The sequence below is a fragment of the Motacilla alba genome, chromosome Z, assembly GCF_015832195.1.
Source record: "Motacilla alba alba isolate MOTALB_02 chromosome Z, Motacilla_alba_V1.0_pri, whole genome shotgun sequence".
Lineage (NCBI taxonomy): Eukaryota > Metazoa > Chordata > Aves > Passeriformes > Motacillidae > Motacilla > Motacilla alba.
Genome location: NC_052046.1, coordinates 43416524 through 43525174, shown reverse-complemented (window position 1 = coordinate 43525174; position 108651 = coordinate 43416524). Strand labels below are relative to the sequence as shown.

The window sequence follows — 108651 nt, the reverse complement described above, 5'->3', positions numbered from 1 at the left end:
AGGATAATGGATATAGTAGCAACATTGTTAGGGAAAATACAATAGCAATGAGTGTGGCGAGTGGAAAGGGTCTTTAACAAAAGGGACAGATTGAGCTAGCGAACGATGGGAACAGGATTGCAGTAAAGAGTTACAGACTGAATGTCTGAAATCACCTAGCCTAAAAGGGATTAAGATGCAAATGCCCAGTTTTAGCCCTTACAAATTCATGAAATAATAGACCATTGGAAACAACAAGTAACTCAAGCACCATGTGAACAGAGCACACCAAACAGTGCTCCTGTTGATCCAACAATTCATGGTTGTGGTCATATGCTGGCTGAATAACTACTCTGAGGCTGTGTTATAGTGGACTGAGATTTGTGGGTGTGTTCCAAAGAAATAATAAAATTCATGGAGAACTTTGTGGCTGGGGAAAGAAAAAAAAAGCAGGGGGTGGGGCAGAAAGAGTCTTTAAACTAATCAGTGTGGAAAAAAATCTACTAACAATTGAAAAAGAAGAACCAAGTAGTCATTAGGAAAATGAGCTAGTCAATGAACTGGAGGAGTGATGGAATCTTATTTTTTGTGTATGCATCTTTTCCCTCCAAACTTCCAGTATCTCAACAGCCATGACCACTCCTCTTGCTCACTTTTAGATCCCTAAGGGGTACAAAGGAGCATATGTAGCAGCTAGGTAGGAGCTGTGTGTATATGTGGTGATCAGGGAACTAACATATATGTGCTGGCTAACCATGTGACATCTTCCAAATGAGATAGTCTGTCTGTTGCTTCTTCAGATGGGAAAAACTCATTTGAGTCGTTCCCTTAATGCAGTTTTTGATTCACAACAAATTTACAAAAACCTAATTTTCTTTAAAATTCATTAAAAATTGACTTTTGGAAGGGTCAGTGAGTAGACAGAAAAATGTGTGATGAAAAAAATATTGTTTGAGCAGGAAGCAGGGGTGAAATAAAGAACACTTTTTTTCTTGCTTCAACCATTAGCAACATATATAGAAAACAAAATCATCAGATGGGAAATAAATTAAGTACCTGTCCTATTTTTCATCCAAAATCTGGAGTAGAAAGGACACCAGCTTGAAGATGAAGGATAAATCTTCTCACATAGGGTTTATCTCCAGGAATATTTGCGCCCCAACATATCTAAGTGCAGCAGAAATAACAGATGTTTTACTGCATGGTGGTGAACACAGCATCCATTTATATAATTAAATGTCAGATTCTACCTGGGATAAAAACCTCAGAAACACACCATGTCTAGACCAGGCAACTTGACATTCCTCTGTCACTAATCTTCTGTCAAAGGCCAGAACTTAGGAAAAGCTAGGTAAGGGGAAAGATTTTGTCAGGTTGGATAATGAAGTAAACCTCTTTACCTTGCTGGTGCTGGAGGAAAGCTTTAGCAATGTTCTGCTAAACTGAAAGTTGAGCTCGGAGCAGGCACCCCATCCAATTTAAAAAAAAAAAAAAAAGGAAAAAACGTGCAATTTGAGAGAACTTGTATTACTTGAATATGAAGTAAATAATCCACGGAACTCTGCCATTCACTTCTCAGACTTCCTGTGTAATGAAACTAATCAATGTCCCTTTGAAAATATCTATGGTACCTTGGCCTGAATTCTGAAACACTTTCCCAGGCGATGAAAAAGTTGAAGGACGCAGCTTCTACACACATCAAAAAGAGGTTGGCAAGCTTTGTTTGAAAGTTCTCAAGACTTCGGTCCTTACTTCTCATTTTGGAACATTGAAATGATCTATTAATGTTTCTCTTAAAAATTCTTTGTGTCCTACTCTCCAACGTTTCCCAGAATACTACAACACTTTATGGACACTGCAAGGATGTTTGCATATGGCAAAAAGGGCTCAATATGTTCAAGACATACTCAAAATTTTGGGAACTTCCCTTATTAAATGCAAATGAATGGAAAAAAATCTGAACTGGGGCTGGAAGTTTTAAGTAATCCTGGTTGCTTCAGAGTCTGTGAGATGCTTTTATCTTTAGTGTCCTGTAGATTTTGAAGAAACAGTCTTGTTTGGGATTATCTGTTCTTGGTTTCATGAGCATGCCTTGCGATTGGCGAGAATTTTACTCTTACTAACTTAGCTTATTTCATTTTTGCTCCTAAAGACCATATCACCACTCTGGAACAACAAAAGTAGTAGTAAAAATGTTTCTGTCTGAGAGAATCCAGTATTTCCCTCTCTGCCTGTTATCCCAAACCATTACCAAAGGTTTCTGGAGTTCCTTAATGCCAGTGGGAAATGAGCATGCAGTCATGCAACGCATGGGCAGCCAAGTTTCAGTGTCAAAAAGGTTCCAGTGTCAAAAAATTTACTTTGCAAGAGCTCTGGACAAACACACTGACAGACTGACAATCTTCAGAGGTGTCAATTTCTAAACTGGCATGGGAGGCAAGGCAAGGAGGAAAAGGAGGAGCTCAGTGGTCACATGAACAAGTGGAACAGCCAAAGCACTGAGCAATCAAGGGAGTCAACAAAAATTGGAATGAAAATGTGGGCTTCAATGCACTAACCACTAAGAGATACTTTCTGGAAAATGGGACATACTCACAATCATAATTTCATCTGAAAATAAGTTCATCAGACCACTGGAAATTTGTCAGGAGGAGCCCTTCTGGCAAAAATTACAGATACAAATTCTTGAAAAACTTTACAGGAAAATCAATAACAGAAACAGGCAGGAACTCAGTCAGACCTCCATAGTCCTGTAAAGATTCCATGCAGAACTGAGAAATTGTTTTTCTATAGACTCCATGAAAACCAGTCAAAACACAAAGATTTAGTGCAGCACTGATATCTTTAACATGAAATAAAGCACATTAAGTGTGCTTGGATTTCCCACCAGGTGAGACTTTCGTCAGTATTCTTCACAGATGACCTTTTTCCCCTCCAGAAGGAACTGGTGCAAGTGTCTGAAGAATTTTGATCTCTTTGAAAGAGAAACTTGTTATCTTAGTGCTAAAACTAAGTCTGCACTGTGCCATAGAACTTGCACTCAGGTTGTGCTGACATACCTTAGTAATGCTGTTTTAAATAGCCCAAAGCTATTAACCTGAGCCAGTCCTACAGTTTATCAGAAAATCATGCAGATTCTTACATGAAATTTTAATTTCCTTTTAGGCAAATTGCAAAAAATGAACTGAAGGAGTATTTGGCCAAACCTAAACTCCCTTAACAGAGCTCCTGCTGAGGGGAAGCATGCTTTGACTGCAGTGACCTATGACACAACTATGCTATTACTGCAGTGGCCAACAACTTCTGAGAGAAGAGCAAGCAGCCAAGTGACATCTCCCATGAAATCTCATAATGACATATCTCCTCTGCAAAATATTTCAACTGCCAGTTGATTTATGTGAGGGACAGGGAGAGGACTCTTTTATCCTTAGAAAATGCTGTCATCCTTCTATAAGAAGAACCACTCTGACAAAAATCCATTTTCTTAGTGAAGAATATTTTAAATCCTTTTAAATACTGATTTCTGAAGTCCTTAATTCTTTACTTAATTGGTGGCTCTCAAAAGAAGAGTTCTGAGAAAAAGACTGCTGTAGAACTGACAGAATTTAAATCGGCTGCAGCATAAAAAATGAAGACACCGGCTAAGTGACTGAAGCTACAGAGATCCTGAGAGTTATTAACCTTTTCGGTGCTGGCTTAAGTTTGCATCTGGAAGGAGAGCACTTCAAGTCTGCCAAAGGAGACTAGAAGCCCATTCCAGTTAAATGGATAATGAATTAAGATCCAAATCTTCTGGTAATTCAGAAAAAAGTAACACCTATCCTCTGTTATGTGAAGAGCAATCCTGCTAAGAAAACAGTAATTTTGTAACTGAAGGCACAAATGGAAGCATGTAGGTGAACAAGAACTAAGTGGTAAGATTCTGTTTTTGGTAAGTCAGTGGACTTGTCCATCTCTCCTTATGGATAACTTTGTATTAGTCGAGGAGGCAGGAGGCCATCGGCAACGTTGACTGACTCTTCTTTATATAACAAAGCTTTATTTTTGTTAAATTGCTTTCTGACAGCTACAGAATCTTGTATACTTCATTTAATGCATGGCTTTGTGAACCTCATGCGTTCTGACATTTCTAGGACAGGCTGAGCCATCAATACCTCTTGTGCTTCTGGGCAAAAGGTCTAAGAGAAAGCCTGATGTCATTATGGTCAGAAACCATCTTTTCTTTTGTGCTCTGTTTGAAAAAGATTTTGGAAGGAATATCAGCAACCTCATAATGGGCATTGTGACTGAGAGAGGGAGGAAGTGGAAAAATTAATTTAAAACATCATCTGCTTTAATTACAAAATTACTGCCACTGGCTATTATCCTGAAAGGCAGTATCTAAAGGGGAAAGGCTTCAAGTTTTGTACACAGCCTTAGGATTAGACCAGGAGTGTTTGGTGATCTGTTGCCAGTGCCACAGTCTTTGTGATGAAATTTTAGGTTTAGGCAGAGCTGAGATATTCCTGTCTTTGCTTCAGGCAGAAGTAGATAATCTGATTAATGGGGATTCATTCCATCTAGCTCTAGATATACAGAAATGAGGCATTCCTTTCAAGGCTTTCTCTGCTATCAGTAGAAGATTTGCTGCTGCAGAGATTTCAGAGACAACTCAGAGCCTGTTCTGCAGGGACTAGCTAACTCTGCCTTCTGGGTAGTTTAGGTTGGGCTAGGTAGATCCCATCCTTTTACTTCCCATTGTTTCATCTGGCACAATAAGATTACAAAGTTTGGCATCTCAGATCTTCTCTAGGCTCTGAGACTGGCACAGAATCTATTCGCTGTATGCTTGTACTTCCGAACATCCTCTAAAATTTGAAACATAGGCAGTAACTAGGAAGACATTCAGATGGATCATAATCAGGGTAGACTTATGTGAATAATGAGAATAATTTGTTTGTTTTTTGGACAAAATTGGGTGACAGACGTGAGGAAAAAAAAAAGACAATTTCTTTGCAGGCTTCCAGAGGCTGTGCATCAAGTCCTGTGTCAACTTTATATGACAGACATCTTAAGCCATTGTACAGTACAAGTAATATTGCACATCTATGGTATTTGAGGTCATGACTCATCTATACTAGTATCTAATGAAGTAAAAATTGGTGCAAACCATATGATAACAATCACTAATAGAGTTGGGCAGCTGAGTGCTGTAACTAAATATTGTGCTTTGTTTTTTGTCAGAGCATCCAGTAACACATTATTAAATGCATCTTAAATCATCCTGCATTACCTGCTTAAGGAGGGATGTAAATATGAAGATATAATCAAAGTCAGAGCATGTGTTGAGATGGAATGTGCACAAAAGGGCAAATTTCAACTGTCATTCATTTATACTACAGAAGATGCAGCAGTTTTGAATTAAAGGTGAAGAAGGTAAATATAAATCGACAGAATACTCCCTGGATTCAGGGTGCAAATCCAGTTAAAATGTTCCAGGGTGACAAATGCAAACAATAGGGTGTAGACATGATGAAGAGAAAAAACTGACACACAGTGTCAACTGGGCATCACAGTGTATTGGTGCCATGTCAAACATCAGCCCCAAGACTAGCAAGAATGTGTCAGTGAATGTCTGACGCATTTTACTTTGTCAATGAGCTGCAGCTTGACAAGGAAGAGCAAAAGGTGAAATTCCCTGAGCAGACCCATGAGAAGTGAGCAGCAATGACAGCTAACATCTCCTGGAACTAAAGTGTTGCTGGCTCAGCCAACAGGATCCTCTTGTTTAGAGATGGCTAGAAGCCTTGTAATTCAGAAAAGGTCAAAATTTGCAAGAAGGCAAACAATTAAATGAAACACATTTTTTGCAAAGAGCACCTCATTTTTCTTGGTCACTTCTGTGGCCAGCAGAAATTTTTCAGGTAAAATCATTTGTGTTTAAATTCTAATTTGTGGGGCTTTCGAAGATAGATCTCTTGAAAAGAAAATAGTTAGTTTTAGGAAGGGTAAACTATTAAAATTCAAAGTCAGTCTCATAAACACCTCTAGATTTTACTGTCTTGCAACTCTGTACCCACAGAATACTTTGTTACTTCTTACATAAGTAGCTATCAAAGGTATTTATCAGTTCCCTTTTGTTTCTCTTGTTACTATAACTTGTTTCATCCTTGCACCTTCACCAAAAAAAGTCCAACAACTATGAAGAAATTTTTATCAGTGTGGTTGAAGTTTGCAAAATACAAGCCAAAGAAGAGGATCTGGTTTGGAAAATACAAGGTTTAATCAGATGGAAATCTGGGAGCAGCAAAATATGCCCCATGCAGAAAAATGAAGCCACCATGTAGAAAAAGGATAATTTTGGATGTCATCACTCTTAGGAGACTCATTTGCAGACAGTAACCACTGACTGACAAGAAACTGAGAGTTGACTCTCTTGGTAAGAGGAGTATCTATCTGTGTATTTGTGTCTGTGCATGCATATACATTTTTACTAATCATGTCAACAGATAGGGAAGGATGACTGCAAGGACTACTTGAAATGGATGCACTCTGTTAATCTCATCCCTCCAGCAGTGCTGTTCTGCCCAGATTAGGCTGCATCTCAGAATGTGATGGTACAGATGCACATATCCATAAACTCCCAAATGAGTGTGCAATGCTCATATCTGCTGAGCTGCTAAATGTGCTTTGGGCTCTAGAGGAAAGAAGTTATGCTCCAGTTCAATGAATTTACTAGTCCATTTTCAGAAGGAGGTAAAGCTGAGAATTCTAACTTGTGCAGAAGTATTCACATGTTCTGTGTGGGAAGCAGCTGCAAACCCCCGAAGCTGAATGACCTTGTGCTCTCTTTTAATATGTTGTGTGATCTTCAAAACCAGCCCATTTTAACATGCCCTATTTTAAGTGTTCTTTTCCCTGAAAAAGAGTACTCGGTTAACTTGAGCACACCTACTCCTCCCCTGTGCAAATGAGAAAACCTTACATCAGAAGATTTCCCATTCATTTCTACCCACAGTTGTAACCTACACCTTCTCTTTGAATGGAAACTCGTGGGCAAGCACAGTAACAATCTTTCAATCCATGCAACAAGTTTCCACCTTTCTTTAGCTTGGGTACCACTGTACCCACGTAATTTCAGGATTACTTCTTTTCTCACTGTGCATCAGGCTAAGCATGGCCATAAGCCTGAGGTGCAAACGCTGGCATTTTCACATGACAGTGCTGTGTGTTTTAGCAGACTCCTGCCATTACAAAAAGCCTGTAGAGAGCACTGTATAAAATGGTGAAGCAGCTGGCAAGAGGCTGTTGCCCGGAGACTGGTCATTGCTCCTGTAGAAGAATGGGCTTCATGGAGAAGCTGTATGAAATACTGTCCATGAATATTCTGCACTATCATTTGGAATCGCAATGGAATGGGAATGTTATCACAAACTGTCACCATTTATTAATGGCTCGTGTACAACTGTGACCACAGGTAAATCTATCAAGATACAAGGTCTGTTATGAGTCTAAGGCAGGGAGGATATATGCCAAAGACTTAAATGCAAGTACCTAAAGGAGATGCACAGCCATATCACAGACAGCTTGAGATTGCCCAACTCTGGAGGGCTTAGGGCATAGATTTGTTCTGGTCCTGCAAGGCAATGCACCTGCAGAGTTGCCCAACAGCTGAAGTTCTTGACATCTCTTCCTTCCTCCCTTCTGGTGCCTTATCAGATGATGCCCAAACACTGGAAGGCTTTTACAAGCCTTTCACAGCGCACTGCCGAGGCCATGCTAAGACAGCACAAGTATCTGTTATCCCCTTTTCAGAGAACTGACAGTGTGACTTCTTGATGGAGAGAATTGTGTAAACCCATGAAACAGAAATATTCCAAGTCCTGCACTACTGAGAAGATACCTCTAAAGCACAGCTCCTCTTCTAATGTACAAGCATTAAACCTTACAAAACAACTAAAATAACTTAATAAATTATTAGGCAAAGTATTTCCAGTGGCTTTTCTGAACTTTACTCCTTCAATTTCTAAGTACCACTTAGTGGCCTGTTACTGTGCTCTGTTCTGCAGTTCATGACTAAAATAGAAAGGCTGCAAAGCTACAGGGAAGATACTGATGGACAGCTCTGCAAATTGTTCCAGCTGAACCATAAAACTGTCAAACAAATGATACATGTTAGTGGTGATGGCCCCATGCCTCCAAGAAATAAAGTGAATCCTTAATGGAAGACTTTAGTAAGGAATTAAACATTAATTAGGACTTATATGAGATAGACATAAAAGGGATTAGAGACAAACCACAGGTTTGCTGTAGCAACAGTAGAATGAAAGAGCATTTCTTTTTGAACTTTGGTTGACTGGTTAAAAGAAATAAAGCTGAGAAGGCAGAGGAAAACATATTTATTACTTGTTTTGAAAGGGGTAGTGCCCCAATGCCTTTAGTTTTCTTTACCTGCTTCACAAGCACAGTGTTGTGAGAGTACTTATATTCTCAGTTATTTACATGGTTAATAACTGGAAAAGCTTCTAATGGGTTGACTCACAAGCTCATGTGAGAGCCACAGGAAGTCTAACACAGAAATAATGGCTACATTTGGTGTCGAAGCAGCAAATAGCTTTGTAAAGGAGATATATTTTTAATTGAGTACATCTGACTTGTTTAGACAAAAGCGCCAATGTAAGCTTTCCAGAGGACTCACAGAGTCACTATTCTGATTTTTCTAGAGAACTCTTTGATTTGTTATTATTTTTGCTTCTGCCTCTTCACAGCCCACACAAAACATCAGTTACAATCCATGTCCTGTGGAACAAACACGTGAGGATGTGTACATCCTTGCCTTTCCATTTTGGGGGGCAGACTTCCAAACATGTATTTATTAATTGTTGACTGGCATCTAACATGAACCTAAAGTTCCATCCACAAGTCATCCTTTGTACTAGCACAACCAGCATCACAGATTTCCAAAACTTGCTTTCAGACTGAATACAGAGGATTTTAATTCTAATTCACAAAAAAACAAAAAAACAAACAAACAAACAAAAAAAAGTGTCTTGGATTCTGTTTATAGAGCATTATGGCAAATGATAAATTAATTAAAACCAGATATAGAAATAATAAATATTCCCACCTGGATCAGCTGCAAAATAAAAGCTGCATGGCTTGCATGACTTGTAGCACTTGGGAGTACCTGGAAACTGTAACCATAGATGCCCAGCTACCCCTTGTTTAGTACTGTGAAGTGTAATCCAGCGCTGAGAAAGGTCCACTTGTTAATGTTCTTTGCATGATAGCACACAGCACTGTCGTTGCTGAACTACAGAATCTGAAACTTTCCCTTCTGGTCTTCAGCTGTCCCAAATCATGCAGAAGAAAGGTGCTGACAGTGGATAACATAGATCCACCACTCCTTCTCATCCAGACCCAGTGCATAAGGTAGCAGAAAGTTGCAGTGTGATCTTCTCCAACTACACTCTACATCTTTGAGAAGCCACAGTGGTCAGGAGAGGTGCCTGAGGACCAGAAGACAGAAAATCTCACCCCAGTCTTCAAAAAGAGCAAGAATAAGGACTCAGGGAACTACTAGCCAGTCAGCCTTACCTCAGTCCTTGGAAAGGTGATGGAGCACCTCATTCTGAAATGAGGCCATCCACATGGATGACAAGAAGGTGGTCAGGAGTAGTCAGCCTGGATTCACTAAAGGCAAACCATGCTTGACCAACCTGATTGCCTTCAACAATGAAACAAAGACCTGGATGAACAAGGGAAGAGCAGTTGATGTTGTCTACCCTGACTTCTTTTCAAATGAGCTTAGCAGAGCAGCTGTGGAAATCAACTCCCCGTGTTCTGTCAATCATGTGTAGTGATGCCAGTTCTAGGAGCAAAGACAGTATCAAAGACTGTTGGGGTTTAAGGGATAAATCTGTTCTTTCCTCCACACTCAGCCTCCCTTCCTCAAAGCAAGTGGTGGAACATGCTCTGGCCATAAGTAAATATATGCAAATCCTCATTCCACCAAAGGACCTAAAGGAGTTGTAAGAGAAATGACTATGTGGGGTGCCACACAAATACATGGTAATTTTTACCCTGAGGAGCTGATGCAGCCAAAGAGGGAACTGAGGAGAAAAAGTGGCTTGTTAGAAGGATGCAAAGCAGTGTATCATCCTCAGCTAACCAACATAGTGCTGCCTCTCTTCTACCTGACTCCAGTCATAACAGATGTGACTGCCATTAACATCAATGCCATTCTCGCTGGTAGCTCTACAACACTCTTCCTACATTCCAAAATAAATTTTGCTATGGGCAAAAGGAAATACAGATTATATGTGGAGCTCAGAATTTATTGTTAGTCTAGCTAGGGTCTCCACAGTCTAACTAAAATACAGGAGGTCATTATCTTCAGTTCAGTTATGGTAAAATCAACACTCTGAAAATAAGAGTGAGACTGATACATATTAAATTCCTACTATCTGTCCCTTTTCTCTGTCCTTAAGTTTAGCCCGCCATTGTCCTTCTGAGTCCTAAGGCTCAGGGAGGACACAAGCTCTCCCCAGGCAGGAAGTGGGTATTGCACTGAGTCCTTGGCATGCCAATTTCTTCATCAAATGTAGGCTCTTGGTCATTGTAGCATGGTTGCTTGAGCCCCACTTGGGGCTATTTTGGATGTTTTGTTAATAAAACCTGTTTTGCTTTCAGTAGTTCCCTTCTAAACTTTGACACTCAGCCATAGTGTTCCTCTTTCCTCATGGACAGTGAAGCAAATCCAGAATTTTATAACTGACAGTAAAATATTTCATATTTATTTCCCCACCAAGTTAAATGCAGATGGAATACATACTAGGCTCAGGCCCAACACCCCAATCCTCCTGAAGTGGAGGAACTGGTACTTAACCCAGTACAGGAAGAACACTGCATCTTTACAGTAGTCCCTTCTATCTATGAGAACTAAATATTGTCATTATTTGCAACACAACTTTCCCCTTTCAGCCCAGGAGCCCCATTTCAGAGGGGCTTCAACTTCCCCAAGCTATCTTGCATGAGTGTTGATCTCAGCACTGCCTACGTCTGGCCACAGACCTTGGATCTAGACTCTGATTCATAGACTGACTTCCCAGTTTGGCCCCAGAGCTGTCTTGTCATGATACCTGCCTGGTACAATTTAATGATCTGGACTCTGTGCTGACCACATTTGTCACTCACCTGCCTTGCTCCTCAGTTCAGAGAAGCACTGCTTAGTGAACAGGGCTGGTGGTGAGGATGCCAGTTTCCTTGGGGATAAGCTGGCCCTTGCTGAGGCCTGTCACATTTAACTCTGGATGCTATTCATAGAGCTAAGCTGAAAAAAATTTAGGAAGCAGTCACACAACCATCAAACAGCCCCTATCACAGCTAAAACACTCTCAGGCCAAGACAAGCCCTGAGACAACACACTGTCAGGCCGATGTGAAGCCCTCAGCCTAAGAGTCATAATGACAGAATTAGATGAATTAATTAGAGGTTAAATCTGATGACAAAAATAGTTGTGAACTAAACAGTAGTGAACACCAGCAAAACAATCCCCTTGAGTCATATTCATGGTGGAATGGAAGGGGACATCTGGATGATAAGGTCCATGTCCCTGGAAAAATGAGACAGCATTTAAGAAATAACCCTAGGCTACATGCACTGGATGAAATATACCAAGGTATCACAAAGGCAGGGAGATATCAAATCCTGGCCTTGAATGTAGTCAGCTTTGGGATATTAGAGATATGCACATGGATGGTGTAAAGAATTTCAAGCATTCACATAATACTTGTTAAATTTTTTGTATTCTGCAGAGGTGATACCAAGACTTCCTACTCATCTCTTAGGTAAACTAAGTAATGATGAGGAAAGCACTTGTAAAGGGCTGAGAAGTATTTTCATCACTCTGAGTCTGTTTGCATCAGCCCAGACTGTGTTTTATAGTAGCAGTTGGACTCCTCAGGGCACAGAACACCTCCACTTTAGCTATGAAGTCCAGAAAGTCCACTAGAAAAGCCATGAAACACTTCTGAACTTGTCAGAATTGTATCTAGACCAAAAGTAGGAGATGGAAAAAAATTATGGCATCACACCAGGAAAGAAGCAGAAACTAAAAATCTGCAGCCCTTGGGAGGAAACAGCATATCCCACCCTACAGCAGAGTAACGCACCCTGTTCTCTCCTATACAAATCACCAACCCTCAAAAATCCCAAACAACTCTAGCATGGTATGTCCCAGGCACCTTCAAGCTTTCAAGCTCCCTCAGGAATGCACCCATGTTCCTGCATCATGTACAGCTTCTGTCTGGGGCTGATCACTGCAAGAAAAGCAAGTCCAGCACAGACAATCACTACCAGGGAGCAGGTAGTACGTCTGTCTGCAACCTGCACAGCCTGTGGCTGAAACTTAGTGCTAGAGGTACTGCATGTCTGGAGGCAGCATAGCACTGCCCCACTGAGGGGAAAGGCAACAGGATAGCTGCAGGCCACATCCAGTTCAACTACTCATCCCAAAGGCTGGAAATAAATTGAGGAAAAAGGAAGTCTTGGGACTCACCAGATCATGGGTAAGAGCTGCAACATCGTCAAAGCTGAGTTTTGTAAACAAGCCGTCCGTAAGAAAAGCAGAACAAAGATCCATGCTGTGCTGCTGGTAAGAGTCCCTATGTGAGATGTGGATGTCTGATACCTTTAGTATGCTGCAGAGACACTATGAGTGCAGTGGCAGTTTGGTGATTGACATGGACATATAGAACTGCCAGACTCCTCAAGAAACAGCATCAGTTCAGAGTTAGATTTTACAAGGCTGACCATGTTATGGAAGCCATGAAGATGCATGAGTTGGAGCACAATTTCATACTATGCTTTCTCCAGCCTACCAGCAGGCAGTTCAGTCAGGGCTAGTCTCATTCCCTCCTACCTCTGTCCCTGTGCTTCTTCTGTTGTGTACTACCAGGCTACACAGTGTCATGTCTCTGCACAAGAAAACAAACTGAATCAAAAAAGGAGCTGCTTCCCAGGCAGTCAGCTGGATGAATTAACCTCCTTTCGCCTTCCTTGGTGTTGGACCTGACACATGGGAAACAGCAGCAACAGGCAAGCAGTGGCAGGGAAGAAGAGCAGTACAGAAGTCCCACTTAGACTGGATTAGATATAACATGAAACTTGAGACTATTCAGCCAAGTCAATCTGTCCAAAGACCAGCTGCCACCATGTGGGAATGTGAAGCCATCTTTCATCTGCAAGAAGAAAAGGCTGTCATAAACCTTGGAAGGCGCCTCACCAAGAATTCGTTAATTACAACAGTAGTTAGTAATTACAAAACTATCCAGATAACTACAGATGATTTTCTAGGCGTCAAGTTCCATATGCTACAGCAAAAATCTTGTTCCTGCCATGTGGCATGAGATGGTTGTGTGACAAAGCCGTCTTGACATTTCCAGGGATGCTCTTTGAAGCCAAGTTTATAATTCAATTAAGTACTAAATTAGCTGGAGGCATCTGAACAGAAAAGCACACACACACACACATTCACAACTCGACACACAGACACACACACACACCCTCAACACAAACAACCAAATTTCCTGTGCATTATGCAGGTACCTCTTCACAAAAAAAAAAAAAATAATGCAGCAGGAAGTTACCAGCTCCCTGATGTGTCTGAAGGAGCCCAGAATGTCTATGTTCTCAGAACGTCTGCAGGGATGCTTCTGGGAGAGCTGTTGGGGCTAAATGTCTTAAGCACTCTTTCTCAGAGGAATGATTCAGTTTAGGAGTAACCGGTTTTACATCTCTCATCTCCCCAGTCTGAGACACTGGAGGATTTTAAGCTGGCCAGACAGCTGGGAAGGGGCAGCCTCAATATACTGGAAAGGGCCAGTGAACAGTGCTGCTCTCCATTCCCCATGCCTGTGTGCCTCCTCAGGAATGCCTCAGTACAGTAAGAGCTCTCACTCAGTCTTTGCAGGAAGATGGGAGAAGGCTGTGGTAAAATCCCCAGTGTACTTTGGATGGGAGTACTGGCTGTGGGAAACTGGTAAAATGCTATATAGAAAAACTGCTGCTGGGCACTTTCTAGCCCTCGGAGGAGCAGAAAGTCAAAGGAAAAAGGGGAACCTTTTTCACTTGGTCACCTTGACCAAGGTTTTCATCATGGCTCTGCCTGATCGTCTCTAGAACCATGCTCATAGAAATCTAAGCATATGGGTTTAGCTATGAATCAGATTTTTAAACCTGGCAAACTGTGTGTTGGAGGTAATCTGAAGTAATCTTGGCATTTGCGCTGCCCCTGGAAGAAGAGGACTGGGAGGATTGCAGAGCAGACAAGGGAGTATTCCCAGTGTAGCCTGGCATCTGACCTGCAAATCCTGCCAGAACATGTTGATTCAGTTGACTACTGTGATTGGGAAAACGCAAGCCATATGCTCCCAGCTGCACTCCCTGCAGCAGCCCTCAGATGTTTTACGACCAGAGGTGTATTGGGCTCCTTCACAGGATGAGTTCTGATGGATTTTCTTTCTCTGGCAGGAGGCACCAGAGCAGCTGTGGTGAGCAGAAAAGATTTCCTGCGAGCAATCCAAGTTCTTCAGAAGTACCTTAAAAAATCTTGTTAGCTGCTATGTTAGACATGGAAGAGAAACCTGTAGGTGATGGAGCATTTGGCAGGGGTTTTACTTTGCTTCTGTCACCCGAGTTCAGGCCTGGGTGTGGCCGGTGTGCTACATGTAGCACTTACCCATGCCTTGGGATAAGTTGTAGAAAACAAGGGGGACGTTCTCTATAGCCCCTACCCCAATCTCTGAGAAGGATCCTCCTGGAAATGCTCTGGAGGTCATGTTCTTGTCAGACTCCCAGGGAAGAGACTTTCCTGGAGCTCTGAGAGAGACTTCTCTAAAATGTCAACACAGCACCATTTACATCCATGGCTTTGTGGTGTTTCAGGACTTTCTACAACATGCCTGAGGACAGCCAAAGTTTCCTGGCCAAAAAGAGTATAGCATTGGTTTGATACCTTCTCTTCCAGACTGGACTTTGAAATCAGCCAAACTGAATGCAACAGTTCTGTTTTAGCAGTCTTTTAGAAAAAGTCAGCTTGGTCCCCAAGGGTTAAGCCTTCCTGATGTCAAAAGGAATGGTCTGTGGTAGAACCTATGGGCTTCAGGGGATTTCTCCCTTGAAAACAACTTTTTGCTGAAATTTTTATCCAAGTATTTGATTGGGGATGGATCTGTTGGTTCCTCTGCAAGGGATCATTTCCATGTCCATCACAGCTAGGTGCTCAAACTGCTGGCATGTTGTGCTGGCCTCACAATGAACTTTCCCCACTTACAGACAGACAGGTGCAGGGCTGGTGTTAATAATCAAAAAAATTACAGTATGGTGTTTGGTTGTTAGGTGTTAATCTCATCCAATCTATCCCTCTGAAGGGAAGGCTAACAAAAGAGCCAGCTTAAGTGGGTGCAAGGCCCTCCTCTCATGGATCACCCTCCCTTTCCAACTGGTAAAATGTCATCAGCCCTCACTGAAGCCCAGACAGCAGCACTCACCCAAAGGCAGCTGTTGTCCCAGCTCAGGGTTCAGCTAGTGGCATAGAACTGGATTCCCTGTCTGGAAGGCTTGACAAGATTCCTGAGGGCACAATAGGTTAATGAGAATGATCCTGAACACAAGAGTCACACCTCATGGAAAATGAACTCCTCGGGTATACATGGTAGCAAAGAAGCATTTAGAGAATCAAGTTGTGGGCTGTGTGTGATAAAGCACACTTAAAGCTCTCCATAGAATCATGGAATCATAGAATGTTAAGGGTTGGAAGAGACCTTCAGGATCATCTAGTCCAAACATGAGCAGGGACACATCCCACTGGACTGGGTTGCTCAAGACCTTGTCCAGCCTGGCTTTGAACAGTGCCAGGGGGCATCCACAACTTCCCTGGGCAACCTGTTCCAGCATCTCACCACCTCCATAGTAAAGAATTTCTTTACAATAACCAAGCTACACTTCTCCTCTTTCAATTTGTATCCGTTACTCTCTACGACTGAACAGCCACGACTTTCTTAGCCTGTCTTTGTAGGGGAAGTTCTTCAGTCCCCTTGCAAACTTCACGGCCCTTTTCTGGACTTGCTCCAACAAGTCCACGTCCTTCCTGTAGTGGATCCCAGAGCCGGATGCAGCACTCCAGGTGGGCTCTCACCAGAGAGGAGCAAAGGGGCAGAATCCCCCCTCTCGCTCTGCTGCCCACGCTGCTTTGGAGGCAGCCCAGATGCGGCTGGCTTTCTAGGCTGAGAACGCACACTCCTCTTCGACATAATGAGATCAATAAATTGGTTTACACGTAGCCAGCGGACACAGATCCCCTCCCTGCCCCTACGCTTTTCCGGGAAGTAGGGCGGTTCCGCTCCCGTCACCGCTGCCTTCCCGGGCCTGGCTCAGGGAGCGCGGGCGTGGCGGTGCGCACCGCCCCCGTGTGGGGCGCGGGTGAGCCGCAGCCGCCGCCGGCCGCCCCGCGGCACCGCCGGCGGGAGAGTCCCGGCAAGCGGCGGCGCCGGGACAGCAGTCACAGCGCTGCGACTCGGGACAGCGCGGCGGGCAGGAGGGCCCCCGGCCGCGGGGCTCCGGGGGCGGGGGCCTCGGGGCCCCTGGGCGTGCCCTGGCGCGTCGGCGGCGGGCGGCGGTGGGGCCCCGCTCCCCGGCCCCGCGGCCCTCCCGGCGCCATGGGGCCGCTGCTGTGGCTGCTGCTGGTGCCGCTGGGCGCGGGCTCCGCGGCGTACGAGGTGTACGTGGATGCCCGGCTAGCCGAGCGGCCCCTGCAGCACTTTTGGAGGAGCACTGGCTTCTGGTAAGCGCGCACCGCCCGGCTCCGGGCCCCGAGCCACTGGGCAGAGGCTCTTCGGCCTCGGCCGCATCCCGCACTCTCGATCCCCAGGGCGTGCTGCCCTCCAGGAGGAATCGAGGCTGTCCTGGGCTTGTTGCTGTGGGATCAGAGGGCCCTTGCTGCCCCTTATCGCTTAGCCTGGTGCTGGACCAGGTCCGCAGTGTAGGGCGGGATGTGGGATGTGGCCAGTTAATGTGAACTGGCCAAAAAATAGGCCTCGTCTCCCCCTCTCTGACTTGCTTCCTTGCCCCCTCGAACATGTAAAGTCCATCTTCTTCCACAGCACAGTAGATATGTTGATACTCAGAACTCATTTCCCTTTTCCCAGTGGAAACATTTTCAGTGTTTCCATTGCCAAGGCCCCTAAAGGGCCCCAGGAAAAACTTCGGAGAGTTCTTGTACTACGAAACAAAAGACTGATAGTTCTAGGAATTTGTTCTTCTTGACAGACGTTTTCCAGATGCACCACCAGATGCAGCCAGTGGGTCAAGTTGACCCAAGTTAGGGGGAAGGTGATGACCATGCAGAAATTCCTGTATTCTGGTCATGCTTTGCTTCTCAGAGAAAGCCTGGTCTTGATCAGCTAACTGGGATTGGAACGGCCTTTAAATTTTGTGAGGCTACTAAAAGCCTGTAGCAGGCATGAAAGCAAGAGATGGTATATTCCACTGCCATGCTTGTATCTTACTCTAAAGTGGTTATAATCTACTTCATTTAGGCATACAATGGGTTAAATAACACTTATGTGGAAAAGAGTTGCAGTAGGGATGGAATGAGCATGTGCTTTGGAAAAAGGACTTTGTGCACTTTTTTGTATAATGCATAAAGATCCCCTAAGAAAAAACTTACAGGAACAGAACAGGACCTAAAATACATTCTGATGAAGAGAAATGTTTAGGCTTTCAGAATTTTTTCTTCTTTTGTTGTTTTGTTTTGTTTTAAATTTTTCTTGCAACATTAGGAAACATTTATGAAAATCTGCCTTAAAATAGTATGTTTAGTGCATTTAAACTGCAGCCTATGAAACACTCATGGTTTTAATTGTGTGAAAAGCTTTGGAAGACTGCAAACATGAAAGATGTGTGAAGGAAAGACTGAGTAGCAGTAGCAGAGGCAGAGGCTATCCATGGGTCAGCAGTTACGCTTTTATAATATCTGGCCAACACTGCTATTTCTGAAAATCCCTTGAGAGCTCATGCAGTGGCACAAGTGAGTTCCAGCTGCTAAAGCTTCTTTTCTGGGCAAGTGCCCAGCTGTGGATCAGCAGCTGAGAAAACCTGGGCTTGAAGTTCTTTTGGATGGGCACTTTGCACTCAGAACAGGAAAGAGCAGATACTGATAGCACCACTAACAAAACCTGCCATTCTGTCAGCTTTCTTTTGTATCCCATCACAGTTTCTGCAAGATTTCTCCCTAACAGCGTGTGAATTTCAGAATGTTTATTCAACGTGGACTAAGCAAAAATAATTGTCTTTGCCACTATTGAATGGAAGCCAGTTTGAATTTCAGAGTAGTAATAAAGCACTCCATCAGAATCTGATTGTTAACATTGTCCTTATTTACTGGAACAATTAAAAAGACCCAAATGGCTAGTACATTTTTAGTAAGAAAGGAACTGGTAATTTCTCAGTATCACTTGTGTGACTTGAAGCTATCTTATGGAGCTGGTTTTTAAGTGCCTTGTATGCTGGTGAAACTGCAGAGAGGGGCTCACATATACTAGCTGATTTGTAATAAGCATTATAAAGGATGTGGTTTGTGTAAAGACTTGAACTTTCAGGTGAGGATGCAGGAGATGGCGTAATAGACCGGCGGTTTCTCTGCTGTGTCAAGTTCTTGTCCAGGTGGAGTCAGATGTTTCTTCTTTTGTATACAGATGGTTATACAGTAGGAGATTCATTCAGTAGTGCCCTTGGTGGTGGGATGATTATATGGATGGGTACAGAGTAGGCGAGGATGACATAAATGACTCTTCCCAGCAGACTTGCAGTCAGCACAAGTCTGGTCGATATCATAGGAGACAGACTACAACAGGCAAGGCATAGACTACAACAGTTTTTGATTTAAACAGTTCGTATATAGCATGTAGTTAGAGCACAGATCATCTCTTGCTGCAGTGTGAAGACACATGGATGTATTTTACCAAGCCTGAGGGACAGTGTTGTTTTATTCTTCTTGTCATAAAAATATCATTCAGAATGTGCACAATATGAGGAGACTTAATTTAAGTCCCTAAGGATGCCCAGACCCCGTGAACCATGCAGCATTCTAAGTTGCTGACTTGTGAAGGGTGGGGTTGAGATCTCCATCTTGCAGTATTTATCTGTGGAGATTGGAATAACAGAAATTTGCCACAGTGTAATGTTAATTTCGGTGGAATAAGTAGATATCAAAGTCAAGTTGATAGCCCTGAGCCTGTTAAACTGCTTGCAGAATCAAAAATAGAAACCTCAAACTACACACTCCTGTGCTTTCCAATGCATAAGGGTTAGCTGAATATGGCTGAAGAATATGAAGGCTCTGAGCATCTAATTCTGCTTCAAAAAAGTGTAGTAGCATCCACAGCAGAGAAAGAATTGATGTCATTGCATGAATTTCATCAAGAAGGTCAGGCCCATATTTTTCTTGAGTCAGACGTCAGCATGTCTGACTTCCACTGTAAAGCCTTAAAGACAGTGCGCTCCTTTATGATTAGTTACTCAGAGACAAGGCAACTGTCGCTGTATGGTTTCCTCTGGCCATTGTTGCCTGAGATGGCTGTCTGTGCAGCAGTGACTGCTGGCAAGATTTTCCTTTGAGCATGGTGCTGAGATGCACTCAGGATGTATTCTAATTTGCCAATCAATGTGTGTAGCCAGTTGGCCGCAAATAACCTTCAACTCCATTTTGATTTTGTCTCACGTTAGGCAGTGCTCCTCATGCCACGTAGGAGCATGCAGGTGCTGTAGGGATGTAGCATAGGAATCTTTGCGTGCCCAGTGGAGCTGTTATTTAATATTTCAATGTGTTTCTTTTCTGTCCATCTTTTCCTGAAGCCCTCCTTTACCTCACAGCCGTGCTGACCTGTTTGACCTGAGCAAAGACCAAGAGCTGAACCTTGCCTACATTTCTTCTGTTCCACATGGCGGCATTGAGCAAGTTCGGATTCACTGGTTACTGGAATTAGTTGCTCTTAGGTAAGCAAACACCTCAAGTCGAAGTCTAGGAAAATGTGACACATTAAAGGGTCCAACAGGTGTTTATTCACTTTGATGTTTATCTTAGCCAAATTGCAAGCTGGGCATATCTTTGCTTCTGTGGAAGTCAGCTAAGTTCCAACAGATGGGAATAATTCTGGAATTTTAAGAAATGAGGAAAGACACATTTTCTACTGAGAAGCTGAGGGATTAGATGGCTTACTTTTTAGTCCTTTATTGTAGAAGATGTGATACAGCAAAAAAGTCCAACAGAGGATTATACCAGCCTAATTGGACTGACAGGTCCAAATGAAAGCTGTCACTAATCCTTCTGCCTATTTTAGAAGTTACTTTTTGCCTCCTGAAGCCACCTGTGCACTGCGTTAATTGACAGGTAGTGAGAATTAAAACAGGCTGGATTTGGGTAATACCAGTTAATACCCTGTTTCAAAGGGTTTTTTTATAGAAAATGGAGTTTTTAGTTTTAGGGAAATACATGTCAGACTTTAGGAGAACACTTGGAATTCATTGCCTTTCAAGTTCCTTTTAACTCAGCTTGGACAGACTGATAATAAGATGCCTAGTGGGAACAGCCAAATAGCCAGATGCCTAGAGCAGGAGCAATTGGTCTATGAAGAAAGACAAACCATAAAAACCCCATGAAAAATTGTAATAGCTCTTAAAAGTTCTGCCTGGCTCAGACTCCTACTGAGCTGAGCTCATTTACAGTCCACATTGTTGCATCTACTGTCCCAGACTCAGAAGAATGGGAATTTACCAATATGGGGAAGCAACAGGGAAGCAGAGTTCAGGCTCTGAAAATGGCATGTGAGCAGCAGAGGAGTAGGGAGTTTCAGAGTGAGCATTAGGAGCAGAATTTTTCTTCCTCGATATTAAGGTGTGCTTGTGTATGTCAGTTTTTTAGGAAGGTGTTCATAAGTCCTGCACACAGGTAAGTATTGCATCAGCATCCCGGGGTGGCCTCTGTTTGTTAATTCATCCGTGAGCATAGCAGGTAACAGGGCTCCTCGCTCTCTTCTTTCCCTCTTGAAGTCTCCAAGACACCAAACACCCAAACACCCTTTCCTATGTGTGTGTGTCTCCCTCTTACTGGACTGTGGAATATGTACTCTTGGAGTGAACTAGTGTCAAGGACAACCATCACTGCTCACCACTTCTGGAGTCCCTGTCTTAGAGATTTCTCCTGGGAGGTGGATTGGGTCTTTCAGGTTTCTGTAACCAATTCACTTAGGAAAAATCAATGAGTACCTTTGGAAAGAAAGTAGCCACATCTACACTTGGGGCCCAGAATCTCTTCTGGCAGCCTCTCTTAGCTGTGCCATTCTGTTGAATTGGGCTTTCCACATGACCGAGGGAGAGGAATGCATCTGTCATGGATTCTGCTCAGCCTTTGTGGGTACTGAGCCACTGAGCCTTTAAAAAAAAGTAGGATACAGTCCTTGACACAATTAAAATTCCAGGACTGTGGAAACATAGGAATCAATCAAGAAGTCCCCAGAAAAGCTGTAGCGTCTCAAAGGTAGGATTCTACCCTAGCAGTCCCAATCTGTAGCCCACCTTTGACATGTAGAAATTAGAGGCTGCTACTGTTTAGAACCAAGTTAAAACTTCTCATTTTGCAAAAAAATGTGCATTTGTCAAGGACAAGAAGACATTGTAAGTTGTGGGAGGACAGCCAGTGGACTAAATGTCAGCACTTTTGGAGGGAGAAGGAGCATGGAGCCTGCAGACAAACATTGGGACTGAAAAAACCAACAGGAGCAAAAATGCAATTCTGAGCAGAGAAGTTCAGTACTGATGCTTGATTTTGTGCACGTGTAAATCTCTTCCTGAACCAGTGATTTCCAGGAGGATGTAAAGAGGCTTTGAGTGCAACCATCTGAGTGCTGAACTGTATTATGTCATGAGGTTGGTGAGTAGAGAGCACTCCTTGGAATGCAGAGATAGGCACTTGATTGAAGAAGTGCACTTAATAAAAACAGAGGGCCTCTGTGGAAGTCTAGCAGATAGAGGCTTTGCTTTTCCTCATAGCTGCCGCCATCTGTAAAAAAGCTGCCTTAAATGTTTCTGCCAAGAAATAGATGTGCTTAAATAAAAGACTGCCACCTTCCCCTTCTCACTTCTGTAATGGTCTTTCTCATTATGTTTTTTACTCCCCCAATACCATCCCTTTATTTTAGCTTTTTCTAATGCAGAAAGCTCCCCTCTTCATCTTTGTCTTTATTCAGAGTCAGCCCATTATTTCGCCACTTGTGAAAGGATACCACAAGGCAAACTATTTTCAAAGAAACAGTTTTATTTTCCATCCAGTAGCACACATTTGTCTCTTGGTCTTGGTCTTGTGACACAGGAATATTCATGATTGTGGGGAAATCCAGGATGTCTTTCATGGACTGGACAGTTCCCAGGTTGTTGGTTACCAGTGCCAGTAAATAGAGCTGTTTTGACACCTAGACCACACATTCTGGCCATGCTTCACTAGTCAACAAGACAAGACACTTTGAACTGAAGACTCCGGCTCTTTGCCTGGTTCCAAGGGACACACAAGTCCACAATAATAATCCTTTCCCATTTTTATGTAGCAGTACTACGATCTGTTGGATACGTGATACATGGTAAATCACAAGGCATCACAGTAAACAAAAAAAAAACCAACCAATAACCTACATGAAGCATATAACATTTCTTAAAAGGCATATAATGGTTTTTATTTCAATATTAGTATTAACCTAGTTGGAATTACCAGCCTATCCCCAGCTCCTCTCCCAAGACATGATAGCTAATTTCTGGTAAATTAGGAGAGAAGAGAATCAGTAGTTTTTGTTAATTTTCAATCTTCATATCTTTAATCTTAGTATAACTCAGTATAGCAAACATAGATGGACCAGAAAAAGGCTTGCTTTTTTAGTTACCTTTTATATACTCCTTAGAAATAATTCACAGTCTGCCAGCATCCCTACATCATAACACTGAAGCTGTTTCCATGCTGTGTTTGACAATGTCCAACACAGTTGATTGTGAGCCAGCTCTGCCAGTAAAACCAAAACAGGAAATTGTTCTTACAGTTTCTTCTGATCAATAGTTTCTTTCTTCATATATAAATTCTGAAGTTTACCTTCTCTCTTATGTGTAGTCAAGTTTATTTACTTAGGTATCCTTTGGTACCAACTTAAATACGGTGAAAAGGAGACTTCCCACTCCTGCTTTCTTATCCTTTTCATTATTCTCCAGAGACTCTTGCAAGGATACACCTTCCACTGGAATTACTCTTTCTTTTTTTTTTTTTTTTTCTTTTAAAATGAGGTTAATCTAGAGTTAAGAGTATCTTTACATTTTTTTTCTTTGTGTTCTACATTGGTATCTGGATCCATAAAACTAAAAACAGTGTAGATTGGTAGGATGTTTTATTTGACTTCCGATGACAGCTGGTTTTAGCACTGTGTACTATGACTATCTATATTGATACTGTCTGGTAGTAACTCTTATAAACCCATTTGCCTTGTTAGGCATAAACAGGACCTTAAAAGAGGTATTCCCTGATCAAAAAATATCTTGGTTTAGTTACGAATAAAAGCAGGTACTAAGCAGTTTTTGTCCTTGTGCCCTGCTCACTTCCTTTTAGAACAGAAAGAAGCTAATCATACCAAGTCAGCAATTTAAATAATAATGTGGATTGTTTTATGACAGGAAAATACTGCTAATGGTCAATCCTTTAATCTTGTGTCAGATGTTTCTGTCAGACTTTGCAGCTTTAGCAGTACTAAGAGTGTGCAGCCGATAGGCTTCCTTTGCAATGAGTGTGTGAAAACACCAGTATTGAATAGCTTGATACTGTGCTAGTCAATTGTCCCTGTGAAGATATTTTGGTCTTTGGAAGTGCACTGCTTTTCCTCTAAGAACATACTTGTTTCTGAGAGCCAGACAGGCTCTAGAGCACCTAGAGAACCTCAGTTTGACTGTTCTTTCATTCAGTGACCTAAAAAGTTGAAATGAGTAAGTCATACGATGTGTTGACTATTTTTTTAAAATGGGATGGCAAAGAAATGGCTTCTTTATATATGGAATCTATTTCTAGAGTCTGTTAGTTTTGAGAGGCACAGCTGTGATAGAATTTCCTTCCATGCTTGGTGGGGTGTGAACTGACATGAAAAAGGAGAGTGAGCGCAGCTGTCTTACCTTTTGTGCAGGTAATTATAAACTTGAGTATGAAACAAAATATTCTGCCCATGCCATGGGCCAGAGCACTGCATACTGTGTTACAATCAAAATCCAAGTCTAGACTTATTTATGAAGAGAGAATGTACATATACAACAATACAACTGATGACTAAAGCATAATGAACGGTAGTTAATGCAGATTAATATAGAAAGTAACCAGCCCCAGAAAACGTGGTCTAGTAGACCTCAAATCAAAGATTAATATGATAGGAAAAAAACACCAAGCAAACAAAACCCCCACAACATCTGCAGTATGTACAAACAGTGGTGAAAATTTTTCAGCATAGAGGGATACACAAGTTACAAAGCATTTGCTCCGTTTACTTGACCCTTGTATGTTACTTGTAATACTTCATTAGCATTGCATCAGAGAAGACCAGCCAGGCAGTTCTGACTGATCCATCAATCCCCTTCAAGAAAACTCGCAGATTTACCTTCCCACCCTACCCTTATCTTATCCTGTTTTTCTTTGAACCCAGGTAGGCATTTGTAGGAAGATAGTGATATGCTGCATCACAATTCTGAGGTTTTAGGTTTGATGGTCCTTATCTATCCCTGAATTATAGTTGCATCTGCCCACCAGAGGCAACTTATTTTACAGGATGGTACAACTAGCTGGGTAGCTGCCAGTTAAAGCCATTCATTTTTCTTAATCCTGTTTATCCTTTTACTAGTTACAAATTTGCGCATCAGAGTCATATTTCTTCCAGCATGATTAGGGGTATCACAGCCTTCAGTAACTAATTTTGACAGATATAATCCAGTAGAACGGGTGACTCCTGTAACTCCAAAGCCAGCAATTTTTGAAAATGGTCATTTTGAGAGGAACCTGTGATGGATCATAGTTTCTTCTCCTGTGGCAGATTATGCTATTAAGCTTGTGTGATTAAGGAGGAGAGATATTCTACATTCCACAATATTTTATACATTTTATTTTTTTTGCAAACAGTGGGGACTTGTCTAGGAGTACACTGGAAATGACTGGAAGGAGTAAGGCCTTGCAAGCCACTGTTTAAACAATGATGTATCCAGAATGCCATATTGATTGCATTTTGATGGAAGTGGCTTAGCCTTCTTAACACAAACCAGCCATTAAATCACTGGGAGAGCAACACTGGGCAGGCCTTCCACCACAGCAGTCCCCTGATATCCATGTTGAGTCACAAACGATCATGGTATGATGGACAAGTCAATCTCAAATGGCCATCGCCTGCATCTTAAAGTGAAGGTGGTGGTCTAACCTTTCCATTCTTGTCCTGGACTTCCTCCCCAGTGGCTGCCCTTTGTAGCATATGACATAAAGTGGAACTCTTTAGGGGGAATGGCTTTGTGCAGCCAACAGTGTGTCTGATAGTTGCAAACTACCCCTCTCTATCTGTCACTTAGTGGTTAATCATCAAGGAAGACAGAGTTAAACTGAGCAGTCTGCTGGAAGCTTTTGGTCTTTTGCAAACAGGACAGCATTATGTATACTGTAGAATAGCATTTCCTGCATACATCCAAAATCCTTTCCAAAGTAACCCCCTCTTTTCAGAGAGTCTATCACTGAGGGATTGCAGCAAGCCAGGAGAACAGCAATGTTTAAATTCTTGTAGTCTTTCAGGATTTCCTTCAAAGTATTAACTCCAGTGGTGTCCAAAAATGAGATGGAAGAGCAATCAACAACAAGGGCTTGGAAATCAATTTGCTTAGGAACTAGTTGCAAAGTGGTTTCTCCGATGCCCAGTCCATTAGCTGTTCTGTGATTTCCTTTTTTCAGATGCTGCTTTTCCTTCTTCTCATATTTCTTCCTCCGAGCAGCTTCTAGGTTAGGATCTAAATTGGTCAATCTGTACAGAGACTTTAGGAAGTAGTTTCTATTTGCATAGTAAAGTGGGGCCTCAAAGCGAAATATTTTGACCTTTGGAACAGTAGAGAGATTTTCATATTCTAAATCATCCTCATAAAAGCTTGTGTCTTGAATCTGACCAAGCAGTGCTGTCCGTGGCCGCTGGGTCCGAACAATGATGCATAACATGGAGAAAACAATGCCAACCAACAGCCCTATTTCTGTGCTGACCAAAGCAGAAGCAGACATGGTAACTACCCAAACAAGTGTGTCCACCTTATTCACACAGTACCGTGCTGGCACATCTTGGAACTTCCTCAGGGCTCCCCGAAGGCTCACAATGATAATGCAAGCCAGGACACACTTCTGCAAGGAGTAGAAGAGAGGTGCCAGGAAGAGCAGCACCAGCAAAACCACCATTGCACTAATTACTCCAGAGATTTGAGTCTGGCAGCCAGTAGATGTTTTGACGAGTGTTTTTGCCAAAGCTGCACTGGTTGCAAAAGAGTGGAAGAAGGAAGGAATGATGTTGCAGAACCCCACAGCAAACATTTCCTGATTGGCTCGGATAGTGTAAGCATATTTCTTTGCAAACATTTCGGAAAGGGATACAGTGAACACAAAACTGACTATGGCAAGAGGCAAAGCATCTAGGGCAACTCGGAGCATTAAGTTGAACTCTGGTACCTTTGGAGGGATAAATCCTGTTGGAATAGCTCCAGAAACACTGGATGCATACACTTCATTTAACTTCCCATAGTGTGACACCAGCGTTGCCACAACAATAACTACCAGCTCTGTGGGAAGAGGAAATTTCAGTTTATGCTTATACCGATCTCCGAGTTCCTTTGCAGTGACCAGCACCACGATACAAATGGCACTTGTGATGACATCACAAAGGTTAGCCTGAGAAATGTTCCGGAAAATGTTAATCCAGGTAATAACAAGCATCCCATGCCCTTGGCTACGTGGAATTTTTATTCCGATAAGATACTTCACTTGAGCTGTTAAAATGGTTAAGGAAGCACCAGTTGCAAAGCCATCTAGTACAGACTCAGATAGGTACATAGATACGAAACCTAGACGGAAGATCCCCATTAGAACCTGAGGAAACACAAGAACAAAAAAAAAAACGAAACCATGAGCTGTAACCATTGCTGCAAATAATTAGGTACAGATGGGGCAGAGCTAGCTGGGGGCCCATAGTATTTGGCTATTTCATTCTTGAATCAGGAATTACCCTTTCTTGTTTCCTGTCTGCTTTTAAAATGTGATTCCTTTTACTGTTGTGGAATGCTGCAAACCCAAGAGGTGAATGAGGAGTTTGAGACAGGATGGTCAATCAAACATTTGTCTGAAGTGACTCCACTGAAGTGGCTTGCCTGACTTTTATTCCCCATGCAAAAGAGCAGTGGGTCCAAAATACTTCTGTTATACCAAAGTCAATTTTCCTTTTTTTCTGTCTTAAAGCGAATAAAGTTAAAATGCATGGCCTTTTCATTGGAAACAAAACTTGAATGACAACAAATAAGACCCCTACTTTTGCTTTTGCATGAAACAGCTTTTAATTTTAGCCCTGTGGACAGAAGGGACAATTGAGCGCAGATGGCCTTTGTGGCATGGCTAAGATCAGAAGTGTCAGAACAGCTCACGAACTCCCCAATACTGTCCTTAACTAGCTGATTCTCCTTAGATGGTTTTGGAAAATACAACTTCACAAGGGCATTTTTTTGTTCACATATGTGACCTGAAATTTCTTACTACAACAGGAAGATACCTATGTCTTTCTGCATTCATATGTACACACACATACACACATACACACACAGAGTTAATAGAGAAGTATGTTCATTATGCTTCCTTCTGTGCTCTCTTGGTGTCCTTGTTGACAAGTGCCAAGGAGTCCAGCACAGCCATTGTCTGAAAAGTGGGTTAGTCAGTGTATTTCTCTTCTTGTCCTTTCTTTGAATTATCTTTTGGACAGCAGTTTGGTAGACCACAGCACTCCGTACCAAAACACTGAACTGCTCATTCTGAATCTGTAGAAGTAGTTGAGTAGGTATACCCCTCTATTAAAATATCTAGGGAAAAATTTATTTCTTCATTTTTAAGTACACCATGACCTTACTGCTACCTGGGAATTTCCTATACCTGTACTTGGCCTCATTGTCCCATGGAAGCAACAAGGCCAAGAAGCAGAAGAGTATCAAAACAATGTTGATGGTCTTTCAGACGACTCTTGTTTTACCTGTGTTTGCTAGCAACTAAGAAAACTGCCTGCCTCATGCTGTCTCTGATTTGCCTGCCGTTAAGCTTCCTGGAGAAAACAGCCCAAGGTACAAACATTCAAGTGAGCTGATGATGTATCTCATTGAAAAACAGTCAAGCCAAAGCTTAGTTCATATATAAAACTTTAGGAACTTCATACCTTGCCTCTGGATGTCAGCAACCACTTACCTGATACACTCCAGCCATGAATGTCAAGGCTGTAGCAATGCCAATAGCGTAGCACTCTTTCCCACACTCGGCATTTATCCCCACAATGGTAAGGTTGAAGGCAGTTGTGTTGGACAGATTGTCATTTTGCAGAGAGCCATCACCTGAGGCTGGTGGAGCATCATCATTCAAGTCAAACCCAGCCAAGAGAAGTTCTCGGTCCACAACTTGTCCCACCATTAAGCTTATCAAGCTGAAAATGCCAACTGAGACGTGACGGGATGTGCCCATTAAGAAATAGATGATGTTGGCAAAGAAGGATGTGTAAAGGCTATAAATGGGCTTCAGACCTGCCAGCAGTGAATATGCAATTGCTTGAGGCACCAAAATGATCCCAATCACTAACCCAGACATAATATCCCCCCAAATGTACTCTTTGCATCGGTACTTGGGAAGCCATCGCAAAACAGGAAAGAAGTCCATAAGAAAGTTCTTCAGCTTCTGTGGTGTGCAAGAGCAGGTCTTTCTCAGCTTAGCTAGCATGATTTCTTTCCTGTTAATCTTGATATGAGTCTTTCTTTCCATGAGAAAGCAGGATGAGGTGTTGTTTGCCATTCTGGTAGTCTCAAGTGGTCTTTCCATTTTCCCAGTGTTTACTTCATTTAATGTGTTCCTGCAAAGTGAAGAAAACCTCTGTCAGGTTGCAATTTGTGAAGGCTTTTTTAACACAGTCACTTAACACTGAAAGTTTGTCCCCTGATTCTGCTTTTTAAGGAAGCATCATCCCAACAAGAGCACTGTCACAGGGCTCCAGTGACGCATAAGGCTAAGAAATAAATCTGTCCTTTCTTGTACACATTAAGGAGTACTTTCAATTGAATCCAGTTTGTTCTAATAAATAAAAATGGGATTAAATTAGCCATTTTTTGTTACGACAAAGATTTCCATCATTATTCTAAATGTTCTATCAGAAAGGTCTCTGTCACCAGAAGTAGGACTTGATGGTGTGCAATAAACATACACTAGTGAGGTAGGTTGTAGTGATTCTGTATAGTGAGTACATAGTGTAATCATTGATTAGTAACTCTCATCGGGTATAATGATCTGTCACTACAGTTGTCCTCAATGCAGAGGAGAAAAATGTTGCTGGCAGGACCTGTAAAGCAAAGTTTTCTGGAGAGCAACAGTTTAGTCTTACACAAAAGATACGTACATAAACAATTGATAGACTCTTTGTAGCTGCTACATAGCATTAACTTGTTGAATTGTAGATTGTTTTGATGTGCAGATTCTGGTAATAAATGCCTTCTCACAAATACCACCAGAGTGGCAGCATACAGACCAAGCACCATGACCTTACTGCATTGGAAGAGTTGCTACTTGTTATTATTTTCAGGTTTAAACCCATAGCTACCCAACTTTGTTCTGCCAGTAATGAGATACAGCAAATAATTATGTGTACAGCAGAACAAACACAGAAGTGTTTCCTGGTTCTCCTGATTGTTTTCTAGTATGTGATGGCTGGGATGATTTGTATCCCTCTGATGGGGGGGGGGCTTTTGATGTCTCTTGCCTCAGTGGACACAATTGTTTTCACCAACTCGACTTCTGCATTTTTATTCAATTGTCACATTAATTGAAATTAGCTTAGTGCATTCATAAGTAATTCTGGGGTAGGTGGGAACATGACTAAGAGGCAAAACATGCAAGTGTCCTAACTTACATAGCTAAGAAAATAAAATAGGAACACACAGTTGGAAAATGTTAAACGGACTATGCCAAGTGACAAATCTTTTCTGGTCAGCAGTAGAGAGAAAGAAGAGACTTCTGTGTGAGGATGCCCGTACAAGAGTAGTGGAAGATAAGGAGTGACTTGTACTGATCTAGATGAAGATAGTATGTCCTAATACAACAGTATGCAGAACTTTTAGGAAAGCAGACCTTCTCTAGGCTCAGCCTCTCCCAGTGTCATTAACAGCCAGGATCTCTGCATCAGAACTGTTTGGTGCCAGGAGTGATATTGCCATAGTGTCAAAGCTTGTCTTCACTTACAAGTGGAAGCTCTTTCTTTCCTCTTTCAGTGTTTAGAGACAGACTCTGTATCCATCAGTTTCATAAAACTTGAAGTAAACTTACTGGTGCAGTATTTTGTTGGTAAATTGAAATGGTTGAAACAACTAATACATAGTTTAGATGCTACTGACAGAATTCTCTGTAAATTTCATGGGGCATTTTTGTTGTTAGGAAGAACATTTTGATTTGTTGATGTTAGGTAACAGCCTGTTAGGGTGTAGAATTCTGAATTTAGAAAAAGTGTTAATGAGTCCAACTGGAAACGTAATAGAAAAGCAAAAGAACAGATTAGCAATGGCCTGCAAGCTTTTGTCCTGGAGCAGTCCAAATTGAGAAGGGCTTATTAGAAAGTCTTTTGTCTATGCTGCTTAGAAATAGTTTTCAAGACTTTAATCATTATGTTTTGCCACCAGTTTGAAAATAATAAGAAGATTATTATATATCTGTAACTAGAGCAGAAATTTTAAACAAGTTCCCAGGTATTATGATACACCATACAGAAGAGTGATACAGCATGATTTCTAAGGCTATGCAAAGTTTAACCACAATTCAAAGCAGGATGTTCAGGTGTTACAGGTAATTTATAAGTTGGCAAAAGGCAGAGTAGAGGTTCTTGCTAGAAATGTGTGGACTGATTGTCCAAGTTAAAAAGGACCTGCATAGTAGTCTAAACATATGTTTAAAAATTAGTCGAGTTTGATCCATCCCAATTACATAAACTCATTTTAGCTTATGCATTGTATACATTTCTTTGCGTTTGTAAGGTTTATTTCCATCATAAGGGAACACTAATTACAATTTAATATAATTATTTTTAAAGATCCATGTCCATTCTTTATCAATGCTAAATTTACTTTAGACCCTAATGTACTGCACAGTTATGCTAGCCAAGATCAGATTGGATAGAAAAAAACGGTTGTATCTCGTCTTTGTTAGAATGCAAAGGTGACAGAAAAGATAAATGAAGTTGCAACACTCGGTGAAGTACTTTAGAGCATATGAATAAAATTTACCAAATACAGAATGCTAGTAAGTGTAATAAAACCACTCATTTTTAAAAGGCAAAATCCAAGTACTTCCTGTCTTACCTAAATTAGTTTGGAGAATGAGACACTTGTGCTTTAGGACAGCAAGTCCTTATTTAAATGCCACTCACTTCTTACAGCCAAGTGAATTCAGCTAGCCAGGAAATAAGTATTGTGCCCTTGCTTGACATACTTAAAAGCTAGTGGGCAGTTCAATATCCAATGAGTGCTTTTTATAGGCTACATAAAAACGATTGCATCAGCTTCTGTACGCTAGGCTTATATATTTAATTGCATAGTTGCTGTCTGTCTCTCTCTAATCTCATGCAATTTACCTGGAAATAATTTGGTATTTACAAAAAATCCCCATTACAATTCAGATGTGTGTATTGTTTGAGCAGGTCCCTGAGGAATAATAGTGATTTTTATTACATAAGATGATTTGAACATAATTTCTTTGGAAATCTATTAGATCCTGTGTTTGAATGATAGTTTACTAATATATATATATATATATATATATATATATATATATATATATATGTAAACTATACTGCCGTACTGGATAATCAGAATAATAGCTTTTTGTAAAAAACAACCAAGCCTTCCCCACCTGCCAAAAAAAAAGAAAAAAAATAAAAGTAGTACACTAAACTGTATCTTCTGTGTTGAAGGTGACAGTAAGTAATTTTCTTCCATTTTTTCCCTGAAAATAAAGGTTTCCTTCCTGTAAGTAACTGTTTATTCTGCTATATATGCTTTCAGATTCCATGTCAAATGAATGTGGTAGCTGTTAAGCAGTCCACTCTCAACCTAGATTGGTATCCAGAAACTGTTAATGTTTAAAGTTTCCTTGTTGCTTTTAGAATGCAGTAAAGCCACACCAAATAAGGGCAGGGGAATTGTTATCAGCAACCCATTTTTCAGCTGTGTAATCCAATAATTGTCAGGCTGTGTTGCCTGCAACTCATTGCTTCACCTGAAGGAAGTGAGATTTCACCACAAGATGTGTGCTATACCCTGTACACTTATGCAGCCTAGACGAGCTTCCAGCTTCCAACGTTCTTGCCATCTCCGAAGACAGAATGGAGGAGAGGAGATCTGTGTGCTGTTGTGCACATGAGCAGACTCCAGCCTTCTGATTCTGGCACTGAGATCAGCACCATTCTTCCAAAGTAGTAATACTTGAGCAGTATGCAGGAGCCCTAGGGGGGTCAGTAAGTGGATTCCTTTACTAATTCACCAAATGACCCATTTTCAGCTTAGGCTACACTAAGAAATGGAAACCCAGTATTCCTCCCTTTCTTCCTCCAGAGTGCCACAGAACATAATATTTGCATTTTATTCAAGTCAGCATTTGCTGAAAGAGCTGTTCTTATCAGGGCTGCACAGATGAAGCAGCACATAGCATAAAACATGTTAGTTCCTTGCACTTGACTTTGGTATTGGAACAACTGTTTAAACAAGTGAAAGCTGACTTGTGTGCATTCACGTATATGTGTAACGTTCATATAATTACACCTGAAAGTAGTCTTGGTTATTTTTAATTGTACTTTTATGTTTGGAATCTTCACAGTGAAATTTTTTCCAGTATTTGCTTGACCATATTGCTTGAGCAAAAGCAGTTGAGCAGAGCCTTGTCTGAACCACTCATTCTTTCAGGTTAAATGCATCGACTCAATTTATTTTGTGAAAAAGAGAAACAAGGGAAAGAACCATTCAAGCCAAACAAACTTCTGACTTTACAACTGGCCTTAGTCCCAGCTTTCTTCCTGTCTTTTCATCATGCCTGTGACCTGACAAAATCTCTCTGCAGGGGAAGAAACATTCATCACAGTATCTTCATGTGGGATTTCTCTTTGCAGCTTCTTTGGCAGGCAGTTTCCACTGCTGCATGTATAACCGTTCTGAATGGATAAGTTGTTCTTTGTGAAACAGCACAGCCCCTAAAAACTTCATTCTTTTGTATCCCTTTGCTTCCCCATCCTGGATTGTCCACCAAAAAATATGAAGCTATATCTCTATAAAGCCCAGGAGGAAGTAGCAAAGGTGAGCTTGTCTCCCTATGTTGAGATACTTAAAATGCTTTATTTAGAACAGAAGTCAGGTGGTATCACAGCTCTGTAGTATAATTGCTCACTTGCTGAAATAGTGATTTCAAGAGTAAGTTAGGATATTGCCATTTAAAGAGTTTAAACCAAGTGATGTTTGCTGTTTTCTCCATGTTTGAACTGTGAAAAATCCACTAAAAACTAATGTGGTTAGGATGGGTTTTGTATTTATTTGTCGCATAACTTACTGAAAAACATGAGAGACATCAGTCTAGTTAAACATTTGATTGGAAACACAGGTGTTAAGTTGTTCATGTTGCTCATCTTTCATATCAGAAACGTTTTCTGTCTCATAGAAACCTTTCTTGGCTCTAATGGCTGTTATTACATTAATGTTCTGGTTTTGAGCAATGACACGATTTTGAAAAAGCTCCTTGGTTATGCTCAATTATGGTGCATAGAGTCAATGTACAGGGGTATGTTATTCTTGCAAACTGGATTTTTTTTCAGAGGACGCCACCTAGAAACTATGCCCCAGTGCACTTTGACCCTTTATGGTGGCATAAAAACCTAAGCCAGCAATTGTTGCTTTAGATGTGAGGAATATATTTAGTTTGTGAGAACTGACTAGTCTGAAATAAAGTCTCCTGAGCTGCATATAATATAAGACAGTACTGCTTTAGCACCTGTTGCTTTGATTTATCTTTCGTTCTGCAGGGTTGCTTAGATATGTCAACATAACCTAAAAGTTTTAGAAGTCATCAGGTACTAAAACAGAACAAGTGAGAGGAATGATTCTCTCTGTCTTGTGTTAGCTATTGTATTTTCATCTTTAGAACTTAAGATGTACTTGGAAGCAGACTTAAGCAAGGTGCCAGCAACCAAAAGCATTTATTTATACACTGACCCAGCAAGCTGTCAGACTACAGGCACAGAATATGGCAATGCCTTGTAGGAAAATCATATGAAACGTGTTAGGTTTTTTCACTATATAGGGGTAAAATGTTATTGCTTCAAAGCATTTTTGTGTTGAGTTTCAATGTTACACTAATTAAAACATGAAAGAGGAAATAGCATTCCAGATTAGTGGTCTCTACAAATCAGGAAAGCCAGATCCTGTCCTCTACAAATTAAACTGCTATACTAAGGAGAGATTTATTCTGAGAGTCTCTCAGATTTGTGTATTTCTAATTAAAATCTCCAATTCACAAATTTTACTATCAACTTTAAATTGGTTTAGGATTTTCTGGCAAGTTAGGCTCTTCGTAAAATGCCTGCATTCACCAGCAGCTGTGATTCAAGTCTTGTTTTCCCAAGAATTCTCAGTTCCATAACCTAGTGAGTAATGTGACAGCCACCGACAGGTAACAATCCCAGAGCAGATGAGAAGGCTACAGTGGAAGTCATGCAGTCAGCCAGGACGTGTTGTTAAGGCTGGCCCATCAAGATCATCTCTAGGAGTGATCATACATACATACATACATACATGGTCAAGTAGTTTCATTCGTTCTGCAGAAATAGTTTTTGTGCAAGGATTCCAGAAAATGCTGATCTAACTATTGACATGCTCTTGAAGGCAAGTCTTGCTTTTGGGAAGGTAGCTGTTTCAAAGTGAAAGTCTGTTATTAAAAAAAAAAAAATAGAAGTCTTTCAAGATAGCTTTTCAAGACCCTGGTCATCATTCATGAAGTTAAATATTAAGCTCTTTGTTCTGCCCTGTGGTTTTGCTGGATATTGTTTAGCCATACTAAGCTGTCACAGAGAAAACCAAATTGATAGTCCATTCTCATGGTTTTTCATGTTGTTTTCTGGGGCATCTTGTGTTTACTGCTTGCAATAAGGACAGTATTTTGGAAACACTTTTTTGTAGTTAAGCAATAAGAAAATGCTCTCAGTTTCAATATCACTGTAGTACTTTGAGAAACAAAGATAAGCCGAGTATATACCACTTTCTTAAAAACTAACCAAATGGTTGAACTCTTGGTTGAGGGTTGCAGGAAAGATAATTGCTGTACCATTTACAGCTGACTGTATGTTTTACAAACTTTTGCCCAGTGTCTACCTTATAAACAATATTTATCAACAACAACAACATAATAATAAACAACAATTAAAACAGCAGCGCAAGCAAAGTAAGTGAAAAGAGGCTGTTTTGCACCTTTGAAAACAGGCAAAGAACAAATTAACCTGAATTCAGAGGCACTGGAAGGGAGACAAATCTCTTACCTGGTTAGCTTTTTGACAGAAATGTACCAGCTCTGTTTTTGCACGTTGGAATGAATGGAAATCTTCAGCCGGACATCGCTCTATTTGCATAAAGGAAAATTATTAGCTAAATATTCCTCATGGTAAGAATGGGTAGTTATGGAATCTTGAGTTTGGTGTTTGGTAGTGTGTTGTCACTCGTATCACTTTGTAAAGCTGGATATATATGTATCACTAGCTGAGGATTTGAGTTTAAATAATGCATAAGATTATTAATTAACTAGCACTGATCCAAAAATTGTGCTGAGTTCAGGCTAGCACATTTCTGACCTTTGAAGCTGCTTCTCCTATGAGATTTGATCTGGTTTATGCATCCTCATGTAGCATTAGCTTTTGATTTTACATGTTCAAGGTGTATGAATAGAACTTCCGTCTTGCTTGAGATTCATGTCCTTTTCAGGCTGGAGTAAGTCCTGTTCTGCTCAGTGCATAGGATGGGAGAACTGGAGGTCAGAGTTCTTTTTCTACATGTCAGCACATTCAGATCTCAATAGTTTCTGCTTCTGTGTAAACCAAAGACTTCATAATGTAGGCAGATCAGAAGGACAAAGATAGACTTCTGTTGAAAGTCTACTTCATTCTTGTGAGGTATATAAATGACCAAGTTCCCTCTCAGTTATCTTAGATCTTTGTATAAGTGCAGACCTATAAATAAACATCCATCTCCTTCCCTTGACAAAGGTAATAGGTAATGTTTAATGGTTACTAAGCAGTGTGGATTAACGGGTTGGGCACAAGGCCACAACCTGTAGAGACTATTCAGCTGGCCTGAAAGCTAAGGGATGAGCAGATGTGTCTGTTTCTCAGCCAAGGAACAACATGAGCTGGCATGCAGTAACTCCATCTGAGATGGGAGTTGAAAGGTCACAAAAAGACTGTGTTGTTGGCACACAAACATTACTAGAGAGGGCCAGGTTTCAATATTGTCTTTTATCCCTGTACGAAAAGTTGTTTGCTGCTCTTTAGAAGTAAGAAGGAAACATAAAAATTATGTAAATGAAAAGTCAAAACTTGGACAAGGGAGGAGTAGAAATAGTACTTCTCTGATGTTAAACTGGTCATGGATTCTTAAAACTACCGGCTACTACCAGGAGCTTGGACTTGGTGGTAGTACTTGTGACATTCTAAATCCAAAATGAAGGTAATTTCACTCTTACCAAAATCCTGTTGTTTGCTTCTTTGTTATGGAAGGTCTTGTCAACCACTACTATCACTTTCCCCTTTGCTAAAGTACCTCCTAGAAAAAAGGGGATGCAGTAGTACACGTTATCTGCATAGCAAGTTTTGCACACAGGTCACAAAGATAGTGTGTTTCTTTGGTTTTGTGCTCTACAGAAAAGAAGATTTCACTGCTTCTGTTAATTTAATTTTAGCCTTGAGGTATTTCTTCATTAAAAATAAGTGACTTAAACTCAAGTCTCTCAAATTCATCCTTTCATCCATTTTACTATCTAATTCTTAGAACCAAGAGTTATTTTGTCTAGTGACCTCCTAAAATGCATGTGCCATCTGCTTCAGTACCTAAGGAAACTTTTTCTCCTTTTCAACTCCTGTCCAATATTTGGAAACTCCATTACTTCTGGTATTTGCAATCTTGGAATCTAGAGAATAATTGGGGTTTGTCCATTTCACAATTTTTTTGACAGACACCCCTCTGCATTTCTCTCCAACAGCACTTTTCCCAATATCAGGCTCCTAAGAGAAAGGAGGATATTATTGTATCATTATCACTTGACCCCCTCCATATACAGTTGGTTATAACTTTGTTTTGCCTCAAGCTAGCCTAAAAATAGCACTTTTTGAAATCTAAAAGAAAGAAACTTCAAATAATGTTTCTGAACATTTTTTCAGTACAGCACAGTGCCAGTGAAGCTAAATATCTCTGGACAGGACAATTCCACATGGGGGAAAAACTGACAAAATGAAGCAATCTCTCATTCTCTCTGTAGAAATTTGGAAAATTATATAGTTTTGACAGAACTGTGTTTTATGATGAACAATTTTACTTAACATACAAAAATACTGACAGCAGAAGGTTTCGTCAGTGGATTATGGAGATGAGAGTTCATACTCCATTACAGGAAGTTGTTAATCAAGGCTTCAGTCCAGCAATAATTCTGAGTGAGCTGGTCCTGGCATCCTGGTTGAATTCTGCTGACACTAACACTCAGTTCTAAAACTGCTGTCTTTCCTTGTCAGCTGCTGAGTAGTGAAACAGTGGTAATTGGCCAAAACAGCCAAAAGAGGTACTACAGTGGAACACCTATCTCTAAGAGTAGAAACTACAGTAGAAAAGAATGATAACCGTTGACCATTCATTTTGAGTTTACAGGTGATTTTTGTTTGTATGACTTAATATTTATGAACAGATGCACAATTTCAATTTGTTTAAAAACTGTAAAGAGTTAAAAGCAGAATTGAACAAAAGCATTTATGAAGTAAATGATGTAAAGACATAAAATATATTCAACATTGTTGACACATTTACTTGAGGATTTTCAGATGATCTCAGAAAAATTCATGGCATTGCTACGTACAATTCATATCTAGTAACCTAACTGTTAAAAAAAATAATGCTAAATTAGTCACATATGGACAGTTAATCTCAGAATCATAGTTAAGTGTTTGTTTACTGGGTCACAGTCAGTAATATCAAATCTTTAAAAGTACATAGTCCAAATGTAATAGCCATGTTCTTCCTTCTGTGCAAGTGTTGGAAGTTCAGAAATCCAGTGAATTAAAAAAACTCTTAAGCCTAATGCTTGCATTGTTTAAAATGCTCTCAAGCCTCAATTACTCTGTAATTTACCTTTATATCATAGCAAGCAGGTGATGACACATTTGGTTGCATTTTCATAGGAAAGATGGGCACACTGAAAGTAAGCATCGACTACCTTCCAATCCACTATGCAATGCATTCCACGTTCCTTCTCTAGCTGTGACAAATGCCTGGTACAGCTGAAAATGGTGTATATATGTGGAGAGTCATGTTATTGATTTTTTTTAAAGGAAAAATCTGTAGTTCTTGTTGTAATTTCCAGGAGAAACTGAGATTGCAAGATTCAATGCAGATTTGTATATTCAAAATTGAGGAAGATTGTCATTCAGCATGCAAGCCCCTTTCTATTTCCCACTACAGACACACAACCAATGGATTAGCACTTACCAAAGGCACATAGTAGCTGCAGTAGTTCCGCAACCGTTCTTGAATCAGCACCCAGTAGCACAGTACCTCAGGATCACAGCTTCCTGTAAGAACAGATTAGAAATTTTATCATGATATAGTGCAGGCCTTTCCAATTGGGTATTGCTTTCATGATGTTTGCAGTGAGATAATGTAAATAAACACTAGCACTTGAAAAATCTTTGTCCTGTAGAGCGTAATCACAGATAAAAGATAAACTTTAAATCATTACATTACAGAAGCTGGTAACCTCTGACTTCTTACTCATCTCTGCTATTCTGCTTTAATACAGCTGGTTAGACTGCATGGAGTTCAAATAGAATTACATTCCTGATATAGCGTTTTACAGTATTTTTAACTGGGGTTTTCTGAGGTTTTATATACTAATGTTAATTAGATGAAAAAATACTCTTAATGTGTTAAATGAGATTAGGGCAGGAAGTTTGTGGAACTGTCCTTACACTTAGTGCTTAATTGTCAATGGTCTCTAATCGAGATTTGTCTTTTGAAAAAGCATTTTTATTGAAATAAATAATTAAGGGGGTCTAGCTGATAACTCTTCAATATAGGAAGAATTTGCATACATTGGCTGACATTGAGTGCAAAATGTCTGAGCTTTCCTGCCTTCTAAGAAAAACTGTTGTTTCACCCCAAACAGCCAGAACTGTAGCACCAGAGCCTGTTTATTGATGAAGATGAATATTACTACTGATATTTGTGTATCATAGAGGCAAATTTAATGTAGCAAGGATAGAATCTCTGGACTTCTGAAGCTTGTTCACCCATTCCTTGAAATTGTATGTAATCTTAACTGGATATTGAAGACCAATTTCTGTGTGCAAAGAAAATAGATGATTTCTTACTGCATTGTGAAATAAATTTTCATGTTTCATAAACACAGAATGTAATGCATCCTTATATTGAAAGGGGAGATATTTTTCGTATTAGTGGAAGTTTTTCAGGATGGGGAAGGAATGGAGGAAAAAGAGTAATACATGAGTGTGAAGATCATAGAATGTAAGAACTATCCATACTATATTTAATAATACACCACTAGTCTAAATTGTAATGCCAAACCCAGGTTCAAAATAGAATTATCAGATTTCAGTTTGTGGAGACTTGTAGTTTTGCATCTCATATAAAACTATCTATAAATGAAACTGGCTAGTTTTACCTATTTAATTGTAAGATGTTTAATGCGTTTTATATTCAAGAGTGAAAAACGGACGCTGGCATGCCATTTAAAAAGCTGCACTCTCCAGATTGTCTTATAGTGCTTGTTTGTCAGTTCTGAAGTACTCAGAAACGTCTCATCAGAAAAATTCTTCAGGATTAAGAACAAGACATGGAAGGCATATTCATTGTACCTTTTCACCATCAGAAGTTATTAAACACTAGTAAGTTAGAAAATAAACTTGGTATGATTTTGCAAACAAGTGACATATCCAAATAAGATAAAAAGTGGCCCATGGGGAATCAAGGATTGATAGAGAAGGACACAGCTGAAACTACATCTGATATGCAGAATAGATCCAGCAGCTGTGGGACTTCATCAGACACCATGTGCTATCTGTATTTTAGATGTAAAAGAAGTACATAATTTAGATGTAAAAGAAGTACATCAGCAAAATCTAGCTGCAAATCTTCACACCTTCAGTATTTACCTCCATGTTTTTCTTTTCTTAGACTGTTGGTTTGTCCATTTACACGCTCCTTAGTACACATCTTGACAAGTGGAAAAAAGTTTTGAGAATGGAAAAAGTTGTAATGTAAAAAAGTGGAAAAAAGTTTTGAGAATGGAAAAAAGTTTTGAGAATGGAGAAAGCTGTAAAAGTAGTACATTGTGCATTAATGCAAAATTTCAGGTCCAGTTACTGTATGTGCATGAGCAAGCAAAGTGCTTGCAAGAGCACACTAAGAAAAGCATTGCTGAATTTGGTTCTTGTTGCATATTTGGCAGCAGGGAGGGCAATAATTCCCTCTCAATGTTACGATTTACATGACAATAAATAAGCTATTTTCCATTATATACTTGAAGTCACATACTTTTGGACTGTATTTCCTTGTACAGCTATTAGGCAAAATAATAGATGGAGCACAAACAGCAAATAAAGATGTGAACATGAAGAGGTGATAATAACAGAACTGTGAAAGGAAAACAGTAAGTCAAATATGTACCATGGAGGCTCATTTCAGAAGGTGGAGTATTATGTGTACTTGAATTAGAATGCTGGATGCATACAGACAACTGTTTTGTCACTGCTAGGGAAGAAAAGTGCAGTGACAGCCTGCCCAAGCAGTGCCAAAAGGAGTTAATGTGCTTGAAGTAAGCTAGTTTTAGCATTTGGTCATGTTTTCTCTTCCTTGTGCATCTTTAGTCTTCATTATTGATCTAGTCTCCCTGTCACTTCATTTCAAAACTTTTCCTTATAGGTGACTTTATTTGGAGTTCAATCATCAAGGGCAGCATCAAACCACAGTGAACATTTTACTTGTAGCCAAGTGTTATGCAGAAGGAAATGAATCAGTTTCACAGATCAAACTCAATCAGAAAGGTATCCTCCAGCAATCACCTCCCATGCAGTCAGCCTCACATTCAGTCACTTGCAAAGTCTTTAAATTTGTAGCGAAGAATCAGCTGAAAAACATTTTCTGCTATTTCACTTTATTATTTTATTATTTAATAGTTCCCTTTGCAAGTGAACGTGAACATAGCAAACCCTGAACAAGGGATCACATGGTCTCATGACACTGAATCATGGACACTGCCCATGCCTAGGTTATCTGATTGGCTATGTTCACATGTCTAAAGAGGTCAGATACTAAAATAGCATATTCCTTTGCCTAAATTGCTTCTACAGCCTGTTTCCCCTTTTACATCTGGAATTTGTTTTAAAGGGGAAGAGGGGTCTGGAGGGGAGAAGAGACACAACAGTCTTAACAATATTTTCCGAGGCTAACTCACCTCGGCACAGGAAGCTGTTGGTGCTTTGTCTGCCTCTCTCTTCCCCCCACACACAGCACGCTCACTGCTGAAAGAAGGAGTGAGACTATGCTCACAAAAGCAGGCTGAGTAAGAAATGGAAAATCATAGGCTGTGATTAGCATCAGCTTGAAAACATCCATTGTTTGCTTGCAATTCTGTGCCTGTGAATTTCAGCCAGATCACCGCAAGGATTTTGTGAGTTGCTTCGTAAGGTGAAGCTCAAACACTGCTGATTTCAAAGAGCAGAGATTCTTATTAAGATGCTGTATAAATCAAAGTCAATTCTATTTTTATGTTTTTTAAAAAATAGAAAGATTCAGCTGAATGTGCAGCCTCTTGGCTGGCTTGTAGAAGAGGCAGTGATTTCCAGTAAATAACAGCTGATGTATTCTCCATTTTTGAAGCGGTTTATTCCTATGCCACAGGGATTCATAGCCATCCTTTTTGCGCATGTACCACACTGGTTGGTTGAGTGGATGGATTAACTGTGACAAGCTGTGACATCAGCAAAGGCTGGATGCTGCCTGGCTCTGTGATTTTGTAATGCATCCTCTCGTTACTGGGCTGACTCATTCCTGCTATAGGGTGACTGAATTGTGTGAAGTGTGGGCCAGCACTGACTGAAGTGTTGGGCGTTGTGCTTCTGTACTGAGGCTTAATTGTTAAGCAAGCAGATTTTCCAGCCCTGCTTACACAAATGATAGAGCTGAGAAGCAAATACAGAAAAATAATAATGCTAATAAATAGACACAGAAGCGGTAAAATACACGGGTTATTTAGTGTGCATGTAGTAGTCTTTGGCCTTTGAATAAGCCTCTGATTTAGGTTTTTAGTCAGCAAGGCATGTGTAAAGCACAGGCTGTGTTTTGCTTGGAGACCAACAAGGAGGAAGAATCAGTGTTCTTCAGCCCAAAAACTGTCAAGTTATTGTGGTTATTTTGGATTATGGGGATTTTGTGAACAGGAGCCAAATTCTGTTCAGAATTTACTTTACCTGTAATGATCATAGGAAGAAAGAGCAAGTGGAGCAAGAACAGGGTAGAAGCAGTTCTAGTGTGAATGAGTACTATATTGTTAGCTTCCACTCAATTCAGGAGGGGGAAGTGTTGTTTATTAATAACCCAGGAGTCTACTGATTTCTTAATTATTAATGATCTTGTACTTAAACCTAAATACCAGACTAGTAGGGTTTTTGGTTGACACTGACCAAACCTGAAGAGAACTGCTGAGAATTCAGCCTCTGGAAAGGTGAGTGTTAATGAGGGCTATTTGGCCCTTTGTATACTCTGAGGTATAACATTTAAGTAGTGCTCACAGTCCCTTAGGATCTGCATTTAAGGTCCAGAGGTTTCTTAAGTACTCAGCAGAACAAGAAGCTTATGTAGACAGTTGGTGGGTTTGGAGCAAACAAAGTCTTTGTAGAAACCTGACCTTTAAACTGGCTTCATTTCATTCCTCATAGCTGCAAAAGTAAATAAAAAAACCAAGGAGGCAGGATCCTTTTGTGTTGTAAGAGACACTTTGGTGGGCAACAAGTTTCCCCTCCAAAAAAAAATAAACTTGCTGACATTTTCTGTCCAGAGCTTTTGACCTTCATCTTGTAGATGCTCTCCTCTTAAGCTTGCATGCTTCCTTGTCTGCTTAACAGCCTGTTCTGGCTAAAAGCAAGAGAGGTACTTCTGAAGACCATTCCTTCTGGAGAACTTTGTAGCAGCAAGAATTTGAAATGGCATAGGTTACTATTGTTCGTTACCCCAACAGTTACTGTTGTGGGAACCTTTAGAAGTTTATTGTTTGCTTGCAGTGAAGAGCTTGACTTTGGATACTGATGTCCTTTCCAGGGTAAATGGACACTTGTGTGTGTTCTGGAGTTTTACAATCCCTAAAATGGCATCATGGATTATAGAAAGGTGATAAGCAGTTGCTTGGGACACTGTATCTATGGACACTCCTTATAGTCACTTACATCAAGAGCTATTTTCACTTCATTTAGTCTTGAGAGGGGGAATTTAATTATCATGCATATTTACATTCATCAAGAACAACGCTGATGGTGTTACCATTGGTCCGCATCCTGGACCTGGACACTGTGGAAAAGAGTGTCTGATTGCAGGAACCCCATTACAAGGGTGGGCAAAGATGATCTGGCACACAGCTAAGGATCTGTGTCAGGTGGTATATGATACGATCATTATCTCAGCAGAGGTACTAGTTACTGCCATAGCAGGGCAGTCTCTTAGACTGCAGTGTTGCTTTTCTAAGATTGTAACACAGAAAACCTTCAGTGGAGAAAGGGTTTTTTTAGATGACTCCTTCATGGAGTCCACCTTCCAAATGTGAGGTTGGCCAATAGCCTGCTGAAAAATTTTACAGGTGTGAGTTGCATCTCTCCTCTGCTAACACCTTGTGCCAGTTTTCTGTCCCTGCTTCTTGACTACATTTGCAACTAGGTGAGCAGTCTTTCCAAGTAGAAGTTCCCAATGAGGATGTCAGCAGGCTATGCTGCTGCGGGAGTGGTGTTAGCCAGCCACTATGGCAAATCTGCCCAAAGAGAGGCTGTTCTCAGATACTGATGAAAGCATGCCAGATTATGTCAGCTTTTGGTGTGTGTGGTAGCTGTGTTTACCAGAAACACAGAAAGGAGACCACACTAGTTGAATGAGAATGTCAGGATGAGGATGAGTGCTATTCTAGTATATAGGCATTTCCCAGCCATCCTTAATCCTAGGCTCTCTTCAACAGAGTATCTCTGTTGATAGTTACTCTACATGGTACATTTTTATTCCTAAATGGGCTGTGACCTACTGACATGGGTCAGCCACAAGGCTTCCTATCCCAGGAGATTTAATTCAGTACATTACAATAAAGTCTGATAAGGTTAGCTTGACGTGTTATCAGAGATTCAGTACTTGACTGAAGATCACCTGGAATGGAAACACTCCCTGCCTGTGTTTTTTGTTCTTTCTTTTCTGTAGATAAGATACTTGGTCCAATGTCTGTGTGTGCACATATTTTCCAGGGCATGCAACTGTATTCCTGGACAGGATCAATGCAGGGCAGAAGAGAAGCAGCAGATGCTGGGCACAGGAGGGAAGCAATAGCTGTAGGCTGAGTAGTATCTGCAGCTGTGCTAGCTGGAGCAGATCTGGCTGTGATGCAAGGTGTCGACAGCTAAAGCTATTTTACCTCTGCCTTCCCAAGAGATTAAGTTTGTGAGTGCGAGTAGGCTGAAAGTGGCATGGATAAGAAGCACAACGTGAGCATCTTAGAATGCTTTGGCAAGTTGTCTAGTGCTACCTATGCATCTGAAAAGAATTTCCCTTCATACTTGAAAAAATTTTACCTCAGTAATAAGAGGTAGTGGAAAGCTGTTAAGATGGGCCTGTTGCCTTTGATTCAGCAAAGAATTGCTCATGAAGCAAACCTTTCCAAGGAAGGGAGCCAACCAGATTTTGTGACAACCAGCAGACACCTCTCTGTATTCATCACTGCTCTTCATATTTACAGCATGATTGTTGCTCCCAAGAGGCAGCGCATAGGTCTGGAACTGAGACCATAATACAGACTGGAAAGGTTGCTCACCAGCAGGCAACAGTCTCTGGAATATAACAGCCTCAGGCCTGGTGCTTCTATGGGCATTGGTGCCAGGATGCCGGTAAATGTGCTTTAGTGTAGTTGTTTATAATGACTGAAGATGAAGAAGGTCTATCTGGCAAGCTTCCTGGAAAAGTCCCAGCTGAGGAACAGTTGAAAGCCAGGCACAGACAGGACAGTAATTGCTGCTTGACATTCAAAATACCTGACAGCAAATGATGAACAATCGTAGTCTTGCAAGCACTCAGATGAAATGATGTACATAACCTTCTGAGTGCTTGTAAATGAAGGCAGTGGTGTCTAGAAACCACGACAGAAAGATTGGAAGAGGAGCAGGCAAAAAATAGATTGTGAAATTCTGTGAGCTTGCAACCAAGAGCCCAGTCATAGGCACATGATGTTCCACCAACAGTTTAGATGTAGAAAAATGTTTTGAACAGCTTTGGCCATGGATTTATACTCCGCCACGGATTTATCCTCTGCCACGGATTTACCTTGTCATGTGCCTGTAACAGTTTTGATCTGGTCTTCAGTGTCCTAAAATTGTCTTCAGAGCACTCCTGGCAAGGGCCTGGCAGTTGAGCCAATGGTGTCCATGCAGAACATTTGTAAATAGTACCAGTTTCTGTGCCTCAAGTGCAACAGTCAGTATGGCTTCCAGTCACTACATGACAGGCAACCATGCAACCCAGATTCTAGCGGTACTGTATGTGCTGTAAAAAAATGCATCAATCTCAGATCAGGAATGTAGTATAAGTAAGGATAAGGTCAAAATCTGAGCAAGTGTCAATCCTGTCAGTCAAGTTATCATTTTATTAATGGGAGCATATTGTCTGCTTCACTTGGCAGGGAGAAGAGATTCTTATAAAGTGACAGGTCAGCCAAAGAACATAAGAAGTGCCTCTACACCTATGTGCATAACAAAATATCTTGTGTACCATCACTCAGTCATGGTTGGCAATGGCATTCTGTTTTAAATGTGTTATTTAATTGATGCAGTCGGAAAAATGTAAATGTCCTGGGATCTTAAGTGTACAGGCATTCAAATAGAAGGTTTTATTTATGGTTATATTTTATATGCTTATTTACTGTTATATTTTCAAATAATACTGTGTAGACCTTAGACTGAAGCCAGGAAGACCCTAGTTTCTTTGTATCTGTATGGCATTATTAACTTTTTACAAGACAGTGTAGTTAATAATTCTTACGCACACTGACTGTAAGTGTGCATGTTAGCAAATTATTCAATAGAACACAGGGTACAACTGGAAATAGTTAATGGATCTGAGGGAGCAGAGCTAGTTTTAGCAAAAAGAATTGTCTTTGAACTTTGGAATAGGACTTTTTAAAAAAAACTCTGTCTAAGCAAAAAAAAAAAAAACAGATTCCAAATGGCCATTCTATAGTTCAACAGTGACTTTTAAAATATATAGTATACTTTTAAGTATACTAAACCAAATGAGTTTCTTTCTGCTATGTGCTTCTTTTACAGTTGCACCATTTGACTTGGGCAGGAACCCTAAGACCATCAGTGATTGCATACATGACAATTTCTGTCATGGTGATGGGACATACTTTAAAAAGAAAAAAACTGCTTCAGGTCTTTGGAAAAAGAGTGCGACCAGGCTGGGGCTAAGATTGTGTGCTTTGTTACGTACAATGTGGAGCTGGCATAGTGGATATGGCCTATGTTACACTTACTTTGCCTGCCTTGTCTTCCTCTTCTAGATCCTGGTCAGAGATTTGTCTTGATATTGCACAGTTCCCTTATTTATTCACTAGGCAGTTTTGTCAGGCCTTCTTAATTCTCTGAGAATTTGGAACTGCTGTTACAGATTCTTCACTAAAACCTTTCCTTGACAAGAAAGCACAGAGAAAGAGCCTCCATCAAGGAGGCTCAGAAGTGCATGGAGAAGTATAGAAAGAAGTAAGTTGTCACTCTGAGCACAGAGCCCAGCATTGATTTAAAAGCTCTACTGATGGCCCCCTTCTCCTGTCTAATCCTGTTTGCTTGTCATGCTATGCTAGCACTGAGCAGTTGCAAGAACTGTGGTTGTCTCTCCCCCTTCTATCATCCTGGCAGCATTGCATCTGTAGTTCAGTTGTATAGCTTTCTACCCAAGCAAAGGCAAAGTGCTCAGGCTGCACTCAATCAGAAAAATTAGTTGTGGTGCCCTGGCATGGTTGGAGAAATCAGCTTTGAGAGGGGTTGCCAAGGTTTCACTCAGTGCTGCTATGTGACTGGGGCTGGACTTATGTCAAGGGTGTTTAATAAGCCTTTTGCTCAGGTCATACTGAAGCCAGAATTTGGCCACCAGGCTGTTTCTTGGCCAAAAAGCAGTAAGTCACACTAATAGAATGTTCTCAACAGAAGTTCATTGTTAATTCTTACTTGGCACTTCATAGTGGCAAAAATACTCCATCCCTTTCAGATTTCAGTTAAATCAAGCCATAAGTTCAGAAGTTGTGGGAAATTGACCTGCATAGTACCTTGTATTTGTTTCTGCTGGATGCCAGGCAAGAAAAGCCTTTCAGGAATTTAGAGCAAATCTTTTAGTGTATCATATAAAAATTGCAAATGCCATTTTTCATCCCCTGGATAAAAGAATTCCAGTGTACCTATCCATGTGCATGTCCACATTTTGGTACCTGTGTTCCTGCAAGATTTCTTGACACAAAGGAATGCATCATAGGGTGCTAAGTCTTTGAATGCATATATTCAAAGCTGGATGAAAGATTTGCAGCCTGAGATCCTGGGAGTACAGAAGTAATGTTAAGCAAATGAGGCTTACAATGAGGTATATAAAGTACAGTAAAAATGACTGACATTTTGTGCATAAATGCAGCATCTTTTGAAAGATACAAAGTTATTTTTCATCTGGACCTAAATCCATAAGGAGTGCTACTAAGTAATCTATATTATATACTGCAGATTAGGAGTACCTTAAGAAAGACTGCATATGAGGCAGTGTGAAAAGAGCTGGCCTAGCAGTGGGTAATCCAATGGAAACTGAAAAAACAGCTTAAGCAAAAAAAAAGAAAATATGTAAATTTTACTTTAGCAGAGAATAAAAAATCTAATATTCTATGAAAAAACAGAATTCAGTAAGCAGACTTCTATTGCTGCTGAAGTAGGTAAAGGGCATGGATTAGTCAAGAGACATGACTTGCTTATGGTGAACACCTGTTAGTTTAGAGGAAGGAAGTTTGTATACAATGCCAAGAACCTAAGTCTTACGCAGATTTTGAGAAGGAAGCCATCTGACTCATTATCTACTAATCCAAGTCCTATCTTTGCTATAATATTTACACTTGTGTTTTTTATTGCCTTTTTTCTTCAGAGTGGTGAATGGCAAATTTAACTATGATTTTACTGCCTTGGATAACCTTATGGATCGGCTGTGGGAAAATAAGCTGATTCCAGGTAAGGGCAGCTCCCTACCTGCACAGCTTGGTATATCTGTTCATCCATACTGTACAATCATTGGAATATTCTTAGAAAGCTTTTCCAAAGCTGGTTTTGCTAAAAGATTCATTATTTACCTATTTTCCTTTACATCATGTCCCAGTGTGAGCAAAATGATATTACAGCACTTAAGACAACACGATTGGTTTTACATTGTCTTTGAAGGCAGTTATACTTGTAAATGAGATCTCTTGAAGAGAATATTGTACCCATTGGGATATAACTAAAAGGGCCAGAGAAGCAGATAACTCCAGGTATAACTTCCCATAAATTTATGCAAACATTCACTGTTTTGAGTTTCCTCTGAGCCCTGCATTTATGTTGACAGCTCTTAGCTTTGACTGCTATAGTCACTGATGAGTAAAAAGTAAGCAACCTCAAATCTGAAATATTTCTGGTGGGAACATGTGGAAACAGAAAAGAGAACCCATTTTATGATACTTCTTCATTAACAAGTTTGTTTCAGATGATGTGATAACCCTTCATTAATAAAAATGAGATAGCATTCACAAAAAAAAGGAGGCCAATTTCTTGTGTCTTTTTTAGGATCAAAAAAAGGAGGCCAATTTCTTGTGTCTTTTTTAGGATTTGAATTGATGGGGAATCCATCAGGATATTTTTTAGATTTTGAAGATAAAGAACATGTAGTACAGTGGAGAAACTTAATTACTGTTCTGGCCAGGAGATACATAGGTAAGTTAAAGAAAGAAAGGCCTTGTTATTTGTTATGTTGTAATCCTTTATAGCTACTTCAAAAAGTTCTGTGTATTGTGATCATTTTCAAGACCCTGGATTTCAACACAAAACCAGAAAACAAACATGCCAGAACAGACCATGGAGACCCTCGGATAAAAGTCCCTCTTTTTACTGATCTGTGGCCAACACCCAGAATGAATAGAGTGTTCTGGATAGCACATTTGGCCTGCCTCGAAGGACTGACTTTTAGCCTTGTTATATTGTTGTGGTTGTAAATTACCAGCTTTTACTGGAGCATGATAACCTGAACACTTCTCGTATGCCAGCTTCAAATATTTCTAACAAGGTAGAAGGCTCAACCTGAATTAAGAGTAGGTGAGTGCCCTAATCACAAAGATGTAAGTCATCTCCCTCTCACCTTCCATATTTTTAAAATACTGTGGCATTTCATCAAAATGAGAGATCATTTTGAAACTCACAAATTTCATTAAAAATATTGAGGGAAATGATCTAGTGATAGTTCTGGGTGCTGAGCCTCATCTGAAGCCTGAACTAATAGTATTGGCTGTATAAGTCACTTACTGATAGTATTGTCTGGATATGCAGCTCACTGATAAATGAGGCCTCTCCTTCAGATAGGTATGGATTGGAGCATGTTGCTAAATGGAATTTTGAGACATGGAATGAACCGGATCACCACGACTTTGACAATGTGTCTATGACAGTAAAAGGTGAGCATATTTTGGAGCACTTCTGAGTGGGGTGAAGTGAGACACATGTATGGGGTGAGCAGAGGGGTGACAGTGAGGTGTAAGTTACACTGACAAAGAAGTAAGGTAGACAGCAGTGATAAGAAATGTGACAGATACATCAAGTCTGTTTTGCTAAGGTCATGTTACTGGCTACACTTTATTCCCTACTTAGGTATCAGGGGTTGTGGCACAGAAAAAACAAAACAGGAGTTACACTAAGAAGATGCAGTTCATTAATTGCATATAAAGTAGAGTTAGTAGCAGTAAGGGGGAGAAGGCTGGAATAAGAGGAAAACTCACTGAAGCTGCATGCTTTGGGAACATGCTCATACAAGACCTTTAAAAGAACCTTGTGAAGGCAGGTGAAATTTTGATGTCTTCTTGTGTTGTCAGTGCATAGGAAAGGGTAGTCCCAGTTTGTGAGGCCTTGCAAATAAATCAGATAACAGGATTATAACATCTCCTTGTAGTTTTAGATCCAGTTTCTGTTTTGAGTTATCATCTTTGATATATTCATCTGCTTCGACTTCAGGTTTTCTCAACTATTATGATGCTTGTTCAGAAGGATTAAGAGCAGCCAGTCCTTTTCTAAAATTTGGAGGGCCTGGGGATTCCTTCCATCCCTTACCCAAGTCACCCATGTGCTGGAGTCTTCTGTGTCATTGCTACAATGGGACCAACTTCTTCACAGGGGAGACTGGTGTAAGGCTGGATTATATCTCTCTCCATAAGAAGGTTAGTCCAAGATTTCAGTTTAAAGCCATTTTTTTAAATCAGTTCAATCACAGTTATGTTTTATTCTGATTTACAAAGTTGATGATGATGATAAGTCTCTAGCCTATAGCAGGAAGCATGGCTACCTATTCTTGCAAAACTTTTGAAGATGTTCAGTTACAAGACTTCAACTCAAAGCAAATTTGTCTTTGCCTAATTCCCAAAGGGAAACAACTCTTCTACTTCTTTTCCATTTTATATTCTAGAGGAGCTCATGCAAGTAGCACCTGCTGTAGTAGGTGAGGTAAAAATACTAATTTTGTTGATCCACATCAGCTTGGTGACCCAGGAATATGTTTTCAGAAGATGTTTTATGTTTATGACTTTAGGTTATGTCTGTATGTTTACCACTTTTTTCTCATTACCACTAAGCAGATACGAAATATTGTTGCAGGGAGCTGGGAATTCTCTCTACATCTTGCAACAAGAAGTAGAAGCAGTTCAACAAATTCAGAAGCTGTTTCCAAGTTTTTCTTCTGTTGCCATATATAATGATGAAGCAGATCCAATGGTTGGATGGTCCATTCCACAGCTCTGGCGAGCTGATGTGACCTATGCAGCTATGGTTGTAAAGGTAATAGTTCATTGGTAGTTTTGGCACAGTAGTGTCCCCTGATGTGTTTTTGCAGTTGAAAAAGTAGACTTAACAGTTAATTTTTAAGCAGATACTCAGACTAATAGATCCTAAAAAAGGAGGTCTCCCTACTGGTACAGTGGGGGTTTCCCTGTATAGTCAGGTTTTAGTAGCTTGATTTAATTTGTAAATTTAATTTAATTTTAGGTTTCTTCATCTTTCCTTAAAAAAAAAAAAAAAAAAGTCCAACCCAGAACCAAACTGAGAACTTGACAGAGAGTTGCTAGAGAACTGAGTTGCAGAATGTATACAGTCCCCCAGTTAGATCCATCTGATGAGATTACTTCCACACATGCCCTCTCGATGTAATACTACTGCTGTGGTGTCAGTACTGCTGGCTGTCACCTCCTATATGTGAGAATTATTTCCCAGATCCTTCAGAATTTTATCTCATCAAGAGACATCAGGTACAATAAAGAAGTGCCTCGATCTCTCAGCATAGTCCATTCTTTGGTTGGGGATACTGGCTGTACACATGATCTAATTAATTACTGCTAGTGATGACTGATGTTGACCAGAAAAGCAGCAGGAGAAGAGAGTGCTCAACATTTCTGCCTCTGCAGTAATTGCACCCTGGCCCCAGAGCAAGCTCAGTTCTTCCCCTGCATAGCAGTAACTTCCACTGCAGGCCTGGTGCTTTGTGAGCCGCTACCTTAAACAGCCCAAGAGTCCAAGTGCTCCTGTGCAAAGGAATAATTCCCAAAAACAGGAGGATGTATGTCACCCAGAAAAAAGATGCATCTTATCAGCTGCTCCTGAGGAGACAAAGGCTCCCAGTTCCCTGAGACTGCATATACAAGCTGTCTTCGCAAAGGCAACAAGTCACTGACTGCATTGCAGAGAATTTGCAATACAGAATAGCAGTGTTTATTAGGATGTGGTGATATGAACAGCAAAAGAAAGACACATCCAGTGGGAAATTAACAGTTGGTTGTGTAGAAGCTGAAGCACTGTGTTCCTTCAGAGAGAAAATTGTGAGACTGTTCAGTTGTCAGCCTTCTTAAGTTCTGCTTAATTGGATACTCAGGCACAATCTAATAAGCAGAGAACTTGGGAACTTCGATGTTTTTCGGGAGAGCAGCATGGCAACCAGTGAAACACCAGGAGAATTAATTGCAAGTTAGCACCAAGTGGGAAAAATGACTAATTGAGAAACAGAATTTGGGACCAGCTCACAGACACTGATATAGTAGGTACAAAGTAACTCCAGATTTGGAGAACCTTTTAGATTTAATTCAGATGGTAAATCCTGATTACTAATAAAGTAATCAAGGCTGACGGGCATTGTTTGTAGTGCAATAGATGTGTTCATTATCTGTGAAGAGTTCTGGCATTAATTATTTCAGAGACTTACTACTGGCAAAACTCTGCAGGTACTTCGGATTTTACAGTGATTAATGTATTACCTAAAATACAGTTTTTCCAAGACTTATGATAAACAGTTATTTTCTTCAGTCTTTTCTAAAAGGCAGAGGGACAGTTCTTTACAGAATGCTGTAAATATTAAAAAAAATACAGGGACTACTGCATGTTTGTTGGTTTTTCTCCAAGGTGAAGGTTCATTTTTCTCTATGACTTTGCAGGTAATCATCCAGCACCAAAACCTGCTCATTTCCAAAGCCAACAACACCATCAACTACTCATTGCTGAGTAATGACAATGCCTTCTTGAGCTACTACCCCCATTACTTCACCCAGCGGACTCTGACAGCACGTTTTCAGATGAACAACACAAAGCCACCTCATGTCCAGATGGTGCGGAAACCAGTGATGACGGCCATGGGCTTGCTGGCACTGCTAGGTATAGCAAAGAGCCCATCAATAACCCCTCCTACCTAGAAGCTTCCAGCCTAAGAAAGATAGTTCCAGCCATCTTGCTATTCATAAAAGCACAAGTTCCCCTACTCACAGTTTACTAGCCATGTTAAGAAAATGAAACTTCATTTCCTCAGTCAGATTGATAGCTCATAAAAGATTCCTGAGAGTTTGTTACCTGTTTGATTTAACTTACTGCTTTGTTTATACCCTCTGTGTATCAACAGCTCATTTTTTGTTGACTGGTACTTCCCTCTTGTGATGCAAGGGGTACATCCCATCAGGCTGCAACTGTCTTTAAGAAATCCCTGTAGCTGGAAGACTCATGCAGCGTATTACAGGGAGAACTTCATTCACTGTCACCTGTTTGCTAGCATGTTGCTAGCTGAACTGCTAAACATAAGAACTACTGTAGAATGTACATACTCTGCTGTTGTGAAATAAATCTGACTGAAGGCGGTAACTGGTAAAATAAGGCAGAACATAGCTCACCTATGCTCAGTCTGTTTGCATGCTTTGACCCTGCAGTTTCTGACACAGGACTGACTCACAGTGATCACTGACTGACTTACAGTTGTCACATTTTTTTAAAGGAGAAAAGCAGATTTCTGCTGAAGTGAAGATCAGTGGAGATGAAAGTGCTCGAAACAGCACAGTTGGTGTGCTGGCATCTGTGCACACCCCAAGTGAGACACAGCCCTCAGACAGCTGGCAAGCTACAGTACTGATGTATTCAAGTGAGGATAACCGGACTTCATCCAACATCAGCACTGTCATAGTGAATGCCACCCACTTCCCCAAACATAGAGGTAAACAAATATCATGTAGAGAGCTCATGTTAAGTGATCTTTAAGACAGAATATCAGCTTTAAAACTTATACTGAGTTGCCTTTCATTGCAAGAGTGAATTTAATTTCCTAGCTTCCTCTGTCATCTTTTGTACACTCCTAGATTTTCTGAGATATAATGGTGTCCTTCTTTGAAAGGTTCATTCCTAATGCCTACACTTTGACCCTGCATTTATTGGCAACTGCCAAGTGCTACCTTTTTGGAAAACTCAGTGTACTTGGCTGGATATTGCCAGGCAGCAATTCCCTTAATGAGATGACTCCAAGACAGCCAACATGAACACAAAATTGCACAGGTTACCCAACAGTTACCCAACAAATACATGCAAAAACAGGATTTTGGTTCTGGTTGTGGAAGTCATAGTTTGAAAGATTAACTTTGCAAATGTAAATTGTACAGCCTCATGAGAGTGCTAGCCATGGGACTTTCCAGTAGAAGTCAGGCTCCAAAGTCCTGAAATCATTTTTGAAAAGGTATACTTACACACCTGCTAAATTTATTCTTGTTAATCTTTAAATCCAAGTAAAGACTTTACTTCTTTTGTTTGTCTCATCTTCTACAGAGATGGTGTATGTGACATATTACATGGATAACAACCAAACCAATCCCTATCTAAAGTGGAGGAACCTAGGAAGCCCTGACTTTCCTTCTCCAGAACAGTTCCAGCAAATAAGGGATGCCGAGGTATGATTATGTGTTTGCTTGAAGTGTTGTACGAGTAAAGTGCTTGTGAAAAAGACAACAAATCAGGCCTGTAACAAAAATTTCCTTAGCCCACAGTCATTCACTTTTCACATACACACAGAAATTCACTTGCAGTCCTGCAGGAAAGTGTAGCTCAGGCACAACTTATGCCTTTGTATTTGTGTTATACAAACTCTTCACTCTGGGCCTACCCATAAAATAAGGAGGCACAGCTGCTCTTGGGGAAGTTCTGCCTTCTCTCTGAATCTTTAGTGGGCTTTGAGACTCTTTCTGTTCCATCTCCCCAAGTAAGTCACATGGCCAAATTACTGCATTAGAAAGTTGAAATGAACCCCTTTAATAATAGAAAACAAACACCTCCCTGAGGTGAAAACTGCCCAGTGCAAGTTCAGAAAACTTGCCCCAGAGTTGAGGGGCTTACAGGGAGACTGACAGTTTTCCCTCATCCTCACTAGTGTTGAATGCACCTTAGAGGTAATTAAGGAGTCTTCTCTGAGAAGTTCTCTCGTCCCTATGGATGACAGCCATGTGGAGATTACTTACTGTATGTGAGCATATGTGGGCAGCCTGTCACTTCTGCTCCCCCTCCCATCATTTCCCCTATGCATTCAGACTCCCAGGTTAAAAATGGAGCTCATCTTCATCCCCTTCAGGACCCACAGACAGTACTCACTTTCTGACGTCAATATACAGCACTATGCCTTCTCTTCCCAGTCACCACAACTGACTATTGCTAAGGCCTGTGGTATATTGTAGGAGACATCAGCTCTTCCTTAAAAAGGGCAGCAGCAAGATTTTGGATGCTCTTGTCTGTCTGGTACAGCCTCATCCCCAGAGACCAGCTGTGTAGCAGTTGTAGCTAGCAGTAGCTTGCTCTGCACACTGGGAAGAGATGGGGCCATGGTTTGTAAAGACCTCTAGCCTGAAAGGCATCCATGGGAGATTGCAGAAGTGACAGATTATGCCAAAGGGGCATTTGTGATCAACCCAGCCTGTGAGATGGACAAACCCTCTGTTTCCTGAAGAACTGGAAAACAGGTGAGTATAGTCTCCCAGTGTGGAGAACTTTGATGCCTGTAAGCATTAACAGTACCAACTCTATAGGAAGTTCAGAATCCTAAAGTAAATACACTGGTTTAACACTTGGTCTTTAGGTGCTGCAGTGGAAGATTTTTCACAGTACTACTCTTTGGCTCCGCAGGACCCACTGGTAACAGGTCCATTCACATTTCCTGAAGCTGGCATCCTGACACTGAAGCAAGACCTTCCCGTTCCCTCAGTCTTTCTTATCCACATCTGTGCAAGACCCAGATCAGCTCCTGATCAAGTATGTGTTGTATTCTACCATTAGACACATCAAAACTGAAACTGCTTCCTGCCTTAAATCTTAGAAGAAGACCATTTGAGTTAATTTATTGTTAAAAGTGTAAGAATTAGTAAATAACCAATTCTTCTCTCTTTTGATGAGAAGAGTCTCAAAGATATAATTCAAGATAAAGTAGTACATAGAGGTGATAGGAGCCATCACTAAGATGAATGGAAGTTCCTATGGTGGGTAATTAGTAAAACAGTAGTGAAAAGTGCAGTATCTCTTTAAAAATCACATGGTATGCTACAAGGATCAACAAGTTAATTGACAGCTAAAGCTAAAGTGGAATCATGGCTGCCATATATGTCTGTATCTGCTCATTCAGTCTCACCCATGTTCATAGTGGTACAGAGAGCCTCTGAAGGTCCTCTGCAGGATTTATGAGTGAGAGGCATAGGCTGCAAAAAGCTACAGAGCTAAGAATTTTGTTTTTACAACTGATCTCAATGGAAAAAAAATCAAAGCAAATAATTAGTAAGGAAGGATGAACACAGAAATTTGACCTGGCTGATTGGTTTTTACAGGTTTTTTACATGGGCTTATGTCTTTGGACAGGTGACAGGTGTTCGTTTGATCCCTCTCACAAAGGGGCAGGTCATTGTGCTGTGGGATGACAACTGTGTTAAGTCAAAGTAAGTAGCTTTAAAATAAAATCAATACAAATGAGTTACCAACATACTACTCCCTAAGTTTCCACAAGCCCTACAGAGTAAAACAAGTTCTAAAATTAATGAATTTTTGCTTCTTGATAGATGATACAGTGCATTTTTCTGAAAAAATGAACTGTAGGACTGAGAAATGGACTGTTTGTGTGTACACAATCTGAAGAGCAACCCTGCCTAATTTGCTGCCTGATCAACGGGATCTGCCTGTTGGTCTCCAGCATTCAGTGGCATTTCTGAGGGGATTCTATTCAGCACAGCAGACAGCAAGTTTCATGGTAAAAGTTACGTTATCAGCAGATGTCTAAGTGGGATCTTACACATCTGTGTAAGGGATGTGAACTGGAAGAGAGAAAACCTCCAGTTGCTTTCTTCTGCAAGCTGGACTCAACTGGAAGCCCTCTGTAGGTGAACTCTGAAAGGTGATCCAGTGTACAAACAGATTGCCTCAGGAAGCAGTGACTTAGGTCCTTTTCAAGCCAGTGTCCCTAGATTCTTTAATCTTGATAACCCTGGTGTCTGAGTGAAAGATGTGTGACGTTTTGTGATGCTGCATATACCCAAAGCAACAAGTCAGTCTAGGTGTTTTTTTGAGGGCTGTTGGAGCCCTGGTTCTTCCTAATAGTGCCAATTCATTCCATCCTACATTTGGTAGGAATGAATCAACTGAACATTTCTTATTTTTGTCCTTCTTGTTGAAATAGCCCTTGATTTTTCATAGTGTTTGATAGTTCACTCATTTTCAGTTGTAATTACAAACCTCTCTGGTTCTCTTTTTTAGGTGTGTAAAGACATTTGAAGTGGAATTCTCATCAGATGGAAAAGTGTACCAGCGGATTAATGCCAAAGACACAATATTCACTCTCTGGGTCTACAGTCCAGGTATGGCAAGAATACTCATCTGTCACATGATATTGCCACTCATGAGTGTGTGAACCATTGTTTAGTAACTACTGAAGGTGGGTAACTTGCTAGTAACACACAGTCCCTCACAAATAACAGCACATCCCCTCCTTTAGGATCATATTCTCAGTAAGAGACTTATTCTCAAGGACAAGCAGAGATCAAGAAGTAGTCATGAGGACATTTTTAGTAGTATGCCATAAGTAATTCCTTGTCTCAAAAGCCAGTCACTGAGCTGCAGGCCTGGCAAGGTCCCCGAGAAGTTAAGGAGCACTTCTGTAGCTGGTGTAAACATATGCAAAAATGATAACAAAAAACTCTACAAAAAACCAAGACCAGATCTTGCAATAGAAGCTTACTCAGATGAAACATCCAAGTGAAGGAAGATACTGATGTTTTATTTGGGTATTTTTTTTGCTTATCTGCAGGTGCAGGGTGGTGGTTGTTGGTTTTCTGTTTGTTTGTTTTGTTTTTTTTCTTTTTTAAGCAAATACTGTCTAGTCTGCAACATGACCATCCAACAAATATTGATATTAAGCACTGATGGGAGCTGAGTGAAACACAGACAAACCTTGCCTTATAGTGATACTATTAAAAAGAGGTTGAGAGATGTTTTTACCAGAAACAAGGGCTTACCTTAGCCTGAAAAAGTCTTAACATCAGCAGTGGTGGCATAATAAAAGTCCAGAGCTATTATTGCAATGTTAGAGCTGCACAGTCAAGCAAAGACTGTAAATCTTGGCTGTGACAAATCTCTGAAATTATTATTCATTACTGTATTATAATATTATATACCAGTTTTAATAGTTTTTTTCAAAACCAACAGCAGCAAAAAAGACTGCTTGAAAAAATATCATGTCTCAGCAGTCCTTATTGCTAGGAACTTCCTCTTCACCCATTATTTCTAGCATTCTTTTTTTTTTAGAATAAAAACACTAGAACACATATGAAAATCAATTAATTAGATAAAATACCCCTAAATTTATATTGCTTGTGTGTTCAAAGATTCTGCTAGGGAAAGCCATGTTCTTTGAACTCTTTGAACTGGATCAAGGATAAAAAGCATCCAAACCACAGAAGATCAGCTCACATACCTTTAAAGTAAGTGGTGTGCTTCCTGAGTAGAGCAGAGGGTTTTCAGTCAGCCTGCGTGCTTCTTGTTCTGCTTCTTTGTTGAAAATGTCCCCACATAACCTGTTCCAAAGGCAAAATTCAGGCAGAAAAGTAAGTCAGAGAAAAAGGAAATTACTAATTGTGTGTTGCAGATGTCACAGCCTTCTTCCAAAGGAACTGCTGGGAAAGCAGCCCTGTAGCTGTATTTACTAATCCTAATAAGTAGAGAGGATATCCTTGGTGAAACAAGATAAAAAAGTCATTACTTGGCCACGAGGAATTTGTTACCGTTTTTAATCAGACAGGCGCAGACACACTTACACAGGGTGCAGAACTGATTTCTCCAGCCTGTTCCACGAACCTACATTTTACAGGAGTAGTGCCTGCTTCACATCCTCCCAGTACCACAGGTGTCAGCGTTTCACAGTGACCACTTCTAACCTTTTCATTTGCAGGAATCTCAGTCTCCGGCTTTTACAGAGTGCGTGCCATTGACTACTGGGGGAAGGCAGGCCTGCCCTCTCTTCCTGTGGGGTACATTGAAGCTTTCAAGTGACGCTGAAGAGTGGTGCCTGGCTTGGTGTCAGAGTGGTGTATGTTCCTTGCAAATGACAACTCCCCAGAAAAATAATCTCCTCCCAGACTGAGGAGGGCGTATGGAAATAACCTGATAAAGTTAGGAACGCAAGTTAGAAGCAACTGCCCCTGTTAACTCTTCACAGCACAGAAGACAGCATTATCAAATAACCACAACTGCAACTGGTAAGAGGCTGCCATAGGACAGGGATTCAGCCTGGTAACTAGGAATTATGGGAATACATATTTATTATTCCCCTTTTTTCACTGAGCTAATGGCCAGGGCAAGCTAAGATTTATAGAAGTCACAAACTGTAGCAGGAACAGAACCATGGCTTCACTATGTGAGTGAGGATGGTAGCAAAGGCACATGGAGAACCTGTCTGAGAGTGAAATGATTGCCTTAGCTGCCAGCCTGTCTTGACTTAACGGTTTGATGGAAAAGTGCACAGCAACAAGATGCATTCAGAGCATGAAGTAAAGGTTCCCTTAGTTCCTTTGGCTGGTTAGTCACAGTTGGGTTATTCCAGACTGCTTGCCATGTCTCCAGGTGTATGAGGTTTTTCACTCTCTCACAGAGGGTTTCTACCCAGCTCTCTCAGTATTTGTGACCTTTACATGGATGCCAGAGCTGTTTCATGTAGGCAGAGGCAGGGGTATCAGCTCATTCTCAGAGGGGAGAAGGCACAGAAAGCCCTAGCCTCCAGACTCCCTGCCTTTTCTCTTTTGTGCTTTTGCCCAAGTCACCTGTTTGCACTTTGGCCATCAGCTGCTGCCTGTTTGTGGTAGAGGCTCTAACCCTGAAAGCCCCTCTTTCTCTCCATTGCTGTCACCTAGCTTGGTGTCCTTCAGCCCTTACAGCTAACACCTCCCCTCACAGACTGTAAGTGGTCACTGAGCTCTGCATGGCTGGGAGAAAGCTGAAACACTAGTTAGAGCCTTTTGTGTCTTCATATGACAGGACAGCACGCTCTTGAATGTAGCAGGGCTACTACTTAGGACACTTAGGAAATTAACAAAGAACAGTTTGAGCTCCTGTGCTTTGCAAAGCATGTGCACAAGCGTGTGATAGCCCTAGATCACGGGCTACAGATCACCACTGGCTGTGCTTGCAGGTGCCAAACACTTCATGTAAACAGCAAAGTTCCCTGAAATTGCAGGGGTGCTGCTTTATTCTTCTCTTTTCGCAACTGGCACAGTTTGAGCTGTGCCTTTAGCAGGCTTGCAGAGAGAAGGATAATGCCAGTGAAAACAGCTGGAGTGTTTTCCATAAGAGGAGTGACTTTGCAACACAAACAAATCCCCTACTGCTCTCTTTGCTGACATCAGCCACCTCACCAACATAACAACAAAAACTTCATATTTGATGAAACATTCAGGTCTCAGAAAAAAAGAAGTGCCCAAGTTTGCACAGTAGGAGAGAGCTGAACTACCTCAAATACCCTCAACTCCTACAGCACAGAAAAGAAACATATGCAAAAAGTCGGTGCACGTGAAATGTGGCCTTGTATCTCCTTACTTGCTGATTACTTGTTCAAGTGCTTTTACTGAAAATTAGCCTTAAAAGATTTATTCTGTCACAGAATTCAGATGAAATATTTCTTGCCTCATTTGAGTTTTAATAAGGGGTGCTTGTCACATACTAGTCCTCCAATTCGTTGTCCATACAGGCAGAACAGAAAAGGGCCATGGGTCCTACTGAATTGAAAACCCTCTCAATTTTAAGAAAAGTTACTGAGACATTCAACTTTCATGGAGATAGTAAAAATACATTTTAAACTTGTGATAATTGCCCCTGAGTGAAGAACCAGTGTGCACAGTTAAGTAAAATCTAGCGGTTAACACATGTTGTTTTGCTAGTATGAGGTGGGACAACAAATAAAATTATTTAGAGAAATACTAAGTATAGGGTCTGGAGAGGTTTTAGTGTGTCTGGAGCAGGGGAGGATGTAGGAGCTTGAGTGGACAGTGTAGTGTGTTAAGATGTCCTACCTGAGTAGCCCTTCTGCTTTAAAATTTTCCCACCATGGCAATCAGAATATAGCAGTCTTTATCAAACCAAGGACTATGTACTAGTTACAGGTGTATTAAAAAAAAGGAAAGAAAAAAGAAAAAAAAGAAAAAAAAAGAAAAAAAAAAAAAAGAAGAAACATAACTGTAGTGAATAGTATTGGTTTTGTTAATGCAGGGATGAAAATATATAGATGTGCAAACCATGAAAAATAGAAGATTTCTTCTGAAAATCTTCTTTGCTGCTATGAGATAAACTCATTCCTTTAAGAAATGAGCATGTATTAACAATTACAGAAAGAAGAGAAGTTGGTATTTCCAGGTATGAGTTTATTTCTAACAAATTATAAAAGTTTTTGAAATGGCGTTTTCTTTTTTTATCATTTAATGTCACAGAAAAACGCTATTTAGTACTTGAAACTTGAGATTTCTGTAACCATCTGTTGCTGACTCTGATAGTGTTTCCAAGATTGCATGTTTGACTAATCTCCTCTGTTACATGTAGTGATCAGCCCCCCATTACAGTTTGAGTTTTCAGAAGTGCCAAGTATCCATAGCACCAGGTGTGAATAGCAGGTGCTTAGTAGTTCTGTAGTATCATAACCAAAGCAAGGCTGCAGAGTGCTCATGTATGTCTTTTGCTGTTCATTAATCCAAATAAGAATATGTAACTGCAACTGCAACATGGGATTATTTGCCTGCGCTTCAAACAAAAGCTTGTGAGGCTATATAACCATTTTGCAACTGAAAGAACCTTTCAACTGAGTATTTTACATTGTCTAATTGTGTATATGCTACATTTGTTACCATCTTTTGTGAGAGCAAATAAAACTGGTTATTAATCTTTCACATGAACCCTGTAAAAAGATGTGATCACTGTGTTGTAGAAACTGCTTACAACTCAACTTAATCTTGTAAAGTAAAGACTATTCTCAAGGATTGTCATGTTTTAACTCCAGCCAGCAAACAAGTACAATGCAGCTGTTCATTGTGGCTACCAGCACAAGGGGTAAAATAGCTCGATTTGTGGAAATTCCAACATTTCATATAACTGAAATGTAAAAAAATGTCGAGGCTGAAATAGAAATTTAAATGCATAGATTGCCTCAGTTACCACAGCCCAGTGAAAACTCAAGGTGGTATCATAATGTCTGATCTCAGGACTTGCAGTGTCCTTGCTGGAGGAGGTTCACTGGTGTGTGAAGGACAATATCCTTGCAGGGTCCCTCCTGCTGTTGCGCAGTCATAGTCTTTCTGGCAGCACTAAAGGACTTTCTGAGGACAAAACAACAGTCCTTTTAATGAATAAACAATTTTTTTATTTTGTCTTGTTAGTGGAAAGTTTATGGAGGACAGGGATTATGACTTAGGACCTATACACACACTTAAAACCCAGGAATAATACACTGCTTTTCACCAACCAGCTCAAAGAGCAGACAGAAGATGTCTGCCTCTATGTATACCTGAGGTGTTTCATGTTGAACTCAACAGAATTTCAAGAGAAGCGTAAGTCTCGTCAGCATACACTCATGACTGCCTGCCCTATCCTGCCTTGTCTTTCACATTTCCCGCAGTCATTGGAGACAAATGGATATGATGTAACTCCCATCTGTTCCTTAATTTACCACATCATACAATGAGGACTTGCTTGTGGTCCTGATGGAGACATGCTCTCCCTAGTACAATTTCTGGGGAACATGAACTCAACCATGGTGTATTCAACCAGAATCACCTCTATATTTCTGTGATCCTGCAGGTTTTGCCTCATGTGGCTAAAGAGGAATTTCACTGCCTATTTTGTCTGGACAGACTACACCAAGCACAATAAAGATGCACTGGGTCCTGCATACTGATTGTATCTTCTTGCTACAGCTCTTATCTGCTCTGATCATACAATTAGTATAACCATAGACATTAAAAATCCCACTTCTCTAAAACTGGTAGCATTGGTCTGACAGTTTTGGCCAAAGGCCATGCTCCTTCAGCTAAGGGTTAGTGCTCTCTAATCAGTTGTTATACAAGTCCTAAGGTAACAGATTCCACCCCAATACTTCCTGCTGGGAGAAGGGTAGAAGTGGAGAACATTCAATCAATGCACTGACCTTGCACTTAGTCCAGCAGAAAAGGATGCTGTTTTTTCAACACTGAGTAGTTCTCTGTGTGGGGTTTTGTTAGCATTGCCTGCTAGTGCTCCTCTGTTTCTGTCCTTAACTTTAGGTGGTAGCTCCCAGTCTTGTTCTCTGTCAGGGTAGCTTTCCCTAGACCTGAAGAGCAAGGACACATTTGTTCAGGCATGTTGAGAGCCTTACGAGTATTGCCAGGAAATCCTGGGAAATACAAATTTGAGAGACTTCACTGCATTCCTGGGATAATGTCTCTGGTCCTGGAGAGTGTCTCTGGTTTCTATACTCTTTCTGGTTTCTGTGGTTTAGACTGTGCAAGCATCTTGCAGAAGCTGTTATCACTGAAGGTCTTCAGTCAACATTAGTCATGTTCCACACACCTTTTGGAAGCCTCGGGAGTAGGGCTGTTCAGCTTGGTCTTACTTCTGTGCTTAGTAATTATAACTTGTAAAAATTTGTGTAGTTGATAAACTGCAGGGTTCAGCAGGATACTGGGTGTTCTAGACTGGTATTTTTATTATTAGGAAACACAAGGTGAATGTGACTTTACTAAAAGCAGTGGGAAATACATGTCAGTGACACTGACTCAGGTTACCCTTTGTCTACATGGAGATGTCCAGGTACTCTTCTTTTGGTTTTCTCTATCTGTGAAATTCTTTGCTGTAAGCCCAGTCTATTCTGTATTGTTCAGTTCTATACTTTTCAGATACAGAAAACTGGCTAATGAAGGCAGAGTGGAGCAAATTACTGTTAATGCCATTAGAAATGCAAGCACCCGCTCATTTAAAGCATTGCCCAGTGTTACTGAAAGTAGCATCTGTTTTATTGCATTTGTGGCTCTCCTCTTGGGAACTTTGCTGCAGGTAGCTCTGCCTCAGACATGCTCTTGAGTCCTGGAGCCATCTCACTGAAGTGTCCTGTGCCTTGCTGCCCTTGCTGGCTGGACTTTCTAGGGGAATCCCAAACTTAACCCTGTCACCATGCTGCTGTCTGACAATCAGCCCTGTCAGGGAATGTGCCCCTCTCACCATCCTTGCCCTGCCCACCCTGTTCAGGGTGGGGGATTGACACTGCCCCACCTGTGCTGGGAGCACCCTTGGCTGCTGTCTCACTGCTCCTCGGTGAGCATCCTCAGTGCTTCTGCTCCCCAACAGACAGGACAACAGGCAATAAAAACCAGTTTCAGAGGTGCCTTTTTTTTCAAAAACATTTATTGAGAAATGCCACATTAGGTATTCCCTTGAAAATTCAAATATCACTATTATATTGCACACTGTTTAAAGATCCCCCAATATTTTCATGTGTTTTTCAGGAAAAACACACTATTCCATACTATGATTTTTTAAAATTATTAGTTGAGTGGCAACTTCAGGACCAAGAGATCTGGTTTCTGTGCTTAAGGATAGGATCAGAAGTGTACTTTTAGCAAGCCCCTGGAAAGAAAGAAAAGTAAACTTTAGTCTGTGTAAGTAAATTTGCAAAGTGCTTTAACAGCCATTAAGTCTCCACTGAAGCTATAACTACAACCTTCCTAGGGTACTTCTGAATCACAGTACAAGACTAGGATGCAGGGTACAAAAGTTGCTGTTTGCATTTCTCTCTGTCTATTGGCACAGACACGGGTAGCATTTCCTAGCGAGCCATGGGCTTTTGGCTTTCCTGAGTACCCAGCCGTGACCCTGCACACCAGCTGCCTTCCCTCTGCTACAGGGAGCAGTACAGAGGGCTATGGGGCAGTGGTGCCCATGCCATGGCCTTGGGTGATAACAAATACCTGCTCTGTAGTGGAGGACTGGCTGACACAACAACTTGCTATTCAGAAGGTTTTAGCTGTCATTCCTTATCCCACAGTGCCGAACACATGTGGCTTAGTAAAGGGTCAACTTCCAGGCCAGGTCATGAGGTTGTAAAGAGTTTGAGTGCTCAGCTGCCAACAAAGAAGAATTTCTGCCTTCTGCGGAGCCCTAAAAATGTGTCCGCCTATTTCATGGGCAGCATTTGAACTAAAAGATAATTCCTGTACCTCCAGAAAAAAGTTCCCAAAATGGGCTTTAGACATGGTCTGTGTGCATGTATGTGGAGCAACTGCTGATTCCCACTGCCAGCTGACACAGTCAGAAATGCTGCTCAGATCCCCTCATCCCTGCTACTCAGACCACATAGGACACAAGTCGTGATGGAACTGAGTGTGAGAGTGGTCCTTCCTGGAGGCACCTTTTAATTTTTTCCTGGAGGACACTGCACAGACCCAAGGTAAGATGCTGTTATGTAAGTAGCCAAGACAAGCATTTCCAAGTGCAGGAACACCGGCTTTTTGAATACATCCCTACACTGTCTACTACAGTAACAAGGCTGATCTTCATCTGGTAGTGTACCAGTTTCAACACAGGATTCCAGTAAGTAGCAATCTTGAGGCTTCAGAACCAGCCTGTAGCAGGCTCTCGTTCTTGTATGGATTCCCCTTTATAGCTCTTTTCCTATTAAATCTAACACGAGGAAAATGTTGCTAAAAAAGAACAACCGCGCTTGCTGTAGTTCTGTCACATTAACAGCAAATGCAATCACCTACTGTGCAACTCAGTGAGTTTGCTAATTAGCCCGAAGTACCTGACTGAAGCACAGGCTGGAACTGGCCAGACATGCAGATTTCCTCCTGCTTTTGGCGCACTATGCGCTGGATGGCTGGGGGGAGGCCACGGGGATTGCGCGAGAAGATCAGGGAGTAGCCATCATCACAGGAGCCATCCTCCTTCAGGCTGCGGCAGGCGTAGGTGATGGCATAGTTATCATAGTCAGTGTCAATCACCCAGTAGTTGTCCCCTGAAACAACAGAACACACAAGTTTGTCACAGTGGGCACAACAGAGCAGAGGTGGATCCTTCAGCGGGGAGGTGGCAAACTCATGGCAGGGATAGCTTTCCAAAGGATCTATAATCACATCACACATCCAGCTTATCTCCACACCATGAGAGGAAGAATTGGGACAAGCACAGGGCATCTTGAGACCTTGATTTTCCCACAATGCTCAGTGCATTTTCACCTTCTGTTTCTTAGGCTAGAGGTATTAGGAGGACTAGGATTTTCTAGGTTTTCAATGACAAAATACCCCTTTATGTTGTTTGCTCAAGCATGGTGGAAGGAAGGACATACAGTACAGATTACATTTCCTATACAGGAAGCCTCAGTAAAACATTCCTCCTGTTCTCTAGCCTTGTTCTACTTAGTTCTTTTTGGTGTGGCTTATCTGCCAGTACTAAGGGAATATACTTCTTTCTTACACCTTAGAGGTTCTCACCAACTTCCACAGCTGAGGAACTGCAGCCATGGGAGGCTTGGGCACAAAGGATGGGCTTTGAAGGGCATGTAAGGTTCAGCATGAGCAGGTTCTGAAGGGTGCATTTGAGTTAACAGCTCCATTTCTTTGAGTCCAGCTGTGTCTATCTGAGGAGAAATGTGTCTTGTTGCTAGCGTGCACCTGTGGGTCTACATGTCTCCTCTGTTTAGCTATGAGGAGCACAGGGGTGACTGAGCTCAGCACTTCCATAATGCCCACAGTGGGCCCCAGGAAGTATGGCTTCCCTAGGCTGAACACTACAATTGGCTGTACAGAACCCATTGTGTGTGGCCCAATGCCTAGAAGCCTCCTTGTTAACATATATAGTGTATGAGAAGCCTCCTTGTTAACATATATAGTGTATGAGAAGGATCTATAGGGAGTCTCTGGATGCTACCCTTTCTGTGGAGATAAAACGCACTGCTTGGATAAAGCATGCTCCCCCCAAAGGATATTTCAGGGGGAGGGAGCTTGGAGCAATCTGAGCTGAACTGGTTTTCCTCCTTATATGTGGAAATGCACATCTGGACAGCTGTAAGCAATTGACAAATGTCAAGGGGCTGGAGAATTTAACTCACCACCACTGGAGAGGTAGCTGGCCAGTCCCTGGTAGGTCATATACATTTTTGCTGGAGTGGTTGGGTCAGGTACTGTGTACTGAGCAGCCATGTCAGCACAGATCACCCAGAAACTGCAACGAGATCCAGAAGATTCAAGGTAAAACCTGGCAGCATGAGAACTTCAAATGGGTGTTCTTGACTCAGGGCTTGGGCAAACTGCCTCAGGCATGGTCATGGCCTTTCTTAATGCAAAGTCACTAAGTAATGTCATCAAGTAATGCAAATTAATGCAAAAAATGTTCTGTGACATCCCCCCAACACACATCAATCACAGCCAGTGATGCTGCTGCTCTCTGGTTCCCAACTCTGCTGTATGGCTATGCTGTGGCTGGGGCAGTGCCCTCATCCTCCTTCAGTTCAGTAAGATTTTTGCCACCCATTTCTGTACAAGCAGACAGCCACCAAGCACAATAATGAATGTTGTTTCTTGGATCCCTGCTAGCAGTCTGCAGGGTGAGCTCACCTGCATTTGGGCTCTTTTGGGCTCAGGAGCTGTGCCCCAGAAAGAGGCAGGGAGTTGGCTCTCCCCTGTCTATCCTTTCCTGGCAATATGGGCACAGGAGTGTCTGCTACAAGCACAGAAATAGTTACAGCTCCTCTGCCAATCTGGTGAAAAGCTGTCACAGAGCCTTTGAGAATCCTGTGGGTGTCCATTTGTTCTAATGCCCTTCTCTGATTGGTATCTGTTTCCTTTGAATGCCATCCACATTTCAACACCGTTTGTCAAGCATTACCTGGATTAGTGAAACAGTGGAAGGGTTTTCATTCCCTTCCTTGCTCAAGCTGGGCTTCCTCTTATCCTACCTTTGCAGAAATAAAATTTGCAGCAGCCTTGAGACCCCACTTGTTTTCTTAAGAGTCCTTTCAGGCTTCTTCCCCCTTGCACAGTATGGCATGCCTGCAAAACCTCATTTGCCCATTCCCAAAATATCTTGGAGTGCTGCGCTATTATGCTCAAGGTTCATAGCCACCTGCTAGTGCTAGCATATTGGAAGCCACAGATTTTCTCTTTTGCACTCAGAAAGCTATTTAATCTCTCTACATGCTGTAATTCCTTGTAGTAATCATGACCAATAGAGAAAACTCTAAGCTTCCTGCCATCTGTCCATTGCAATTACATCTAAGAGTTAACCACAGGTTTTCCTCAGAAATCTTGCATCTTGACAGCTTTCATTAGCTCCTTTACTTGTTTGCAATTAATTTATCTAACCATTCCATCAATTAAGATTTGACTTAATAATTAACTTTATGCAGTAGTTTTGTGACGGACCCAAACCTGATCCAGGCTGTGAAGAATCTCAGGGCTCAAAAGTGTCTAACCTCTAGCTTCTGATCTGATACTTTGTCTAAACTTCCCTTTTTGATGATGAAAACCCGGCCATTTTGTGTGTTCAGGGTGGATCATAATCCATGTCCCCTTCATCCAGTACGTCATGACAGCAGCTAGAGCTGAAAGTCAAGAGAGCTCACCCAAAAAGCTTCACTCGGCCTTTGGAGGATGCCGTCATTGTGCCATCTTCCTCCACAGTGTATTCAGCAGAGATGTTGTCCTGAAGGAAAAGGCCTTCTGGATCCTTCTTGGCCAGGGCATACCATTTGCCTGCATACTGTCATGAAAGTGTATTGATATCTGCATTAGCCACCTAGCCATGGCAAGATTAGCACAAAAACAATTTTGTGATCGAAGCACCTTTTTAACTCCCCACTGCCTGATAAATGCCAGTCTGAGTTTGGGAGGGAATGTAGCACTCAGATGCTGCAGTGCTGCCTGATGAACCCTTGCCTCTGCGCCAGAAGAAGTGGGTCTAGCAGCTCTGCACTGCTATCTGTGTGTAGTCCTTGTGAGGTGAGACATTCCTGTCACAGTGACCCCACACCAAAAGCTTCTCCCATCCTAACACGTCTTGTGAGAGTCAGACTGGTTCTTCCCTGTTCCTGTTATAGCCCCTTCTCTTCCATGGAATACCATGCCAAATTCAACAATATCAAATTGCCGGTACAAAGACTGTAGCAAGCTGTCTGGAGACAATCTTTGTGGCTGCCACGGGCCACAGTTGATCTCTGATGGGGAAAAGGGTCTACTCAGCAAAGCAGAAAATTATGACCACATGCTCAAAACACGGAGAGGGTGTTTTGGGGAGAGTAATAGCAGAGAGAAATGGAGTGAGATTAAGGGAAAGAATATATCCATGCAAAAAATGGGCCCCTGAAAATGTACAAGAAGTATCTAGTAAAATGAAAACAAGATCTTAACGGGTGACTGACAGAGAGGAAGACCCTTAAAAGTTAACATTATCAGTAGAAATGCTGAGAAGAGCAGGAGCTGGCCATGTTAAAATTGATTCTGCAGTGAAGCTAATGACATCTGTTGGGCAAGTTATGTGCTTAAGCCTGCAAGGCCGTGATTCCCAAATACAAGAGCCCGAGCAAAAACTTTGACTTTTTAAGCTGGGATATTCCCAAAGCTCTCCCTGGACATGATTTGTTTCCAGCAAAGCCAATCTTGTATAAACAAAGTGCTTGCCACATCCCAGCTGCCCCTAGAGTTGTGGTGTTTGCTGACCATTAGTTAACACAGGTACTGACACATATCTGGACCTTTCCAACAGCAGGTTAGCCCTCATTTTCTCATCAGAAGCACAAATGATGTGTTTAAACAGGAGTCAGTGTTCAGCATACCAGACTAGGTAAGATTTTTATTTGCTATGACTCCCAGGAATGACTAGTGGTGGGTGCAAGTACCCTGAGGCTTGTGCTTGAGCTTCCTCTCTGATGTGGATCTAAATTGTTCCTTTCACAAAACTGCCCAAAGCTCAAAGTTGTGCCAAGCTAACAGAATATGAGCTCTAGCAACCTCCCTGGCTTTCAAGGCCAGTTTGACTGTAATGTTCAGAAGGTTAAACAGTGTTGAGAAAAGAAAACTACAGGAACAGCATCAGCAACACAGAATACAAAAGAAGTTCACATTTTGGTGAAGAACCCCTTTAGATGAATAAAACTCATAATCTGGAAAAACAGTTTATATGTAAAGCTTCTTCACATGTACTATTGAAATAATTGTAATTACCCTTTTTGGATCAAAATTGTCTTTCACAGAGAAAGACTCCACTGCACAGGTCTGAGCTAGGCTATATTCAACAGTGTAGAAGATCGAGGCCAGGAAAACATACTGTGCGTATTTCATTCTGCAAGACAAAAGCAAGCATGGGGGTTTATTTCATGCACATGGGGGTTTATTTCTTGCAGTAGATGGAGGTAGCTAGTGCTACAGATGCATTTCCATCATTTTAAGACTAGCTTCTTTCCATACTAGCTCTTCCATTCATACTGACAACCAGCTCTTCCATTGATACTGAGTCATTGTGGTGCCTAAATTCAGCCAAAACTGAACATCAATGGCAATTACTTTGGAGGAATATTTTGCTTGCCAGTAATGGTAATGCAATTCACTGTATTTTTGTATTATAAATCAAGCCAGACTATGGAAAAGGTCAGTAAGAACTGGCAAAAAATTGAAATGTTTTGAATTTTGTTTTCACAGGATGAAAAATATTCTGATGAGCTCTGGTAAAGCACTGTACATTATAAAGATGTTGTTTCTAATTATTTCACAGTGAGTGTCCACTTTGGTTTCAAGCCAGCAAAGCTGTGTTCTTTACCTCCAGTTCTGCTCACCAAAACAGGCCTTTCCTAGGTGCCTACTCTAATGGCATTAATACACCTTGGTATTGGCTGCCCTCTGACCATTCCTTCAACAAGCATGACAAATAATATTAATTTTCTAGAGGCTTGATCCATCATTGCAGCACAACAACTAGGTGCCCATGGCTATTTTTCTCCTTGAGTATCCCACCTCATCCATATCCCAGCCTATTTGTTTCTGAGACTTCAGGAAGAGAGAGCCTTCATTATACATTCTTGCAGAGTATTTGAGACTGAATACCTGTCCTGATGCTAAGATAAAACAGTTATCTAACACTTGTCAGCACCATCCAAGCTGAGCTACCAACCCAGAGCCCAAACACCCAAGCAGCTACACTAGGCTGCTCCTAGCTGCTGCCATGCAAGCTGCATTTCCCTGCTGCAAGATATGCCAGTCTGATCCACCTCTGCTGAAGAGAGACCTACCTGCTGAGTGGAGATGTTGGAGATTCTTGAGACTACTCTGCTTCAGTCTTTGGACTGCAGGTAGCAGGAGGGTTTTGTGTCAATTGCCCTCCGGTTCCCTTTAAATAAGGAATCTGCAAAGTCACTAATTGGTTATTTTTCCTCGTGTGCCTGAATAAAACACTTAATCTTGGATAATCCATTATGTAAAAACCAACTGTAATCCTCACACTGGTGGGTCTGACTGCTATACTAATGCAAACACAGCTTTTACATAATGGAAAAAGCTGCCCAGAAAGCTAATAAATCTGATGATTTGATTGTACCACTGCTTTGTCTCGTTGAAGTCTTTCTGCCTCTAACACATGTTAAGAGAATAAGCACAGAGCTTTAATTAGAGAAGCACTTGGGCTACACACACGCATCTGCATAGGCACATGTTTTGACAACTTGCATGGAGCAGGTACATAATTAGCTTTTCTCGTACCTGTATCATCAAATTAAGGTGATCCTTTCAAGAGTAGGAAGACATTATGCATTACCTACATGCAGGAGGGGACAAAAAAGTGCAAGAATGCAGTTTAGCCTTCATGTTCATATCAAAATCTTGAGAGTCCCCAGTTCACCTGTGCAATGAAACATTTTTATATAAATTCTTCTTAGCCAATTTTGTCAACATTTCCAGTCACATAAATACTACAGCTCTTTTCTTTCCAAAATGTTCCTTCTAGTAGCCTCTCATGGGAATACAATACATCAGAAAAAGACAAGAAGGCAGAGATCACTAGAAGAGTACTTTTGACAGCAAACCATGCCTGCCATTCTCAAGCACCCAAATAATTTCTCTAACTGCAAACATTGCTCCTGAACTCTTTTCCCAGGCTCACCTGGGAGATCTAAGACTTCAGATATTAAAATAGGAGTTGATGGTACTGGCAGTCACTCCTCACACTGGGTGCTAAGTGATGGGGAGCCTTGGACATAACCACTAGGGACAACCCTGTAATTCCTATGGAGTCAGCCCAGGAAGTCCTGAAGCTTTTGATTCTGATCCAACAGTCTGGACTTCCAGAGTGAGGCTAAAGCCTTCTGAATGTTTTGGGCTTGCTCCAGTGGTCACTTACTGCCTCTTGCCCAGGACTTCTTGAACAGAAGCAGACAACTTTGCCCTGGAGCTGGTGTGAACTCTGTTGCTTTCCAGGCAGCCTGTCTGGGGCTGCCCATTGCCTGGAAAAAGCTGTCCTTGCTTGCTGCCAGAGCAAGGCCTCTGTGCAGCTTCCATTTACACTTTAGAGGGAGGCAGTGGTACTTTGCACTCAGTGTAGTGACTGAACCTATCCTGTTCATGCCATCTGCATGTCTTCAGCAGCAGTCTGGGCAAGTCTATGCAGGAATGAGCTCATGGTAACTGGGACTGCTCGGCCACTTGAAGGGTCGCATAAAAAGTAACTTCTTAAACTGCACTTCAGGGCTAGACGCCCATTAGGTTTTAAAGGGACTGACACTGAATATAAAATACACTCTTTCATCCTGACACAGGGATTTGACAGAGAACAAACTGCAGTGTTTTCTGTAAATTAGAAGGCTTCCAAACACTTAAAACTTCATCTGTTTCCAACAAAAGAGATTAGTTTATGTCCATGTGAGACATAGGTGACACTTGAAGCCATGCTTAGATGAACCACTTAATCCCCTGGGGATTAGACACATGCTAATAATAGCTAATCACAGCAAAAGATTTTGGTTGGTGAGCATAACATCTGTCACTGCATTATTTGCTGTTTAGAGCAAGAAGAAAACAAAATCAAATTTCTCTTCATTTTTGCAGTATTATGGCCATTTGTACTGTGCATAGGGAGAAAAAAAAGGGGGGAAATCAAAGCATTGAAACATATTCCTGGATTTGTTGAATTTGATGTAACATGAAACAGATTTTATGAAACAAAGATGCCCAAAGATGTGTTTGGTTGTCAAAGAAGATACCCAAGAGCTTGTTCCAAACTTACTCACCAAAACTGGCTGGTTTTTAGTAGAAGAGATGGCCTGACTGTTCAATGTATTGAACTCAGAACAAGGGTAACTGGTAATTTTAATGACATGCAGCAAAACAGGTATGCAGATGAGATGGGTAATCTTATCTTTTTCCTGTGAAATATATCACCAGCAGTTTCAGATTTCCTGCACCTAGCAGATCCTCCTTTTGCCTTTTTATTGGAATAAGCATTGGGTAAACTGCTCTGGGAATTGCTGCAGTTGCACTGCCATCTCAGATTTAGTAACTTGTGCTGCTAGCTCAGCAGCCAATGCCACAGGATGAGAGCTCTAAATACGCTCCTGCATCAGGCACTAAGTTCCCTGCTGCCCAGTGGGTGATCAAATTGTGGGTTTGTTTGCCAGGGTTCTGGAGAACAGCTACAGGCAGGTGCATTCTGAGTTGCCCCTGACGGCTTCTGCAGTGCTTATTGCACCATGACTTGTGGGCCCTTGATCCTCCCGCTTTCGATCTAATTCACGCTGCTGACGCCGGGCTATTTTTCAGGGATGGCACACGGCAGTGCCTGCATTGCTGGAGAACACACACCCCAGTCCCAGGTTTGCCAAGGGCTGAGTGGTAGTCTGCTCCACTCCTGGTCCTTTGTCGGGGCAGGACACGGGAGAAATAAGGCTTCCCCACAGTGGGACACCACATTTAGGCTGTGGTCATAGAGGTTTTCAGTTTCTGTGACTTCTGCTCAGAAATACTTAGGATCTTTTCCAAGGAAGGGAGTGGTGCAATCTAGATGAAGAGGAAATTGTTTGAAGTTTGTTCTTCTGTGGTTCAAGGGTAAGATTCTTGGGAGTGTTAAATAATTAGGTTAAAAAGGCATCATAAATCACTGCCTTAGGACTTTCAAGGCAATATAGAAATACCTCACAGTTTGAAATGACAGGAACTGAGATACAGTTCTGAAAAAGGATAGTGTAATTCTTGCTGAATGTATTGACTAACAATCGGCAGAGCAGGGCCTCATGCTCCTGTGCAAACAACACATCTCAGAAAAAGGCACACACTTTTCACCCTGTTTTAAAGTGAAACGGGGCGGCTGCTCAAAGCAAGAGAAGTCAAGAAGCCTCAGCCTCTCTGTCATGATGGGCAGTCACCCTGGAGGGAGTGGTTTTCTCAGAGCCTTGACAAGAGCCTGCCAGAAAAATTAAGTTCCAGCCTCTCTTCCAAACCCTTCCATATCTTGCTGCCTTGGTAGAATAGGGTGAATGCAGAGCGGGCTAAAATCTCTCCTTCAGAGGGATTTTACCACAGAACGATCTGCCGGCCAAAGAAGCAAATTTAAGGTTTTGTGCCATCTGCTGGTTTCTGCACAACTGTGCAGATGGTGGTTGCAGCTTGATCAGCGAGCTGCTGGGTTTCCTCCCCAGCCATGGCAGTTTCCCAAATGGCCTGCTGCTAATCTCTACCAAAAGACAATTCAGGCCTGAGGCAACCTCATGAAAAAGAGACTATTTGGAGCCATCAGATAAAAATATGAACTTTTTCTTTGTAATTTTCTAGTACTTACTATAAGACACACAGTTGAAATATCTTTATACCTATCTGATATTTACTACTGCTGAATGGATCCATTTCCAGACATTGGCATGTTTATTCATTTTAATTGCAACATTTGTTTAAAGATACAATATTTGCCTTTTTCATGCCAAACTGACGGGTCCTGGAGGGCAAAGACCAGCCCTTTTAGCCCAAGAACACTGGAGAGCCTGCCATTTCATCGTGGACAGGGTGGGAGGCACCTGCAAAACAGGAAAGGAGCTCAGTTCTCTGGAGATAAGGTCTTTACACTTGAAAAGATCTCTGATATGCCTCTATGGCCTGATCCTATTCTTCTCTTGGAGGAAGGCAAGGGGAAGGCAAGAAGAAAGAGATTGTTTCCTTCAGGCAGCACTAGCCTCTCCCACATTTCAAAATGGGCTAACAAACCAGAGTTAATTTAATCCCTGGTGTTATTCCCAGGATGTCTTCCAAAAAGAAGGAGGCACAGAGGTCATGTGAATATCCCTGAAGATATAAACCCTGCGCGTAGTTTTCTCTTTCCTTTTCTATTCCTGCAACAGAAACAGTTTAACACAAAAAATGTAGGAAGAAATCTATAGGCTCTATCTGGTTGCAAAGCATTATGTAACAAGAGACCATGTGTCCACATGTTTCAGACAGTAAATTCTGCCTCCAGATTATTACATCAGATTATTTCAATGGGATATATACAGCTCCTTACGTAGCATGCATCTCAAGGTGCTTTACAAAAGTGATACTGCTGGCACAGAGCTTGAGTAGTTATGGGTAAGCCAGGATGTCCATGCCAGCCCGATGATGGATTTAAAAGCTAAAACCAGAAGCACAAATTACAAAAGCCAAGGAAATCTGTATGTGCACGCAGTCAAAAGCCATTGGCCGGGCACCTGGCCTTAGTAGGTGTTAGAGGACACAGTTTCCATGTGCAACAGAAGGTGCAGAGAGGGGAGGTTTAGGTCAGAGCACCTTTCTGCACTCCAAAGGGAGGGCAGCTGTGAACACAAGGCTGATTAGTGAGTCACAGAGCTAAGAAAATAAGCAAAGGCTTTCACATACAACTGCACTTCAGATTTCCATATCTGCTTCTTCTGCAGGAGAAACGGATGGAAGTATGGAGCGAGGGGAAAGAGAGGAGTTCTCTAAACTGTCAGAAATGACAGAATGACTTCTTTTTCATGGAGGATTTGTTTGTTTGCTTTATGTTTTAAGCAGCTGATCTTTAAAGTGAAGACCTCAGAGAGCCCAAGCCTTCCACGGACATGTTTTCACCATGGCACACTTCTCATCACTTACACACAAAAATTATTAATTTTACAACAAGTCCAGAAGTTCCAGTCAAATCTCAGAGTCCCATGGTGTTACCACCTCTGTAAATTTACAACTGGAATACTCAACCTGAAGATCAAGCTTACATCTGCTTCAAATAGAGCAACAAGCTGGAAACACTGAAAATTTCAGAGTTGCCTCAAAGAGAGAGGCCCATTAAAAATACCACTACAGCAGCCACCTCTGCTGTAGGAACTGGACACTAAGCATCCCTCTGTCCACAAGAAGACAAGGAAGAGGAGGCAGGCCACAGTGTGGCCCAACACCATCAAAACCCCTGCAGGACTCCCTGCAATCCTGTGCCTGGCAGCCTAGCATGGGGAGCTGTGCCCACTCCTGTGAGGACCAGTGAAACTCCTGTATGACCACTCCTGCTGCTGGTCACTGGAATATGAGTACTTGCTTCCTCTTTGCTGAAGCCTTGTGTCTGCCAGTGCCGCAAACCGCTTCATACTGTTCTGACAGGTGCATGGAGATTATACAGACACTTCCAGCTTCTTCTTGTGATTTTTTGCTTGAATTCTTCTTACCCATGGTGGCTATGCTTGTTCCCACTCTTCTGGTTCCACAGCTTTTTATCGACCCAGTAGCCCTTTCAAATTCCTCATTACTTGCTCTTCCATTACTCTTGAAGTTAGATTAATTTTCTGCACTTCCTTTCTTTTCTCCTGACCACCCTGCTGTCTGTCTTTTTTCCCCCATTGTGGCCGTTTCCCACAAATCCTCTCCCTCATCTGTCATGCTATCCTCTTCTTCTGCAAACTTCTGCAAATCTTTCCTTTGAGTGTCTTCTTCATTGTTTCTTCATGAGACTGCATAAGCAAACTTACTTCTGGGTACATCTGAGCGCATATTTTGTGTCATTAGTGTTCCTTCTAAGAGTTTTCATATGTCCCACACCACTGTGCTTTCCTTAATTCCATGCCCAGAGCATTTTGGGAAGAAACTTAGGAAGGAAGTATTTTGTGCACATGGCTTAGTTTGAGAAGAGTTTAAAGATCATTTTAGTCCTTCATCTTCATAGAACATTTGATGAATGAAGTAATCTTCTTATCCAAGGTCCAGTGATTTGTGCTAAGAGCTTTGGATACAATCTGTCAATTGAAACACAATAAGCTCATGTGCACTTAGGGCAGAGATTTCCACTGCTACGGTATTGGTGTATTTTTTTACAGAGCCATCTCTCCATCAAATTAAGAATAAGAGAAACTGTGCATATTTACAACATATGGAAGGAGGAGGAAGTCAAGAAGGCACATCCAGCCTGTGGAGACTTACAGGCTCAGGTACATTTCCAGTCTTCTGGCATGGCAGAGATACATTTCCTCAGAAATACCTCTCAGAATAGTAACAATCAGACTTGAAAAACGCCAAACTGACCTGTGTGCTCTCATGCCCCTTCTACAAGAACCTCCAGATGGAAACCTCTAATTCCTTCAATTCACCAATGTAATACAAAAAGTTTGATGCTACTTTTAAGATAATTTTCCAAAGGAAATAATAAATTGAGCACTGATGTTCCTTTGTCACAACAAGTTGGAGTCAACATTCTGGCCAAAATGCAAGCACATGACAAAGTGCCTCCCCTTTGCAACTGGACTGCCAGCAGCACGCTTTCCCCTGTACACAAAAGTGCAAGGGATTTATACATTATTGCAAACATTTCATGATCTGCCTGCAAGTCCGCTATCAACTGTCCTGCCAGCAAGAAAATACAGCTCCAGTATAACTAGCTACTGCTCAACTGCAGTTTCTGCAGAGCTATAGTCTGCTGCTGTGTTCCTGTGTGGGAGTCAGATTACTGTGTTTCTGTGGGATAGTCAGATTGCACTACAACAAATACACCTCAAGGTGTGCTCGCTCACGTCCCCGAGCTGACACTTGTCTGCATGGCTGCCAACCTGCACCTCTGGTGGGCTCCAAGCAGCTCCAGGCGCAGAACTTGGTGCTTGCTCAGGTTGGAGGAGGTTCTCCAGCCCCTGAGCTTGTGATGAAGGGTAGCCCTGATCTCTGCACCCCCAGCCTGGTGCCATCCCCAGCCTGGTGCCATCCCCACGGGCCAGGTGCACTCTGTCCCAGTCCAGCCCCGACCGGCTCGACCACGTGCGTTGACAGGGAAGCTGTGGCAGTATCCCGCCCACTGGTGGGTGCACTAGCTGGGACCACATACCAGGACTGGGGCCCAGCAGAGTCTAGGGTGAGATCCCAGATGGCAAGGTTGGGCTGCGGTGGCATCTAAAGGTCCCTGGAGAGCCACAGAGGGGAAGGATAGGGGGAGAATGATGAGCAAGAGCCATAATGTTTTGCATGCCAGTTTTCCATGTGACAAGTGATAATCCATGTGCAGCTGAAGGAGGGGGCCAGACTTTGGGGGACAGAAAAAGACCCTAGCCCAGGAGGGGTAAGGGAGGTGGCTCTGATCCTCACTGAGTCCCATGGCTGCAGGCAGGAAAGCTTATTCTTGTATAGAAGCAGGTGGCATGAGAATATTATGTGGTAAATCAGATAAGCTGCAATCTCTTTATGCCAACAGATGAGTGAGTCAGAAAGGTTTGAGTATAGTTGTCAATACAGCATCCTGTAAGGATAATGTCTAATCAAATTAGATTAGACACTTGCAGCTCCCATCCCCACAGGCTTCTTGTTTAGGGGGAAAAACAATGTTCCCATGTAGAAAGAACATAAAGCATCTTAGCAGCCTGAGCACCCTCAGCACATCTCATCCCACCTTTTGCTTTCCAGGCAGCGTTTGCCCCCACTGCTTTGGACACAGTCCCATAAATGGCCCTAGCATTGCTGCTTTTCCTGGGCAGTATGTTTTGCACTACATCAGCCAGATGATTTTACTCCACAAATTTTCAGTAGTTTTCATGCTAGGACTAGGGAGAGACTGTCATATGAGTTGTTGGGAGGGGAGGAATTTTAGTCCCAGAAACTCCAACTTGATTTCCCAGCTATCAGCCAAGCCTTTGGGACAGCTTAAATATTTGAGGTTTCTAATTGGAACACTGTTTCAATGACATCTACCAACATGTGACATAGCAGGGGTCTTATGCCAATTCTGCAATTTGTGTCTAAAGCTATTGGAAACTAGTCTGTGCAACCACACGTGTTCAGATGTTATTATGCTGTGTGACAGTCTAGTGCAGGTTTCCTAAAATAGCAGCCTCATCCTCCTCCAAAATCCTCCATTGTCTGCCTAAGGCCATTCAAAGAACATTATCCTATTGCAAGCTTAGGCTGTATCTACTTCGTTATCATTGTTGTGCTAGTAATGGCTGTCATGGTGTCGCTTGAATATCCCTGAAAGCCTAGGGAACACTTATGCCTCTTTGCATCATATTTTAATTCTGAGTACATCAGCCCACCAAAGGGTTGCTCTGGCCCTGCTGGCTCCATTTGCAAAGGTAACTTAGATTTCGACCCACCATTCCTGCATGGCTTCAATTGCACGGCAATTACATGGCCTTGGCTTGCCTCAAGAAGTACTGCCTCAGTTTCTCCACCTCTGAAGCTATGAACATCAGTATGTTAGGATCTTCAGTCTTCCTCCTTGTTAAGAGAAATTTTCTTGCTAAATTTCAAACCCTGAGTGCAGAAGCAGGAACTGATCTTGGATCTTTCATATTTGGAGTCCAGACTATCACTGTTGGACACTGTTTTTCTTACAAATGTTTTGAAACAAAAGCACTGATCTTGAACTGAACATAAACTTTCATACCAAATGAAGTATGGATATCTGGAAGAACTGGATCCAAAAGAGTGCCAATTTTGATTCAATATGAGTAGTTAATCTTTTTGCAATTTTTTCAGCTCCCAAATCGCAGTCGAAAAGCACATACAACAATTTTCATAACCCTTAGTGCACCCACAAAACCCTTTTTTTTTTTTTTTGTCAGGAAAAAACGACATGTTACCAAGCCCAAAGAACCTTCTGTTGAGACACAGGGCATCCTGAGTACATCCTCTCACTGCATACCTCTGTCCTGTGATATCCACTTCATATATTCCTGGACATTTGATCATTCCTCTGATTCCTGGACTTCTAATAATTTCTGAGAAGTGGCTATGAGCTCCCAGAAGACTTTCTCTCCTTCCACAAATTTGACCTGTCACAAGGAGGATCCAATGGATCATAAAAACTGTCAGGCAACAGTACGGGGGATTGTAAGAAGAGCTAAACTTCACTTCTCTTTCTTCAAAGACCTGGTGAGAGGAAACTTCATTCCTTTGGGATTCCAGAATCCAAAATTTGTTAGTCCCCTTGAAAGATATTGAATTTGTTTTACTTTAACCCTTTTCCTCCCTGCCAGTGTGAGATGAAACAAGGCTTGTATTTTACCAAGTATTGGAAGGGCCCAGATTGGTATTGGAGGAAAGACATTGAAAGGCAGAGGGCAGCCTCCAGCTTTCCTTGTGTTAGTCATGAATAAAATTACTCCCAAATGGAGGTTTACACAGCTGCAAATGAGTTTTTACTGGTGTACAAGCAATGGTTTCCTTACATATAACAGGCCTGACAGGCCATGGGCAGGAAGGCTGGACCCACAGAAAAATATGTTTCCCTCCAGGTCTAAGAAGTTGTTTGTCTACATCAGTTCCAGCTGGCTGGCCTGCATCTCTTCTGACTAGAAATGCTTCCAGGGAAAAAGGATGATACCCCTGTTTCTAAGGGTGTCTTACACAAGGTGGGAGCAATCACTTCCCACTGTTTTAGAAGGCTTTTCTCTGCAGGTCTAAAATCTACTGTCCTATAGGATTGTGGGGAACTGACTGTTCCTTTTTTCTTAGCCATAGCCTTTCATACAACTAGGGACTGTTTTGTTAGAAAAGAGATTACTCAAAAACAGACATGAGAAACCTCAGTCTTTCCTCAAAGGGCATATTTTCCCAGTATATTCCAGGTGAGACATCTGTTTAGAACAACATGGCACAATCTGTTACACAAGAGAGGGCTCATCCTAACGGATGTACTCCTCCTTCTGCCTGGAAGTCTTGGTGCATTGTGCAGTCTTTGTTAAGTTGAGGTAGTGGGTCATCCCTGTGAATTCATCAGGTGTCTGCTCTCCACATAAGTAGGACTTTCCATGCCTCCTTGGTGAATTCTAGTCCTCTCGTCCTGAATACAAATGTCTTTAGTTTTAAGGTGGTGCTCAAACACATTTACAGGCACCTGACCATGGCTTATTCACTGGCTTAATATTTTTACACCTATCAATGGAAATACTCACATGTTCTGCATCTGTTAAAGCCTCCACAGGGAACCCTCCTCAAGAAATTATACATTTCCCTAGTGAGTTACTAAAATAAACTATTTGTCTTTCAAATACACTTGCCACCACCTTTTCACTGTCTCATCTAAGCCCTCACTGTAAGACACAAAATATCTATTATGTTATTTTCTCATCATTCAAGAGCTGTGACAACCTTTACTTTCCTTCTGTCCAGACACTTCTGACTCTGCCACAGAGGAAACTATGTTGTATGAAAACGTTCGCTCTTGACAAAGTCACACTGGCTGTTATTTGTCTCCTCTAGTTACATAGATAAACAGGTTTGTTTCTGTATTTTCTTAGAAACCAAAATTTCAAAACTATGTATTGTAGAATTCTCCAGTTCTTTATTTTTTCCTAATTTGCTGAAAGCATCATTACATCTACTTTTTCCCAGACTTTCAAAACCTCAGAAGATTCTCCATTAGTTGTCAGAAAAAGTCATTAAGAGTTTAGAAGTTACTTTACACAACCTTTTTAAACTCCATTTCTTCAGTACTTTTCTTGATATTCTTGCTCTTCCCTATATGATAAACAGAAAATATTCATTGCTCTTCCTTTTCCTAATTTAACCTCATGTTTGATCTTGAGCTTTCTGACTTTTTATTTTTACTTTTTCATGGTATTTTTATACACATCTTCAATTATTTCAGCACACTTACATATTTTCTGCCTGTTTTTCTCTTATTTAAGAGTAACAGGAACACATAATTTACAAAATGGCTTGTTTTTTCCAGTTTGAAACTTTCATTTCATGGTCTCATTCACCTGAGCTGTCTCCCACCTTCATTTCTCTAATAGTTCTTGCTGTTGTATCCAGTCACAATCAAGGAAAATTGCCTCTTCCTCTTTCTGCTGCCCTTTGTACACCGAAAACTGCTGCAACATGTGAAACCTTGCTGAGCAGCCTGCAACCTGAAGTGCTGCCGTCCCTCCTAAAATTCCCTGTTGCCACCAAGCCCTGTGCTTGGGACAGTCCTGCCTGTCCCAAAAAGGCCTCACGCACCCCATTCTGGAGGCCTGGAACAGCCCCCCACCATGCCAGATGTGAGTAGGTTCTTGTTCCTCTGCTAGAACATCGTTGTGGAAGGCAGTGTGGACACATCACATCCTCCAAGAATTCTTGAGCAATAATTCTATTTTAATATTCTGGCTGAGAATTACCACAACAAGTGGACACACATTCCTCCCTGGCTGGATTGAACCACTCCTGGGAGAAGTGACAATAATCATAGACACAGGCAGCCTTAGACCCTTACTCTTTGAGCAGGTGAGGGGTGCTTATTTTCCAGCAATGTAGTAGACGGGATTCACCCTTGTTCTCCAGTAATGAAATCTCCTCTGCATTGTTTAATTCTTCTGAAGTAGCATTTTGCCTCCCAGCATCACTCTGACCCAAACCTGCCATTTGCAGTGTTGTGGCTTCATTGATGTGAAACAACTCCTGTTCCTCACAGCCATAATTTTCCCCCTTTCTCCACAGACAGTAATGACAGAAATATTTCTACCTTCCCAGATTGCCTGGGTTTTGTTTGGTGTTTTTTTTTCATTTTGTCTGCAGGGCTTACCACATTTCCTCAGAGTCCTTCAATTCAGCAACCCTGAACAGAAGCTCTCCAGATTCCTTCCTACATGGATGCCACGAAGAGGCATGTTTCCTATTGTGGCTCTTGCTAGCAAGAAGCAAAGACCATAGACCTTGCCAATTCAGTTCAAATCCTGGACTACAGCATTCAGGATTGGTACTTCCCTTAGAGAACAACCCTTACAGGAGCTGATATAGAGCCATGCAATAGTAGAGAGTGTCCTAAAAGAGCAGCGTTACTTCACTGTTTTTATTTTGGCCACAGAGTTCTTTTGTGAAGACTGCACTTCCTACTATTGCTAGGAGCTGGGAGAGCAGAAATAATAAGATGGTCACCTTGTTAGCCAAGGATTAGGCCCAAGCAGTATATATTTAATTAGACTTTAAAGAGCTTATTTCAATGTTAGGAGATGCACTCCTTCCCTGTTGCTGCTGCCTCAACAGAATTGTTTCAGTAAGTGTTCTGTTTATCAAGAGACAGGAGAGTGTTTTCAGACATTGTGAGTACTCAGTTTTTGTTTGCAGTTAGATTAAGAGGAAAGTTGACCCAAAGCTCTTGTAGAGCTCTTCTAATCTCTTTGGTTGAGAAGATCTGTCCTCCCACAGACTCACCTTCAGCATTACAAAGGAGTACATCTTCCTGATGACAAGCTCTCTTTGCAGGGATACCTCAAACTTGGTTAATCCAGAAGCAGCATCTTCTGTTACAAAAATTTAAGAGACACATGAGAAATTAGAGTGCTGCTTGTACATCTTCGGACTACCACTTACCCACAAGATCCAGGGCATTCACAATGAGCATCAGTGAAGACGACGTGGAGAAGTTTCTTGATGGCAACCCTGATTTTGCCAAGCAGTATTTTGAGAAGAAACTAAAAACGGAGTCCTGGGATGACAATGAGAGTGATATACTTTTTGAGTTGATCCAAGATATGCAAGAAAGCATCAACATGGAGAAAGTTGTTTTCAAGACCTTGAGAAGAATCAGGTCCCTTATTCATGCTGACCGCTGTAGTCTCTTCATGTACAGGCAGAGAAATGGCACTCCTGAACTGGCAACAAGGCTCTTCAACATCCAAGAGGGAAGTACTCTGGAGGAATGCCTGGTCGCCCCAGACTGTGAGATTGTCTATCCATTGGACATAGGCATTGTGGGCCATGTCGCTCAGACCAAGAAAACCATGAACATCAAGGATGTCCGTGAGGTATGCTTGCCATTTATTTATTACCTGGGTAGAAGAGCGGCTCACAGGGGTCAAGAGGCAGCAGCACACCACAGTGCTTGGTCAAAGCCCGTGTGGTGTAGTAGCTGTCTACTGGAAACAAGTCCAGTAGTAGAAAGTCTGAAACTTCCTTCCAGTTTAATTTATGGGGTGAGGTGAAACTAAGCACATTGATTACACTAGATCTTAATGTCTGCAAACAGTGCGCTGCTACACCTTGCCTGTCTAACTTAAAAAAAAAAATCACTTCTAGTCCAGAGAGTGAAGTAGTCAGATCTGCACTGAATGCAACTGGAATTTTCCATGCAATTTTATATTCTATGACTAAGTGGCAGAGACAGAAATTCTTTACAGTGAGTCCAAAGAGGTTTTCCATGACAAAAGAACTTTGAAAATGTTTGCTGTGATGAAGGTTTAGCTAAGGGCATTTAGAGGCATCATTATCAAAGAGAGGGAGTGAACCCCAGAGCAATAAACTGCAAGCTGTGTACAGGCAATCTTCATCAGAAGCAGCAAGAGACTTAGACTAAATTTTAGGCAAAATCTTAGACTAAAAAAATCTTAGACCAAAAAAATCTTAGACTAAATCTTAGACTAAATCTTAGACTAAATCTTAAAAAAACTCTTCCAGCAAAAATTGCAATCTGCAATATCAGGAGGGACTGGCGGGATTTTAATGTTTTGTGTTTATGCTTTCATGACAGTATTTATTCCCCATACTTTTGGTTCAATGATGTAAACCTGGATGGCAGGAATAACAATCTGCTTGTTCTAATCATAGGTATAAAACTAAAATCCATGTGACCCAAATATGGCATTTGGGATTACATCTATTGTTTGCTAGTTACAAAGAGACCATCTGTTTATTCATTCATTTCTTGCTCAGTGCAGGCATATCTCAACCCTTCAGCAAATCTTTCCTTGTCTTCCACAGAACACACTGAACACTGTTTTGGTTCTGCAACCTGGGCTCTTTTTTGCTGGGCATATTGTTGGTGTTGGGGGAAACATCAGAATGTGACTTAAATTTTAAAGATTTTTGGTTTCTGACATTTTTTCAAATACAGGGGAGGATTTCAGATCTGTGAGCCAAGTGCTATGCTCCAATTCTGGTGCTTTTAGATATTGTCATTATACAATTCCTTTGAAGAAGACCCAGAGACTAAATGCTAGCCCATTTGGCAGAAAAGGCCAACAATGGGGAAGGTATGGGGAGAAGATTCGTTAGGGAGTGATCATTCTTTCTGGTGCAACCTTCTGAATATGACTAGAGTTGTACGGCTTTTTCTAACCCAAATAGAACGACTTATAGATGGCAATTTATTCACCTGAGCAGGGAGAATATCTTTGGTCAGCAAGACCATCCCTGCACTCTCCAATGGCAGGTGATGATGGTATTAATAAGGCCCTGTGCAGGTGAAGTGATTGGACATCTGCTTTCCCTGAACTTTTCTTCACTTTTTAAGAGAAACTAGGGGTCGATGCTGCAAGGTGACAACAAGTTTCATGGTAAAAGTAGAAGAAAAATGAAGGTGTGTGAATGTGCCAGTGACTGCACTGGTTTATACCCTGCTGCTATGCAGTGCTACCTGGCTCTACCCACTCCGCAGTTCTAACAAGAAGTCAGAGGAAAGGATGGAGGAGGTACCATGAAGAATGCCATGGATATGAGAATAACCAGTGGAGAGCCCCCTTGTTCTGAGAGAGTTTGACATGTTAAAGCTTATGATTTGTGAGATCTTCACAGAAAGTTAAGCGCACATGTTGCAGTTAAAAGCCACACCTTCTGCTCTTGATATTAGCTTTATCATCTGTACATGGTCTAATTTTCTGCTAACTCATTTATTTTCCTCAGTAATTTTTAAGCAAAACTTTCTTTAGGCAGCTTACTTTAAGGGGCTGTGCTTGGATTTGGTTTAAAGACACGATGTTAAAACTGCTTATTTGTAAATTCTCTATTAAAACAGTGTGCCCAGTTCAGCCCATTTGTTGATGAACTCACCGACTACACTACAAAAAACATCCTAGCAACACCCATCTTGAATGGCAAAGACTTGGTTGCTGTCATTGTGGCTATAAATAAGCTGAACGGCCCACACTTCACCAGCTCTGATGAAACAGTAAGTGGTCAGTAGCTGAATTCCTGTCAAAGAGTTTTACTTTTGTAGTGTAACAGAAATCCTTTTACCCTAGTGATGCCTGCTTTAGTGAAACTCCACTGGTGTGAGTTTCCCTTAAGGGCACTCACACTCTCATTGAAGAGGCTTATAATGAGAATGTTTATCTCAGATCTTTCAGGGAAGGTACAGTGGGATAAGCCTCATGTCATGGCATTGCAAAGCAAAGCATTTATCCTGGGAAATTGCCTTGATGCTTGCAAAGCAGTGTTGGGAAATTACACATGAAATTGCTACCATACACATGAAATTGCTACTGCATTCAATTCAATTTCTAAATTTGCCTTTTCAGCTTTTTCTGAAGTATCTGAATTTTGCATCCTTGAACTTGAAAATTTATCATTTGAGTTATCTTCACAACTGTGAGACTCGAAGAGGCCAGGTAAGAGTGAAAATGCAGATTGGCTATCTCAAAATCAAATTATTACATTCTTCTTATTTTAAGGGTGAATTTTATCTTCTTCAGAGATTAGTCTCTGAAAAGCAGAAATAAAGAGATGCCCTCAACTGCTTTCAGCTACTACTTCTTTCCCAGAGTCCTTCATTACTCTTTCTTCTGCTATTGGTAAAACTGCAGGACCTCATGCAGTTGCACCAGTTTCAGAAGGACTGACCTCTAGGTGTTTTGTTGACTTGAGGCTGTGAAGCACTCTTGGATCATTTCATCATTTCAGACAGCAGCATCAAGAGACTTTCTGCAACACTTAAGAATGTGGTATTTTCCCCCCATCTGCTCATTAAAAGTGCTACTGAATTTCCTCTTAGAGCCAGTAAAATAATTGTCATATGCATGTTTTATTGGCCTCCATCAGTAGAAAAGAACATATATTAGGGGTTTAGGATATTCTGGATTGAAAGTCTGGCACCATACTTTCCCATTAGTTGGGTTACAGTGGGATTGTCAGATTTATTGGGATGGATGTGAATCCTTGCAATCACTTTCTGCAGCAAGCAGTAGTTGTCACTCAAGAGGACATGGAATTGCATCTGTGCTTCATGGCAGCCACGCTCTATTCTCCAATGGGGTTGCCATGAAGAATAAATGCCTATCATAGCAAAATGGATGCAGAATGAAAGTTTATTTTGGGGCTTTGGGATGGCACTTATACTTTCTAATTAATTTATTATGCTTTGCCTAATTTTTTCATTTATCAAAAACATGAATGATGGTCCAGTAATACCAGCAATGATGAATAGTTAACTAAAGTAGAACTAGCAAAGGTTTTTTTTCTGTTGAGAGCTTGGCAGTAGGACTAGTCAAGGTAAGAAAGGAGCTAGAAGATAAAGTGGAGGCCCGTAAGGTGGAAGGCCTAATGCTTCTTGTCTGGGACTGGACTCGGGAGTCCTGCGTTCGTATATTACTGGTGTCTGAGCAGGGCCCACACAAAGGAAGGAAAGCAAGAAGGAGATGCAGGACACACTGCTCTAGTTCTGTCAATAGCTCAATTGTCAAACCTCTGACTAATACAGGTCTTTAGGGCGGTGTGAAAGTTATTATAGTTCATTGTGTTAGAATTTAAAGTACTGAAGTACAGAGTGAGAAAATTACATTCTCAAAAGTGGTTTAGGATTTTTATATTGCAAATTCCAACAGCAAAGACTGGGTGATACTGTGGGTAAAATGGCTTGTGCAAAGACAGGTCAGTCTGCTTGTGCTCTGATACTGTGCAAAAGCCCTATTAGAAGAACATATAATAAATTTTTACCAACTTCTTTACATCAGTCATTAGATATATTTCAGCTGTTTCTCTCAGTCCTTCTTACTGGCCTTGTGGCTTTCAGTACTTACTGCATGCTGTAAAGTGCCAAAAATATAAACTGCTGCTCATGTTTATCTAATGGTTGGTATGACAACACCACTATCCTAGTCGAAGGATGTGGACACTGAACAACTCAGATTCCATACAAGAGGCAGAGTTGTCCCAGTTTATGGATTAGAAACAGAGACCAGTGCAGCTCAGAATTGCTCAAAAAACATCTACTGGTGCCCAGTGAAGAGGTGAGATGCACTTTTTCCAGTTGTAGCCATGTAACAGTATTTCTTGTTCAAAGCACAAGTCCAGTCTGCTTCAAGTTACAGCTTCAGTGCTTCAGAAGCATGGCTCCTCATATGTCCTGGGCTCAGAAAGCCATACACCTGGGATACAGGCACACATGCATTAACTAAGCTAAGCAAGAGATGCATTAGCTAAGCTAGACAAGAGTGCAGATGACTTCCTTACCATTTCAGAGCAGTATTTGTGTAACCTCTGCTTTCACTAATGAAAAAGCTTAATAGCAACAGCTTTCTTAAAGGTACATCTGTAGAATGTACCAGAAGATGGGGAAAAGCATCATAGGCTGATGCACACACGAAACAGCTGCTCAAACACTCTGAGGAAAGTGTTAACTCAGATATTTTAAACACCAGGCTCTGGAATTTGCAATGCTTTTGGTGTTAACTAATTTTAGATGCAACATTTTACTAATGGATATAAAATTTAGGTGGGGACAGCTTTTTGCCTGACACTACTACATTTTTTTGTGCTGTATTGATAACATTTGACTCCTACATAACACTGTGATGACCTGACTCTTTTTCCCCAGTAATTCCCAGTGTGAACAAATGGTGTAGGTTTCCTGCACTTTTCAGGAACCGTAACCCAACATTTGGGAAGTCCATCCACCTGAGAAAGGCTGTGCTTACATTTTGGTTTTATCCTGAAGGTACTGTTGTGGTCAGCTAACAAGGTTTTTGAGGAACTGACGGACATTGAGAGGCAGTTCCACAAGGCTTTTTATACGGTGAGGGCATACCTGAACTGTGACCGATACTCAGTTGGTCTCCTGGACATGACAAAGCAGAAGGTGAGTGTTCACATGAGTGCTGTGCGTCTTTCTGATTGCTGTTATCCACTGAGGGGTGATGCATGCAGATAAGATTTACTGAGGCAGTAAAAGTGCAAGCTAACCTTCAGTCACTATTGTGACTTTGCTTGGCTATTTTACTCTGCAAAGATTAAGATAATGGGTTAATGAAATCAGAGGAAAGGGGAAGAGCTTACTGCTGAAATGGGACTGTTGGAGGCTGGGAAGACAGAGGAGGGGAAGAGGTGTCTGACTTTGGCAATCCTGGTCAAAGTCTGCAGCACAAACAAAACCTCACAAAGTCTGTGGGTATCAGAAGAATTGTGACACACCTGTGGAACCGTCAGCAAACAAGGGTCTGTTTATACACAGTACACCCTTGCCTGGAGTGGCATGAGATCTCGAGAAATCTGAGGTTTCAATATTAGCAAAGAAAAGAGTTTGGCCATATCACAAAGTGACATGTGACCAAACAGCCACCTTCCCTAAGGACTCATTCATGCTCATGGTATCCAGGTTTTTAGATGAAATTTGGCTTCATGAAAACAAGCTGACAGAATCAAAGTTACCTCTGATTTGGTCTGATGGTTTGCACCCTTGGCAAACTTTATGTGGGGGTTACACAGCATCCTTGCCAGTGGAGCTGTCTTTGTCCCATGGCCAGGCTGACTGTCTTGTTGACAGAGCTCTTGCAGCATATTGTTTTGTGAGGAGGTAAATTAAAAGATCGTTAGTGTAAGCTAAAGACACTTTGATCAACGTTATAATGTAGCATAGGAAAAAAGAGCAAAATAAGTATTTCATTTCTTCAATCTGGCAAGTAGTAGGTCAGGCAATAGTCACACTGTGGAAAATTAAGAACACAAAAGCATTGTCATAGCTGTTTGCTCTGAGTACAGACGGTGCTCACTGTTCACTGAACGAATCAGCACTCTGTGTACAGGCAGTATATGGTAAAATGCAGCCATTTAAATGCACCTGGCACGTCCAGATTTGGATATCTGGGTATCATTCTGCTGCCTCGTATTGAATTAGTTTTATTATTTCATGCCTTGTTTACACAACACCAAAACCAGCATGGTAGAGCAATGGTTAGATTAAGGCTTGAGACAGAATGCACTTTTCTACTCTAAACATACTTTTTTATTTTAAAACCAGGAGTTTTTTGACCTATGGCCAGTCTTGTTGGGAGAAGTACCTCCCTACTCAGGACCTCGAACCCCGGATGGCAGGGTATGTGACAAGATTTCTTTAACTCTCTCCTCTCTAGATGGAGTGCCTCACCACTCATTTTAACACCATTCTTTTTTTCACTTGTAGGAAATAGTCTTTTACAAGGTCATTGATTATATATTACATGGAAAAGAAGACATTAAAGTCATCCCGTAAGTGCCTACTCCATAAATGTTAGGTACTGACACAGGGTGTAGCTAAAAACAAGGTTCCCCATGTTTTAAAGATATCCATGTGGAGAAATGTAAAGGACTGATAGAGGATCAAAGGTCAGAATGTAACTTGGTGCTTCAACTCTCATTTCTGTGGGATAAAGATTTCGTCAAGGGCATTGAGATCCTGACTTGGAAGTCAGGCTCCAAAATTCACTGCAACCAGTGATTCTTTTCAGATGGAGAAGTGACCTGCATTGATTGCCTGCACTTTTCTGCTGTCCTTGCCTGGTAGAGGCATCACTCTCTTCCATACCTTCCCTGTGTCAGTGGCTGAGCCTCATCCAGGATGCTCTTGTGCTGAGGTTTCCTTGCTTTTCTCCACTCCTTCTATCACTGGCCCCATCTTAGAGGCTACCTCTGGCCTTTTCTCCCATCCTGATGCATTGGGATTCCCTCTTTCTAAGAACTGCCCTCTCTTGCCACTGAAATTTTCAGAGGAGCCTTGGGCATCTTACGCAAATCTGACATAAGAGAGGTTTCCCCCACTTCTGGTAATACTTTACACTAGAGTATGTGCTGGAAAAAAGTTCCGCATTTCTTGGGTACAGCAGTGTTCAAAGTACAGGCTGGCAGGCATCCTTAGCCAGGAATCTCCTTTTGTCTTCTCTGTGTTGAAGGTCTGAGACATGGCCTTCACTTCTAGGAAAGAATTTTTATAAGGTCTCTGCAAACCGATATTTTATCTGTTGTTTTGTTTTGAATCCTTGAAGGGAAAGTATTAACCTATATGGAAAATTCTTGCTTGTGCACATGGATCCTTTGAAAGTAACAGAACCATTTATGGACTGGGAAGTCCAGGTCTAAACCTGGATTATACAATTAGCTGAATGCACTTCAGCTATGTGATTTTTTTTTTTCAGTAAACATATACCTTTAATTTCCCTTATACATTTTTCTTTTGTTAGAAATCCTACCCCGGATCACTGGGCACTAGTTACTGGACTGCCAGCCTATGTGGCTGAAAGTGGATTTGTAAGTACTCAGCCTGGGATTCTTCAAGTCTTTCTGAGATGAATAATGCTCATGCTGCTTTCTCAGCAATTCACTCCTTTGTTTTGGCATTCTTCTCATTGCCCATATTGTAATACTTTTTCTTCTGTGTGATCCCATAGATTTGCAACATTATGAATGCTGCTGCAGATGAGATGTTTAACTTTCAGGTATTGTGAAAACTTCCAATTCTATCAAGGATTCAACTTTTTTTTTTTTGCAGAAATGTAATGTAGAGTCAATATTAGGCATACAAATATGTCTTTTGCCTATAGTCTGAATGTAAAATTAGAGTGCTCATGTATTTACATGAGCATAATAAATAAAACATATTAAGTTTATGATGTCTTTCTTTCTGCTTGCTGTTGCTTTAAGGAAGGTCCTCTAGATGAATCAGGATGGACTATCAAAAACGTTCTCTCCATGCCAATAGTGAATAAAAGGGAAGAAATTGTTGGTGTTGTCACATTTTATAACAGAAAAGATGGGAAACCATTTGATGAACAGGATGAAACCCTCATGGAGGTATGGTTTCTTACTGGAAGAAATTAATATAGTTAAGAGGTCACTATTTTTCCATGTACACCTGAAAGCATCCTGAGTGTTATGCAGCTAAGTGGGTATCTTTATGGCTTAGAGAGGTATTACATGAGCTTGAACATTCTAAAAGCAACTGTTTGACATATTGGGGGAGCTTCGTATGAGAAACTCTACTATGTTCTTGTGATTTTTTTCGTGGATTGTACCCCTAGCCATAAGCATCTACTCTGTGCCAACACATCCATTCAGACCTGTATTCACATACCTGCCAGCTGGCTCTCACTGGCTGGGCAAGTCCCAGGAAAAATAACACAGAAATTATCTATGTAGCTAGGATAAAAAGGGAGGCCAGCTATTAAATCCACCAACAGTGGCTGTGATTAAAGACCCTGCTCCTTAGAAATGTTCCTATGCTAGTTTCAATGAAATATAAATAATTAGCTCTTGGCGCCTGTTATCAATCAGTACATTTCCTGAAATAGATTTTTCTTATCAAACAAAAAGACCATCGAAAAAAAATCAGTTTGAATTGGCCACTGGACAGCAAATGAGTTGAAAGCAAGCACAGGATGTGAGTAAATACATGTGTAAGGTGATGAGGCCCCCTTCCTCTCCTTTGATGTGAGAGCTCCTGATCTGCTGTCACCACTGTGACAGAAACCTTTCCACAGGTGTGGACACACCTGCAGAAACACAGAAATAATTTTCTGTACTCTGAACTGGACAGAGGGTCTTTCAGCCTCCACAGATACGATGCTCTCAAGGCCTGGGCAGATTCAGCAGCAGGGGAGCTTCTTTGCTGAGGAGCAAGTCATGGTTGGGAGCAGAGATGTGGTTGCTCATTGCTAGAATTTTGGACAAAGTCGAGCTTGTGTTTCTTTAAAAATGTATCATACAGTGTCATATTTCTGTGTCTTTGAGGAGCAGATGTTATGGCTATTTCTCTGTTTCCTTCTCTTCCCCTTACCAAGTCCTTGACACAGTTCCTGGGTTGGTCTGTACTCAACACAGACACATATGATAAGATGAACAAGTTGGAGAACCGTAAGGACATTGCTCAGGACATGGTGCTCTACCACGTGAAATGTGACAAGGATGAAATCCAGGAAATTCTGGTAATGCCTCGCAATGTGGAGATCACACCCAAGTGTACTGGCCTGGCCCACGACTTACGGCACAGACACAGGTCTCTCATTTCACAGAGATGCTTCCAGCCACCATGATGTGGCGGCAGTGCCTAGGCCCTAGTAACTGCACAGGGGCAAAATGAGTCTTTCTTTTGGGTCTGTGGTCTGCCCTCCACCACGGCATACTGCACCACTATATTCTTTCTAACTTCCTCAACAAAGCCAGTCTTGGAGGTGCTACTCAGGGCAGGGCTGTAGGAGCAGAACAGAAACTGATTTATTCTTCAAAACCTCCTTTGTGCTGAGGATGAGAAGTTAGAGGACCTGGCTGCGACACTGGCTCTAAGGGGACATTTGCAAGTGAGGGAAACACAAAACAAAATCAAGGAGGGAGAGAACACTACCAGGAAAAATATGCACAATTTTCATATGAGAGCTGCCCTAGATTGCCCCAAAGCTGCCCAGTGAAAAGTCCAGGGGGTTCAGTTGTCTCCTTAACACACCCATGCTTTTTGCAGCCAACACGAGAAAAGCTGGGGAAGGAGCCAAGTGAGTGTGACGAAGAGGAGCTGGCAAGCATTCTGGTAAGAACAACGCACTGCTGGAAAGAACAGCCCTGGCAAGCAAATACTGCCTGCATAGATGTAGGGAAGATTTCCCAGTGTTGGCATGCTGTTACCTGGCGAAGGGTGAAGGCAAAGCATACCCTGCCCTCCTTTGCTGCCTGAGTTTGAAATTATCATTAGTATGTGTCAGTACATGCTTTCCACGTGCTGACACACAGCTCCTGGGGAGTCCCTGCTCTCTTCCTCCTTATCTCAAGGGATTCAAAGTCCATCTGGAAACATATCAGCCACCTTGGCTTGTTTTTCAAAGTAATTAAGGAGGGCTGTAATTCTTCCCTCATTTTGAGTCTTCAAACTGTATAAAATCAAATGTTTAACAGGAAACAAACACTATTTCCTGCACAAAACTGCCCTCAATCTTCCTCCACTAATGGGGTTATCATGAAAAGCTTCATTTCAGTCTATTTATGTGCTGTATTCCAAAAGAAAAGCAGCGTCAGACTGATACATTTTTATTCAGCAAAGCTTAGGAATGACATAAGCAGCACAGCAATAAACCAACCCACCTCTCTTACAGAAAGAAGAACTCCCGGGGCCCACTAAGTTCGAAATCTATGAGTTCAGGTTCTCTGATTTTGACTGCACTGAGCTAGAGCTGGTGAAGTGTGGCATTCAGATGTACTACGAGCTTGGCGTGGTGAAAAAGTTCCAGATCCCACAGGAGGTATGAGCTGGCAAATCTAGGATCTTCTGTCTTGGATGTACAGCAGACTCGCCCATGCTGCAGCTGGCACTGAGGTCCCCGTGCATGGCCAGCACAGCTCACAGAGCAGCCACAGGACTGGGCTCAGGGGGCTTGCAGGGAGGGGGTCGTGTGTCCTTGCAGAGAACAGTCTCTCATGTGGGATTGGAGCATAACTTCTCCTCTCTTCTGCTCCTCACTGCCTGCCACAGATGTGGGTTTGCTATGAGGTCTATATGGGTGAATGGCGGACACTGCGAAATGCTGCTTGCACGTTCTGTATCCAATGCCGCTCACTGCTGCAGCGCAAAAACAGCTCCCGGGCGCGACACTGTCTGCCTCTTTCCTTTGCTAGAGTATGAAACCTGCAGCTTTCAGCCAAGATTTGCTGAAACACACTCTGGCAAGCCCCTCTGTTTATCATCCCCATGCAAACACGGATGTGCCTTCATCTGGCGCAGCTGGCACCAACCTGTCGACAGGAATGGTGTGACCCTGTGGGAACAAGGACCCCAAAGACTTGACTTGCGAACTCACGACTTTGGCAGTTCAAAACCCTGTAGGAATTGTGAAACTGGCATTTCAGCAGCTCTGCTGCTCCCGAAGGGATTTCTCTGTGCATCATGTGAAGTCGATTTCCATCTAGTGGGATCTGGAAGTAACTGCAGTGAAGAGTTTTCACCCTGGAAAGGCAGGATGGCAATCAGGAGGGAAGTATAAGGGAATTAATTACCTCTGTGCTTCTTACACTTAGAATGTCAGAGTCAAAAATATTAAATATATCTACTCCAGAACAACTAACCCCTGGAAGAGGTGTGAATAGCAGCGATTCTTATATTTGAGATTTTAAGAAATGAATACTCATCAATAAATAATTGGCTCTTTAATGAGAAAACTGCAAAGCTACAAGAGGGAGTACACATGGAGAAGTAGACTGCAGAGGAAAGAACAGTTTTCTATTTAATGCCCTATATTGGAGTTCTTTAGGTGATATAAATGTCATTCTCCTCTACATCTATGGGTCCGTATCTCTTGTAGACAGACATGAGTATTAATAAAATCCCAAGAAAAAAGGACAAATCTTATAAGTGATAACCTAGATAAAAAGAAAAAAAAATCAATAAATTCACAAACAGTAAGATGAAATTGCTTTTCCTCCAGGCAGTGCTGATTCTTGTTTACCCCAGAGGCATCTCTGTGATTTTATATTTTAAAAAAAGAAAAAAGAAAAAAAAAAAAAAAACGAAGAAAGAAAAAAGAAAGAGATGGAGAGAAATATTAGAAACCAGTGTCCACTTTTGCTCTCTACTAGGCTTTACTCTATCAGCATTATCAGGGTAGCCTGATGATATATGCACCTTCTGATCCCTTTCTGGGCCCACCTCTGCAGAGCTGGTTTGAACCTCATCCATGACTTCTGTACATGACCCTTATTGCAAGATGAACAGGCAGCAGCTTCCTCACCCACACTAACATTCTCTTCCCCACTGGCAGGTTCTGGTAAGGTTTGTGTACTCTGTCAGCAAAGGCTACCGGAAGATAACATACCACAACTGGCGTCATGGCTTCAACGTTGCACAGACCATGTTCACGCTCCTGATGGTAAGGTAGCACCACCCGGGTTAATTCTGTGGCACAGCATTATTTACAGCAGGTCTTCTGTCACACCTGAGAAATATGCAGGGCTCCCTTTGAACCCTGGTGCAGGAAAAAGTTTTGTCACTCCTGGCACAGATCCTGCTAAATGAGATCTCCATTTGCCTGAAGTGACGGTCACTGCATTGTTCATGAAGGAAGCTTTGGTCAATATTGGGCAATGAATGGAGAGCTTTAATTCTCATAGACACAGATGTGTACGGTGTTGAATAGAATCCAGATTAAATCCTTCTGTAGAGTAGAGGAGAGAGACTACAGGACTTCCACTCTTCCAGTAGATTCTGACAGTAAGAGCCAGACTGAAGTCAGATGGCCAGGATGGACAAAAACTCATGCTTTCCATTTCCATCCAGAACAGGCACAGGTGTGGACAATCTTTTGGGTGATTCAGCTTGACAACCACATCGCCCAGAAAGACACAGAGCCTTTTCACAGAGTACTTTGTGTCCAGTGACTGGGAAGGGTGCTTATGAAAACCTGGGTGAAACCTGGGGCCAACGCTTCTATAGCAGTGGGTAGCCAACCCTGCACATGTGCATCAAACACATAAACAGTACAGATGCACCTGTCTGGGTCTGAAATATTTTGTTTCCAGCTGATTCTGCACTTAACCTAAGTCAGCCATATACTGCGTTTCAGTTCACAAATATTTTCTGTTCTCCTGGACTGTCCCAGGACATCCCCAGCACAGAGCAGTCACCGCTCAGTACCTTTTCCTGTCAGAGATGTTAACATATGGAATATAAATTCTCTCCCTCCAGACTGGCAAACTGAAGCGTTATTACACCGACCTCGAAGCCCTTGCAATGGTAACTGCGGCTCTGTGCCATGATATTGATCACAGGGGAACCAACAACCTCTACCAAATGAAGTAAGCATTTTCTTACAACTTCAAACCGTTTTCTGTTACTCCTGCTTGGAGTGGAATCAGGCTGTGATCACACCAAACTCCAGTACAGCTCTGTTTAACACACAAGAGTTACAACCTTCTTTTACAAGTTACCTTGCTTTGTAGCTTGCTGCAGTGTTTGGTTTTATGCTTCAGCCAGTGGGGACAATTTGCCATGCTCTCTGGGGCTTTCTTTACCTCCTTACCTTTATCTCTCCCTCAGTTGAACCAGAACTCTGCATTACTATTACAGTGTGGAACAGGCACTGTAGGCACTCAGTATCCTGAGCAGTACAGGAGACTTAAGATGCCAAAGAAGCATCCTGGACATAAGATGATGAATTCTTGCTGTATCTATGGAGAAAGCACTATGTTTGGCATTGCCCCCACTACCTACAGAAATGAAGCACCTATGAGAATGTTGTTCTCAGTTGGCAGTCATGAGCTACAGATAAACAATTGCATCATTTCGTTGCCTAGTCAAGGCTCTGTTGCTCACTTAAAGTAGTCAGATCACAGCTCTTCTGCAATGCTTGCTGCCTATATCTTCTTATATGTCCTGGAGCTTTGGAAAAACATTAAATAAAGTTGGTTTGTGTTTTTGATAGAAGAGGGCCTTGCTTTTCAGCAAGGTGTCCAAGGATTGCAGGTTTTTCTGTTCTATTATCAGACATCAATATGTCGTTATTCAGGAATTAAACAAACTTACTAAGCTGAGTAATTACACTGCAGTCACAAACAATATTTGGAGTGAAATTTGTAGCTGGAAGACTATTTTTCTCAGTGTCTAAAGAGTTATAAGCAATGTCACAAGAGGCTTTTATTAGACTGAAGTCATCACTTATTAAAAAGTGCTACTCATAAGCCTTTTTAAAAAAATGGAACTTATATGTGTGACAGAAATGAAATACAAAATTAGACACTTCTTGTCATTTTTAAGTGCTGCACTAATGTCTTGAATTTTTCCTTTATACAAATAGATCTCAAAATCCATTAGCTAAACTTCATGGATCCTCTATTTTAGAGAGACATCACCTGGAATTCGGAAAATTCTTGCTCTCTGAGGAGGTTGGTAATGAAGTGCAGTATAAGGGCATGAATAATTTTCTTTTAGGGAAGTTTTTCATTAACAACAGAGTTGTTAGCACAAGACCTTTCTCTGTCTTGGATGCCAAGAAACTGCAGCTGCCTCATTTCCAAAGGACTCTATGCTCACCCAGGACCAAAGCACATAGGCTTCCTAAATGCATGTCTTGGTTTCTTCTGAAGCCACATTTTTATCCCCATAGGAATATGTTAAATACAGTGTTGCTCTCCTGTAGCCCCTCTGATAGGGCCAAGGCTGGAATATTCCCAGAGCTAGCTTTTAATTCCAGGCAAATTTGCATTGGAGTCAGGGGACGGGGTTTAGGTAGGCACTGTGTAACAACTTTCTCCTACTCAGTGAATTGAAGGGGAAACGGCACTACATGTGGTGTACAGGCTCACGCCCCTTGCGTGTGAGAGGAACAAGCTGAACTATTGAAAGAAAAAAAGTGAACATATTTGGGGAACGGAGGTGGCCAGGAACGCATAACGACATAGAGCTTGGATTTTTCAATGTCCTGTCCTTTGCTTTTCAGTCACTGAATATATGTCAGAACCTCAACCGCAGGCAGCACGAGCATGTGATTCACCTGATGGAAATTGCCATTATAGCAACAGACCTGGCACTCTACTTCAAGTAAGTCGGTCACGCACACCATGTGTGAAAGGCAGAAAGCAGCTGGCACTTCACAAAGGCCAGATGCAATGCTTTACTCTGAAAGCCCCCACCAGTGCAGCAGTTCTCTTCACAGACACTAGCTCTGGGAGGCTGCCTTTATTACTCACCTCAGACCTAGTGGGAGAACTCAAATAATTCAAAAGAATTTCGAACTTCTACTCAATTAAATAATATACATGAATTTTTAACCCTCTATTGCCAACAAGGCAGGGTTATTTGATCCCCTGTGGGATGAAATGTCAAGATTTGGTTTGGTTTGGTTTTATTTACCTAGCATTTCAGATCTGAAAATACTCATAAATGGCAAATGGACTGGCCAGGACTATACTAACTTCTCTGTGAGAGCAAAATGACACAAGTAACAGGTGGTTCATTGTAGGCGAATGTCCAGCTCATAGTTTATTCCACACACAAGGGCCAAAAAACCCAAAATCTTGGAGCAGCACCTGCTTTCTGGGACATGAGGCTGAAACTCAATGACATATAACTTCCTAATTAGCAAGGAGCTTTCAAAATGTGCTTTCAAAATACTGTGTCAAGACCAGAGACTGCTTCTGTGTTTTGCACTGCAGTATAATTACACAAAATTTAAACAGTCCAAAAAGAGGCATTTGAGGGAGGTTGTAATACCCAGAAAACTTACTCTGGAGATGCAATATCTGTATGGCACCATCTATCTATATGCCACCACTTCCTCACCAGTTGGGAACAAACTGGTCCTTGCCCCCTCCTTGGTCCATGAACTGCAAGGAAAGGCTTGGCTGTGCTAAGACACAGGATTATTGATGATAGAACACATATACAAGTCACTTTGTGATATGGCCTAACTCTTTTCTCTGCTAAATTGAAACCTCAGGTTTCTCCAGATCTCATGCCACTCCAGACAAGGGTGTGTTGTGTATAAACCATATATCAGAATTCCCTATATACATTTGGATTATATAAATAAGGTTAACAATGCTGACTAAGTACATAAAGCCAGGTATCTTTAAAGATACTCCAACTAGCTCTAGGTTTCTGCAGTTTGCTTAACATTTAAGGAAAAAGATTTCTTGTACTGCAAACAAAGATGTAAGCATTTTTCAGCTGACATAACTTGCAGTAGCTCGTACTTTCAAAGACCTGCTCATACCTCACCACTATACTCATTTTAAAGGCATTTACAATAGTTAAGGGAACAGATGATGGTGCTTCATGTTGTTGGGACATGAGTGTCATGACAGCAACTACTGGGAACCCTTCTGGCAGAGTTACCAATACCAGGATGAACCACCTGTTTTTGACATATTTATTTCCTTGTTTCACAGATTTTCATAGATTTTTCTTTTTTTTTTTTTTTTTTTTCCCTTCCTCTCAACCCCCCAAAGAAAGCGAACAATGTTTCAAAAGATTGTTGATGAGTCTAAGACGTATGACAGCATGACTGCCTGGACTGAGTATCTGTCTCTGGAGACAACAAAGAAAGAGGTTGTCATGTGAGTAATTGGCTCTGGGGAAAGGTTAGTGATGTGGACACCTGGTGAGAGCTCCAGGATATGCTTTGTGCTGCAAAGTCAGCAAGTGATACATTACTAGCTACTCAGATTTGATCTTCTGGAGAAGCAGGGGAAAAAAAAGGCCGGGGAAAAAACCAAACTTTAAAGTAATTCTTCATCCAAATAAGTGTCCTGTTGGTCATATACTCCCAAGGAGATGCAGGATCCCATCTGGTTATACACTTATTCCAGATCACCCTATAGGCCACAAACAGGCACACCCAATCCCTTAGCTCTTCTTCCCAGTCGAAACTAACCTGAGTTGCATGATGCTGCTGCTGTGACCAGACAGAAACTTTGCAGGATGCCCTGTGCTGGTGATGAAGTGCTCTCACCACCTCACTGCAGACTGCACTGCTACACACCTGTGGGGGAGCCAGAGGCGTTACTCCAAAGTCAAGGAGTTCAGCCCAGCAATCACTAAAGCAGCAAACATCTTAGCACCAGAAGCAAGTAGTTCCCTATCACAATTCCATTTTAATCAAGAGGGCAGCCTTTGATGAGTGTCCCAGTCAGAACCAAGGCTGTTACAGCAACACATCTATCCGTTCAGAAGGGGCCATGGGATACCTGATACAGTACTGGGGTATGAGGGTCCTGAGCCTGAAAAAATAGGGAATAAATTAATTTCTTTCCTGTTTTTAGGGCCATGATGATGACTGCCTGTGACTTGTCAGCGATCACAAAGCCTTGGGAAGTCCAGAGTAAGGTAAGTTGCTTGAAATCCTGATGGATTTCTGTAGCTTATACTTCAAAATAATGCAATTCATAAACTGCCTAGAAGCTAAATCAAAGTCTCCTACCAAAATTACCAAAAGGAATAGCTGTGGTTTTGATGTATTGATGTATTAACCAATTTTTCAGATTGTAGTTGTGAGTTCTGTAAAAAATTCATGTTTACAAAAAAAAAAACCCAAACAAAACAAAACAAAACAAAAATTCCCCAGTTACATAGATTTTTAGGTCACAGTGAGGTTTTTTTACATGTAATATATGCATTGTCTTTATTACAGCAATACCTACCTGCAGTTTGCTCAGTTGTTTGATTTCCTTTAGGAGTTCATTCTTGAACTGTACTTGAGCTAAATTGCTAAATAATAAACATTAAAATTTGAAGGATGGTAAAAGAAATAAAGCCTACCTTCCTGTTCAGCATGAAGAGAGGACAACAGGAAAAAAAAAAAAAAAGACACCCACAAGGTGCCCAGTAGGCAAATCCTTGAGGGGAATACATTGGAAATATTTCTCAATAGATGAGCAGTGGCCTAATGAGATGCAGTCCAATACAACTGTTGAGCTGTCACTGGACAGGTGAAATCCTATTGCCACAGCTGCCCTTCCCAGAAGAAAGAGTGAGGCTATGATTGAACAAGAAGAAACAGAAAGATAAGAAGTGAGATTTGATTCAGAATGGAGACATGAAGCACATCAAGATATGGGGCTGAAGTTGTTGCTAACTTTTCTTTTTTCCCCTCTGTGTCAATGTAGGTAGCTCTACTGGTAGCAGCTGAGTTCTGGGAGCAAGGAGATTTGGAAATAAGTGTCCTTCAGCAACAGCCCATTGTAAGTATCATGCAAGAACCAGGAAGTTCAGTTCAGACAGCGAATCTCAGCAGAGACTTACTACAAACAGTGCTACCCTGAGTGCTCTGTGTCTGCCTGAAATCACAGTGCTTGCCAAAATCCCTTCAAAAACTATATTCTGAGATAGTGAAGAGCATCCCTGACAGTGACAAGTGCCTCTTGTCCAGCTGTCCATATAGTTGGATGGGTTCAATGGCTGTGAACCATCAAGGGCTGATTCACTCTGGAGATTTTGTGTAGGTCCCCTACAGAAAAAATTAAAAACTAAATACGAAAGTCACAGAAGAAAGAAGAGCTTCAAATAAGGAGAAAAACTGCAAACACAGACTTCACAGAGTCATACAATTATTAGTAAATGGAAGGGCATTTCTTACTTTTTTTTAATGGATAAATTTGACATTGAAAGAGGCAGGAGTCATTCTTTTAAGTGTCCTCCACCTGTGCGGTTTGGGGATTTTTAAAGTAGACTTTTACGCATCCCCCCTACCCACAGTGGCATCACAAATTATATAGTAATCAACAAGATCTTATACAAATATTGTTTCTTCTTCAGTCATGTTTTAGACAATTTAAAACCTCTTCAGCACTTCACAGCATGAACCGTTTCCGGTATCTGCCAGGCTGACAAACCAAGGCAGTTTTGGGGAGAAAATAGAGGTGTGTTTTTCAATTAAGTGTTCTCATAAATCACGGTGAATTTGTGTCCTCCCACAGCCGATGATGGACCGAAGGAAAGCTGCTGAGCTTCCAAAGCTTCAAGTGGGTTTCATTGACTTTGTGTGTACATTTGTCTATAAGGTAAGCAAAGTGCACCCTTACACACCCTACGCTTATCTACAGGGGTTCAAATCCCAGCTGACTGAGTCCTGGTGCAGCAGCATCACTCTTGGGGAGAGGGACAGGTAGACAAGTGAAAATCTGCCCTTTTCTGGGGCATTGCAACAGGCTGCCTCTTTCTGCCATTGATACTTTCTGCAAAGCATCAGCTTTGGATGTGAGGTGGCAGGGTCTATCCTGGGGTATGTGTTCCCTCTGCACTGCATTCCACTGAGAGGTGTGTTTTGATTAGGAGTTTTCCCGTTTCCATGAGGAGATTCAACCTATGCTTGATGGGCTGCTGAACAACAGAAATGAGTGGAAGACCCGTGCTGATGAGTATGATGCAAAAATTAAAGCACTGGAGGAGGAGAAGAAAAAAGAGGAAGAGAGAATGGCTGCAAAGAGAGGTCAGAAAAAGTAATTAGCTTTTCATTCCTAACTCAAAAATGTGCTTATGAACACTCTCACAGATTACAGCAAGCTTTGCTGACCCAGCAGAGTAAGATTGGCTCCACTGGCAAGGCCGAAGGCAACTTGCCTTCAAACCTGACACCATGACAGGTTGTCAAGAAGGCCACCAGCTTAAAATCCCAAATACTGTTATCTGAGAAACTAGTGAGACCACATTCAGCATGAATTCCCATGCAGCTGGGGAAAGCAGAATGTCATGTGCTGTCCCTGGAAAACGGCAGGTAAACATCCCTTTGGCTGATCTGCTGCCCCACAGGTCATGAAGCAGAAGCTAAGAAAAGTTCAAACAAGGTCCTAAAGTCCTAGAAGAACATTTAAGAAATAATAGTTCATCACATTTCTAGCCTAGATTAGGTACGACCTAGAAGCAAGCAGTAGTGGCAGTGCCCAGTAGCAATTTATTCTGGTTGAACATGGTTTTCTTCTTCTGTGGGCCCAGCCTGGTCAGTACTGAAAACCATCAGCGGTAGTGGGTGCTGGTTGAAAGTTTTTTCTGATAGCCTGAGGATTTGTTTGACTCTTGAAAGGGCAGAAGCAGAAGCTTCTCCCAGCCTATCCCAAATACCTGCTACGACTGGGTGCCTTCACTCCACAGAGACTGTATCTGAACTCTTCTTTTGTTCTAAACTGGACCAAAAATCCAACAGCCCATGCTGTGGACGTTGCTCAAATGACACAGTTTAGAAATTATTAGAGCTCTCTCAGTTTGATTCACAGTAGTTAACTTAAAATAGCAAAAATAATTGTTTTAACTATGATCTAGAAAATCTCTGAAGAATTATTTACTGAATAAGTAATCGATATTCAAGCAAGAAAAATTTCCACTAACTCTACAATACTTTTTCCTAGCAGTCTTACATGTACAATTACTTCGCACAGCAGACAGCTCTATATAGGGTTCTGTAGGTATGACCTAAGCTGATCATTGGATAAAAGTTCTAAAAAACTCCTGCAATGACTGAGAATTAAATTTATGACTGTGCATCTAATTCTATGTTTCTTTTTATATGACAGGTGAAATAACCTGTAATGGAGGAACAGCTCCAGCTTCCAAAACCTGCAGCATACTTTAGACCTATTCTCACTGAAATATATGCCACACAAAATGAGAACACCCATATAAAAACAACAACAACAACAACTAAACCAAATCAAAACCAAAACCAAAACCAAACCAAACCAAACAAACAAACAAACAAAAAAACCCAACCAAAAACCAACCAAACAAAAAAAAACCTACCAAAAAAACCACCCCCAAACCTCCAAAACCAACCAACAAATCAAAAACAGAAAAAAAACCCCAAAAAACAAACAAAAAAAATCATGGTGTACAAAGACATTTCTGATTGGACTATTCTGATAATTTATTATGCTTGTGACCAACCAAGGAAGGGCTAGATCTTGTTTGCCTTAATTGCATCTCTTCCTGATGGTAGGGAGCCAGTTCCATCCTGTCTCCTGTCCTCCATTTAATGCACGTGATGTCAGATGGCATGTGACAAGTCAGGATAATATTTGGCCCAATAAATCAGGTTGTAAGATTATGGTAGAGCATTTTTCCTGCACTGAAACACTTCTTATTCCAAAGCTGATGGGGATAGTCCTGCTCTATACAACCTCATGAAACTGACAGTAAATGCAACATAGCCTGCACAGTGGGAAAAATGAAGAAGAGATTAAGTTATCATATCTAAGTCTGTATCTGTCAGGACATCAGAAGGAAACCTGAGGTTAAGGATAAAGCATGAAAACTGACCATAGTAAACCTTTGAACTGCTCTAAAATATTATGATTCCATTTAAATCCAAGAAACACTCTGACAGATAATACATCTGCATTCACTTCAAGAATCTGGATAGGTTGCTATCCCAAAGCATGGAGCTATTCATGCAACACACAGTAGCTGCCTTCTCCAGGAGCAGGATCCACAGTGTGTACTAATCGAGCTTCATTCTTTCATGCATCATTTTAGGAAGACAGTGTTATCATTACCCATTACAGTTCCTCTTAAAATTAGCCAAGCAACCTGAGTTGTGAGATCTATAAATTTGTTCTGTTTTGCCTCATAATGCTGTTATTTAGCACAATTGATCAGAAATAACTGTCCTTCCTTTCCTCCTCCTGCTCTGAGATGTCTGGTTTTTAGATTACCCTCCAGACTTGTGACGCTTATTTCAGATGAAAGTTACTTTTCATGTTTATTAATGCAAAAATAGAACATTCAATTACACTCTTGTAGTAGCAGACACACCCTCATGTCCTGCTCCCTCTGTCCCACCCCTTTCTTTTTAAAAATTGTATGGAGATCTGTTTTACTGGGGATTTTCTTCTTCTATTATTCCTGTTACCTTCAGGATTCTTATCCTTCAGTATATTGTTTTACATTACAAAATACTGCAAGTAAAAGGAAAACTAGAGCTGTGGTGGTACTTGGTGATCATTTACCTGTCTCAATACAGTAAGCAAGATGTGATCCTCAATCACAATGCAGCAATTCTGTGAGAAGCAATGTGTCTTTCAGGAAAATACAGATACTTGTCCACGTGCATGAAAGTTAATACACAACAGGTAGTCTCCATGTTTTATGTCTTGGTTTTATTAAGAATCATAGAATGTCAAGGATTGGAAGGGACCTTCAGGATCATCCAGTCCCAACCTCATTGCCATGGGCAGAGACACCTCTCACTACATCAGGATGCTCAAGACTTTATACAACCTGGCTTTGGGCAGAGCCAGGGTTGTGGCACCCACAGCTCTCTGGGCAACCTGTTCCAGTGTCTCACCACCCTCCCAGGAAAGAATTTCTTCCCAATATTTGATGTAAATTTCCCTTCTTTCAGTTTGTATGCGTTAACACCTTGTCCTTTCACTGCAGTTGCTGATGCAGAGTCCCTCTCCAGCTTCCCTGTAGGACCCTTCAGATACTGCAGGGTTGCTAGGAGGTCTCCACACAGCCTTCTCTTCTCCAGGCTGAACCGTTCCAGCTCTCTCAGCCTGTCTGGGGAAGGTGCTCCAGCCCTCTTATCAATGTTGTGGCCCCCTCTGCACTTGCTCCAACAGTTCCATGTCCTTCTTATATTTGGGGCACTGGAACTGCTCACAGTACTTCACGTGGGGTCTCACAAGAGCAGAGGACCATGTGGAAAGCTTTTGTCATATAGAAGAAGTCAAATAAGTTCACTTCTTTTTTTTTTTTAAAGCGGAAAAAATAGTTCAAGGTTATTGTATGGTGCAGTGGTAAGCTCTGGGATTTTGATGATCACCACAAGACACCGTACACTTAAATACTGAGAAAAGCTCCCTATGTTCTCAAATATTTTCTGGGAAATAAAACCTGGAGGCCTAACCTTCCTTTTTTCTTGTAACCAGCATGAAGCCCTCAGAGAACTGGAGCTGCTCACACAAGGAGCATGGTGTGCCTGCCCATCACACCCTGTGAGTTGTGGGTGGCTGTGCCCTGTCGGCCCACATGCACTTGGGAGCACAGCTCATCCTCACAGCCTCAGGGTGGGCATGCTCCCAGGTGTTTCCAAAGGGGACTCTGCATGCATGCATGCAGCGGCTGTCCATGGACACTCAAGAGCGGGTGCCAGGGTAGGAGGCTGCTTCCCAGGGGTGGACCCTTTCCATGGGAGCAGTGAGTGTTTCTCACTGGAGGTGTCGGTCAGTTAGATGCAGGTGAAATTTGGTGTAGTTCCTTCTGCAGTGGTCTCCCTTTGTGGCTGGGAGCTGGCTGCCTGAATACATTAGACATGGAGAAAGAAAAGGGCCAAGAGACAGATTTGTCTACTGTTTTCCCAGGTGTGATGGACTGAACTTTGCTTGGCTGGGCTGGTTGATAACTAGGATTGATGTCTTAAACAAAGTGTTTTCACATCAGATAGGGAAAAAGCCATATCAGAAGCAGATCCCGCAGAGGTAGGGTAATGCCTTTTATCATGCCAATCTCCTTCCTTCTGGTGAGGCACAACTGCATCTAACAATGCAAAACTCTCCCTCCAGGGCAAATCTAGGAGCAAACCTCTAAAGGCATTCCTCTTGAAAGCAGATTCAAGGGGCCCCTCTCCCAGCTGGTTCAGGAAAATATTTTCTCGGAGAAAAGTGGAAAAAAACTGTTTATTTAACAGGCAAAGTATTCACCAGCACAGAAAAACAAAAAAAAAACCAAACCCCCCCCCCCAAAAAAAAAAAACCAACAAAAAACCCCCAATATTACACAATAAAACCTCTTGCCAATCTGAAGAGATGACAAACTCAGGAAGTCCCCTTGGTGCGCTGTGGCTTGGCCCACTCAGTTTGTTATCAGTCCCTCCAGCCCTGGA

The 108651-nt window shown here is 41.5% G+C and overlaps 4 protein-coding genes across 7 annotated transcripts; 2 read left to right on the top strand and 2 right to left on the bottom strand.

The window, feature by feature from the left end:
• The first annotated feature begins 16388 nt into the window (after positions 1-16388).
• Positions 16389-62883, top strand: IDUA (alpha-L-iduronidase). 2 transcript variants are annotated; one of them, XM_038123933.1, is made up of 14 exons: positions 16389-16801; positions 19873-20013; positions 49036-49118; positions 49707-49853; positions 50492-50587; positions 51141-51343; positions 51777-51956; positions 53600-53816; positions 54424-54639; positions 55242-55363; positions 56586-56711; positions 57309-57385; positions 58197-58297; positions 59887-62883. In XM_038123933.1, the coding sequence occupies exons 1-14, from the start codon at positions 16677-16679 to the stop codon at positions 59985-59987; spliced, it is 1935 nt and encodes a 644-aa protein (XP_037979861.1). In that variant the 5' UTR covers positions 16389-16676; the 3' UTR covers positions 59988-62883. The 2 variants fall into 2 exon arrangements, with proteins under 2 accessions (XP_037979861.1, XP_037979863.1); XM_038123935.1 differs by having other exon boundaries at positions 16390-16801; positions 49746-49853.
• SLC26A1 (solute carrier family 26 member 1) lies at positions 22311-36566 on the bottom strand. Its single transcript, XM_038123932.1, is given in 4 exon segments — positions 22311-27184; positions 28538-29179; positions 29181-29189; positions 35892-36566. Coding segments are annotated over 4 exon segments (2262 nt in total). The 5' UTR covers positions 35982-36566; the 3' UTR covers positions 22311-25663.
• A 2450-nt stretch (positions 62884-65333) lies between the features above and the next one.
• Positions 65334-72379, bottom strand: LOC119695435 (purpurin). The gene is made up of 6 exons (XM_038123936.1): positions 72223-72379; positions 71162-71279; positions 69565-69701; positions 68053-68165; positions 66748-66960; positions 65334-65573 (listed from the first exon to the last, which is right to left on the bottom strand). Exons 2-6 carry the CDS (start codon positions 71276-71278, stop codon positions 65563-65565), a joined length of 591 nt encoding a protein of 196 aa, XP_037979864.1. The 5' UTR covers position 71279; positions 72223-72379; the 3' UTR covers positions 65334-65562.
• An 11974-nt stretch (positions 72380-84353) lies between these two features.
• Positions 84354-105566, top strand: PDE6B (phosphodiesterase 6B). 3 transcript variants are annotated; one of them, XM_038125737.1, is made up of 22 exons: positions 84354-85155; positions 87141-87293; positions 87643-87732; positions 90057-90197; positions 91356-91430; positions 91518-91582; positions 92551-92617; positions 92758-92805; positions 93011-93160; positions 94147-94290; positions 94821-94886; positions 95446-95592; positions 97105-97212; positions 98028-98137; positions 99136-99223; positions 99778-99878; positions 101288-101395; positions 102101-102164; positions 102944-103018; positions 103754-103837; positions 104109-104265; positions 105344-105566. In XM_038125737.1, exons 1-22 carry the CDS (start codon positions 84745-84747, stop codon positions 105400-105402), a joined length of 2511 nt encoding a protein of 836 aa, XP_037981665.1. In that variant the 5' UTR covers positions 84354-84744; the 3' UTR covers positions 105403-105566. The 3 variants fall into 3 exon arrangements, with proteins under 3 accessions (XP_037981665.1, XP_037981664.1, XP_037981666.1); XM_038125736.1 differs by having other exon boundaries at positions 90057-90203; positions 91359-91430; XM_038125738.1 differs by having other exon boundaries at positions 90057-90203; positions 91359-91430; positions 104109-104275.
• Positions 105567-108651: the final 3085 nt, after the last annotated feature.

What these genes read in the sequence shown, in the direction of transcription:
- IDUA (XM_038123933.1), top strand. Translation starts at nt 16,677, where the DNA reads ATGGGGCCGCTGCTGTGGCTGCTGCTGGTGCCGCTGGGCGCGGGCTCC. An exon ending in GGGCTTGCTGGCACTGCTAG is followed by an intron (nt 53,817 to 54,423) that starts GTATAGCAAAGA and finishes ATTTTTTTAAAG; the next exon opens with GAGAAAAGCAGATTTCTGCT. An exon ending in CCAGATCAGCTCCTGATCAA is followed by an intron (nt 56,712 to 57,308) that starts GTATGTGTTGTA and finishes GTCTTTGGACAG; the next exon opens with GTGACAGGTGTTCGTTTGAT.
- LOC119695435 (XM_038123936.1), bottom strand. Translation starts at nt 71,278, where the DNA reads ATGAAATACGCACAGTATGTTTTCCTGGCCTCGATCTTCTACACTGTT. An exon ending in ACAATTTTGATCCAAAAAGG is followed by an intron (nt 69,702 to 71,161) that starts GTAATTACAATT and finishes CTTTCATGACAG; the next exon opens with TATGCAGGCAAATGGTATGC. An exon ending in GGCCGAGTGAAGCTTTTTGG is followed by an intron (nt 68,166 to 69,564) that starts GTGAGCTCTCTT and finishes ATCTCGTTGCAG; the next exon opens with TTTCTGGGTGATCTGTGCTG.
- PDE6B (XM_038125736.1), top strand. Translation starts at nt 84,745, where the DNA reads ATGAGCATCAGTGAAGACGACGTGGAGAAGTTTCTTGATGGCAACCCT. An exon ending in GAAGACATTAAAGTCATCCC is followed by an intron (nt 91,583 to 92,550) that starts GTAAGTGCCTAC and finishes TTCTTTTGTTAG; the next exon opens with AAATCCTACCCCGGATCACT. An exon ending in AGGATGAAACCCTCATGGAG is followed by an intron (nt 93,161 to 94,146) that starts GTATGGTTTCTT and finishes CCCCTTACCAAG; the next exon opens with TCCTTGACACAGTTCCTGGG.